This window comes from Lacerta agilis, chromosome 1 (assembly GCF_009819535.1).
Source record: "Lacerta agilis isolate rLacAgi1 chromosome 1, rLacAgi1.pri, whole genome shotgun sequence".
NCBI classification, from domain to species: Eukaryota; Metazoa; Chordata; class Lepidosauria; order Squamata; family Lacertidae; genus Lacerta; species Lacerta agilis.
In genome coordinates this window covers 75220021-75326156 of record NC_046312.1, presented here as the reverse complement: position 1 = coordinate 75326156, position 106136 = coordinate 75220021, and the positions used below count along the sequence as shown (strand labels likewise).

The window sequence follows — 106136 nt, the reverse complement described above, 5'->3', positions numbered from 1 at the left end:
GAAAGCCTTAAGTAGTGTGTTAAAGATTATCATATTTTTAAATTTGTATTTATGGACAGTATATATTTCTATTTTTCTATCACTAAGAATAAACAGACTGTAAGTCATTCACATTTAACTGATACTAATTGAGCTGGTGAGTATGCCTATTGTGGTTCAGTTAAGTTTCTCATAGTGGGAAGTGTAGAAACACTCCTTACACACAGTGTGAAGTATGATGTGAACCAGTTTTGTATTCTCATTTTGTATTTTTCTGTTGTGAACCACCCTGGGTGGTATACAGTTGCTAATAATAATAATAATAATAATAATAATAATAATACAAATGTAAAAATCTTGGAGACGAGGGTAACTCTCGGGGCAGATATGCTGAATCTAAAATAACATATATCATGTTTCAGGTTCACTTCTGAAGCTTTGATTTTATTTATTTAATAAAATTTATATACTGTTTGATGGTTAAAAACAAACAAAAACCCGGGACCTTAGAGCAGTTTACAAAAACCTTCTATTTTTTTTTTAAACAGAATTTATTAGCATTTTCTTAATATAACACAAACCCAACCCCACACCTACAAATACAAAAACAAATACAAGTACACATAATGTCAGGATTCTTCTTCTTATCTATATACCTTACAAAAAAAAAATTTTCTAGTTCTGAATCTTGACTTTTGACTTCCCCCGCCTATACACCTTCGGTTTTAAATCAATATACTATTTCCTTAACAACCTTTCTCTGTAAAAAATTTAACTTTACTTAAAAAAAACCACAATTGTCTTAATCTTTGCATTATAACCTAGATCTTAACCAAGTATTCTTATAGCTAAACTTATTTCTTCTATCCTTTATCATGCTGCTTTTAACTTAAGATTCAATATCTCCTTACTTATTTAAAATAAACTTGTAATTAACAGACTTCACACTCCGATTTCGGATACCATGGCAGACCATTTGGATTATACATTTAATATTTCAACCCACTCCCCCTCTGTCCATTGTCTTTTTCTGTCTTTCACCAGAACCAAATCTCCAATTGTCTTCCTCTAAGTGTCCACAGGTCCAGGCTGCATCCACAACAAACCCCGCATCGAGCCTCAGGGTGTTCCTCCCCTCCATTCTGGGTTTCTCCGTTTCTTTTTCTTCTTCTTCTTCTTCTTGTAGAAATCTTAATTCCTTGTCCCTTGCCCCCGAGCTGCCACCTCGGAGTCTGGATATTGTAAATTTTCCCGTTCCAGGGCTGCCACCCCCAGAAACCGGCCCCCCTTCCTTTCGGAGTTGCCCAGCCATCTCAAACCATCCTTCAAGCGCCTCTCCCAGCTCTTTGCCAAAGTTTGTTTCCATTGTGTAGATCTTTTGAAAAGCCTCTTCTGTGGAAAGTAAGTTCTTTTCATTTATAATTCCACTCAAAATTTGTAGTTTTCGATTAAGCAGTTCCAGTTGAAAGACAGTAAGCATTTCCTCATCCTCCAAACCAGAGCTCGATACCAGTGCAAGCGCAAAGTCCATCATTTTAGGAGGGAGGGTGAGTATCAAGTTTCAGTTCCTGTCTCTTCCTTTCTTTGTTTCAGTTTTTTCCCACGAAAGTCCAAGTCGTCGCCATTTCTCCGATGCCGGAGTACAAAGACCAAAACTTCAAATGGAGATATTTTTTCCCCAGTTAACCCCCGAAGGGAAATCTCAACAGTCTCAGTTTTCAAATTCCAGATACTTTCTATCGATTGTTGTAGCAGCAGTCACTTAAAGAGTTAATTCCTTTCGTCTCCCGAAGGGAGGGAGGCGGGCTGCCTTTCTTCTTTCCCCCAGATCGTTCCAGGAATGCAAAGAGTCAATCAATTACTCACCGCCTCTGGGTTCTTAACAGTTCATTAAGGACAGGTAGAACTTAGACGCTCATCACAGGCTTTGTCGCCGCATTTACATCCCGGTTGAGGCATGTCCCCTATAGCCCGGCATGTCCCCTATAGCCCTTTACAGGGGGAGCGGGGGAAGGGTTCGGAGCCACAACGGGCACAGCCGGGGAGCCCAGGGTGCGGGACGCTCTTCCCGCACCCCAACCGGAGCCCCGCTTTGCGGTAGCAGGGCTCCTAACCCCCGGGATGGACTGGGTGCTTCGCAGCCGAAGCAGCCCACGACCACCTGCAATGGCGTCAGCCGCCGGAAGCCCTACAAAAACCTTCTAGTCCCTGGAGTTCTTTCAGATATGTTTGCTGATTGCTGCATAAGAGAATTGGCACTTTGGCAGGGCTGTCTGTCCAGAAAGTAGTGAGATTTGAGATAACAAACATGTTGATGTCAGGGTTTTGTAAGCATTATTATTGAGCACATCTTGCATACTGCACCACATACAAAGAGTTCTTTTGAATTACCTTTTATATTCCAATGCAGCAGAACAGGATTATCTAGTTTATCAGAATGAATTCTGTTTCTCAGCCAGAAGCCTGTAAATGGTAGCGATGGTTGACTCCTTCCAACTTTCTATGTACTGGGAATGTGTGGGAAGTCAAAGTTGACATGGTGCTCCCCCACCCTTGAGGCACCACTCATAGTTTGTGGTTAATAAACTGATGCATAGTGATGCACATTTTATTTGCATATCCCAATTTATATACTGTTTGATGGTTAAAAACAAACAAAAACCCGGGACCTTAGAGCAGTTTACAAAAACCTTCTATTTTTTTTTTAAACAGAATTTATTAGCATTTTCTTAATATAACACAAACCCAACCCCACACCTACAAATACAAAAACAAATACAAGTACACATAATGTCAGGATTCTTCTTCTTATCTATATACCTTACAAAAAAAAAATTTTCTAGTTCTGAATCTTGACTTTTGACTTCCCCCGCCTATACACCTTCGGTTTTAAATCAATATACTATTTCCTTAACAACCTTTCTCTGTAAAAAATTTAACTTTACTTAAAAAAAACCACAATTGTCTTAATCTTTGCATTATAACCTAGATCTTAACCAAGTATTCTTATAGCTAAACTTATTTCTTCTATCCTTTATCATGCTGCTTTTAACTTAAGATTCAATATCTCCTTACTTATTTAAAATAAACTTGTAATTAACAGACTTCACACTCCGATTTCGGATACCATGGCAGACCATTTGGATTATACATTTAATATTTCAACCCACTCCCCCTCTGTCCATTGTCTTTTTCTGTCTTTCACCAGAACCAAATCTCCAATTGTCTTCCTCTAAGTGTCCACAGGTCCAGGCTGCATCCACAACAAACCCCGCATCGAGCCTCAGGGTGTTCCTCCCCTCCATTCTGGGTTTCTCCGTTTCTTTTTCTTCTTCTTCTTCTTCTTGTAGAAATCTTAATTCCTTGTCCCTTGCCCCCGAGCTGCCACCTCGGAGTCTGGATATTGTAAATTTTCCCGTTCCAGGGCTGCCACCCCCAGAAACCGGCCCCCCTTCCTTTCGGAGTTGCCCAGCCATCTCAAACCATCCTTCAAGCGCCTCTCCCAGCTCTTTGCCAAAGTTTGTTTCCATTGTGTAGATCTTTTGAAAAGCCTCTTCTGTGGAAAGTAAGTTCTTTTCATTTATAATTCCACTCAAAATTTGTAGTTTTCGATTAAGCAGTTCCAGTTGAAAGACAGTAAGCATTTCCTCATCCTCCAAACCAGAGCTCGATACCAGTGCAAGCGCAAAGTCCAGCATTTTAGGAGGGAGGGTGAGTATCAAGTTTCAGTTCCTGTCTCTTCCTTTCTTTGTTTCAGTTTTTTCCCACGAAAGTCCAAGTCGTCGCCATTTCTCCGATGCCGGAGTACAAAGACCAAAACTTCAAATGGAGATATTTTTTCCCCAGTTAACCCCCGAAGGGAAATCTCAACAGTCTCAGTTTTCAAATTCCAGATACTTTCTATCGATTGTTGTAGCAGCAGTCACTTAAAGAGTTAATTCCTTTCGTCTCCCGAAGGGAGGGAGGCGGGCTGCCTTTCTTCTTTCCCCCAGATCGTTCCAGGAATGCAAAGAGTCAATCAATTACTCACCGCCTCTGGGTTCTTAACAGCTCATTAAGGACAGGTAGAACTTAGACGCTCATCACAGGCTTTGTCGCCGCATTTACATCCCGGTTGAGGCATGTCCCCTATAGCCCGGCATGTCCCCTATAGCCCTTTACAGGGGGAGCGGGGGAAGGGTTCGGAGCCACAACGGGCACAGCCGGGGAGCCCAGGGTGCGGGACGCTCTTCCCGCACCCCAACCGGAGCCCCGCTTTGCGGTAGCAGGGCTCCTAACCCCCGGGATGGACTGGGTGCTTCGCAGCCGAAGCAGCCCACGACCACCCGCAATGGCGTCAGCCGCCGGAAGCCCTACAAAAACCTTCTAGTCCCTGGAGTTCTTTCAGATATGTTTGCTGATTGCTGCATAAGAGAATTGGCACTTTGGCAGGGCTGTCTGTCCAGAAAGTAGTGAGATTTGAGATAACAAACATGTTGATGTCAGGGTTTTGTAAGCATTATTATTGAGCACATCTTGCATACTGCACCACATACAAAGAGTTCTTTTGAATTACCTTTTATATTCCAATGCAGCAGAACAGGATTATCTAGTTTATCAGAATGAATTCTGTTTCTCAGCCAGAAGCCTGTAAATGGTAGCGATGGTTGACTCCTTCCAACTTTCTATGTACTGGGAATGTGTGGGAAGTCAAAGTTGACATGGTGCTCCCCCACCCTTGAGGCACCACTCATAGTTTGTGGTTAATAAACTGATGCATAGTGATGCACATTTTATTTGCATATCTTTGGTGATCCCCTTCACACCTACTTTGTAAATGCTATCTCATGCAAAAGGGAGATCTTTAGCATCAGTTATTCACAACCTTATCCTACAGCATAGCATGTTTACTTGAAAATATTTGCTATTAAGTTAAATTAGTTTTTCACATGAATGTCATAGGATTGCAATCTTACAATATCCCATGACCACCCAGGACACAAAATAATGTTTCAGCTTTGCATTTTCCTTCTCAGTGGTGAAATAACATTGGCAATAGCTCACTGGTCACCATATTCTAAATGCAATTTTTTAAAAAAACCGCACAAATTGGGTTGTATCCATTTGTGTCCCTCTGTGGCACTGATAGAAGGCTTTTTGATCCAGTAGAGGCTTCTATGAGTAGAAAAGGTGGGCCATTTTTGTGAATTCCTCCTTACGATTTCTTCCCTCTGAGGAAAGGTTGCAGCATCTGTGAATTTTTAGTTTGGAGAAAAGGAGAGTAAGAGGTGACATGATAGAAGTTTATAAAATTATCAATAGCATGGATAAAGTGGATAGGGAAAAGTTTTTTCCCCTCGTGTAATACTAAGACTTCTGGACATCGAATTAAGCTGAATGTTGGAAAATTCAGGACATATAAAAGTGCCTAGTTAAACCATGAAGCTCTCACGAGATGAAGTGATGGATACCAAATTACCGGTAGCTGACTTTAAAAGAGGATTAGAGAAATTCATGGAGGAGATGGGTATTGATGGCCACTAGCCATGATGGCTGTGCTCAGCAGTAATGTTTATGAAAACCACAGGAGGGGACGGTGCTCTTGTGCTCCGTTCCTGTTTGCAGGCTTCTCACAGGCATCTGGTTGGCCATTGTGAGAACATGATGCTGGACTTGGTGGCTCACTGGCCTGACCCAGCAGGCTCTTCTGTTCATGTTTTCTTGCAGCCTGCCCGCATGGCACCTCCCATGCTGTTCCAAAGAGTCCTCCAGTCCTCTGAAGCAGATCTGAGGGAAGACAGTTGGATACAACCCATTGTTTTGAAGTCAGTGGGTCGATTCTGCACCCATAGTTAGGATTCATGTTTAATGTTAATCATATATTTCAATGGGTATAGACTGCCTTTATATGATCTGTTTCTCCCATGTGCCAACACAGCCACATGTCATGAACACACATGAAGGAAGCCCCTTGATGTGAGATTGCCCATAATCATTTTAACTGAGCTGCAGGGTTAACTAGTTCACTGCCTGAATCTTTTTCTCTGCTATTCCTGACCTGCTAGAGGTATTTGTTAGTGTTCATGAGACCTTTTTTGTGAGCATGAGCATAAATTGTCATGGTAAAGTCACAAACAAGAATTGCTAAACATGCTGGGCTCTTGGGAGTGTATAATTAAAAGGCCAAACCCTTCTGGAAACAGGATGAGCAAGTTTTAATGAAAAATACAATAAAAATGAAATGAGCACGTTTCCCCCCAGAAGTTGAGATCATTATTTGGGTGGTGGTTATGCTTCAAATAAAAAGCACTTGTTCTGTACACAACTTGAGGTGGCTGTCATCAGCTTAATCTAAAATTCTCATAGCACATTTATCTCCTGGGATTTAATGCCCTCAGATATTTTGAAGAGATAAGGCTACTGTGCTGGCCCCAAGGGTTTGTCCATGAAGCGAGGTCCAAGTCCAGTCCTGGGTCTAGGGGTCCAAAGGAGGTCAGTCCGGCGGGGAGCGAGGCAGGGAGCAGGTCAAGGTCCAAGGCAGGTTCAGGCACAAGGTTGCAGGTTGAGCACACGCTTGCAACTATGTTGCTCACGCAACTTGGGCTGGGTCTGGCTGGCTTTTATCTGGCCCTATGCTTAGGGCCGCCCCGATCCTCTGGAGACTCGCCTCTCCTCCGGGCCTGGAGGCGAGCACTCCTCCTGCAGACACTTAACTCCCTTCGCCTCTCTGCCCTGAGCCTCTGTAGCTCAGGAGAGGCTGGTGGGTTACTGGACCCAGGGGATGCCTCAGCTTCCTCTGAAGAGGCTGGGAGTGGAGCACCTGCAGGCAATGGGTCCTCCCTCCCATCAGGAGCCAGAGCAGACTCTGCTGATGCCTGCACCTGGGGATCCAGCACAGGTGGGGATCCTTCAGGCTCAAGCCCTGGCCCCGGCTCAGCTGGTTCTGGAGGCGGGGAATCCTGTGCAGGCTGGGATCCCTCAGGTTCAGCATCAGAGTCTGACTCCCAGGCCATCACACCATCCCCCCTCCCAGGCCTCCCCCTCAACTGAGGGGCCGGACCAGGCTTGCTGGGGTAAGCTGCATGGAAATCACGGAGGCAGGCAGGTGCGTGGACGTTTTCCACTGGTTCCCATGAACGATCCTCAGGCCCATACCCCTTCCAGTCGATGAGGTATTGGAGCTTCCCCCTGCGGTATCGTGAGTCGAGAATGCGCTCCACCTCGTACTCAGGCTCCCCCTCAACCAAAACTGGCTGCGGTCGTGGATTGTCTGGGTGAAACTCGTCGGGCGGGGCGACTGGACTAAGTAGGGACCGGTGGAATACTGGGTGAACCTTGAGTGATGGAGGTAACTGGAGGCGAAACGCCACCGGTGACACCTGCGCAGTGATGGTGAATGGGCCGGCAAACCGTGCATCCAGCTTTCGTGAGGGCCGAGAAGGATGCAGGTGACGGGTAGAGAGCCACACCCGATCGCCAACATGGAGTTCTGGCCCCTCCTGACGATGTCGGTCAGCTTGGGCCTTGTATGCGTCCTTGGCCTGGCGCAGTTGCTCCATCAATAATTGTTGCTGGGACTGAAGCTCCTGAAGCCAGTCTGTCACTGCGGGGACCGCGGAAGCTGGCAGCACGTCCGGGAACAAACGTGGATGGTAGCCATAGGAGGCCTGGAACGGGGTCTGCTGGGTGGAGGCGTTCACTGCATTGTTGTAGGCGAACTCCGCCAATGGCAAGTGATCGACCCAGTCATCCTGCTGGAAGCTGCAGTAACACCGGAGGTACTGCTCCAGCACCGCATTTGCCCGTTCCGTCTGGCCATCGGTCTGCGGGTGGTGGGCCGAAGATAGACAGACCTCCGTCCCAAGGGTCTGGTGCAGGGCTCGCCAGAAGTGGGATGTGAACTGGACGCCGCGGTCAGAAACCACACGCTCGGGAAGGCCATGCAGGCGGAAGATGTGCTGCATGTACAGTTGAGCCGTCTCCTTAGCTGTGGGTATGGACGGGCAGGGGGCACAGTGCACCATCTTAGTGAAATGGTCCGTGAAAACCAGGAGGCAGGTACAGTGACGAGATGGGGGCAAGTCTACCACAAAGTCCAGTGAGACCGTGTGCCAGGGACGTGGTGGGACTGGTAATGGCTGGAGCAGACCGGGGGGGTCGCCCAGTAGGACCCTTGGCCCGCCGGCAGACATCGCAACCAGCAACATAGCGTGCCACATCAGCCTTCAGGCGGGGCCACCAGAACTCCCGGCTTACCAGATGAGTGGTCCGGTACCGCCCAAAGTGCCCTGCTGCTGGGGCATCGTGGGACATCTGGAGAACCTCAGCCCGCAATGGTCCTGGTGGGATGTATAGACGACCCTGGTGCAGCAGTAGGCCCTGGTGCAGGGCCAGCCCTGGATATCGAGGGCATGACCCATCAGACAGTTCCCGGAGCCGTTCCTGAGCCCAAGCGTCGACCCGTTGCTGTTCTCGCACCCGAGCCTGCAGTGGCTTGGCCTCCTGAGTGGCCAGGAATGTGGCTGGTGGTAAGATAGTCGTCGGTACTGCCTGCTGTACAGTGTCTGCGACGTCCTCGGGTTTCCGGGACAGGGCATCCGCTTTCCGGTTTTGGGAGCTAGGGATGTAGCGGATCCGGAACTGGAACCGGGAGAAAAATAGCGCCCACCGGATCTGCCTTTGGTTCAACTTGCGGGTGGTCTGGAGGTACTCCAGATTCCGGTGGTCCGTTCTCACTTCCACCGGGTGTCGTGCCCCCTCAAGATGATGGCGCCAGACCTCAAAGGCCACCTTGATGGCCAGTAGTTCCCGCTCCCACACGGTATAGTTACGCTCCGCCGGAAGGAGCTGCCGGGAGTAGTAGGCGCAGGGTAACAGCGGCGCATCGGGTCCGTGTTGCTGAGACAGGATGGCACCGAGAGCCGTACTGGAGGCATCAGTCTCCACCACGAAGGGACGAGAGGGATCAGGATGCTGTAAAATCGGCGCCCTCTGGAAACAGGCTTTCAACCCCTGAAATGCCACTTCAGCCTCCTCATCCCAGGAGAAGGGTGTCTTGGGGCGCAGCAGTCGGGTTAATGGGGTGGTGCGATGAGCATAATCTGCAATGAAGGTCCGGTAATAGTTGGCGAACCCTAGGAACCGCTGTAAGTCCTTGCGGTTCCGGGGCGCTGCCCACTCTCGAACCGCAGCCACCTTCCCAGGGTCCATCTGCACCCCGTCAGGGGAGAGTCGGTGTCCAAGGAAGTCCACTGACCGCTGGTGGAACTCGCACTTGCTGAGCTTGGCATACAGGCGGTGCTCCCGCAAGCGCTGCAACACGGACCGAACATGACTCTCGTGACGGGCTGGGTCACGGGAATAAATCAGAATATCATCTAGGTACACCACCACGTATTTGTCTAGCAAGTCCTGGAACACGTGGTTGATGTACCGTTGAAACACGGCGGGTGCGTTGCATAATCCGAACGGCATAACCAGGTATTCAAACTGCCCATACCGGGTCCCGAATGCCGTCTTCCACTCGTCCCCGGCACGGATCCGAATCAAGTTGTAGGCCCCTCGGAGGTCCAGTTTGGTGAACATCTGCGCCCCCTGCACCCGCTCCAGCAATTCTGCAATAAGGGGCAAGGGGTACCGGTCTGGGATGGTGATCTTGTTCAGGGCCCGGTAGTCATGGCAGAGGCGAAGCTCCCCACACTTCTTCTTAACGAAGAGTACAGGAGCGGCAGTGGGTGAGGTAGAGGGCCTAATGAACCCGCGTTCCAGGTTCTTGCGAAGGAAGTCCTGCAAGGCTTCACGCTCTGGCTCCGAAAGAGAATATAGGCGGCTTACAGGCAGGGGCGCCCCAGGCTGGAGGTCTATGCCGCAGTCGAAGGACCGATGAGGTGGCAGCTGGTCTGCTCCCTGTTCCTCGAACACGTCTAAATAGTCCTGGTACACGGCAGGGAGCGTTGACACAGCCTGCCCCATGGGGGCAGCTGCTACTAACTCGGACTGAGCATGGGAACCCGGGTCTGGGAAGCGTACAGTCCGATTGACCCAGTCGATCTGAACATTGTGCGACTCCAGCCAGTCCATCCCAAGCACCAGGGGAAACCGGGGCATGGTGGCAATGTCCAGGGTTCGCACCTCCCGGTGCTGCTGGTAGCACAGGACCAAGGGCTGGGTCTCCCGAGTAACCGCGCCCGAGCGTAGGAGCCGTCCGTCAATTGCCTCCACCTGTACTGGTTCCGGCTTGTTCTGAAGCGGCACCTGATGCTGAGTGGCGAAGGCAGAGTCCATATAGGAGCGGGTTGCCCCCGAATCCACCAGAGCGTGGGTGAGAATCCAGGGCCCACCGGGGGGGTATAGACGCACCGGTATCATGAGGTGTTGCAATTCCACTGGTGAGGGCCCATCATGCGATGCTTGGGGCCCCAGGTAGCCTGGGCCATCGGCTACTGGGGTTGGCCGTTTCACCTGCGGCTGGCGTTTCTCAGGGCAGGTTCGGGCGTAGTGTCCACTCCCACCGCAGTAGAGACACAGGTTCCCCTCCCGACGCCGAGTCTTTTCCGAGGGGGAGAGGCGAGGCCGCGCTGCCCCGAGCTGCATCGGCTCCTCCAATGACTCAGCTCTGGCCACGGAACTGCAGGGAAGCACCGGCGCTGGGAGCCCGGAGTGCCGGCGGCCCCGGGCCTGGCGACGGTCCTCCAACCGATCATCTATCTGCAGACTCCGTTGGATGAGGGCATCCAGTGTGGCAGGGCGATCCAACGTGGCCAGCTGATCCAGTACCTCGTCCGAAAGTCCCTCGAGATACTGGTCCCGCAGTGCAGAGTCGTTCCAGGTCAAGTCCTGCGCCAGCAGCCGAAATTCTGTGGCGTAGATGGCCACTGTGGACTTGCCCTGTTTCAACCGCCGAATTGCCCGATTGGCTTGACTCCCCTTCTGAGGGTTGGCAAACGTGGTTTCCAGAAGATTGCAAAACCCCGTATAGTCTGTCAGCAAGGGGGAGTCTTGCCGGAGCAGCGGCAACGCCCACTTGGCCGCCTGGTCCTTCAGCAAGCTGATCAGGAAGTGCACCTTGGTGCGGTCGTCGGGGAAATCCCGAGCTCGCCCCTGAATATACAGCTTGGCCTGGGCGAGAAACATGGGAAAGCTGGCTGGGGACCCATCAAATTTCTCTGGCAGGGCCACGGGGTACTTGCCAGGAGCTGGGGCGGCGGCCCCAGGAGCCGGTAAGGCATCCAAACGCTGCTGAAGCGCCGTAACCACATTGCTTAGCTGCTGCACGGTGTGGGTCAAGGCCTGGTTCTCCTGGGCCAATGCCACCAGCGCAGCCACCTGGTCAGCCATGGCTATTAGTTCCTCCCGAACGCACCCCAGCGAAGGGGGAGTGCGGGTGTGGCGTGAGCAAACTGTGCTGGCCCCAAGGGTTTGTCCATGAAGCGAGGTCCAAGTCCAGTCCTGGGTCTAGGGGTCCAAAGGAGGTCAGTCCGGCGGGGAGCGAGGCAGGGAGCAGGTCAAGGTCCAAGGCAGGTTCAGGCACAAGGTTGCAGGTTGAGCACACGCTTGCAACTATGTTGCTCACGCAACTTGGGCTGGGTCTGGCTGGCTTTTATCTGGCCCTATGCTTAGGGCCGCCCCGATCCTCTGGAGACTCGCCTCTCCTCCGGGCCTGGAGGCGAGCACTCCTCCTGCAGACACTTAACTCCCTTCGCCTCTCTGCCCTGAGCCTCTGTAGCTCAGGAGAGGCTGGTGGGTTACTGGACCCAGGGGATGCCTCAGCTTCCTCTGAAGAGGCTGGGAGTGGAGCACCTGCAGGCAATGGGTCCTCCCTCCCATCAGGAGCCAGAGCAGACTCTGCTGATGCCTGCACCTGGGGATCCAGCACAGGTGGGGATCCTTCAGGCTCAAGCCCTGGCCCCGGCTCAGCTGGTTCTGGAGGCGGGGAATCCTGTGCAGGCTGGGATCCCTCAGGTTCAGCATCAGAGTCTGACTCCCAGGCCATCACAGCTACATTGTTTCAAACTTTCTTGTAAGCCCAACAAAAATAAAGGAAATGAAACACAAATAAAGTGCATTCCTCAAGAAGTCAGCATTTCTTTTGGCTACAACACAAAACACGATTCGTGTCCTTAAGGAACGACTCTGTGTTTGCTTCTTGTTAACAAGCTATGTGTTAGCATTGCAAAGTCTTTATTTGCAGAAAATAAGCACATCACATTTTCCTACTTGGATTTCACTTCTACATTCACAAGCATGTACATCACATGCACAGTGAAACGTGAAAACTATCTCTTTTGCCATGTGTGCCAACCATAGTTGGGATACTACACAGTCTTAGTAGCAGTTTGTTTAAGTGTAAAGAAATGTATATTACCCTATAATTGCTTCTAAGGCAAGCTGGCATGTGCCTACAGCAGAATAATTTATGTGCTTTGTAGATTTCTTGTTCATTGGTAGTTTTGTATTGGCTTTTGCTGGCTATTCCCATATTTTTGTCCAATTCTGTCAAATGATTATGTTCAGTGCTAGCTGTGTGCTTTGAGTCCCACATTTTTATAGTGTCCAAAATGGAAAAAAGTATTTCCTTGTTTCTGTTTTTAGTCCAGCCACTACTGTATACACTTTGAGAGTAGCCCAAATCATGATGTACAAAAGTGCACAGAGGTGCACTAAACGGAAGTAGCTGATAATTAGGCTAAGTGGTCCAGTAGTCCAATTCTGCATAAAGGCAGCATATTTTCTTGGCTCAGAAGTTGGGACAAAAATCTCACCACACAACCATTGTTGTGAGTGTTGCATTGTGCTGGACTCCACCGACAAATTGCTGAGCAGGGAAAATGCTCTTAATCTTATGCACATTGATTGACGTTAATTTCCCAGAACTTGATGAGACTTACTTCCGAGGAAGCGCGCACTAGCTTGAGCCAAAGGAAGTGTTTCCACCCGTTTCAAACTGAAGAACAGAAATGTACTTTATCTACCCCCAGCACCTCCCTTTTTCTGGTTTTCCTCTCCCTCCCTTGCAAGCAAGAGAGACAACCACTATTACCGGTACTTCCACGTTATTGATGCAACAAAACTGCTGAGCTCTATGGTGTGCTCGTTGGCATTTGAGTCAGTTGCTGCAGAGGGGGGAAAATATGTTCTGAGTCCCAAGTCCATCCATCTTGCTAAAGTTGTGTAATCCGTGAAACTCTCTCCCTCTGCATTTTGTTTCTCCGAGTTGGAGAGATGCGTGTGGCCACACCCTCCCAACTCGCGACAGATTTTCCACCCTTGCGCTGCCAGGACAGGCCGAGCCCGGCTTATTCTGGCTGGATAAACATCTCGCCAGACAGAGCGAGCCTGCCAGGCAGCCGCCAGCTCGGTGAGAGGCGGCTTGTGCCTTTCACAAACGTGGGTTTGTTTTCTCCACAGCGTCGCCAGGTTGCTCATTTCCCTTCCCCAAACTGAAAGGGGGCGGGGATATAAGATGATGAAGAAGGAAAACCTGAAGCAAAATCACCTTTCTCGCCGAAGTCTCGGAGAGAAGCAAAAATAAAGCCCCCTCTGCCGTCTGCCTCCACAGGCAGCGGCTCAGTCCTGGTTCTCAGCAGAGATACCCAACTCTGAGGCGCCCCGACTCGCAGCCTCCTGGTTATATAGTAACCTGTTGCTTTTGGCCGGTGGCTCCACCTCTCCCTTCTCCCTCCTCCTCCTCTGCCCGGGCTGAGGGAGCGCTCCCACCTGCTCTCAGTGGAGCTGCGAGGTCTGCACGGGGAGAAAGGAGGGCGAGGAGGAGCGAGAAGAAGAGGGAGCCGTCAGGAACGGAGCGGGTCGTTTCCTCTTCCCCACCTCAGCCCTGCTGGGCACCATTTCCCCTGGTCGGCGGTCACCTCAGGGAAGCCCTTTGCTGAGCACAGCAGAGCAGGAAGCCCCAAGTTCAGAATGGCAGAGAAGCTGGACTAAGAGGAAGGGAGCCGCTCAGTGGGGAAGGAACTACGAGGACCCAGGAAACTGGGAGAGTCCAGTTGGCTTCTGAGGGAAAAGTAAGTGAATTGTTTTTAATTTCTCCCCCTTCCTCCCGCTCCTCTGCGTTTGACGACGAGCCTCCAAAGAATATTTCCCATGCCTAAGGAAGGGAGTGTGTTTGGGAAAGGGAGTGCTGGTAAAAACTCTGGAAGAAGTTAGGGGGGGGGAAGGGGCAGGATTTTCTCCATGTTATTTTGTGGCGTACTACAACATCCCTGCCCAAATGGGAAAGGTCCAGCAGGGAGTGCTGTTTTGGCAAAGGAAGACTCTTGGGTTAGAAAACAAAGTCTAGCTATGCTATCAGTTGCTCAGCTTCTTCGACACTCTGCTAAGTTTATTCCAAAGTTGGTTGGGTTTTTTCCTCTCTGCTTTTATGTCTGCTTGGCTGCACTTTTGTGAAGTGGACCTCAAACTTACGACCATGGGGAAATGTTGGTTGAGTTTTGTTTTTAGTTTAGTGAAATCATATTGACTTGAACATTTGGCAGTGGCCTGGGGTGGGTGTGTTTGCTTAAGTATGGAAAATCCTGGTACAAATTCTTCTCAATAAAGGCAAGTCATCTTAATTTAGAACTTTCTGAAATGCAGCCTGATATTAAACCCTGGGAACTAATCACTGCGTTGTCAGACAAGTGGGGCACTTGGATATAATTATTCCGTGGCTTTAATTAGGGCAATTTTGTATAATGTGCAGCAGCAGGACTGCTCTTCCATGCTGAGTAACTGCCTGGAAGTGTAAACAGAGACATACCAGATCTTTCTTTCCTAACTCACAGATTTCAAGTTACTCTGCCGAGGGTCATTGCTTAATTTTTACATTTTGTACTCTGGATCCAGTTCTTGAAGTACAAAAGAGATGCAAGAGAGTATTGTTTATTAACAGCACACTTGTATTTCATACACAAATGTCACACGTCCTTTCAGTTCATGCTAATTGCTCATACGCATTTTGTAAGAAGTCACAAGTTATGCATTTGGATGTTGTTCAAAAATTACACTGATGACATGTATTTGGGGATTTGTGTACATGTACAATGTGTAAAGATGTACTAAGAAGTTTGATCCATTCTGAATATCTGGATTTTTTTGTGCTCACCACATGACACACTCTAGTCACGTGAATAGAATGCCATATTAACAAGTTATAATTGCTCCAGCTTCCAGTTTACCAAAATGTTATGTACATTTACATAAATCAGATGGGGCTGATGGAAGGTATAAGCCAAAACATCGGGAGGGCATCAAGTTGGCAAAGGCTGTTTCACATTATTAGTGTGGTCTAGTTTTTCCATTGTCTAGGGGAAAGGATGGTCCACATAGAAGTCCCAGTCGATTGCTACTTTAGGTTAAAAGGACCTGTTATAAAACAAGAGGTTTGAATCTGCTGGGATTGTGAAATGCAATAGTGTGTGTGGAGGATATATCAGAGCGACCTGCACACTGACTACAAACAAAGCTCAGGGCCGCCCCCTTTGTAGGCTACTGCAACAGTGTGGGAGCTGCTTCCCCATGGCTTCATCACCCACTGCCTTGCTACTGTCTGGAAGCCACAACTACATGATGTAAGGGTGGTGTGCAGCTCTTACCCCAACCCCTCCAATTATATCCCAACTGGGAGGAAGAGATGGGTTTTTTTGGGAATAGTCCATATGATTACTTTTTGCACTAAGTATTACTGCAGCAGCCTGGGAAGAAGTTACTGGGCAGCACTTATTGTGCCACTGCTTTAATGTGAAGGGTCTCTCTTAGGGTGAATACAGATGACCATGTCACCACTTGGTCACCCCTAATGTGTCATTAAATGTTCCTCACCACATGGCAAGATAAGGCAAACAAGTGGTTTTATCGGTTGGTCAGACATACAATGTGGAAAGGGACTACATGGCATTTGACCGTCTGACTCTTCACCCTGGATCTTGCATCACTCATTCAAGCAATAAAACTTGTTCATAATTCGTGGCAGGAACTTACCAGTATGCGGGAAATGTTTTTATATTGAAGAGTTGAATATAAATTCATTTTAAAACAACAACAACAGAATTTCAGTTAATACTGAACATAATAAGTCATTAGATCAGCCTCAGAGTGAGCCTCCATCCTGGTGCTGCCATTGGGGATGGAACCCCCAAGTCCTGAAAGCTATCCCACTCAAAGGATCCATGCCTGCGGACTTTGGACAGATGAAAAAATGAACATGAAATTATGAAAGCCAGAGTAGTCTAGACTTTGGACAGATAAAAACATGGTAATAAAATTATGAAAGTGAGTGTTGAACCTGTCTTCAAATCCCTGCTCAGCCTTGAAGTTCCCAGGTGGCCTTGACAAATAAATTTCTTAAGCTTATTGCATAGTCTGCAAAAGAAGACTGAATGAGATGATGACCACCAAGCTGGCTACATTTGAGAAATACTTATGGAAATATGAACAATGGCTAATAATTAGATGGGATACACATGGATAACACAGTAATGAATCTTTTCTAGCTTTTAATCAGTGGTGAGCCATAACAGGAAGGTCTCACAGCCAACTTTGACAGGTAGGTGGGACCAGGCATCTGTCTTGTCATCTGACATCATAATTGTTCCAACGTAATGATTACATTTTAAATAATTATTAGGGGTCATGTTTGCCTCCTTGGTTATCAAAGCAAGCTTTTATGCCAGTTTGCTTTACAGCTTTGATATCTAGAACCTTTTAAAAAAGATTATATATTCATTTGAGAAATGTGTCTCAGCATGGGGCTTTAAGAAAACCACAGATGAATCAGTCTGTCTATTAGCAAATCCCAGATAACAGAATTTAAATGAATTTACACAGAATGTACAGATTTCTCATACACCTGCACACTTTTCTCATCCTATCTGCTCATTTCAGTGCACATCAGCCTTGTTCTGAGAGTGGAATGCAAGTCATCATTCAAATAGGGTGGGTATTGTGACGTTTACAGGTTTGAAATAAAGTATCCAATTAACCCCAAATGACAGTCATGTGAAGGTAATGTTCAACATCTTTATAAATGACTTTGATGAAGGAATTGAAGGGATGCTTATCAGATTTGCAGATGACACCAAACTGGGAAGGGTAGCTAATCCTGCAGAAGACAGAATCAGAATCAGAATTCAAAATGGCCTTAACAGGTTGGAGAACTGGCCACAAGCTAACAAATTTCAATAGGGACAAATATAAGGTTCTGCACCTAGGCAGGAAGAACCAGATACACAAATATAGGAGGGGGGACACCTGGTTTACTAGCAGTACATATGAAAAGGATCTAGGTGTCTTGGTGGACCACAAACTTAACATGAGTCAACAGTGTGATGCAACAGCAAAAAAGGCTAATGCTTTTCTAGGCTGCATCAACAGAAGTATAGTGTCCAGATCAAGGGAAGCAATAGTACCACTTTGTTCTGCCTTGGTCAGACCACACCTGGAATACTGTGTCCAAAGTACATTGACAAACTGGAACGTGTGCAGAGAGGGCAACCATGATGATCAAGGGTATGCAAACTAAGCCTTACTAGAACTGCTTGAAGGAGTTGGGTATGTTTAGCCTGGAAAAGAGGAGAGTGAGAGGAGGTATGATAGCCATCTTCAAATATCATAAGGACTGTCATAAGGAAGAGGAAGCATGCTTGTTTTCTCCTGCTCTTGAGGGTATACTCGAGTCAATGGCTCCAAGTTACAATAATTGGGATTCCGAGTAAACATTCGAAAAAACTTTCTGACAGTCAGAGGTGTTTTGGCAGTGGGACAGATTCCAACGAGAGGTGGTGGACTCTCCTTCCTTTGTGGTTTTTAAGCAGAGGTTGGATGGCCATCTGTCATGGATGCTTCAGCTGAGATTTCTGCATTGCAGGGGGTTGGGCTAGATGACCCTTGGATCCCTTTCAACTCTAAGATTCTATAATTCTGTGACTGCCACAATTAGCCACCTCACCACTAGCCCCTTTTCAGTGTATGTAGTTGATGCTAGTGTTTGGAAAATGTGGTTGTGTGTCATCAGCAATGCCTTCCACTGTGTTTGTGTTCTTTATCTGTACAGATACAGAAACAATAAGCAAGTTTGTGCCAAGCTCCGGCGGCATTGCCAGCTCTTGCCATTTTGTCACTTGGCTTGTAGTTTTTGTTTAAAAGGTATGCTGTCAGGATACCCCAGGGGGTTGCTCACAAGTAATGACAGAATCCTCTTACTTTAAAGACTACTTTATTGTGCATACTTATTTACAGTGCAGAGCTAGCTAAAAACATGACTGCTCAGTCACTTGCAGAATCCGGAAGTGCTCCTCTCCGGTTTCCCACCCAGCACCAAAGCCTCGGCACCCTAAATGATGTCTTCTGGGTCTCCTGCCCCCCCCCCCCCGACGCTGCGTCTGTGCCGGAAGCTGTAGCTCTCCCTCCAGTCGCATCTGGCTGGTGGTGCTGGGTCTCTCCCTCGCATCCCTGACTGTCAGCTCCTCCTCCTCTTCCGTGGGAGAGAGCTCTGGAGACGGGCTGTGAGATAAGTCAGATGACAGCAGTGGTTGGGGATCCCTGTACCTGAGCAAGACCTGCTCTCGAGGAAGTTCCCTGCCCCGATCCTCCCCCCTCAGAGGATCTCTTTTCCCTCTCTCCTCGCGAGGAGTACTCCCGCCCTGGCTCTCCTCATGAGTAGGACCTCTGCCCGGGCTCTCCTCGGGAGGAGAAGGCAAATCCCTGACATATACGAATTTCAGAGTTAATCCAAGTTATCACCTTTGAAGGCTTGGATGAAAGCTCTTCTCACAACAAATGACACATAGGTTTTATTAGTTTTGTGAATGACAATAGCAGTCAGGTGGTTAACATTGTCCTATTAATGCAAGCTATAATATGTGTAATATATGCAGTGTGTCCAGCTGTTCCCCTTCAGAAGCACATTTAGTTAAACTAGAAAGAATGCCAGGGCTCAGCAATAGAGGAAGCCCATTTTGCTGGGTCCAAACCATCGAGAAATTCACCAAGCCCTGTTTATGGTTCAAGAAAACTAATTTCAGTAGTGCTTACAGAGGCATCACATCCCACTCATATTAATGACTCAGAAAATCAAGAGAGCCAGGGCAACATGTCGGGGGGGGGGTGAAGCAGGGGCAGAGACCATGGGAGGAAAGCATCATAAACCTATGTCTTTTCAGGTTCAGCTTCTGTGCTTAATGGCAGGTCAAGCAATATGGCCAAACTCTAGGGTTCTGCCTGTCTGGCCCCTCTGTCTTTACCAGAGAGTTGACACAGGCTGCCCTTGTGGCAGTGGTTTTGTACAGGACACATCTCCTTTTCTTGTCCTATTTCCCCCTGCAGTTTGCATAACATTTTTAGATCCAGCCCTTCAGGGGAAATCTAATTGCAGAACATTGATTTTCTGCTGACTTCTCATTATAGAGTGGCCCTATTAGCAGTGGTGGGATTTGCCTTGGTAGCTTCCAAAGTTCAAGCCAATTTTCCACCTTCTCAGTAGTGCAATAAATCAGATAAATTTAACTGCTATTGTGAATATCTGTTTTGTTGTAATTATTATTGCTTTATTACTTACTTCTCTTGTTGTATGACTCCTTGACTGGCTGACATGGAGGAATCATTGAGGGGAATGTCTCATGGGCTAGAGCTATGCAGGAGCTATGGAGCTAAATATGAAGGTGGTCAACTGCAGGGTGGCCAGATTAAAAAAAGAGGACAGGGTCATATAGAAGCAACACCTGCTGGAATTCTCTCTTCAGCAGAGCTGTTGTAGCTTCTGCACAACAATTGAGGAGCAGAGGTTCTGTTGTCCCTTGCATCTGGCTGCCCTAGTCAAATAGGAAGGCTAGCTAGAGGTTTTGGGAAATGAGATGGTGGTGATTCAAAGCCAGTCCAAACAAATCCATAGCTTCTAGCACAGGCACCCCCCAAACTGTGGTCCTCCAGATGTTTTGGCCTACAACTCCCATGATCCTTAGCTAACAGGACCAGTGGTCAGGGATGATGGGAATTGTAGTCCAAAACATCTGAAAGGCCGAAGTTTGGGGATGCCTGTTCTAGCAGGTCTCATGAAGAAGAAAGGGCGAATTCTTCATATATTCATTCGTTTCATTCCATTTCTATCCTGCTCTTCCTCCCATAGGAGCCCAGGTTGCAGCACAATTTAAAACAAAATCAATAAAAACATATACAATGGGCTATGAGTGATTTGGTACAGGCTGGCTGATATGAACAGCTTTCAAGGCTGTTGGGATGGAAAAGTCCCTTGGCTGGGGTGGGTAAGAGTCGTTACTATACAGCAGCCTTCCCCAACCTGGTGCCCTCCCAGTGTTTAGTAGGGGCTAATGGAATTTGTAGTCCCAAACATCTGGAGGGCACTTGGTTGGAGAAGGCTGCTATACATGATCAATTTTGTGTGGTCCAATTTTCCTGTGATAGTATATCGGGAGAGAAATTATGAGACCTGTTAGATAAAGAGGTCTGTAGCTTATGCCTAAGGGGTCAAACATGTAGGCAGCAAGATGTATGGGGCAGTTATTATGGATTTGGTAGCCAACAGTATAATTAGGAGCAGTGGAGCAACAGATACCATACAGGCAGGTGCTGGTTGGAACTGAGCCCTTTTCAGATAAATGCAAGGGTGTATCCATCTAGCCTTAATTTCATCACTTGTTAGTGAAAATAAGCGGCATCCTGGCCAGACTCCTTTGATATGATGAAATGAAGGACAATGTTCTGGTCCCTTTAGTTGTTCTATAGCAGAGGGATTTTAGGAAGTTACAGTTTATGTTGCAGTGGCACAAGTATGAGAAAACAAGCTCAGTTTCCTCTTCTACACAATTCTTAAAAGGTAAGGGAACTGTTCGGTTGTATCCAAAGTTGGTCAAACTCAGAGTAGGCCTATTGAAATTAAGGGTAGGAATTCAGCGTAGCAGGAATTCCGTCCATTCAAGCGTTTCAGCTTGCCAGGCAAAACAATCCCCCTTCTCCCCCTGCACTCTGTTCTGGTGTGTGTGTGTGCTCCTATCGAACCCTGGCCAAAGAGCCTAAGTTAGTCATGTGCATTGATTTCAACGTGTCTTCTTTGAGTTTGACAAAGCTGGAGACAACCCATTTCATTGTGTTGCTAGGCATTGCTGCTTGCTCACTTGGTTTTCACGTCCATCTAAGTCCCCTGCAAGGGGAGAAGCAGGGCTAGAAAAGATAGTGCCGAACAGGGCAAACTGAATGGCATGGCTGGAGAATTCCTGAAATATGGGCTAGACTTAGGGTGGAAGATTCTTACTCTTCATAGCACTTGAATGATCACTATGCAAGCTGTTTGTGTTGAGGGAACAGGAAAAGCTGGTTGCCTGCAATAAGTTTCTGTATTAATAGTGACTCAGTATTGCAGCAGAAATTACCTAGGGAAACTTTTCGCCTTATGGAAATGGTTCACCCAGAAGCTTTTGGTATTAGAACCCTCTGCTTTTGCAAGAAAAATATGCTTCCAATTTTAGTTGAAAGTGTGTTACAAAATCATATTTTGTTTTGCAACTGTAGTAGGTGTATGGTGAAGAAGCGGGTACAGAGGTACCTCTGGTTACATACTTAATTCGTTCCGGAGGCCCGTTCTTAACCTGAAACTGTTCTTAACCTGAAGCACCACTTTAGCTAATGGGGCCTCCCGCTGCCGCTGCACCGCCAGAGCACGATTTCTGTTCTTATCCTGAAGCAAAGTTCTTAACTTGAAGCGTATGTAACCCGAGGTACCACTGTATTTGTTTGGTTTGGTATCTTGAAACTAACAGTACTTCCCACTACCCCTTAATGCAAGCGAAAGGAGGATACCAGCTTTGTGATTCAAATCTGTTACTGTATCTTAAAAGTCCCATTCATTAAATAGATATCTTTTAAACTGATGTAGGGGGGAAGGGTTTGTATGTTGTGTGTGATTTTAGAATATTATTGTGTTTTAAGTTACTTACCATTCAAATTTTTATTGGTTTCTGTTTATGGTCTCCTGAAGACCACTGGACATTTACTGTGAAATACTTTTTAATGGAACATTTGCATGACATCATAAACAAAACATCCTCATCTCACGTTTTCCCTGCTCAGGTTACATTTATCCAGAGCTCAGAAAACCCATCAATTTAACCCATGATATAGAGGGCACAGTTTCTCTGAGTGTAGATTGCCTATTGCACTTGGAATCTATGCTCTTTAGCCTTTCTTTTTCCAAACAGAATTATCTTATATCAGTTTTTCGTGTCTCTTACCCCAACCCCCCAATTGCAACGGTGTCATGATTTAGAGTGCAGTGAGAGGGGGGAGATAGTAATGAGCTGTGTGGCAGGTGGGTAGAAGAAGCATTTTAACCATTTCCATAGACAGTGGTCCTATGAAAATTACCCTCTTACCAACATTTGGGACTGAGGAATAAATAGCGAGGAGGGGTGGAACTGGTTTCTTGGCTACAGAAAGTTACCTGGATGCCAGACGTCTGAAAGCAGCATTGCTATTCCACTTCCTGCTTAAAGTAGAATACTAATGATGATTGAGTGCTGCTAAATTGTCCACATCTGGAAGAACCTCACATCTGTGCTAGGTAGTTTAGAATCTGACATGCTAATGTCAGGGATTGATTTCATCCCTGGAAGGCTGTTGATTTCACAGAATCTGTTGCATCAATTTCAGTGGGTTTTGTTTTTTGGGGGGGGGGTACAAAATTCCACACTTGGCTGCTGTATTCAGAAAATAAAACAGTCCTGGTATATCTACCAACAATCTAATTTCAATACTGTATGTTGTTCCGTCCGATATATTGTTGCTCTTAAAAGTTTTTTCCCCCTTTCTTGCAGCCATCCAACAGTTTTTGTAAAACAGGGATGGCTAACTTCTTTTCAATCAAGGGCCATATTTGCCCAAGATCAGCCCTCTGGGGGCCGCATGCCAAAGTGGAGACGGATAAAATGTAAAAGTGTGGGGCACATTTTTTTAAGGATACATTTTGGGGTTTCAGGAAGTTGCCTTTTGATATCAAAGCAATGGATCCATGGGGCTGGTCAATAGAATTTAAAATTACTAAAGAATCCATGAGTCCTTCAGTGCTGTCCCTATTGCTGTCTCTAGGGACAGACTATTCGGTCAGTTTCCATTTCTCTCTAGTTCCTTATCTTGTCGTAAATTAAGATCTCTGCATTTCTACATTAGTTTGTAGTTTTGCTTTAAATGTCCTCAGGAAAATTCATCAGCATTTTTGTGCAAATTGTGTACTTTGTGCAAATATACACATTTTTGTATGCAATTTTGCCTGATACACAGTTTACAAACAGTTTCTCCTATTTTTAAATTAAATTAATATTTTGTTTTAATTATTAAATTTTATACAGCCACTCATCTGAGGATCACAGGGTGGTTTACAATATAAAAACACAAAAATACATAACATAGTAACAAAACAAAAACACCAATACCCTCCACAGTTTGAAATTCCATAGATAGTTTACTTATTTGTTTTTTATTGGTTTTCATTATCAAAAATACAAATATTGTTGCCTAGAAATACAAATTTGGTCACATAGTATCATATAGTTTACAACAACTGAGTAAAAGAACAATAATAAAAGAAAATGTACGGTAAGATAAAATTGAAAACAAACTTTGAATTTGTAGACAGAGTTGTTGGAGAAAATCAGAGCAGTAACAATTACAACATGATACATAATGACTTACGATGTTAAAACTGGGGAATTCAGGTAAATAATAGTTTAAACCATCAATATTTTGGATTTTCAAACAATTCACTTTTCTTCCCTTTGTTACTACCCTGTTTCTCCTAAAATAAGACATAGCCATAAAATAAGCCATAGCAGGATTTCTATGCATTTGCGAAATATAAGCCGTTCCCCAAAAATAAGCCATACCCCGAAAATAAGCCATAGTGACGTGGTACCTCCCATTAAAACAGCCTGGAGAGGCGTGGCTATGCAGCGTACCGATGCAACGCGGTTAAAATAAGCCATCCCCTGAAAATAAGCCATACTGTGTTTTGTTGAGTGAAAAAAAATATAAGACGGTGTCTTATTTTAGGAGAAACACGGTAGTTGTGTATACCTTAATAAAAACTTTTTTTAAAATGATAAGGAATGGAGGGGGAGAGAAAGATGTGGAGGTTGGGAATAAAATAATTTAGACATGCCAGTATTATACACTGTAGTAGGCACTGCTAACAGTTTTCCCTAAAGCATTTTGTATGTTATTTCCTGCAATATATGCATTTTATGCACTCTTCTTTCTAAAATATATACATTATTTAGTTGGAGATCTGGTCCCAAAATTCAGAGCAACATAGTTCAGTTTTGGTTTGCATATTGTGTTCGAAAGTGCAAATTAAGTAGGTTTGCACTAAAATCTGAACCATCCCTGAACCCCCATCCCTTGCTACCTCTGTCACTTTGGATAGAAAGGCAGGAAATGTACACACCAGTCCATTTTTTCTCATTTTATTGAGCCGCACAGTACCACCAAATATTGTGGGTGGGGAAGCCAGGAAGGGAGGTCAAACTAGCTATACAACTACACCCTTTTCTACATTTTCTGCAGTGATTAAAAGCTTTTGTGGCTGCCCTGGGTGGGTTATTCCAGCCTGACTGCGTGCTTGGTGTAAAAATAATTCTTTCTCAGACTTCACTCTTGGCCTGACTTCCTGGATCATTGTCTACTACTCCCTCAAAACTCCCATCATCATACTTCCTGCTTTTTTTGACAAATGTGTATACTTTTGCCACCCCTTTTCCTCTGGGATGCCCACAAAGGATGCATAGACTACATATCTTCTGGTTTTCTAAGTCCCTCAAATCAGGAGGGAAAGTGGACAAGCAAGCTAACTCTGCACCCACCTCCCGTTGCTACCCGGTCACCATGCCCACCTCTCTCTAGTAGCTATGGGGATGACTTCTGAAAGCAGGGAGGCTTCTCTTTTCATGTAGGCTCTCTCTCTCTCTCTCTCTCTCTTCCACCCCCCCCCCCCAATGCAGAACCCTGGAGAATGGTGAAGGATTTTGAATGTCTGGGTACTAGATTACTGCCTTCTGACAAAGTCAAATTAGCTCATGGATTTATGCAGTAAAGAGTGGTTCAGTTCAAACATCACAGTAAACCATGGTTTATTGTGATGGAAACAAGCATAGTCTCTTGCTCCCCCAGACTCAAGACACTCTTCTCCCCCCCACCCCCGCCCTCCAGCATTGCTACAAGAAGGTGGTGGAGCATTTTCACTTCCTCCCCCCCCCCATTTTCAGCTTGTTATGTCATCTGAACCTGACAAATTGTATTTAAACTTAGCTATGGTTTGTTTGAAACTAGCCAACTTCAAACTGGCTTATGAAGCAGTATTGTCTAAGTAGCCCATAGTTAAAATTAACTGTGTTTTGGGGTTGAGCATAACAGAAATGGCACAAACTGAAATTGGAAGTTGGAAGCAAACACTTATCTCCACATTTACAAGTCGAGTGAAGGCTAGGCTCATTACTAACATGATAAAAATGTGGTATCTGGGCACAGCCAGTGTCTCAAACATCAATTTCAATGTTATAACAATACATTAGAACAAATGTGTCATTTGGTGTGGGTTTTTAACTTACTGTGAGTAGTGTAGCCTTCTTAAACCTGACATCCTCTAGATGTTTTGAACTCCAGTTGCTTTCAGTCTGAGCTGTCATGTACTGGCTGAGACTGATGGGAGTTGTAGTCAAAAACATTTGAAGGATATCAGGTTGGAGAAGGCTGAAATAGCATGACGTAAAGGGTATAACTGCACCAGCATTTTCTGCTGTGATGGACAATGCTCTGAACATATTCCAGAATTTGGAGGGTTCCTGCAGTTTGAGCTCACTGGAGGAAGAATATTCTTGTTTCGCATTTGCATTGCCACACCATGATCAGTGTGACAGTGTGTTGCACACTGTAGCACATGAGTAGACAAACTAAGGCCCAGGGCCCAAATCTGCCTAATTGCCTTCTAAATCTGGCCCGTGGACGGTCCGGGAATCAGCGTGTTTTTACATGAGTAGAATGTGTCCTTTTATTTAAAATGCATCTCTGGATTATTTGTGGGGCATAGGAAATTGTTCACCCCCCCCAAAAAATATAGTCTGGGCCCCCATAAGGTCTGAGGGACAGTGAACCGGCCCCTGCTGAAAAAGTTTGCTGACCCCTGTGCAGATACCCTGGAATAAAAGTCCTCCCATTCAGAAGGCATTTTTTCGTTCCAGTTTTACTGCAGTGAGGTGTTACTTTTAAAAAAGTGGGCCATGCATTTAAGGTAGCCTTTTGATTATGAGCTGAAAGGTTTCAGTTTCAATCTATTTTACAATGAATTCCAACTGTATTGTTTCCTCTAGAAACAGCTATTAACTTTTGAAAAAAAAGAAACAATGTTTGTAAAAACATGGACATTTATAACCCCCCAATGGCTCAGGCCCAACCCTTGAAATCACCATAACACACTTTGTTGCATCCTGGACTCCCGCTTCCTATGCACACTGTGTCCCCAGAACATCCATTGTTTAAACGTGGTTCCCTTAATCCACTTTTTCTTCCTACCTCAAAAGCCAGCCTTCCCCAACATGGCACCCGCCAGATGTTTTGGACTACTACTATCACCAGCCTCATCTGGCACAGCTGTACTGGCTGAGATTTAGAGTTGTAATCCAAATACATTGAAAGGCACCAAGCAGTTGTAAGCCCACTTAGTAGCTCATACAACCAAGAGTTTCTATATAAAAAGGTGAAATTGAATAGTGACATCCAAATCCTCTTCAGCAGAAAACTGAAATAATGTATTCAGCATTTGGAAAAAGAGGTGTTGGTTTGTGTGTTGGGGTGCAGGAAAGTCTGGCAATGGAAGGTTCAAAGGAATAAACAAATTCTCTTGCCTACCCCAGAAAGAGGGGGTAAAATAAGTATGGAGATAGCTTCAAGCCTTTGCTTCTATCTTAAGGTCCACTCTTAGGATACAGGTACTTTAGTGGGCACAGACTGGCATGTTGGAAGTGAACAACTGAGAATAAGTATGGACTTATATTTTGTGCTGTAAAGGTGTTCCATCAATCTCTCCAGGATGCTTGATCCGTAATAAATTCATTTTTGGTTTCTTGAACTGAATATGAAGTGTTGCATGGTTGCTAATGGGTACACCAAGGTAAACTTTAGCTCCTAAGGAGGTGGAATTACCCATCCTCCCCCCCCCCTTCTTATTCCTCCACCGCACCTACTAGGCTTGGGTTTTGTGAACTGCCATGGTTCTCCAGGGAATAAATGCAAAGATAAAAGCCTGAACTTGGTTTGCTTAGAGTTTGAAGCAGCTGCATTTCCTGGTGCTCAGGAGAGAAGTGGGAGCTTGTTCATGCTGCTTTAGGGAATGGTGGAGCCAGTTGTGGCTTGGGGTTATGAGAAGGGTGTGGGTGTAACAAATGCCATGGAAGGTTTCTGCCTCCTGCTTTGCACACAGGACTTGATTCATCAGCAGCACAGGGAATATCAGCCATCATGCAGGAACAGAGTCTCCTGCCCTGGAACTACAGTGGTACCTCGGGTTACAGACGCTTCAGGCTACAGACACTTCAGGTTACAGACTCCGCTAACCCAGAAGTAGTACCTCGGGTTAAGAACTTTGCTTCAGGATGAGAACTGAAATTGTGCAGCGGCAGCGGGAGGCCCCATTAGCTAAAGTGGTACCTCAGGTCAAGAACAGTTTCAGGTTAAGAACGGACCTCCAGAACGAATTAAATTCTTAAACCGAGGTACCACTGTATAGCAATACGTATCTGCTTTCACCCCTCTCTTCCCACAAACTGCAACAAGCAGGGACAATTAAGGCACTGAAATCCCATTGACTTCCATGAAATGTGTGTGGTAGGGTGGGTGGAGGTCAAGGGCTGTGTTCAAGGTCACATGAGCACCATACAATATATTCATTTCAGTGTTTCATTTCCTTCTGATTTCTCTGTCCAAAATTCCCCACTCCCCATGAAATGTGTATATACCTGAAACTCAGGAGAGTGATTCATGTATCTGACAAAGGGGACAGTATTTTGTGAAAGCTTATGCCATAATAAATGTGGCAGTCTTTTAAGGTGCCACAATGTTTTGTTTGTTTTTCTGCAAAAGGCTAACATGGCTGACCCCTCTAGAAAGGCAGTTCTCACCTTTTGGGGCTCAGGCTCTGTTGGGAAGCTTGCCACACCCACAAACCTAATGAAATGTTTTTATCACCATCTAGCAATGCAATACTGTACAAAAAATATTGGCCTATTCTGGTAATACAACAGGCTCCATATCACAGCACCAGAAAGTTAACCATTGAGTACATACTTGGACAGGATATGGTTATATCACTTCCTGTCAGTTTTCCCTAAAAAAAAACTTCCTACAATTCTTTCATCTTCATCACAAGGTCTTGGTCCCAGGCTGCCTGCTCCTTTGGTGCTCTCGGGAGGATTCCTTCAGAAACTTGATGCTACTGGGTGCAAAGCTATGTCTGGAACTCTCAAAGCCGCTACCTGGTCTGCGGTCTAGAACTTCAAACACAGAACGCCTGTGTGCCAGTCCTGCCGCCAGCCTAGCCAAAGCAGCGCCTGTTTGTTTTGTTAAAGTGCCACTCCCCAGTGGACATAGCATGTGCCAAGTTACAACTGAGTATGAATTGTTAGCAAATATCCAAACACACACATATATATACACACACACAGAGGATGTGAGCAAGAGCTAAAAATGAAAGACTGGCAGGATAGGAAAGTAGCCACCCCTATGCTGAGCTGGAAGGCTCAAACCCCATGAACAATGATGTATGGGTGTGTTTCTGCAAAAAGCAATTGCTGCATTCACAATGATAAGAGGGAGGTGAGGAGTTGGCTTGCTACTCACATTGCCATCGGTTTTTGCTACTCCTCACTTGCTCTGTGTGCACAGCAATGGGAAAAAGGGTTTCCTCTATCACTGTAGCTGGAGTCAGACATTGCATTCTGAACCCTCAAGAAGATTGTGGTTGGAGAATCAAGAGCATGCCATAGACACTCACACACTTACCTCACTCTTCTGCAGAGATTCTACAGGTGTGCAGTGGGTTTGTGTGACTGACAGATCAAGCTTGTAATTGGGTGAAATGTTTTAACCAAATCTCTTGTTCCAGTGCTTTGGGGAAGGAATGTTGAAACAAATATACAGCCTTGGTCTCGTGCTTCTTACTCTTATGCAAGTTCTGTTTCTAAGGAGCAGGAAAATTATTTAAAGAGTTCTGATGGAGCAGTTGGAGCATAAATCCATCCAGCCCCTCTCTTTGATGCACTCTTTTCTTTGAGATCATACAGCTCCCCACCCCTCATTTGTTTCCTTTAATCTTGTTTTTTTGGTGTTGTGTTGCTTGTTCTTAGAGTCATTGGAGTTCCACTCCAACCCATCTTTCTTACACTGTTTTTGATCTGAGAATTCAGTGTGGTCTATTTTATTTAGTCCTGGTGTCTGGACTGTCCTAAGAGATGCAAACTTAAATTCAATTACCTTGTAGCCACAGTCTCTATTAGAAGCTTTACATATAATTTCAGGAATCAGATAACAAATTAGGGGTGACAACCAAAAGCTGAGTTCATTCATGTCCACAAGGCATCTCTGCCAATGGCAAACTTTTAGTAGTTGCATCATAGTTAATAATAGGTGGAGTGAAACTTGAAAGCCAAATTGTATGTATGTATGTTTTAATTAATGCATATAGAGTTAATTAACATGGTGAAGTGGCTACCACTAAAAGAGAACACTTACCTCCCTTCCATTCATCGTAGCCATTATTTTTAATCTACAAAAATAACTATAGTATATCAGATACTATAGTGCAGTGAAAGGTGTGACTACTTAAATGTTGTATATTAAATATTACATAAAGCTTGGGAAGCTTAGTATTGCTTGAAAAGCATTAGGCAGAGGAATTTACTGACCTGTGTACATTTGTTAAATAACTAGCAATATGCCCCCGAAATGGAGAGAACATGTTCGGTATAGGAATCTTCTGTACTGCTCACTCTCATTTTATTGTATTTCCACATCTCACAGCAAGCCTCTATTTGCTTCAGATTTTAATTTGCTTAAACCCCCCCCCCCCACAAAAAACTACAGCATCCACACTGAGCCTTCTTTAGGTCTCTTTCTTTCACCCTTATTAACAGGGGTTACATTTTTGCTTGGCGTATATTTTGCCTTATAAATGTTCTGTTTGTCCTTTCCTTTCCTAATGTAAGTATTGCAGCCCAGATAGCTTCCTGACTGCTGCTGAGCAAGACCTGAGCTCCAGCAGACATGTGTAACTTAGACTTGAGGTGCTGTTAATCTGCATACACACTATACAGTTAAAGCATATTCAAAACACATTTTTCCCCTTAAAGAATTCTGGGCACGGTAGTTAGTTAAGAGTTGCTGGGAATTGTAACTCAGTGAGGGGTGAACTACAGGGCCCAGAATTTTTTAAGTGAAAGAATGTGCTTCAGATGTGTTTTAAAGATCCCAAACCTTTTAGTTAGCAATGTACAATACACAACACCCACCTTCCAGGTAACTCAGAAGTTTCTAATGATACAAATAGGTTTGGGAAGAGATATGGGATTGGTCTGCTGCTGTTTATGTTCCCAGGCAAAACACTTCCTGCAAGAAAGGGGTATGTGATCCCCTTTCTTTTAAATGAAAGATCATAATCCCCCTTTACCATTGCCATTACAGTCGTACCTTGGTTGTTGAATGCCATGGAACTCGGACGTTTTGACTCCTGAACAATCAAAACCCAGAAGTGACTGTTCCAGTTTTCAAACGTTCTTTTGGAAGCCAAGTGTCCGACAGGGCTTCTGCGGCCTCCGATTGGCTGCAGGGGCTTCCTGCAGCCAATCAGAAGCCGCGCTTCGGAAGTCGAACAGACTTCTGGAACGGATTCCATTCTACTTCCAAGGTATGACTGTACCACTAACCCTTTCCTCTGTCACAACTTCACTGCTCGTCCCCTTCATTGTGGGATTCTGAAGCGGTTCAAGAGGACAAATGGACAGAAGCTCAAATAAACGGACTTAGGAACATGGAACATTAGAAGGATACTTTATATGTGGGAAACAAGCAAATTATTATTATTTTATTTTATTTTATTTTATTTTATTTTATTTCTTATACCCTTCCTATCTGGCCAGGCCTCCCCAGCCACTCTGGGCAGCTTCCAACAGGATATTAAGAACACAATAAAACATCAAACATTAAAAACTTCTCTAAACAGGGCTACCTTCTGATGTCTTCTAAATCATATTATGATTCAGTTGCTGCAATACTGAATGGCATTAAGAAAACTGAGGTTTCAATCCCTAGTACACTTATTATTGGATTAGCCCAAATGCAGGGGACATTTGGCTCTTCACATGTTGCTGAACTACAGCTGCCATCATTCCTTTTTGCCATGCTTGTTGAGGCTGGAATTAATAGTTCAGCAAAATTGAGAAGGGCAAAGTTTTCCCATGCCTGCATTTAATTGCACTTACGTTGCATTCAGGTAGAATAAATTAACTCTGCATTGTCCCCTAAAGTGCAACTCCACCTCCAGATTTTCTCTCTTCCCCTGCCCTAGGAGAAACACTGCTTCAGAGCTTTGTTAAGATATCTGCTGCAGAGCTGTTAATAAAGCAATTACATTATTAATTCCTTATATAGAGCTTTAATCAATAATCAAGGCTCAGCAGGACTTATTTCTGATGAAATACCGTACTTAGGACTGTGCTGCTACACAGCTGCTGTCGTCATGTTTGACTTACTGGTATTAAGACGCATTTACATGTATTTACTGATCGCCAAAGAATTGATGCTTTTGAATTATGGTGCTGGAGGAGACTTTTGAGAGTCCCATGGCCTGCAAGAAGATCAAACCTATCCATCCTTAAAGAAATCAGCCCTGAGTGCTCACTGGAAGGACAGATCCTGAAGTTGAGGCTCCAGTACTTTGGCCACCTCATGAGAAGAGAAGACTCCCTAGAAAAAACCCTGATGTTGGGAAAGATGGAGGGCACAAGGAGAAGGGGACGACAGAGGATGAGATGGTTGGACAGTGTTCTCAAAGCGACTAGCATGAGTTTGGCCAAACTGCGGGAGGCAGTGAAAGATAGGCGTGCCTGGCGTGCTCTGGTCCATGGGGTCACGAAGAGTCGGACATGACTGAACGACTGAACAACAACAACAACAACATGCAGCAGCACATTTCAGATCTGCAGGATTATCACATAGGATATCTGTGTAGGAATTTCAGTGTGAATGAGACAAATGAGTATGAATGGTGAGTGGGCACATAGATGCAATGGGATAAATGCAGTATATTCTTAAAATTGCTTCTGTAATAGGGGATTTGAGGGGCATGTAGCAATAGTGGTGAAGAGGAAAAAAGCAGGACATATGGCCAGAGAAATTGCACCAAGAAGGCTTGCAGCTTTTCATCCTATTCCTTTCTCCCACCTTCCAACCTTGGAGCTCTGCCTGCATCCAAAATGCATATAATTTCCTAAAGTTCTTTGCTGTGTTCCTTGGGATAGGTTTGTGTATGTCAAAAGAAGCAAGAGATTTCACTAGTCACATTTTCAGAGGAAGGTAACAAAAAGCTCCACAGCCAAACCTTGAACAGCTTTGGGCAAGAGGAAAGCATTATGAAATCTTTTCCAAACTGCTGCTGCGTTATTCCCAGGCAGGCTGAAGAAAGTGAAGTTGTTTCTTTTCTTTTTCAAACCAAAAGTAAATGACTCATGTTGCACACCATTTCAACATGGCATTTCTTCTTCTACAGAGTCTTTTTCATACCAGAAAACGACAGCCAGCTTTTATATGAAGCCCATTTGTTTACTTTTGCTCAGACTTCCAAAAATATCTGCAAGTATGGGCTACCTCCTTCTTTGGTCTGCTGAACTGAAAAAACAGAGTGTGAGAAACCCTAATCCCTCTTCTTTTGGAACAATTTTTATCCAGCAGATTTCTAGATACTGACTATTTATGTCTTTTCTTCTGGTTTATTTATACACTCATTCATGCTGAGTGACTAGCGGGTATTTTTGTTCCATCAATCATTCACATTTTTTTCTCCTTGGGCTACTAGCTATGAATGTTTTTGATGCTGAAAACTATTCAGTTTCCAAAAACCCTGTTTATTTCTGTTGGGTTTTATTGACATAGGTCTAGTTCACATGTCACATCAACCATAGTTTAAAACAATCTATGGTTTTATGTGTATGCTGCTCAAAAGCTTTTGTGGTACTTTTCCTCCACTCCTGATGCAGTGCAGATGAAACCAGGCACAGCCTGGCTTGTCATGTTACCTGGTTCTACCCCAGCTCACGAATTGTTTCCAAACAAACCACAAACAGTAGCTACATTTTGTGCATATTATTTGTTTGGGGAGGTAAATTTACCCAGGCATGCTCGGGTAAATTTTTTATTTGTTTGTTTGTATTAAATTCACATTTTGACCAAAAAATTGTAGCTGTGCTCTTACAATAATGAACTTCCCAATTTCTTTCAGCCACTCTAAAAATTTCATATAAACTGTGGCTGCAGTTACTGACATGTCTAGAGCTTCCCTCACTCTTGTGATTGTCAGTGTTTTAGTTTTGGATTTTGAACTCATTAAGATTGAAATCCTATACCCACTTGGGTCTCACTTTTTAGTAGACATGTACAGGATTGCATTTGCTTCACCAGTAATCAGTCACCTGGGCCATCATTTTGAGACTAAAGTTGCTTAACTCCACAGTGATTCAGATGCCACTGTTATGGTTCCAGTTCCAGCTGAGGTACCTAAATGCGACATCTCATCCAGCTTTGTGGGGTCAGATGCAGTTTACAATGCCTGATAACGGGAACAGGGTGCTTGCAGGATATGTCCCAAATATGTGCCCTCTCAATCCCTGCCCATCATAAGTAGTGAAATCAAGCAGGGGTAGGGGGGATTGGCAGGGGGTCCAGGGAGTGGTGAATGCTTCCTTACAAGAGGGGGTGTTGCCTGCCACTTTAAGGAGGTGGTAGTGTGTCTACTCCTGAGAAAACCAGCCCAGGGCCCAACAGAGTGTAATAGCAATACAGTGGTTTACCTCGGGTTACAGACACTTCAGGTTACAGATGCTTCAGGTTACAGACTCCGCTAACCCAGAAATAGTACCTCGGGTTAAGAACTTTGCTTCAGAATGAGAACAGAAATCGTGCTCTGGCGGTGCGGCAGCAGCAGGAGGCCCCATTAGCTAAAGTGGTACCTCAGGTTAAGAACAGACCGCCAGAACGAATTAAGTTCTTAACCCGAGGTACCACTGTATTTTCAGGACCCACCCTATTTTTTGTGATTGCATGTTTAAACTAATTTTGGAGGCAATTGCAGGTTTTTAAGCTTGCATTTTAAATTGTTGTAACTCACCTGATACCTTAGGGTGAAATGCAAGGAATAAATTAAAACAATGCTACTCCAACTTATAATAACTATTGCTCAGTCGTAAATGCTCCCTTTTTGAGGAAGGTAGTAGAGAGGATCATAGTGGAACAACTACAGACGTTCCTGGATGAGACTGGATCCATCCCAGTTTGGGTTCAGGCCTGGATTTGGTACCCAATCAGCTGGATGACCTTTATAGAGAAAAGGGCTTGTTGCCTTCATGTCCTTGCACTTGACTGACTAGTGTTGCATATAGGATGCTTGTCTAGACAGATCCTTGGTCTGATCCAAAAGTGCAACTAAGAATGTTTTATTTCTGGTTTCCAAGTACTGTACTGTAGTTAGTGGCTCTAGAGCAGGCTTCCTCAACCTCGACCCTCCAGATGTATTTGGCCTACAACTCCCATGATCCCTAGCTAGCAGGGCAAGTGGTCAGGGATGATGGGAATTGTAGTCTCAAAACATCTGAAGGGCTGAGGTCGAGGAAGCCTGCTCTAGAGAGAAAGCTCACCGATAGCATGACAAGGTCCTGAGAGGGCATTCAATCTGAAATAGTTGTTTATCTTATTTTTCTCTTCATATGGATACCTATATAATGCCTTCCTTTTTGCTAAGGCTTTTGTCTATCATTATCAGCCATATTCTGACCTACATATTAGATGCAGTTGAACATGGGGGTGTTGGCTGCAGGTATCCAGTGTCTCTTAACTGATCCGGCTGCATTATTTTTAGCATCATGTTTGTCTTCTGCTGAATGTCTGCAATGTGAAAAATTTATGTTCAAGAACAAGGTGTGCTGGCTTCAAGTTTTGCTGTAGGGTCCACCCTTCTTTTCCTGTCTGACATCCAAGTTCCTGTTTGTTGGCCCAGGATCCATAAATGGTCTTGGCCCGCCGCTGAATTATGAATGCCACTCTTCTTAAAAATTAATGAACTTTCGTGTTCCTATGTTCCTCATGAAGGACCAAAAAAAGTCTGTGGTTTTCAGCTGATGGATTTCATTCCTGGAGTTGCAGCATTACCCTGTCTGTCTTGCAGTGCACCTATTTTTTTAGGCGGGGCAGAAAGCAGGAGTCTAGACTCAGGTGTCAGGATTGGGAAAGCTGGGCTTCCTGGGCTATGCCCTTAATTGCCATTGTAGCTGGAGTGAGGTATTACAGAAGGGTGGGGAACCTGTGGCCCTCCAAACATTGTTGGATTTCAATGCCTATTAGGCCCAACCAGCATGGACAGTATTCAGGGATGTTGGGAGTTGTAGTCCAACAACATTTGGGTGGCCATGGGGTCCCCACCCCTGGAATACAGGTTAGATCCATGTGGTACCAGTTATGCTGGTATATTAATATGCTGCTTCCCACTTGAAATGGCTATCCAAGCACGTCCCTCCTGCTCTGAATTAACTCTGAGAAATGTTAGGAACTGGAAACCAAACAGAGGGAGCTTTGTTATCCTCTTAAATTGAAAAGACAGTGTCATGTGTTATCTAATGTCTAAAGTGTCCAGTGACAGCCTTGTATTATTAGGCTTTTGCTACTCTCACATTCTTATCTGAAGCATCAAACATGTAGGGAAGCCTCAGAGGAGCTGAGAGTTTCTCTGCAAAGCCCTTTCTCCACCCGCAAAGGATGAAACCAGAAGTAACACACCCTGCTTCTGCTGCATCATTGAACCAGTTGTTGATTTCGGAGTAGCGCCTGTATGCATGTTGCTCAAATTCTTCTTTTCTCTTTTCCTAATCAAAGAGAAGCATTGGATTGCCATGTGAGGTAGATTTTGTGTGTTTGTGTAGAAGTTGCCTTCCATGGGGTTGTTTTCTTTTAATGAGTGGTCATGGAAGAAGTTGAATCGGAGGGGGGCTGCTCTGTTCTATGGACTTAAACCATAGTTCCAGTTTTGTTTTGTTTTTGATTTCTTAATACTGTTTTTATTTATTGTCATGGTACAGAAGATAAATTCTGAGAAAACAATTGTTACAACAGTAAACAACAAGTAACTTATACTTGTCCTGATAAAATGGTACAAAATAATGTGCAAGTTTCTGAGTTCTCCAGAACTTTACATCAATTAAGGTGTGTACATTGGAGACGACCACTGCACGTGCATAGATGACAGCTTCTTGAATAGGAGTTTGGGGGGTTGGGAGTGGTTGAAGGCACAGAGAAAGCAAACAAATGATGTGCATAGCATGAAGATGTCTTTTGTCTGTCTTGAATCTCCCCAACGTTCAGCTTCATTGAATGTCCCCGAGCTGAAGCATTTTGAGAGGGAGGAATATTTCACTCTATCCATTTTCTTCACTGCATACATAATTTTGTACAGCTCTATCATGTCTCCTCTTACTCCTTTTCTCTAAAGTATAAAGCGCCAAATGTTGGAAGTATAACTACAGGTAAAGATGGTAAGAGAGGGATCTGAATTATCATATACTCATCAGGTTACTCAGTGTACTTTAGATCTGAAGCATTCACGCTCACCTTCTGAAACATGAAGAAACTGATCACACCCATAAAGCAGACAGTGAGAGATGCCAGGAGACTGAGGTGCCTTGAGCAAAAGGAAAGGAAAAGGAACACAGTGCTGGCACTTTGTGATGCAGCAAACTGGAAGGCTTGAACCACCTAAACAAATTGGCATTCAAATACAATGAGCTTGGTGTGGGAGATGAACTCAGTGCCAGCAACAGTGACAGATCCTGGATTACTCCTTGTCCCACTCCTACACACCCCTCGCCTTGCCTATATGTCATAAATTTGAGCAATTACTGTATAGTGGTAGTAAGCATTAGTTACATAAACACACACACATTTCGGGGTAGTGTTAGCAGTATTAATAATATAATATTAACATGGATAGATGTTGCTTTATGCTAGTTGAAAAAAGCGTAGTCTCCAAATATATCAACATGCCAATCCTGTATTCTGAAAATGCATTAAGTTTGGTCCAACACTGGCCCAGTTCACAAGTGATGCTAAGCTAAATTATGACTTAGCACAAATGAGCCAACATGTGGACTCCTGGAGAGATTGCAGCTGCTTTGCTTCTCCCTGGTCATCATGTTGCTGCGCTGTACTAAGCTATGGTTTGGTTTAACACATCATCTAAAAATAGTCTGTCGTATGGTTTATGGCTCATTGTTTCTCTGGGAGAGCTTATGCGTGAGCCTGGTTCAGGTAACATGGTTTCCATGCAGTGCAGCAGCAGAAAGTCTTCGGAGATAAGCCACGACCTCCTCTTTGAAAGCCCACCTGTTTACTCACTTGTGCTAAGCCATATTTTGCATGCAGATGAGGCCACTGTATGTTTAATAATAATAATAATAATAATTAATAATTCAAAGAGCCAGCATGGCACAGCGATTAGGTAAGCTGAAACCCCGGTGTTGAATCGGAATAAATTCATATTATTTCCTTGTTATGAATTTGGAAATTGCCACTCAAAAATTTATTTGCTTTTGGCTAGCTCTCAGCCTGTTTTCCCCTCACAGAGTTGCTGTGAGGCACAACAAACACCTATTTGGAAGAAATGATTTAACAAAAGATTGGGGGGGTGGGGAGAGTAATGGGGAGAAAATTAAGATCATTTGATCAGTTGATTCAGATCAACTGACACTACCATTTTCTTAGCACTAACCTGGAACAGGGGTGAAATATATATATGTATACTGTATATATATCCACTTGCCTCTTAGGTAGATATGCTTAGCTGTTCTATAGACTGTCATGCTTGCTATCCTAAAACCTTAAAGCTTTCTTGAAATTAGTGAGAGGTACTTCATTTATTATTTCCAAATAATGTCATAGTAATGGTAAGACAAACATTCATTTTTTTTAAAAAAAACTATTGTTCCCATGATGGTTTTGCAGACCATATGATGGGATAAACATTTTCCAAATAGCAAGAAAGGAGGCTGTACCTCTTTAATGGAGCCAATATATGTTCCTTTGTGTAATATATCTGTGGTATTGCTTTGTTTTGTAACCTGGTTACCTTTAGAAAACACGCATCAGCTCAAGTTAGAAATTTTATTTGATCTTTCTAGCTTTAAATATATATTTTCCCTAGTGTGTGTCCCCCAGTCTATTTTCTCCAATCTGAATTCATTAACAAGCTTCTAAGAATAGCATGGCATTGTCTCACAGGTGCCAGGTAGTTTAACATCTGGTTCTAGCATAAATTATAGAGTGGGCCTCTGTGTCCTTTTCTGGTCTATTTAGCCTGGAGAGGCTTGAAGGTGGGTATGACAGCCAGTCAAATCCTTTTCACCCTGCTGCATGCATTAATTTCTTTTGTACCGCTGTCATCTCTGGTCAAACAGATTTTGCAGCAATATGAAATAAGAATAAACCCATAGGCAGAGAAGATTGCAGGAGGACTATGGGCAGCGTTGCATTTATCATAATGGGAGAAATTCGACGTCACACTCTTGTGATTTCAACTTGCCAGACAGAATAATCTCCACTCTCCCAATCCCAATATTGCTGGACATGTGCAGGCAGAGGAGGGAGGAAGACCCCTGACACAAGTAGAATTCATTACACAGAACTGCACTTATGGGACTCATTAGGTGAATCCTACCCACTATGTTTACGACACCTCAGAAATAACGATTGTTTCGTCTGTAATTTAGCCTCCTGCACATTCATTGTTGGTTTCTCTGAAGTCAATTCAAGTCTTGGGATTGATGTGAGGTGCATCCGAATGAATGTATTTCCTTTAAATAAATTTGTTACTATGTATTTATAGATGGCATTGTTAGGTTAAATGTCTACCACTAAAAATATTTGCTTAAAATGTAACTTTAAAAATAGTAGCCTTTAATTTGGTGTTGCTAAGCTCCTTTGTTTTGTTTTTTTCTTCAAAGACACCATTCAGCTTTAGTTTCACTACCACCATTTATACTAATAATAATATTTTTGAGAAAGTCCACTTTAATTCCATAGAGGCAAGTTTCAAAATTATTGTAAACAAAGTAATATCACCTCCAGACTGTCAGTATTTTGTAGTAGTAGTAGTAGTAGTAGTAGTAGTAATTAATAATAATAATAATAATTTGTTATTATTTATACCCCGCACATCTGGCTGGGTTTCCCCAGCCACTCTGGGCGGCTTCCAACAAAGATTAAAAATGCATTAAAATGTCACACATTAAAAACTTCCCTAAACAGGAGGGATTCAAACACATACCAGGAAATATATGTGTGAACTAAGCACCAGCGCAAAAAAAAAAAAAAAATCAATTTCAAAAAGAAACTTTACATTTTTGTGGTTAGGAAGGTGACGTGGAAATGCATTCAGAAGTGTGGAAGGAAGGAATGATTAACAGGAAGATATATAAACACCCAGCAAACAAATCAGGGTGGATGGAAAATAAATAGGCCATAACAAAGAGTTCAAAGATCACATGCTTTTGAATAATAAAACATCATTTTACAAAACAACTGGAACAGCTGTACTAGAAAGAGGAAGGAGATGTGTACCAATATCCTGCCATTCACATGCATGATTGATTTTGGACACTGTTGTAGCAAGCAAAAAGCCTTTGAAAACTTGACTTCCATTGTGCCCAACTTGTTTACACTGAGGGAAAGCTTCATCAAAATTGCACCATTAACTGGGCAGTCATAGCTAATATGCATACACTGTCTATAATTAAAATCCATGTGCCATTTCCATCAACAATTTGTGGTGTGCCAAACTCTGCTGCCTACACTCTGTAAAATTACGATTATGGAATTCTTGCCCTCAGAGCTGAAATACCTGGGCTAGTCATGTCATTGGATCACTGTGATATATGGCCATAAAGCAGGAACAAAGGAAGCTGCTTTATACTGAGTGAGAACGTTGCTCCATCTAGCTCAATACTGCCTTCACTGACTGGCAACAGCTCTCCAGGATTCCAGACAGAGGTCTGCCCTAGTTCTACAACAAGAGGCTGGGAATTGAACCTGAGACCTTTTGCATGTAAAGTGTCTGCTCTATTGCTGAGCTGCAGTCCTGCCTTCTTCCAATAAGGATAAATGAAAAACATAATACATTTGAACATGAACTCTTTTTCTTAACCACCTTATTTACCTCTAACAAAGTTGCTGTCACTTTTTAAGAATATTTCTATAACTGAGGCTGGAATGCGGTGTGGGAGAGGGAGAAATTCCGGAAGTAGAACCTAGTAGAGTGTGGCTTCCGTTTGGAAGGACAGATAACTGGAGACTCATGACACTTTCTAAAATTTGATTTCTGCACACATATACAAGTAGACAATATATTCAGTGCTATTTTTCCTAGAAAAAAGAGGTACCAGAACTCACCATTAACTTCTCCATTGTTCTCTTAGAATGGCAATGGAGACCACCTGAGAGGTACCGGAGCTGAGCTCTGGGGAGCTCCAGCTGGGGGGAAAAAAGCCCTGAATATATTACTTCCCTATAGAAAATCTGCTGCTCCTCATCAGATTCTCAAGACAGAACACACTGATAAAGATACATTTTCCCTTCAGCGCTCCTCTCTCTCTCTCTCTCTCTCTTTCATCAAGCAAATAAGTAAATGAAATGTAAATACTGTAGTTCCTTAGTCTCAACTAAACCATGCCTATCTGTTACAGGTGAGTGCCCTGAAAGCAGTATGAGCCACAGAGGATCAACAAGCAGCCAACCGGGCTCTGCAAAGTAAGAAACCTAAAGAATAAGCAACCTTCATCCCCCATCCAAATTTCCATAAAAGAGAGAGAAAATAAGATGTGACACAGCCTTATAGGCCTGTCCCCCCCACCACATTTGCTTTCTGTTTTACAAAATACAAGGCTCCCATTTCCCAAGAAAAGTGCTCTAAGGCTATATGCAGATGACAACTTTTCAGAGGATGGGTGGTGGTACTATGGAGCTGTCATTTCCTATGACATGCATGTTCATTTATGCATCCGATGAAGTGGACTTACAATAGGAGTATTATTGTAACGTAGGCTCTCCTTTATGCCTTACCCTGAATACTGAACCTACAAGATGAAAGTTGTTTCAATATCCAGAGTTAGGAGAGATCCCACATTCAGATAATCATTGGAACTCTCAGATTAGTGAATTAGTGAGCATGGGGAGGGGGAATAAGTTAAGCATATAAGGTCTGTTCCTGTTCTTATGTAGAAATGGGTTGGGGAATCGGACTGAACATTGTTCAGGATTCTGTTAGTCCATTTACTACACTTGCTCTTAAGCTGCTCTCATCGTAAACTCTGAACTTGGCTAAAGAAAAACCCTGGCTTGTTCTTAACAATTGCTTTCTCCTTTCGCAGTGGTAGCATGGGGAAAGCAGATGGAGCTGCCAAAATGAGTGCAAAGGATTTGTATGGTAAGTTCTTATAATTCAGACTCTTACATTAATAAATTTTGCGACAGTATAGCATGCCGGATCCAGCTTTGTGTGTTGGAAAGTGAAATTAACTTTATGATGTGGGGAAGTAATGTTCTTTGTTGGTTTTTTACAGTGAGTCACGAAACTGCCATTGCGCGAAGTATTTCTGTTTGCCCTGAAAGGTGTTGGAGCAACACTAGAGGGTTATAGGGGTCAGAGGTTTGTGATTGCAGCAGGTTTCTGAGGCCCTGTGTTCTGAAAGTAACCCTGTACATTCCTGAACCAGCTACTTCTGGAACTCAGTGGTATTTGGGAAGTGACATGGCATAAATAACAGTCAGGATATGATCAGTTACAGGTGGGTAGCCGTGTTGGTCTGCCATAGTCAAAACAAAATCGAAAATTCTTTCTAGTAGCACCTTAGAGACCAACTGAGTTTGTTCCTGGTATGAGCTTTCGTGTGCATGCACACTTCTTCAGATACACTGAAACAGAAGTCACCAGATCCTTAAATATAGTGGGGGAGTGGGGAGGGGTATTACTCAGAAGGGTGGTGGGAATGGGTGATAGGCTGATAAGTGTGGAAAACCTGTTGACGACTCTAAACGGCTGCAATTAGTCTTGCAGGGAAAGGCAGGGGGTGAGATGGCTAAAGATGGCTTTGTTATGTATAATGAGATAAGAATCCAATGTCTTTGTTCAAACCAGGTTTCTCCATGGTTTTAAGTTTGGTGATTAGTTGCAATTCAGCCACTTCTCTTTCCAGTCTATTTCTGAAATTTCTTTGTATTAAGACAGCTACTTTGAGATCTTTTATAGAATGTCCTGGGAGATTGAAGTGTTCTCCTACTGGTTTCTCTGTCTTGTGATTCCTGATATCAGATTTATGTCCATTTATCCTTTGGCGTAGGGTTTGGCCTGTTTGTCCAATATAGAGAGCTGAAGGGCACTGTTGGCATTTGATTGCATACACAATGTTGGAAGATGAGCAATTAAATAGTCCTGAGATGGTGTGTTTGATGTTGTTGGGACCAGTAATGGTGTTATCCGGGTTTATGTGGCAGCAAAGTTGGCATCTGGGTTTATTGCAGGCTCTGGTACCAGTGTCCATGTTGAGTCCTGTTTTTGTATTATTGTGGGTGAGGAGCTGTTTGAGATTGGGTGGCTGTATGTTTAGGATATGATCAGTGATTGTGACTATGCTTTACCTCCACTATTGCAAGCAATGCATTTCTGAATACTAGTTGCTGGAAACTTCAGAAGGAGAGAGTGCTGTTGCAGTTGCATCCTGCTTCCCACAGGCTCCTTGTGGGTCACTGTAAGAAGAATGAGCCGCTGGCCTGATTCTGCAGGCTCTTCTTCTGTTCAAGTCAGTGTTTTCCTCCATTCCATGGCATCCGTGGATTTGCCAGGCAGGACCATAACACTTTCCTGTACACCTTCATTGAGAGCATTTAAAAAAATAAAAATCATTTGTTTTACATTAATATTGCCACCATTTTGCCTATGGTATGGCTGGAGTGTTGACGGTTGCCACCACAGTGTTAGCTGAGCGTCAGACTCTCTGGAAGTGCACTTATTATGGAGTTAAAATGAACTCTTTAAACTGTATGAGTTCCCAGACCAGCTTAAGACAGAAATGTTTGCTGTTATTAGCAGTTTAATGGATTATGGTCCTTAATTAGATATTGTGTAACTTCAAAATAACTCACATCCTTTCAAATGTGTAAAAGGGAATTGGCTTGCAAGCGATGGTGTTCTAGATGGCAGCAGGTCCCTTAGACAAACAAGTGGGGTCAAATTCTTTGTTGCCAGCAATAGTTTTATATGCTGGGCTGGTGTTAATGGTTGGCACAGTCAGGCCCTTTCTGGGATACCACCTCTTGCTGTTACTACCTGCCTTAGGTGAAATTCTTCCTAGCTACTGACTTGGCTGCCCATTTTATAGGTGGCCTTACTTGTCATGAGCAAGCCTTTCCAACTACTCCTCCCTCACAAGACTCCCTATTCTTGCTGTAGCAGCATGTCCTGGTTGCTAGGGCAACCAAGCCAATCTTCCCTGCCTACTTCATCTTGTTGCCTCCCCGCTCCTGCATCTCTGTTGGTATCAGCCCTGTCATTAGGTTGGCAAACAGCCTTTCCCCCTGTTTTGTTGTACTTCCTAGCTCTTGTTCCCTTTACCTGGACAGCCAGGTAAGCTCAGCCAGTGTCCTCCCACATGTGTTTCTATCCTGTGATGATGGAGAGGGTCAAGAGAGTGAGAATGGGAGCCATAATCGCCAACTTGCTTGCTTTCTGTTGGTGGGACACTCCTAATATTTTTTCAAAGGGGTTGCTATTCATAGCCCTAAGGCAGCATTGTTTATAATTTATTATTTACTGGACGTGGGGAGGATGCTAGCATTTTACAGTGGCTAGTAGTGATTCCTCTGAAGTAGGGACAGAAAGACAAATAGGCAGTCAAGTCACATGAGTAGCACATTGGTTTCATCACCTTGTGTCTTCTGTGATTCCTGATATAATCTATTTTGTATGAACCACTCAGCTAGCTACCATAGATTGAGCAACTTGCTTTCTGATGTTGCCAGAGTAACCAAAGTCTGCTAAGGACCTTCTTTCTTTGCTTAGTAGAAAGCAGAACAAACAGGGTATTAAGAAAAATGTATCTTGTCTAACCAGATCATCAGAAGAAAAAATCTATTGTCTGGAGGTCAGGTTCTGCAAGTATGAGGAATTTCAGCTGAATTTTAGTTGCACAGTCAGCTGTTGTGTATGCAGTTGGTTGTGTATTGTTATGACCTTGGAATTTATGAGCTCCAGTGTTTTGTTTGTTAGCTAGTTGGAGGCATATTATTTTTAATATATATATTTAATACATAAAATGAAAGTTAAACAGAACAGAATCAATTAATTCCTTAAAACTAGCAAATAGGTTTGTTGTCATACAGTATGCCCTTTTGATAGGCCATCAGAGGAATTTAGGAAGCAGCCATTTACTGAGCTAGACCATTTGTCTTTCTAGCTCAGTACTGTCCAGGTTACAAACAAGGGACATTCCCACTCCCACCCTGATATTCTGGGGTTTGAAACTGGAAGCTTCTGTGTGCAAAGCAGGCATTCTACCCAGTGGAGGAATTTCCGGGCATGCGTAGTGCATCCGGGCCGGCACTGCTGCTCCTGTGGCGAGCGGGTGAGCGAGCGGTGGCTTGTGGGGCTGCTCTGTCCATCCGTAAAGAAGCACGGACAGGGTGCCGGGCAGCGGGGGAGTGGCGGGAGGTGTCAGGGAGTGTCACCCCCTCCCCTGGAACCCAGGGCGGCCCACCCCCTACGCCCCACCTTTCCTACGCCACTGGTTCTACCACTGAGCTATGGTCCTCCCTCCTCTCCCCGGTCCTGTTTTCATTTACTTGGTAGATTATTTTTTTAAATCTTTATTGAATTAAAATACAAATACATTATGCATGGCAAGATTTCTTCATTCTAGGCACAAGGATTATAGGAGCTCTGAAGGTTAAGGAAGGAATGCTTCCTAAAGGCACCTGAGATCTGGAGATGTATGGGCCCTCTTGTTACAATAAACACACAATTCAAATTAAAGAACACTGATTTTAATAAAATCCCTTCAACTCCAAGATCTTCATAAAATACCTCATCAGGAAATGCCAGCAGCAGTCCTGCAAAATTGTATGTAACGTTTTGAGAATGTGGCGGCTATTTATGAGAAGTGTGACTATTAGTTTAAGAAAATTGCAGTTGAATGTTAACATGAGTACAGATATCAGACAGTGGTTCTAAACTCTACTTTGCAGAGCTCTAGAGTTCCATGGGAGCTTAGCAAAGATTCTGTGTGAAGTAATAGACAAGATGCCTGGTAAATTCCCCTTCTTTCCCTTGCAATTATTACTAACAGCAGAATAGTCCCACTTGCAGGGCCGGCCCACCCATGAGGCAAGGTGAGGCGTCCGCCTCAGGCTGCAGGATCCACCAGTACAGCAGATCTCAGTGTATATCTTTCCTTCCACCTTGCTCCTGATGTAGATTTTCCCTCACCCCTTCTTCCCTGGTGGAGAGGGGGATGCTATTTTGGCATCTGCCTCAGGTGCCAAAATGTCTTGGGCCAGCCCTGCCCACTTGCATCATGTGGAGCTGCAGCAGTGGTTTTATGGGGTTATAGACTGCAGAGCCTGCAAATTATTTGCAGGAAATACTTGCCACTGCACAGAAACCTTAATTTGCCAACAGTTTTACCCCTAGATATTTTGTCACTACCAAGTGACCTCTGTCTGCTTTTGTCATTGCATTAAAGGCCTCCTTTGCTGAAGGACTCAGTGCTTAGTTTATTAGATGAAGCATGGAACAAAGTGCTTATTAATAATTCAAAATCAACTGCAGGGGGTTGATACAGAAAATAAATACAGGAGGCACTTGCTGCTTGTATTGTTCTGTGGCTATTCATAGAGTGTCACTAGTGATGATGATGAAACAGGCATGGAGCAGAGCACTGAAAACGGTGTATGCCTCCTCTCCCATGCATCATTCCTTGATGGCTTGCTCAGGTCTTATACTGGATGCCAAAAAGGCATCCCTTACTGGACAGCACCCCCCCCCATGACGGCTTCTATCTGTCTAAAGGGCAGCCTTCAGTGTCCACCTGTGGTATTCAAGTAATTCATCTTGTCAATGAATCACAAAGATTTCTGCTTGTGCAACAGGACTTCTCCCCCCTGTGCATACGAGGAGAAGAGGGGAATAATGTGCAAGCAGAAATCATTGTGTTTATTTTATTTTATTTTGTAAAAAAAAATGTTTATAAACTGCTGTATCATAAAAAAATACATCACAGCGGTTTGCAACAGTATAAAAGCATAAAACCAGACAATAAAACAATAAAAAGTGAAAAACAAATTTAAAGTAATAATAATAAAAACAAGCATCAGTAGACCATTGTGGGGTCTTAACTGCCAGCATAGGCTTGGCGGAATGGAAAAGTTTTGAGCAGGTGTTTAAAAGTTGGCACGGAAGAAGAATTATGCTAGCACAAATGTGGAAGACAGAAGAAATACCAACGAAAGAACAATGGTAAGGGAAACTTATGGAATATGCAGAACTGGCAAAACTAACAGGAAAACTACATGAAAAGGAAAAGACTTTAAAAGAGAATGGGAACCATTTACAACATATATGAAGAGGCAACATAAAGAAATGGACTCATTGGCAGGGTTTGAGTAAACAAGCACAACTGTATACAACAAAAAATAAGACTATGTGTATTGGGAAAATTTTGGGGAAACAATATGCAGGGTGAACAATATGGAAATAAAGCAAAACAGGAGTATGAGGGAAGTCCAGGGGAGGAGGGTGGAAATATGAAAAATTGTTAAAGTTATATTGTTAGAAGAAATATACAGGTACATGGAAAAATCAATAAAAATATTTTTTTTAAAAAAAAAAAGTTGGCATGGAAGGTGCCCACTGAACCTCTATTAGCAGAGAGTTCCACAGGACTGGGGTGGTAACAAAAAAGGCTCCGTTTCTTGTTATTTTCAAATGAGTTCCATCAGCTTGGAGAATGGTTGACCAGAGATGCTCCTACAGATGGTCTCAGTCTCTGAGCTGGGCTGTAAGGGTTCAGGTGATATCTGAGATATCCTGGATCCAAGTGGTTCAGGGCTTCGTAAATCAATACAAGTATATTGACAGAACATTCACATACTGCTACTTGGGATAAGACTCATATCTTTGCTTTACACCTCATTTTTGAAAATACACCTGATCTTTTCTTTTCTAAATCTTGCATAAGTAGAGCCCTGTTGGATCAGGCCAAAGACCCATCTAGTCCAGCAGCCTGTTCTCACAGTGGCCAATCAAATGCCAATGGGAAGCCTGAAAGCAGAGACTGATGTGTGAAAATAGGAGGCAGCTATTGGTGTGCTAAGCAACAGCAAGTTGCCATGACCAGATGGTATCCACACCAAGGATTCTGAAGGGACACAAAATGAATTGTTGAACTATGTTATCTGGACCGAAAGGTAGCTAATGTAATGCCAAAGTTACCAAAAATAGACCCCTTAGGCAATTCCAGAAATGACAATATATTTATTAGCCTGCAACTGGCTAGACAAAACAGTGCTTCCATTTGCTGATGTTGGACTTTCATGCTGAACATTAAGGATGCTTTTCTGTTACATCACTCCTGGTTGATTTAACAACTTCTCTCTGCGCTGTGGATAAACATACCCAAATTATCTGAGGTCTTCAGTAAGTAGATGTTAAAATACTAGCTAAAGATATGGAAATACATTTTTTGCATTCCTAAAAGTCACTTATTTGTGTTTATGCTTGCGTAAATAGAAGGTGTGGTGTTGGAAAGTTTATTCAGCGCCTGCATAATGAGTTAAATGAGGGGGTGCTAGTATTCCATTTCACCACACGGGTGTTGTGAGTCCATATCCACTAGCAGCTGTGAAATATTCAGGCTGTTATGGTGATAATAGGGTTGATACAGAAGTCCTTTTAAAAAAAAAGGGGCACGTGGAGCACTTTGACACACTGGCAGTGCAATCAAGAAGCTGTGCATGGTCATAGTTACTATATACCGGGTATATTTTCTGTCTTCTAGTCACAATAATAGATTACATGTCCTGTCCTACACTCTTTGTTTGGGGGTTATAGATGTGACATCTGATGTAGCATAGTGGCTTAGAGGTATGAGCTGCAGGCCAAAAAGTCCCTGGCTTGAATCACATCTCTGCCATGGATTCGCATGGGGCCTCAACAACGTGTCTGTTTATTTAGCTTCAAGTCTGCTACGTTGCAGAATGGGGTTAACAAAACCTTGCAGGTTTGTTGTAAAGATGACTGTGTGAAGTGCATTGAACACTCCAAAGTACTTGTGCTGTTTCTCATATGTTGGGGACATGGCAGCCCTGTAGAATGAGGAAATATAATATTGTGTCTTCAGTACCTGCTCTGATAGTAGTAACAAGAGCTGGTGAATGACCCTTCCTCCTACTTGCATGAATGAATGAATTGCCCTTCCTCTGCCACATGTGTCCCGTGGGGTCATGAAGGGTACTGGATGCTCACTGCCTTTGGCAACTAAAACATGGGCATCTCATGTGCTTAGCTCCATACTCTAGAACAGGGGTGGCCAACTCCCAAGAGACTGGGATCTACTTTCAGAATTAAAATCTGGCAGTGATCTACCCCCATTTTTGGGGGTTCAGCTCAAAGTTGTTGACCTTTTTGGGATGAGGATTGGAATGCCCCGTTTTTTAGGGGGTTCGGCTCAAAGTTGTTGATTTTTTTTTAGGGAGGAAAGGGGGGGGGTGACCAGATTTGGTAACCTTTTACGGGGGACAACAGAAACTTTTACAGATTTCTTTGGAGAGAGTTACATAAAAGCACTCACAAATCTGTACTCCGCACAAACTCCTTTACCCACTCCTTTAACCTGCCTATCAAGAGTTCTTTAAAAATACATGCCTTCATCCTTTGTTAGTGCGACACCTGCATCACCATTTCAGTAACCAACTGTTCAATATCAGGCGAGTACTGTGTCAGGGCCAGCTTCAGGGAATCCTTAAGGTGCTCATCTGTCATGTTTGAACGTTGCTTACTCTCCGTCATTTTTAAATATGAAAATGCAGTTTCACACAAATAAGTAGAACCAAAACATGAGTGTAAAATTTCACTGCATCTTCTAAATTTGGAAATTTCTGTCTAGGCACAAACTTCCAAAATGATGATTATTCTGCACGGGCCCTCAGAAAAATGTCATTTTTCAGAGTTAATATCTCATTTTCAAGAGATGTTTTGCACAATGAGTAATTTGTACTGATAATGACTACAATTTTTTAAATGTCCAAATCAGATTTTAATGGAAATGACATGTATTCTACAATTAATTCAATTTTTTGGAAGTTGCCAAATCTTTTTTCTAACTCCAGAATACCAGAATCAATTTTGGCCACATACAATATTTTTCGCTCCTTAAGGTGCAACTGACCGTAAGACGCAACAAGTTTTTAGAGGAGGAAAACAAGAAAAAAAATATTCTGAATCAAATGTTGTACTAACTAAACTATTTAATAAACTACCAGTATATCAGAATAATATTTCAACAATGTAAAGTGAACAGCAGTCAGTGGTGGCATTAAGAACCACCATTACTGTCATTAACAAATAAGGAGAGACTTTATCCCCTAGTAAGGGGGGGGCAGGCAATGGAAATATATGAGCTTCCCACATCGAGTCCTTTAGCTCTAAGGACTGTATGGTTTGGACCTACACAGTTGTTTTAATAAAGGCAAAAGAAGTGGGACTTTCTTCTTTTTTGTTCATTGCAGAGAGCTCTGGGGGCTTTCATATGAGGGAGGAATGAGGGAGAAATCTCATTCAATTTCCATTTAAAGTCAAACCCCTACCAGTAATTCACACCTTCCCCAAATGTTCATCTTGCTGCTGCATCCTCCTCCTCCTGAGTAGTAATAAATGCTACCGTACTTTCACAGAGGGAGGACTGGGGTGTGGGATGAGGGAGGGAGATGCTGCCTGCATGGAAGGAAGACTGGGGTGTGGGGTGAGGGAGGGAGGGAGGCTTGGGAAGGAAGCTTCAGGCTTCCATCCTAAGCCTCTGCAGGGATCGCTCTCCTCCCGCGGTGGCTTGGGAGGCAGGGCCGGTGCTAGGGATTTTTGCGCCCTAGGCGAGATCACCTTCTGGCTCCCCTGCCAATGGAAGGAAGGAAGGAAGGAAGGAAGGAAGGAAGGAAGGAAGGAAGGAAAGAAGGGAGGGAGGGTGAGAGAGAGAGAGAAGGAAGGAAGGAAGGAAGGAAGGAAGGAAGGAAGGAAGGAAGAAGGGTGAGAGAGAGAGAAGAAAGGAAGGAAGGAAGGGTGAGAGAGAGAGAAGAAAGGAAGGAAGGAAAGAAGGGAGGGTGAGAGAGAGAGAGAAGGAAGGAAGGAAGGAAGGAAGGGTGAGAGAGAAGGAAGGAAGGAAGGAAGGAAGGGAGAGAGAGAGAGAGAGAGAGAGAGAGAGAGAAGGAAGGAAGGAAGGAAGGGAGAGAAGGAAGGAAGGAAGGAAGGGTGAGAGAGAGAGAGAGAGAGAGAGAGAGAGAGAGAAGGAAGGAAGGAAGGAAGGAAGGAAGGAAGGAAGGAAGGAAGGAAGGGTGAGAGAGAGAGAGAGAGAGAGAGAGAGAGAAGGAAGGAAGGAAGGAAGGAAGGAAGGGTGAGAGAGAGAAGGAAGGAAGGAAGGAAGAAGGGAGAGAGAGAGAGAGAGAGAGAGAGAGAGAGAGAGAAGGAAGGAAGGAAGGAAGGGTGAGAGGGAAGGAAGGGAGAGAGAGAGAGAAGGAAGGAAGGGTGAGAGAGAAGGAAGGAAGGAAGGGTGAGAGAAGGAAGGAAGGAAGGAAGGAAGGAAGGAAGGAAGGAAGAAGGGTGAGAGAGAGAGAGAAGGAAGGAAGGAAGGAAGGAAGGAAGGAAGGGAGAGAGAGAGAAGGAAGGAAGGGAGAGAGAGAGAAGGAAGGGAGGGAGGGAGAGAGAGAGAGAGAGAGAGAGAGAGAGAGAGAGAGAGAGAGAAGGAAGGAATGAAGGGTGAGAGAGAGAGAGAAGGAAGGAAGGGTGAGTGAGAGAGAAGGAAGGAAGGAAGGAAGGGTGAGAGAGAAGGAAGGAAGGAAGGAAGGAAGGAAGGAAGGAAGGAAGGAAGGGTGAGAGAAGGAAGGAAGGAAGGAAGGAAGGAAGGAAGGAAGGAAGAAAGAAAGAAAGAAAGAAGGTTGAGAGAGAGAGAGAAGGAAGGAAGGAAGGAAGGAAGGAAGGAAGGAAGGAAGGAAGGGTGAGAGAGAAGGAAGGAAGGGAGAGAGAGAGAAGGAAGGAAGGAAGGAAGGAAGGAAGGAAGGGTGAGAGAGAGAGAGAGAGAGAGAGAGAGAGAAGGAAGGAAGGAAGGAAGGAAGGAAGGAAGGAAGGGTGAGTGAGTGAGAGAGAAGGAAGGAAGGAAGGAAGGAAGGAAGGAAGGAAGGAAGGAAGGAAGGAAGGAAGGAAGAGGTGAGTGAGAGAGAGAGAAGGAAGGAAGGAAGGAAGGAAGGAAGGAAGGAAGGAAGGAAGGAAGGAAGGAAGGAAGAGGTGAGTGAGAGAGAGAAAGAGAGAGAGAGAGAAGGAAGGAGGGAGGGAGGGAGGGAAGAGAGAAGGAAGGGGTGAGAGGGAAAGAAAGAGGGGGGAAGGGATGAGAGGGAGAAAGAAAGTAAGAGAGACAAGGAAGGAAGGGGTGAAAGAGAGGGAGGGAGGGAGGGAAGAGAGAGGGGGGGGAAGGAAGTCTGCTCTTGCAAGAGGTGGTAGCAGGATGAGCACCCCAAAAGGAGAGAAGCCCTTTTGAAAAAAGAAAAGGCAAGGCAAGCAGGCTGCTTGCCTTGGCTTTTCTTTTTTAAAAGGACTTTTCTCCCCGCTGCAGGGGCAGCCAGCAAGGAGGAGGAGTGTCACAAAGGTGACGCCCCCCCCCCCGCAGGCGGCTCCGCCCGGCAGCGGTGAAAAAAGCTCTTAAAAAAAAGGACTTTTCTCCCCGCTGCAGGGGCGGCCAGCAAGGAGGAGGAGTGTCACAAGGGTGACATCCCCCCATCCTCGCTCTCCCCCCCCGCAGGCGGCTCCGCCCGGCAGCGGGAAGAGAAGCTCTTTTAAAAAAAGAAAAGGCAATGCAAGCAGGCTGCTTGGCTTTGGCTTTTCTTTTTTAAAAGGACTTTTCTCCACGCTGCAGGGGCGGCCAGCGAGGAGGAGGAGTGTCACAAGGGTGACACTCCCCCATCCTCGCTGCCCCCCCCCCCCCGCAGGCGGCTCCAATGGGAGATGCCAGCCAGCCATCTGGCACACACACACACACACACACACACACACAGAGAGAGAGAGAGAGAGAGAGAGAGAGAGAGAGAGAGGCCAGCTGTGGTCCGGCAAGAGGAGGGAGCTCTCCCTGGAGAGCTTTTTTCCCCTTTTAGGCTGCCGATCGCTAAGCAACCCAAGATCTACCTGCGATCGACCAGGAACTTGCTCACGATCGACAGGTAGATCGCGATCGACCTGTTGGCCACTCCTGCTCTAGAAGAGTCGCCAGAAGCACTTGCTGAAAGATCCCTTGGCTTACAGGTACAGCAAGTAGCTCTCAGGTTACTACCTCATTCAATTCACAGCTGCCAGCTGAATAAATGTTAATGTGAACCATGAATAAATAAAGTCACTTCTCTGCTTACTGGCTTCTATTCTGAACCAAGATGAAAGGACATTGGAGGGAAATCCATTATTTTCCTGGCAAGCTCAAGAGAATGTCTGGGGAGGAAGTACTTTGGAATAATTAGTGGTTTACACAACAGGCGTGTTGCTGCATTTTCTGTCACATTAGCAATCTCCTCTGCCCCCTGCTGCAACCTCCCCACCCCCCACACCATCAGCTAATGGTAAACACTTTGCAAAAATAATAAGGAACCTACAGGTGGCTCTAGCCTCTTAATCATTCTGGCTGGTTTGCATATAACATTGAACCAGGGCTGGCCCTAGATATTTTGGTACTTGAGGCAAACTACAAAATACCCACCACCACCACCTCCCAACAGGGAAAAAAGTGCGTGTGAAAATCAGGATCAAGAGAGGAATAAAGATCTGCACTGGTAACAAGGGTGGCAGGAGACCAGCAGTGCCTCCCATTCACCAGTGAGATCTGGCTTCCAATGAGCATGCCACAGCTATTACTTCCACTGCAGCAGTGGCAGCAGCAGCAGCAGGAGGAGGAGGCAGTGCATTCCTTGGAGGCCAGATCTGCTGCCCCTGCGGATCCTGCCACCCTATGTGTTTGCCTCACATTGCATCATAGGTGGGCTGGCCCTGCACTGAACCATGGTTTAGCACTTCATTATCTAGCTTCAGCAAAGTTTTCAACTCACACACTTCCCCACCCCTGCTGCCGCCCATCTCCTCCTCTGGCATGTCCAAGAGGAGGAATTCTGCCAGCTTTAGTTTCACTTTGAAAGAATCTTAGCTTAGTGTTACATTTGAACCACAGAACTTCGAACAGAATTCCTGGTTCAAATGCAACACTAAGCTGAGATTCTTTAAAAATGAAATTAAACTTGGTAGAAGTTCTCTTCCTGGCTGTGCCAGAGGAGGAGAGTGGAGAGTGGAGTACATCCACCTCACATTTCACTCAGGCTTATTTAGTAGCAGACAGTGTGGTGTGGCTACACAATTCACCTTACCTCCCTCCAGCTGAGTTGGGGTGCAGAGTGGGAGGGAGTAGGTGATAGTGAGGTTGGCATGGTGCAAATATGCCAGCAAGCTTGGCTCCATGGGCACATTTGCACTGCACTGACCTCATCACCACCACTTGTCCCTTCCCTCTCTCCATCCTGGAATGCAGCAGTGAATCCACCAGAAGGAGGTTGTGAGCAGTGCAGCCCCCACCCTGCCATCAGCTCCTGGGCTTGTTGATGTTCATCTGTATAGTGCTAAACTATGGCTTAGTGTTATGTGTAAATATGGTTCAGTTCCACAAGCCTGTTTGCTATAAATCTATCCCATTTTCTCTCAGGCGCTCAGGCTAGGGATGTAGCAATTCTACATAGTCGAGTGGAATCTCAACCTTCATAAGATCCATACTGTATTATAAACCCAAGCAGGAAATACCCAGAAGGATGAACAGAGTGCCTGGGGATGATACAAAGGAAGCCTCCAATGCTAATAACATTTCTGTAGTATCAACTGGTGCTGTATTGAACGGAAAAGTGGGATGGTGAGAACCATATTACAGATGGGAAGGAGAGAAGGAAGAGACTGACAATATATGGTGGGAAGCAAGGAAGGTGTGGAGAAGATTTCAATTTGTGTGGTTCTTGGTATACTGTATGTGTCTATCTCTTGATGTAAATATGCTGGTGCCCTGGTGGCTGCATCAAATTTGTGACAGTGTTTCCACTGAAGCGGAAATTTGGTACCCCAAGTCCAGCATGCCTTGATTACTGCAAAAAAATTAAATTGGATATTTTAACCTCTCTCAGACAAAACTTAAGACATGAACTCTGCCTCAAAATGTCAGTCAGCATCCACCTCCCTCGCAGAAGGAGATATTTGCAGCATCTGCCACTGGAAACTAACCTACAAGCCCCCTTGCCTCTCTTACCATTGCAACCTATTTTCTACTTTATCTGTTCAAAATACATTTTTTGTCTGTTTGTTCATTCAAATGAGGGTTTAGCCACAAGTGTCATAACACCTGGTTGACCCCTTCTATAATGTGCTGTTGTTTTTAATGTAGATTTTTCTAATGGCCACAAAGGGACAAATGTGTGTCTCAGTTACTGTGGTTTGAAGGTAAGAGAAATGAGATGCTATAAGGGTTGCTCATAGCTGAATGTGTCCAATCTGAAGTGGATGCCAGCCTTGAAGAGTGTTAAAGCACTTTACCTGCAATAGCCAAGCTAGATGATGGAACACTCACCTGAAAAGCGGCTGCCTGCAAGGCAAGATCACTTGACACAAGAAACTGCATGTAACCCAAGAAAGGTTTTAGTGTTTAGTGTAACAGAACACGGTAGGCCAGCATGAGGGGCACAGTCATTCCCACATGACTGCCCGGGGTCAGAATGGATGCTTTCTGAATGCTTCACACCTTCTGGTGCTTTTCAGTCATGAGCTCATATGTGAGATCGAATAATGAAAAGGACTATTTAGTGACTCCTCGGGCACGTGATAGAGACAGCCGTCTACCACTTACACACACTCAGAGTGACCTATGCAGTCCAGACCTCTGGTGCTGCAGTAGATACCAGATACACTGTAGTGAGCAGCTTGCAGAGTGACAGCTTCAGTACCTTAGCACCTGATTCCTAATACTATTTATTGATTTCTGTGGGATTGTTTTCCAGGTTAATATGTTTAGGATTGGAGATTTTGGCACTGGTCCTAAGCATCCTTATTTGGAATTTGTTCCAACTGTGAATTGTGCAGTTTGCTTCTCAGTAAACATGGGTGGGATGGGGAGTTGCAAGGCTCCTAACAATGCCAGGCTCCCCTCTTCACATCATATGCTGGTGGTGGCAGTGGTTGTTATGTGAATATTGTGGCTCTGCAACTCCTGGTAAGTAAGAATGATAATTGACCACTGAGTGCAATGTACTGTTGGCCAAAGATTAAATTGCAGCCCATGTGACCACAGACAGATACCAAAGATTCTATGCTTTGGTAGCCATGGAGACAAATATATTATTTCAGCATCAAGAAACAATTATTCAGATAGCAAATACTTTGGGGATTAAGTGTCTTCAGTAAGTAACTGATTCCCTGTGACTTGCTGAATATTATACTGTTGCTTGTGTACAGCTGATCAGGGTCACAGTACTCGCTGCAGTTTGGCATTGCTTATATCTTTTTAAGCTGTAAGTACTAGCCACTGGTGTCTGTGTGTGTTGATGGGGGAGGTTGTTGATTCTTCTTTCTTATGCTGTCTTCCCAGTGAGAATTTTCCCCTGGTGCTATTTGGCATGGGAGGGGAGCTGATGACTGTGTGAAGAAAGGCACTCATTGGCCCCTCCATTTCTCTAAGCCAGCTTGTCACACTGTATATCCTTGTTAAGCAAAAAGGGTACTTGAGAGAGACTGCAGAACCTGAGCACCTGGTTCTAGCTTTGCATTGGCCAGTAAGGGTCAAAAGTCATTGCCACCAAAGAAGGGAGAGAGACTTTAAAAAGCTGAACTGCTCTGCGGTGTGTTCCCTCCCATCACCAGGGATCCAGGTGTTCCCACTCACCATCAGGGATCCAGATTAGACTTTTCTTTGAAGCAGAACTTGTAAGTAAATTGGAATCATTATTTTGTCGTGGCTGGGCTAGGAATGATTAGTCCAATTTAAGAATCATCGTGCCCTGGTTTATTTCGTATTTTTTGACCTTCTGCCTGTTTTCTCCTTGCTGAAGTGTGTGTGACTGCCAACCTCAGGGTTTTAGACTCCCCATGTGCCTAGATGCTTGGAATTCATGCTACTACTAAATGTTTAGGATCAGAATTGTAAGACAGCAGCAGACTCTTCTGAGATCTGGGAGGGACTCAGGGAGTGGGGCCTGCCTTTACAACACTTGAGTAACCAACAAGGGAAGTGTCTGAGAAATGCAGGGTGCATTTCCTGGGTTTTAAGGAGCCTAGTGGGGGGTCTGCAGGGAAACGAGCAAACTGCTTTGATCTTGGACTAAGATAAGGCAGCTGGAAGCTAGCCCTGATTTCCCCAGCAATTTGTGTGGGTTGTATAGAGGAGTGCTGGGTGCACGGACTGAGAACATTTTTTAAAAGTCATCACTTTGATGCATCCAGGCTCCCTCCCATCTGGGCTGCAGGAAGAAAGTGAGAGGGTGGTGGCAGAAACTACCAGAGAGAGAGACCCACTGTGGCAGCACTGCAGGGCTGTTGTTTTACAGTTGGACAGTGAAGCGGGTGCAAGGGGCTTCTCTCGAGTGTCCCTCCTTTGTCACAATGTGAACTCAAGTCATCTGAAGCTAATGCCATAATTAGTTAGTCTTTGAGATGCTACACAACTGTGTGTGTGTGTGTGTGTGCGCGTGCGCGCGCGCACTTGCTTATTCCTGCAATCTCCCTGAGAAAGCTATTAACAGAGTAGATCTAGGTTAATGGAATGGTGCCATTGGAATGCCTAGGGACATTAATTCCAGACCCCCCCCCCCCACTCCCCTGCCTTGAATAACTCCATTGTTTGTCTCAACATCTCAGCCGTTACCATTTCAGTTTCTCCTTTCAAACTCTTCCCCCCACCCCGCCATTGATCACAGATTCAGATTATTCTCTGGTACAGTTCTCCACTCACAAGCAACGTTTCTTAATGTTTCCATTCCTACTATCTCCTTTGAGAAAAGAAGCAGAAACCCTCCGTCCGTCCATCCCTTACATGCACTGGTTGAAAATATGGTTGAAAATAAATACAAGGAGGCACAGTGTTGATCTAAACACATAAAAATCAATAGGTCACTTTGTTGCTTTGTATGCCTGGTGTACCACTTAGCTGTGAAGTGGTTACTGAAACACTTGTGATCTGCTACTGGTCACTGTACACAATACTGACCAGTGGTTTTAGGTGAAGGACCACAACTCCATCATGATAGACTATGGGAAGGACAATTTTAGAAAGAAAAGGCTTCTTCCAGATCATTTGCATTATTGCTTTTACACTCTCTCTACCTCTGACTTCCACTGTTGCAAATTGGTGGATATCACCAACACATTTCCCCTTCTTCAAAACCCTATTTCCCCATTTTATAGTATCTGTGGTATGAACACTATGCTGTTAGCATATTTTTTAGTGACTTTTCTGTGGAAGTTGTAAATCGTTTGCGAGTGAGAATCTGCAACCCAGAATGATAAGCACCTTAGCGCTAAAGACTGTAGCTATAAGAGCACATGATGCACCAACATAACTTCCAACAGCATCCTGTTCTTGGCAAGGTTACTCTGCTACCTGCCAGCTGCAATCCTAAAAATTTGCCACCAATGTAGCTGGCTCTGATGAAGCTAAAATGCCTTCAGGATAGGGTTGTACAAAGACATGTCCACACCACGCTCAGGCAAGTCACAAATTCTGGGCTAGATAGCAACTTTGAGCAATACTACTCTGCTCTACTTTGTGTACAACCAATGCACCCCACCTGAATGCAGGTTGTGACTCTGCACTAGCTTTATATTTGCATTATGTATGACGGAAAAGCAAAACATGCTTTTGGTGTCAACCAAATTTGCAACACTTGGCATTTAATCTAGAGGACAACATGAGAAAAAGGCTGAAACTGTGCTGTGAATCAGGAAGTCCCTGTTTGAGCTAGCTGGCAAATAAGTCTCTCTCTCTGCCTTAATTTCCCCATGCACAGTGTGTGTGTGTGTGTGTGTGTGTGCACGCTACAAAGTTGTTGTAATGGTTACAACTTGATGATGCACATGAAGCAACTTGAACGCAATGAAAATGTAAAGGGATATTATTGCATGCCTTGGCGTGTTAGAATTGCTCAGAGCTTTTCACCGCATGGGTACTTTGCACAAGAAGGAAATGTTGGCTGTATTTGTGTTTGCTCTCCTTGCTTGCTTTATATCTTTATCTAATAAACAAAGGAATGCAAGCACTCCTCACTGATGCTGGGGTAAATATTAAGCATGATGGAAAGGAATTTAGCAGTGCAACTCCTCCTAAAGCCTGCCAGCATACTGTCAATAAAGCAGTGCATTGCTATCGGAACAGACATAAAAACAAGCCTGGGTCAAACCTCACTGAAAATCACAGCATGTATTCCAGCAATGTCAATTGAGAGACTGACCTTTTAATCAGGAGCCCACTGTGATGGTATTGCCATGTCCTTCTTCCTAACAGCAGCAGGCTATGCAGAATCCTCTGGGACAGCTCAAAGTGCGTAAGAAGCTTATATTTCCTAAGGGTAATTTAATATAGTACATTTTTTCCTACCTGGGGATAATCCTTATGTAGAAAACAGTAGGTACATTGTCATGTACAGCACAACGTGCTTTTTTACAGTCACAAGTACATGAATGTGGCAGCTGCTAACATGCACAGCAGCACCTGACATTCACAAGAGGGGCTGCTCCAGTTTGGCATATATGGGAAACACAAACAATGCATGTACTGTATTCTTTATTTGCTAATTCAGTAGGTGTCCGCAGCCTAGACTCCTGGGCACTATCTAAGCTGTTTTGATCTTGCAGGGGTTTGTCAACCACAATGAACAACCCAAGAGCAGCTAGAGTTGGCACTAAAGCGGAAATGAATTTGCTCCTCAAAAATTGTCTTTGAATTATTCATTGTGAACTTTCAACATTGAATATTCACTGGATATTCTCAGAATCTAATATCTATAATTGGCATTAGATTATATTGGAGTCCAGCCTCTGGTATCTGGCTGCTGATGGTACTTGGTACTTGGTATGCAATGATATTTGAGGCACCTTATGCAATATCATATTTAATGCCTGCCAAAATGAGAAAAAAACAGTTTAAACAAATAATAATGCATTCAAATTTCAAGATAAACATTTAGTAAAATGTTGCCAGATTTAAAATATTTATTTAAATCAAGCTGCTATATTTTTTTCTGGTATAAAGTCTGCAGTTTTTCCAAGCAGGAAGATGTAGTGATGGCAAAGCTTCACCTACTCCATTTCTGTTTGTGCTGCCAAAAAAAGAAATGCAACAACCCATCACTTGTGCTCATTACTGTCATGTATAATTCAATACTGCTGCCTTCCTAAATAGCTACCTTTTAGTGTAACCCATGGGTGGAGCTTGGCACTTTCATGGGGCATGTGCTGGGTTGGAAACAATCCTGCTCTGAAACTGAGAGTGCTCCAGGCTTTGGTGTATAGTGCAATAATGACTGCAATAATAAAGGAACACTTATGCAATATTTTCCATCTTCGAAACATACTTAACAGTGTGGATCTGCTCACTCTTGTTACATTAAAGTGTCATTGCATATATGCAGGTAGCATTTTAAGAGCTTTGTGATAAAGTAGATACATTAGATTGTGTACCCTGGATTCTAAGAGCTAACAAATGTAGTTGGTCCTCTCTGCAATAAAACTATTATTATTATTATTATTATTATTATTATTATTAGTGTGTGTGGCACTTCTATGGTTCAAAATAAACCCCTTCTCACAATCAATATACAATATAAATATTTAGCTTCAAATACAATAAAATGACAATGTTTTGTGTTATTGTTTATTTTTACACACCTGTGTGTAAAACTTGGTATGCCAGGTGGGAAAGAACAGGTAAGAACTAGAAATAATTCTAAAAGCACATCCAGCCTAGCAAAAAAAACTTAAGTTCCATACATTTTTCACTAGGAACATTTTCTAAATGCAACAACCCAATAAAATCCTGTTTAATACAACAGAACAGAAACAAGTCTTTAGGGCAGCTGGCGTGAACCTGTGGCCGTTCAAGTGCCATTGGACTCTGATTCCCATCAGTTCCAGCCAGCAGAGACTATGGGAACTGTAGTCCAGCAGGTTCCCTATCCTTGCTTTAGGCACAGGCAGCAGGCCTGCAAGTGATGAGGCTTGATGAAACCTTACTGACAAAGCAATCCACAAGCATGGACCCATTGCCAAAAACCAAAAACCACCTTCTTTGTGCCACCCAACCCAGTTGTTCCTACAGGCAGGCATGTGAGTAGAGCTTGAGATGAACGATCTCAAAGTGTGATCAGGCTAATATGGGCCAAATTAATCCTTCAAGTAACTTGGTCTCCAACTGTTTAAGGGTTAATGCCAGCCCTTTAAATGGGGTGCTGGTTATGTTCCAACACACACACACACACACACACACACACACACACACAAAAATTATTATTTAAAAACACCTGAGCCAACATATAAGAGATCTCTCTTTATTCTATTATTAAGCGTTTAGTGGTGTACGTGTGTTTTCTTTCAAAGTCTTGTTTTGCTCCCAGTATCAGTAATGGTGAAAGAGAGAGACACACACCCCAGTATTTCAAATATAATCTGCATTTCTTCCTGTTCTTTGGGTGTGCCCTGGAAGATAGAGAAACGATGCTGCGGAACGAATACAAAGCATTGGCAAAAGGTGGTTTCTTCCCCTTAGTCAATATTTGTTTCTCGCATTTGGTGGGTTTATATTTATTTCTGCTTCGCTGCCAGGTGAAAAAAAAATAAAGCCAAAATAAGCAGAAAGAGATCTCCTAGAACCTGGATTGTATATGGCTGTTGTAAACTGGGCTGATTTACAACAGCCTTTTCATTTTTCTAGGTTGTGTTTTTTTGTGTGGGGGGGGCAGATCTAGTTTATAACTAGAGTTGCCTTCTGTTATGTAGTAGTCTTATCCTCCACGGACCTGCATAATCCCCCTTTAAAGTTGTCCATCACTACATTTTGTGGAAGCAAATTCCCTTGTTTAACTATGTGCTATGTGAAGAATCACTTTCTTTTATCTGTCCTGAATCTTCAGCTCAGCTCATACTTACCTGTATGATTTGATAAGTGTCACTTGTTGATTTTTGCATATTAAGTTGCTGCTAAAACACAGAAGCAAGCCAGTCACTAATCATCACTTTATGCACCTACTGTGGACGTAAAACTAGAGTCCCACTTGCTACAGCAGGTGGGTAAAGAGGATGAGGAAGAATGAGAGGTGCAAATGCAACATCTCTGCTTAAGCCCATGGAGCATTCAAAGGCTGAGGCAGAACCTATGGTAAATGAAAACTTAGCAGCTCTAACTGGATATCACACTATTGCCTTTGAATCAGGAGCTGCAGGATTTGTCCCACAAAGGGTACAATGTAGTAAGGACACAGTTTGAATTGCCTGGCTGGATAAGTAAACAGCATAAATAAATTTGATGATGAAACAAAAGGGCACGATCATTGTGTTCCTGTTGGGTGAAGCTTGTAGCATAATGGAAATAGGGCAGGGGAAAAAACACAGATTAGATAGTAAACCAACAAACCAAAGAATATGAGAGGGAGAGAGTAAGATGTTTGCCAGGTGTGTTTTTAGAAGAGCCCGATTATCATCTGAAGATAGCATCTCACAGCAACAAAGCAACATTGTTCTAGTTCTGTTGTATTTAAAAATAAGTCAATGGCTCTCCACAAAGGAAAATGGAAACGTTTTATTTTCCTCTTGCCCTGTCCATCTTACAACTGTGTTCTTTGGATATATGATACTTATTAACCACAGCTTAAAGCCTTAGAGAGTTTCTTCCAACCTGAATAACATTGATGCAACTAGTATCACATGAATATAAGTGTAATAATACAGTACTGGAGAAAGTCCCCAAGAGGTGAACCAGATCTATCAGCTTCCCTGCTCCTCTTTGGCACAGAAGCAGTGCAAAAGACTCACAAGTAGGGGTTCTGAATTTGTTCTGCTGATGCATCTGCACAGCTCTGTTATGGCGTGTGTGGCTGCTGCACCCACATGCATGTCCAGCACTCACATGCTTTCAGTGCACTATGCTGAGAGCATTGGGATCTTTCTCTGGAGTCAGTACATGTGTCCATTACGAATGCACGTAAACCCTTAACTTTAGGCCCAATAAAGAGGTTGTATGCGCCAAGAAATAGAGAAAGCTTGGTTTATTACATGAAATGAAAGAGACAGTGTATGCTTCAGACACCCAGGTTAAAGATAGGTGGGCAACGAATCATACAGCACAAACACACCTTGATCTAAGGAGTCCCTGTCTACCTAAAAGCCAGGAGGTAGGTGCAACAATGTACCACAGACCCACACTATGGGGGTGGAGAATAGAAAGGTGGATATATGTGATCTTGAAGCCTAATGGAACTCAAAAGGATCAGGGATCTGTGCCTTCTGGAAGACTTAAGCTATTCCCATCCTGTGCCAGACAGATAACAGAAATCTCTTCCATTTTGTTGGTTTGTGCCCATGGAGATGATCCTTGAGATCGCCGAGGAGCGAAGAGGGTGGCCCATTAGAGCATGTGAGCTACCTGATTAATGAAAATCTGGGGTTTAAGTACTATTTGGGGCCATCAATTCCCTATGGAAAGGGGATGGGCTTCTTCAGTGATTGAGTGCAGTAACACCTAAGCTCCTTTGTACCATTGCTTATTTTCTACACATTCCTGTCTGTTATTAGTCCGTTTGCTTCTCTGCATTTGAAGTTGAAAGGACATAACCTTAGTGAGAGATGACTAATTTGTTATTTGTACATTTCCTGAATTAATACTTTACCTTTGGAGGAAGCTTCTGTTGTCAATGTGGAACCCAGTGCTTTTCTTGCAGGCGGTGATCATTAAACTTTGCTGGTAACCTGGGATTAGTGTGCTGATCTTTACATTAAGTATTGGGTCAGGATTCTTACTCACACCTTCCAGATCACGTTTAAGGTAAGAACTAGTGCCAGGGCCAAGTACAGTTCATTATGGACATTTCATATTCAACTAATGCCAGTTGTACTAGTGACGTGATCCACTGAAACAAACCATGTGAAAAGTCCTAATTGGCAAACATCAGCAGCTCTACTGCCAGGAGGCTATTACTGCATCTCCATCTCACTGGGCAAGCTGCTCCACTTTATACATGCACATATGGACAACAATGTTGGTTATGCATATAAAGGTTTTTGCAACTTCTAATATTGGGGTGTCATTTTGTAAAGTTGATTTTCCGTTTTTGCTACCACCCGGCATAAGTATCAATATGTAAGTATCAAACAAGTTAACAAACTGTACTTAATTATATAACACAGTGGTGGTGATCAAATCGTAGCACTTTTACCTGACATTATAGTGCTATGAATATAACTGCTGCATGATTGCAAGAAACAACGAGAATGTACCAGTAGTAGCCCAGCCCATACATTTATCAAACCTTCCTGATACATTTGAGTATCAGGCAATATGTTACATTTCATTGGGGAGGGGGAAGAAATCTTGTTACTTATCACAATTAAAAAATGGTATTTTGTCGATAATGTCAGAAGCCATTTGCAATAGACACCTTCCAGATTTTGTGCAAGCACACCCCAAATGCAACAGTTAGAATAGCAATGAATAGTCTGCCTATGGGGAAGTAATATCACCTTTTCCTAGGTATGAGAGATAGCACAGTTTGTTGCTTGGGAAATGTTATATCCCTGTACCAAAATGCTATTTAGAAGAAAGGTAATGACCACTGTACAAATGGGGAAGTACTTTTTAATAGGCAATAAACTAAAAGTGCAGAAAGCCCTCTCCCGACACTCAATTCATTGATACATTTAAAAAGGTTGTGTGACTAGCAGGGCTAGTCAGGGAATGGGGAAAGAGGGCCATTTGACCCAGTGCCTCAAACTCAAAGGGGGGGCCTCAGCTTACTAAATTTGTTGATTTTCCCCACATTTTCACAACTTATTTTCATGCACATTAGATCAAAATGTGACCCACATTCTCAGAACAGCAATTTTAAGCTAATAAGAGATGTGATTTGATGAAAGATATTTTTGTTGTCATTAACTGTTATGGGTTTAGTCATATTAAAGATTTTAAAATATCAGTTCTGATAGCACAAAATTATAGTGAACATGCCCTCTCAGATTATCTGGTTATGTGAACAAACCACTCACTCTTAGGGGCGGGGGTGCCTTCTTTTATTTTGGCATGCTTTAATTTTTAATTTTAATTTTTATGCCTGAGGGCCTCAAAAGATGAAAGTGGCGTAGGTCTCTCTTGACCTCTGAGAGGTCCTGGGAACTAGACTTTCAGGAACTTTTAACAATGTAAATAGAACATAGCATGAAGTTAGAGTATTGCAGTGACCTAGGAACCAACAGACTCTGGTCTTCAAGATAACCTTTATTGAGTATAAGGTTATGAAATCTAATTCACAGGCATAACTTGTACATTTTTTGCTGGCTAATCTAGGACAAGGGCCAAGGGGTCAGAGAGGGAATGTTTATATTCTCATGGGTGTAATGTTCATTCACAGGTGATAGTTGTTCTTCTCCATTGTTATTTGTTTGAGTTATTTCATTCCAAATTTCAGAGGCTCTTTCAGTTGCATGATGAAATGCAGGCAGAAAACCTACTGCTTTGGATCTATTTCCACACACACACCCTTTTCTTTTTAAAATAAATCCACATTTACTAGTTGGATGCATAAGAATGGTGGGAGGAACCAACTGGGGAACCACCAAGAGAAGAAGGCTCAGGGCTCAGGGAGTGGTGGTGGGACAACCATGAGTGGTCAGAGGGAAAAGAGAGAGAAAATAGGGAGAAGAGGAAGGTGGAGGTGGCAGACGCTGAAGAGGTAACAGGGTTTAGTGAGCTGGGAGAGTCTGTGGCAGAGAGCAGTCAAAAATCAGAGGCAGAAGCTGAAGCAGGAGAGTGGGCAGATGAAGGGTAAGAGGCAGATATGAACCAGACTGTTGAAGAGTCATGGGTATCTCCCCCTCCTGCTGCAAACAAGCTCCCCTCCCCCTTTGTCTCCCATAAAGCAATTCCCCCTAATATAATGTATTTTTGTATGTTATTTTTATGCATACTTTAGTATATGCATTCTTAATATGTGCATTATATTATCCCTACTCCTTCTCAATTGATAGCAAATGTGCAAGTCTTCACAGATGTGCTTCCTGGTGCTGATGTGAAATCTGGAAATACAGGTATAAATTATGAATGGTTTTATTCCATGCACGCTTACTTGGGAGTAACTCCAACTTATTTCAGTGGGACTTGTATCTGGAGTATGATACTGCATAGGACTGAGCTGTTAATTTAAAATTAAAATCAGTCTTCATCAGTTCACTTCAAAGCCTGTGGGCAGAATCTTTCATCTTATTCTATTTTGGTGGCCTCCTATCCTCTTCCTGTGTTCACAGTGTTCCAGCTTCAAGAGCAAAGCATGAACACATTCTAAACTTGTACTCCCTGTGATAGGCAAAGACATTGCCTTGTTTATCTCACCAGGTTCCAGTCCTTTTACAAAATGAGATTTTATGAGTTTATTATTAAAACTTAATCTTTCTCCTCACCTAATTCCATCATCTTCACTAGTGCATAATTAAAGTAAAGCTAAGAAACCTGGGGTACATATTTGCCCTCATTCAGATTATACCCCCTGAATGTAAGATAAGAGACATGTTTACCATACTGCAGTCTAAATCCTTTATTATTCTAATCCCTTGCTTGGGCTGCTAGCAATATAGAAATTGGTTTTCTGTGACTCTTAAATCTGCAGTAATGTGTTGGTGTGGTTTTGTTCTTGTGTTATTTTTTTTAATATGATGCAAACTGATTTGAACTGATCAAAAAGCCCTGTAGAAATATTTTAATAAAAAAATAACAATAAAGGGCAGGATTCACTAAGGAGCTCCATCAGCTGAAGCCGTGCATAAGAGCTTTCACTTGCACAACAGGGCTTTCCTCCTCTCCTCTCCTCTCCCCCCTGAAATTGGCTTTGGTGGGGTCCAGAGAACCTTCAGAACATCTCCCTGGAGGAGGACAAAGGGGATCATTCCATCTGGAAAGCTGCAGTGCTTGTATAGATGGAACATTTGTAAAAGCCCAAAGTGGAATCCTACCCATAGTAACTAAAGCTGCAATCCTCTACTAACTTGTCTGACAGTAAGCCCCCTTGAATTCACTGGACAACATACAAGATTACACTGTAAGCTTTGGCAACTGTTCTTAAAATATCTGAGCTACCTAGCAGCTTGGGGGTCACTTACATAGGAGCTTAGCAGACTTGCAAAATGCTTTGCTTTGATCTGGCAAGCCCAGCTCTTGGCAATTCTTACCTTCATGGCCACATGGATGAGGATCTGCTTTCCAAGCTGGAGTGAGAGGGAGAACAGCCTTAACAATTAAGTGCCTTGCATTCAAAGTGGGAGTGTTACTATTAGCAGGTCTTCCTATAATTGTGATACAGATTTTGAGGAACTAGGCATGGTTAACCATCTACCAGCCTCTTAGTGACAGGCACTGACTCTAAAGCCAGGTAATCTTCACTAGCTTTTACTCTGTAAAAGTTGTGCATGAATGAAATAAAGAAGGCAGGAAAATAGAAAACTCCACAGGAGCAGAAAACTATGGACAGTTGTCATGGGGGACTGACTGATCAAGTCTCATACCCTGATTAATGGAATGCCTAGCCAAAAATTGTTTTGGAGGGTGGAACTTTAGAACCATATACAACAGTTCTTTACTTGCCTGGTAGTGAGTACCACTGTACATGATGGGGTTTACTTCTGAATAGATATGTATAAGGTTGCACTGTTAGGAGAGTCTCCTGCAGCCTCAGTTACCTTCATACTCTCAGTATTGTCCAGCAGAGATTCATATACACACAGAAATTTTGATGTGTGCAGTTAAAGTGGGTTTTTTTAAATGGACTTTTGCAGTTACAAAAGTGATGGGAAAATGCACTCCATAGCGTGGAAAAAACAAATGAATAACTGGAAGATATATAGCTATTGTGCAAGCAAATTCGGATGAATATTCATTGTCCCCACAAACAAATCAGAACAAATGCTGAATAAAGACCAGACATCATCTAACCTCTACATAAGCTTTGTGTAAGCAAATCAGGACAAATGCTCAATAAACAAGTCATCTGGAGGAGCCCCTTGTGAGCCAGAAATGGGATCTTTTAGAGTACAAGCAATGGTTCTCAGGTTTTTCTTTTTAAAATACTGCCACCCTACACTCTGTGGTATTCTGCATTAGAGCGCATACGTATATCCCTACCCTACTTTGCATGTGGTTATTTTTAGCCTTATAGTACAACCCAGATAAACAGAAGAACTCAATCTTCATCAGAGGGGTCTTCTGATATTTCCCCTCTAGCCAACTGGCATTATTGTGTAAAAAAAGATTTGTCATGCCACAGGGAGGGCTGTTCAAGAAACGCAAGCCCAAAGTCCCCTTGGCAAATGGTGGGTGTGTGGACTTGTGTAGTTCTTTGGATTTTATCTAAGTACTTGAATTTTACCAGGTTGATCAGGATTTAACTGGTTGAATGCAGCCACTCCTGCTTAACCGTTTTGCTTAGCAAAGCATTCCTGTAACATCAATTCCTCCCAGTAGGAATTGCTGAGCAAAAACGTTCTTGCGTGTTCCTTCTCCCATTCTGTTGTCCTAATGTCCTGCTCTTTCCCTCCCTCAACCTTCCTGCTGTCAAGTTATGATTCAAATACCTCTCCTACTTATATTGGTGCTGAGCACTGGGTTGTTGTTTTTTTTAATAATTTACTAGCTGACCCGGCCACACGTTGCTGTGGCTGATTTGGTGAAACGTAAAAGGAAGATACAGTATAAAAGAGAAAGCGTATGCTTCCCCACATCTTTTCTCAGTGAAGTTCAGCCTGCCTGCTCTCCTTCCCCCCGCCCCCTGTTTTCGGCTTCCTCCACACAACTTATTATTACTGGTATTCGAGTTTCTGAGGTGTTTTTGCCCGCTTGTCTCCATGGCCCGGCTTTACGGTCTCATGACCCTCCCCGATCTCAGCACTACTACGCCTGACCTTCTGCGTCCCACATGCTCTCTTTGGCTGGGGAATCCTCCTTCCCTCCAGGGCTCCATATGCATCTTGGTGAGGCTAGGGACCCTCCCAACCACCACCACCCCCCTGTTACGAACCCGGTTTCGCTCCCCTCCCACCGCACCCCACCGTGGTTGCCGTCTACCCCTCCCCCCACTTCTCCATCTGCTCACCGATGTCTGCAGGTCGGCGACTGTCGACTACGGTGGTTTGTAGGAAGAGGTGGTGTAGGGGGAGGGTGGTGGTGACGTAGGAGGAGCAGGAGGTGGGGCCAGAGGTGGGTGGGGTGTGGCGGTGAAATGAGATGACTGCTGTGGTCTTTGATGTCCACTGGAGGGCGCTAGATTTGTTTGCACAAAATCACATTTTTTTTCCTGGGAAAGGTGTGGTATTTGTACAATGTAAGTACATATGATCCCTCCCATATGGCCATGAAACGTTGTGTACAAATTTGAACAGAATTGGCTAAGCGGTTACGGAGAAAGGCGAAAACAAACAAACATGCAGCTTGAAGGATTTTATATACACTATAATATTTTTATGGTTATGTGCAGCACAGGGCTATGTAAAACAAACATACAAACATAACACAAACAACAGTACAAATTTAACACTAAAAATAAATATTAACAACTCAGTAAAGCACTTACTCAAATATTGCTGTTGAAGGTTAAGCATCCCATTATCAGCCTACAGAATCATAGATAAATAAAAATGGTTTTAATTGATGGTTGAAGACCAACAATGAGGGTTACAGACATGCCTCTGGGAGAGATCATTCCAGGGTGAGTGCCCCACCATGCAGACCTCCCTCTCCTGGACCGATCTTAAGCATCAACTGTTTCATGGCTTTTGTTTGGGGTAATGTGACTGGCACTGTGTGTATTTGAGGTTCTACTTAGACTATAGTTTTTCTGAGAAGTGCAAGTGACATGCTAAAAGTTATTTATTTCCCACTGTACACACACTACAGTGGTACCTCAGGTTACATACGCTTCAGGTAACATACTCCGCTAATCCAGAAATAACGCTTCAGGTTAAGAACTTTGCTTCAGGATAAGAACAGAAATTGTGCTCTCATGGCGCAGCGACAGTGGGAGGTCCCATTAGCTAAAGTGGTGCTTCAGGTTAAGAACAGTTTCAGGTTAAGAACAGACCTCCAGAACAAATTAACTTCTTAACTCGAGGTACCACTGTATTTTTTCATTCCCATTATATTATTTATATTTTTCTCAGTTTCCTATTCTTTAAGCCACTTATAGTCAAGGAACCAGTAGAAATCGTCTTACTGGTGGCCTTCAAAATCATGGCAAGGTGCTTGACTGCCTGTGCAATAAAAATGACAATGCTGGTAATAATGCATTTCTAGCAGTGTTTGTTTGATTAATGCAATAAATGTAAAGGGGAAGGGAAGAAACCAATGAGCCTATCTGTGTAAGTTATAGCTGGGTATAAGGATCAAGCAAACATTAAAATGGGGGGAAACGTGGGATTCCTAACTTTGTTTATCCCTTATAACGTTATTGTGAGAACAATGTGTTTAAGTGGGGGGAGGTATACAGAGTGGGAAAACGGCAAGGTTGAGATAATACTCAGGTTGATGGACTGACATAATAAAAGCCGCTTTCACCTATTTATATGGTTATCACACTTGCTGTAGTAACAGGGCCTTGAAGAGGTAGTTTATACCTTGAAACCAGAAGTGAGCCCAGTGTTAGAGGTGGTATTTGCCTTAAATGTCCCAAATTCCTGCCCACCGTACCTCCTCTGTTAGAGCTCTCCTGTCCACAGTCTCCATAATCTCAGCAGCCTCCTTTGTACAGTCACTGGTCCTCTTAGCCTGGGTTGAAGCTCTGCTAGCAGTGAGTCTCTAAGGTCTTACGCAGGTATCTTTCCCAGCCCTGTTACCTCAGATCCTTTGACATGAAAAATGCCTGTAGTGAAAGGGGTGCCTTACAAGTGAGCCATTATGCCCCTCTCTTTGTAGGGTTGGGGATCACACATATCCCAAGATGATGTCTAGCTCGGCCCTTGCTCCATCAATCAATTGCTGTAAAAACTAAGCCTCGTTTCCTTTCCTTTCCTTTCTGCAGAGCAGAGGAAGAAGTATTCCAACTCCAACGTCATTATGCATGAGACGTCACAGTACCATGTACAGGTGAGTTAGGGCAACTCATATGAATGAGCAATAAATTGCATACAATTAGAAATGATACTGATATTGCACCATTTATAGGAGGACATTGATCCTTCTAGTTACATTTTTATATTCATGCTTCCTGGGTCATATTCTAGAAGACTTATTACAAACAAGCAGTAGAAGCCCAGCACATCATGTGCTGGAGTTACTGGAAGTTGGTAGTGACTCTTGATCTTTGCCCTGCTTTCCCTTCACTCAGGTGATGGGGGAAAGGTTCACTGATTTCCTGTTCCCAGTGGCCTTGCAGAGATTACCTAGACCAGTGTTTCTCATGCACTTGGGTAATTTTAGGTTCTGTACTTAATAGCCTTACAGGGAGGCCCTTCTTTAAATGGTGATGTGCATGACTTCGCTTACTTAAAAATGTGATGGGGGCCACACAAGCAACACATACACGGGCAGGGGTGCCAACTTGGGGGGTGGGGTGGCAAGTAATTGATCACATGATCGGGCACATCATTTGAATGGCAATGACCATCAACTTGGGGTAGACCTTACCCCCTCAAATATTTTATTGGGGGGTGAAGGGACCTGGGCCCCTAGAAGGTGGTTCCTCTATACATGGACATGTGCTTTACCAGTCTTTGCTATTACATCTGCTTCAGCCCAAACTGCACAAATCCTGGGGAAATGGCTTCCATGTGGCTAAGGAAAGGTGCAAAGGCCTCTTCAGCTTAGGATCTTTCCTGATTATTGATTTTAGTGCAATCCATTATGCAACTGTTCCTGTTTGATTTAAGGATTCATTTGTCTTTCCTCCAGAACACTTTTTTTAGCAAAGGATACTGCACCCTCCAGAAAGCTAACACCTTGGACAAGGATATTAATCTCATTTGTATCCAGCTTCTCTCAGGGGAACTTTACCAAGGGTCCATCTCATGACATGTTATCCTCATAACCGTCTGGGGCGGGTTAGGCTGAGAGAGGGTGACTGACCCAAGTCACTGAGCAAACTCAATGGGTGAATTGAATTGAGCCACTGGGGTCTCCCCGGGCCAGTTCCACCCCACCCCACTGACTCTGTTGTGACCTACATTGACAAATCATCATCAGTGTCAAAGTCAAGGAGTGCTGCATGACAATGAGTTCTTATATATGTAATTTTCTTCCACTTGTGGCTTACTCACAATGTAGTTCATTTAGTACCTGGAGATGTGAATATCTGGGGTGTGTTGCTTTTGGGGGAGGCAGAGGGAAAACAGGTTTCCCTCCCCCTCCAGTCAAGGCCTGACATGCAAAAACTTGAAATTCTCTTGGAGGAAGGGAATTGGAAAGAAAACTGATAAAAGACAGTCTTTTTCAAAATGAGTGAAATGATGTTTAAGCAGTTTTTAAAAATAATATTGCTACACATGTATATACACTGCCACAAACCTTCTGGAGTCAAGACACTGTGGTAGTAATGTTAGTGGTAATAGTTATGCTGCTGTATTTGTCTGGATTAGAATTTAAGCAGGATTTGGGAAAGCTCTGTAAAATATCCTGTGAATGTAAGAAGCTGAGCTGTATTGAATAAAAGAATGGTTTTATCAAAGCCTGTTTTAGCTACTCTGATTGGCAGCAGTAGCTCCCCCAAAGTTCCTTTCCAGGGCTGTCCTTTGAGGGCCAATCTAGATACATCCTTTTGTGCATCTTTACATGTAATTTGCAGGTGTTTTAAAATGCAAATTGCATTAGTTGTATGTATTTATAGATCAAAACTAGGATTGCCATACATCCAGAACTTCCTGAACATATCCGGAATACTGCAGTCGGAAGCAGTGTCTGGGTGGAAATCGTTAAAATATTCAGGAAAATCTGGATGTATGGCAACCCATGTCGGCAGTGTCATTTTTGGTGATTTTCCTTTAAACAGCTCAAAAACTCAACAACAACAGCAACAACAACTTTCCCCAAAAAAATCACAACAACTTTTCTGTCCTTTCCTCTTCTGCTGCTATTCTAAAAAATATTCCTCTACTGAAGCTCATATTTGCTTTGCAGGAAATTCCCCACTGGGGCCATTGGTGGATAACAATTAGACCCAGGCAGCCAGTTGATGCTATTTTAAACATGCATTTAATATCACTAGTTTGACCCTGAGATCTTGTAACTGAAAATGCTGTGGATTAATTAACAAATATGGCATAAACTTGCCTTCCCCAAACATATTCCTTCCATATGTTTTGGACTACAAGCCCCATCAGTCCTGACCACCATCAGGGCACCAGGTTGGGGAAGGCATGTGTAGACTGTGTTCACAGGTTTGTGTGAACATGTGAATGAGAGGCGATGGGACTGCCAGCTGCTATCCCTTTCCTCTTTACACATTCATTCTGCATGGATGAAAGCACAAACGCTCCACTTGTTTAGATTGCATGTTTAAATACTACTCTGTCCAAAACCGGCAAATAATAATCTGTTCCCACACATTTAAGAAAAGGGAGCAGATGGTGTAGCACCCAGGAAGACTGGAGCTGTATTTCCTTCCATTTAAAGAAATCAAACACTGGACATATTTTTTTTTGCAAATAAGCAATAAAATCATTGCAGTCACTTCCACTGGAAAGTAGACTTTACTCTCTCCTGCAACTAGAATGCATTTTGATCTCTGTTAATTATGGTTGCTCAGCTATAAGCTGTTCTTTCCCCTTGAACTTTAGTCAAAGCAAGTGTGATAGCTGTCAAATTGGCAGTTTGTTCACACACATAGATACGCATATGTATCTACCTATAGAGACCAATATTTTCCAAACAGCATGTTTTTTAAATCTTCCTTTCTGTGCAAGTTTGTTGTTAGATTTTTGACTTTGTCTGTAAGCATAAAGGGTTACATCCTTGCAAGACCAGGAGGAAGCCTGCACAACATATGTTTTCCTCCCCCTGTAGCCTTATGCACCCTGCAGAAAACCTCTCTAGGGAGTCAGGAGGACATGCCAAACATTATGGGTTGTGTCTTATGGGGCATCACCAAAAGCTAGATGGAGGAATCTTGTTGCAGTGGAACACAAAATCTCTCCGCTCAGTTCAGGATGATTCCATGCCACCACCCTATATGACGCAGCCCACAATTCTTGGTACATTCCTCTTACCTTTTGGACAGGCTTTGGGGGAAAGATCTGTTGTGCAAGCTTGCTTTCTGTGCATGTTGAATACAACTCTAAAATAACAGTGATCATTATCTTGCTCTGTTGGCCCTCGTGAAGCTGCTGGTAGATGGAAATGACAGCTCCATATGAGCATAGCAGTTGTGCACAGACCACCGCCAACCACAGCAGCCCTAAGAGTGCCAATCTTTCTCTAACAGTTCAAAGGTCAACTATATGTTACATCATTTTAATGCACCAACGTGCAGTAAGACATCCTGATGCACCCTATCCTATTGCAATGCCTCCTTGGGAAAGGGACCCAGTCTTTTGGGTTTTAAAAATGGTGTATGTTTCAGGACTGAGGGAAGAAAGCAGTTCAGGATGTCAGCTTCTGTTGTCAGAATGGGGTGGAGGGGAGGAATGTGTGAAACTGAGTTCTTGGAGAAGAGTTTGCCAAAATTTGAACACTGCTAATCTGGCAAGCTGTTTCCTTTACAGTGGATACTGATGTATAGTATAATGTGAGAAAGGTGAACGTGCTCTCTTGAACTTGCTTCATGCTTCCCTCTGCTGGCTGATAAAACCACAGAGGGAAGTATTATGTGATTTTTACTGAGACCAGGAGGAACAGCTGTTCTAACTGGCAACAATGGCAAGCAAAGAGAGATTAGGAAAACAGTCTTTTATCCTTGCACTGCCCAGTGGCATTGCAGTGTTGCTTGCTCATGGCATTGTTATCAATATTAGAGCAGCCTGTGCATGCAGATCCTGAGGTCTAGAGATCATGTCATGTTATAAAAGCTGAATGCTTTCTTAACCAGGACAACAGGTTTAGAGCTGAGCTGGAAATGACTGCAAGTACAATCATGCCTGGCTGGCTTTCTACTGCCTGGAGAAAGCTACATTCCTAGCACTGGCACAAACACACAGCTATGCAGTGTGGAGAGATGGAACTAAGAATGGGTCAACGCACAACATTACATTGTTTAGGTGTGTGCCTAATGCTGTTTTAAGTGTACACCTAAAAATGGGACATGCCAATGCAATCAACACATGTTTACAAGTATGTGCTTACAAGCAGGTACATGAGGAGGGAGCCAGCATTGGTCTGCAGGCCAAGTGTACTCTGTGGCAAGTCCAGTTTTGATGGCTTGTAATGTGATTTTTCCTGCCAACCTAGCAGTTCGAAAGCACGAAGTGCAAGTAGATAAATAGGTACCGCTCCGGCGGGAAACTAAACGGCATTTCCGTGTGCTGCTCTGGTTTGCCAGAAGCGGCTTAGTCATGCTGGCCACATGACCTGGAAGCTGTACACCAGCTCCCTCAGCCAATAAAGCAAGATGAGCGCCTCAACCCCAGAGTCGTCTGCAACTGGACCTAATGGTCAGGGGTCCCTTTACCTTTACCTTAATGTGATTTTTATATATGTACTGGAATTATCACCACTACCACCACCATCATCATTAGAAATTGTTTTGTTCACTGCTGTCAATCAAAGAAATCAAAGGAAGGTAGACCTGTAGGAAACATTTCTGTTTGTAACCACACCACAGAATTGGGAGTTGACCAGGCACTACTGTGCAGTTGTATGTGGAAAGAGTAAAAATCCATGTTGCTATTAGCTGCATTTGTTATGCAAGCAGGTGAGACTCCAACATAGCGACTGCATGAATTTTCTAAATTTTCACTTCACATGGATTAAAAAGGATTGTGACCTCCTGCTTAATCAGGATACTTTCCTTTCACCCCACCCACCATTGTGTTTCCCCTTTACAGCATTTAGCCACCTTCATCATGGATAAGAGTGAGGCCATTGTAACAGTGGACGATGCCATCAGGAAACTCAAACAACTGACTTCCAAAGAGAAGATCTGGGCCCAAGAGATGCTGTTGCAAGTGAATGACAAATCCATCCGACTGCTGGACTGCGAAACTCAGGTAAGCAGTAATTCACCATTCACATAACAAAAGCTCCCATAGAGATATCAACATTTTGAAAAGTAAATTGGGGGATCTCCCACAAGACTCTCTGGCTGCATATACACCATACATTTAAAGCACCCCCCCACAAAAAAATCTAGGGAACCGTAGTTTGCCCTTTACACAGCTGCAATTCGCAGCACCCTTCACAAACTGCAGTTCCTAGGATTCTTTGGGGGAAGTTGTGTACTTTAAATGCATCACATGTACACCTTCTGCTAATTTTGCTGCCACAAATGAACATGGCTACACCTGTGGGAACAGCTTCTGTAGTGTTCCAGATCCTATTTCTGGCTGGGATTTGATAGAGTATGTTACTCATGCACACAAATTGTATTTGCAAACATAGAAGTGACAAGCCTTTAAGACATTGCATTTTTACATGATGCTCAAGAATGATAGCAAAGGGAGGAGGCAATACAATGAAGTTTTGTTGGCCTCCTTACAAAAACTTTGCCTCTCTTTCCTACCAGCTAAGAAACGCCCAGAAACTTCACATGTGCCAGCAACAATTTTGTCCAACTGCCTTCATGCAGCTGTAGCTACTAATGGATTTAAAGTACACTGAGTGAATCAGATGCCATCGTCTTCATTGCCTTTTTTCCAGGAATGGTTATTACAATGAATAAATGCAGCTTGTAACTAAATGTGTCTGTCTGTCTCTCTCTGATTTGCCTTTCAGGAAGAGCTAGAGGACTTCCTTCTGCCAACAGTCCAGCTCTGCCAAACTGTGCTGAATCAGATGCGGTACTCATCCATACTCCTGCTAGTGTGTCAAGACTCAGAGCAGCACAAGCCTGACATTCATTTCTTTAACTGCGATGAGGTGGAGGTAAACAAGGGTGGGGAGGGGAGGGGAGGAAAAAACAACATGGTATATTTTAGCAGCTTGGTGCTAGATGAGAAAATGTTGGTGTGCAAGCATGACTCCACTGTGACCGTGTTCCAGCTCTGCAGCAACACACAAGGAAGGATCTCCTGTTGTCAATATTAGCAGAGAAAAGCATTTCTTCCATCCGCAGTGCTTAATATGCAAGGGAAGGGATGTGCATATAGAAAACTCTTGATGGCAGCCAAGGACTGCTGTGCAAAGCTTTTGTGGGAGTGAATCCCACAAAATCTTTGCAATCACATATGGAACTGTGATTTCCAGTATATTTGTAGCTGCAAAGCTAACACACACACACACACACACACACACACAGACACAGCAGAAGAAGAAGAGTTTGGATTTGATATCCCGCTTTTCACTACCCGAAGGAGTCTCAAAGCGGCTCACATTCTCCTTTCCCTTCCTCCCCCACAACAAACACTCTGTGAGGTGAGTGGGGCTGAGAGACTTCAAAGAAGTGTGACTAGCCCAAGGTCACCCAGCAGCTGCATGTGGAGGAGCCGAGACGCGAACCCGGTTCCCCAGATAACGAGTCTACCGCTCCTAACCACTACACCACACTGGCTCTCGCATAGTACAATGAAACCTTTTTTTACGCAGCATTTGTTTATAAGACCTTGCTCCATTTGCATTCTTACATGCATTCTTAAATTTCTGCCATGGGCCATTTCTTCTCTTGAGACCAACCTGATCTTGTGTTTTAGGCAGAGATGGTACATGAGGACATAGAAAGTGCACTTGCTGACCATAAGTTTGGAAAGAAGATACGGCCACAAACTCTCAAGTAAGTGGGTGCTGTGGACAGGCAGGCTCCAGCAAGTAAATTGGGAAGAAGCTTCGCTTGCCCTACTCTGCAGAAGTCACAAAGCTCATGATCCACCCTTAGTTTAATTTCCTGTTATTGAAGTACTAGGTGTGTCCCTTGGAGATTATCACATTAGGATTAAAGGACAGTAAAATTAGGCACAGCCTTGTGAAATTTTGAGCAACAAGGGCAGAGAAACAAGTAATAATAATAATAATAATAATAATTAATAATATTTATACCTCACCCATCTGGCTGGGTTTCCCCAGCAACTCTGGGTGGCTTACAGCATATGTCTGGTGCACTGCAAACTTCCTCTGGCAGCACAAACTCTTGTTTGTCCAAGGGATTATTTTTGATACTCTACAATATCCTGACAATACTAGGTTGTGCCCACATTCAGTCCTATCATATACTAAAGCAATTCCTCTGTTGTCTTTGAACTAGACTTCATTGTTTGTTTATATCTTTCTTTTACTACATGGAAATGGGAATTGTTGGGACTTTAGTGAATGAATGAATTGCATAAATCTCATCTTGGCATGGTTAAGTTCACTCTGCTTTACTCATGTTTAAGCAGGGAGATGATGTGGGTAGCACAGGTATCATGCTTAATCCCCATGCCAGCACTACATCTTGCTGTGAGCCAATGGCAGTTGCCCAGGGAAGTACATAATGTACCCATCCCTCCTGTGTGGTCTCCCTGTTTAAACATTACCCAAGCAGTGTGGGATGCAACCCCCACAGAAGTGGCAATCCACACCATTAAACCAATATAAAAACTAGACCATGTACTGTACAATATTGTCATGGCTGCTGGCCTTCCATTCCCTTTTCAGGTGTATTAGGAAACAATACCAGTTTGGTTTCTAAGATGTTACTTTAAGGAAGTTGACAGAAGGAAAGTTTCCCACCCACCCTTCCCACTGCAGCCATCTGCATCCCTTCCCCCGAAATGCCTTACTGAATGTCAGGGGTGGAGTGGGGGCTTCCTTAGCGATGTGGGAATTGGGAAGCTTCTGCAGGAAGGGGAGAGTCACCCAAAATCAGCCTTGGATTTTAAGTTAGGAAGTTCACAGAGGAAAATGTCCCCATCTTCTCCTCCACCCAGAATCCCTTTCTGCCCCATCTCACATTGTTCAGGACGGGTCCCCTGTCTCTTCGGTGCAGCCAGAGTTGATATTCAGGGATCTGCCTAGTTAGTTTGCCTCCACTTATGCTCTGCTGGTGTAGTTGTAAATAAAGCAAAGACCCTGTGTTTCGTTTACCTAAAGAGATTAAACCTGGTAGATCCTCCCTTGCAACTTTTCACAGGTTAGGAGGGAGTGCATAAAAATATTACTGGTTGTTGCCAACTGTTTACCTCGCACCAGTATCTAGTGTGTTTGGACAGCAGGGATATCATAAATGACTACCCAAAACCTTGTAACTATTAGTCATAGACAGGGTGTCCTGGTAAAAGGAGTGATCCATTGCTTCCTTTGCAGGGTAAACCAAGAGAAGATTAAACAGAGACAATCCATCCTCCCACCACCTCAAGGGCCAGCTCCAATTCCTTTCCAGTATGAAGCAAGAGGCTCACCAAAGAATAACCAGAATCGAGTGGCTCCTCCTTCACAGCATCATGAGCCAGGTATAGAAGGCAGTTGGTGACTAGTTCAGATTGATGACTAATGCAAGCATCTGCTTTGGGTTGTGACTCACCCAGAAAGTCTTATGTTGTCCTAACATGATTAGGCATGTGCTGTTTCCCAGTAGAACAGGAAAATCTCTATTCATTGATTTCTCCATTTTAACCACTCAGGTAAAATAGCCCAATGGCAAGCATTTATTTCGCTGTAGTAATTAAAGCAAAGGATCCTTAAACTGAAAAAGCATTTTTAATAGCTTGAATAATGCTTATTCATTGTACTAGGTGCTGTATGCATCCAAAGTATATTATAAATGAGACTGAATCCACCCCACCAAGTTTGCATGCATTTCCAACAAAAGTTAATTGTACTGATTTTTCAATGCCAGCCTTTTTCTGTTGGCCCCCAGATGTTTTGTACTACAACTTCCATCCCCAGCTAGTGCTGGGGCTGATGGGAGTTGTAGTCCAAAACATCTGAAGGCTACCAGGGTGGGGAAGGTGACAATATATGATAGCATTGTCAAGTCAGAACCTAGAGAATCATCATTTATGCCTATCACGCCACAGCAATGATAAAGGATGCAGCAATGACTTCTCTCATCTTAGTCCCACTGCCCAGCCTCCTCTCCCCCCTCCCATATTTCAACATGAAAGTCCTGCTTGCTCCAATGGGTAGGAAGGGAGAGCAGATGACTGGGCAACTTACAGCACATTAAAAATGGTAAAACATTAGACATTAAAAATTTCCTGATACAGGTTTGCCTTCAGGTGTTTTCTAAAAGTCAGATAGTTTTTTATTTCCTTGACATCTGATGGGACGGTGTTCCACAGGGCGGGTGTCACTACTGCCTGCTTCCCTGTAACCTCACTTCTCACAGTGAGGGAACCGCCAGAAGTCCCTCGCAGCTGGACCTCAGTGTCCAGGCTGAATGATGGGGGTGGAGACGCTCCTTCAGGTACGCTCCATCAAGGACACTGCAAGAGAAAACAATATGTTTTTACCAGCCTGCTGTTTTCACACAGGCTTAAGCACTATTTGATGGCATACAGCTTTTCTCAACATAAGACTATTAGGAAAGTCTGGAGAATTTCTACTCCAGAGTAGCAGAAGGACCAGAGCAGAGGTGGCGCCATTCTTTTGTGAACAAAGACACTATGTGTTTTAATAGCTGCATGACAGGCAGCAAAACAAAACACACTTTAACCCATCATGAAGAGCTATAGCCAGAGGGAAAGCATTACCTGTAGACATGCAGCTAGTCAGACTGAAGTTAAAAGCATTAAGCCATTCACTGAAGTGAAGACATACTGTATGTGCTGTACTTATTGTGTACTGCATTAATTCACCTTTGAAAACTTGTTCAAACTGAAAGTCTCAAGCTGCCTTTAACATACTGTATATTGGACCAAAAACATCTTTCCCATAGGAAAATATTAAATGGTTAAATCTGCTGGTCTCTGATCCTGAACAATATTGTGCTATTTTAAAATCTAGTTTTGCATAATGGAAATAATGTAGAACTGTAATGGGAGATGGGTGTTTTGATGATGCTCATATAAGTAACAAATGTCTTTGCTGTGCCATCAATCAGATAGGTACAAATTAGGTTTGAAACCTATCAGCCTGTGGAATCAGCTAGTTTCCCAGGTGATGTGTACTTGTGTGTTCCAGAATGACTTGAGCTATTAGTTGGTCTCTAAGGTGCTACTGGACTGATTTTTTATTTTTTATTTCGACTGTGTCAGACCAACACGGCTACCTATGTGAATCTTGAGCTATGAGTGTAGCTGATTGGCTGTCCACTCAGAAGCGAAAAAGAGAGCAGCTGAAGTTGCAGAGAGTTTTTTTTTTTTAAAAAAAGCTGCTCATACTGGCACCCCCAAATTGAGAAATGATGGTCATTGTCTTTTTGAGAAAACTAAAAATACATTGTAAGATTGCTGGTGTTTCCTAGTTAGTCCGCCCCCCCCCCCAATATCAGTTTTCACAGCACATTTTGTCAATGTTTTCATATCATACTTACTGACACTAAAACAATTTTTGCTTTCTGCACTCTGAAAAGATGGAGTTGGACATGTACAGTAATCCTCTGAATGAAAAGTGAGGGCTTGATGCGGCAGCTTCCTCACTAAGGCATACTTAATACCTGCCTGAACGAGTCACTTACCGGTAATTCCCTGACTTGGAGATGACATGACATGTAGGCAGATGGGTAGTGGCTCAATGTCAGTCACTCCCATTTTCTGTATTCTGACTCGTTTGCCCGAATCCTTGCTTCTTGCAAATGAAAAATTATCTAAACCCTTAAAGAATTTGTTTGCTTCTCAATCTTACAAATGCAAAGTGGGGGTGCGGGGGTGCGGTAGTGTCTACCAGAAACATTGCATGCACTGCCTCTTGAATTTATGCAGGTTACTTTTACATCTGTCGCTTTGTTTATAGCGTGGGGTGCTTATGCACATTCCACCACCAACTTTGAAAAACAAATTGGATTCTGTAGAGGATTGTACAAGTTCCTACAGAGTTCCTCTTGAGCTCTATTTACGTCTGTATAAGACAGCAGTCAGGTAGAAATCCTAGCAGCCTGGGGCTGTTAAGACAGTTCTGTATTTATTTTTGTCCTAATTTGTCTTAAACCTGCCCATCCCTCATCTGTGCTACTAGAAGGATGTGAGTGATGGGTGGTACGTGTAGCCTCCCATGTGCCCATGGCTATTCTTCCCTATTGCATTTAAAGCACTAGGAGACCACTTTAACAGCCATGGCTTCCTCCAAAGAATCTCAGCTACTGTAGTTTATTAAGGGTGCCACAACCGCAGGTTGTTAGGAAACCTGGATAGAACTAGTTACAGGTAGGTAGCCGTGTTGGTCTGCCATAGTCAAAACAAAATAAAAAATAAATAAATCATTTCAGTAGCACCTTAGAGACCAACTAAGTTTGTTCTTGGTATGAGCTTTCGTGAGCATGCACACTTCTTCAGATAGGTATCTGAAGCACATGAAAGCTCATACCAAGAACAAACTTAGTTGGTCTCTAAGGTGCTACTGGAAGGATTTTTTTATTTTTTATTTTGTTCTGGATAGAACTATAATTCTTAGAGTGGTTTAACAATCAATCCCTTTTCCCAAAGAACTCTGGGAATTGTAGCTCAGGGCAGGGAATTTGGGTCTCCTAGCAACTCTCAGTCCCACTAACAAAGTACAGTTCCCAGGACTCTTTGAGGGGAAGCTATGACTTGTTAAAGCGGTATAATATTGATTTAAATACATAGTGCAGAAGGGGCTTAAATGCTTTGCAGTTAAGTCTAGGAAGTCATGGGAGGTCAGCGGGACTTGGAAAGGGTTGGGACTTGTTGCTTTTTAAAACCTGGCCCTGCTTTTGTGCCCATAAGAGCAGCTTGGCATGCTCTCTTTCTTCTCTTTGGCGATCACTTGTAGCCAAGTAAAATTGTCTTCCATAAACACGGTTTTAACAATGTCCGTAACTGACTGTGGAGGCCAATTCTGGATCTACATGTCCTTCCGCAGTGGGGATATTGGTTTCTGGGCGGGAGTTGATCACGGTGTGGATTTGCCAAGCATGCCTTCCTCTTAGCATATTTCTCCCTTGCGTCCTGAGTTCAAGTGTCTTCAAAGCCCATGACACCTTTGGTAAAGGCTGTTCTCCAATTGGAGCGCTCGCAGGCAAGTGTTTCCCAATTGTTGGTGTTTATACTACATTTTTTAAAATTTGCCTTGAGACAGCCTTTAAACCTCTTTTGTTGACCTCCAGCATTACGCTTTCCATTTTTAAGTTCAGATTTGGCAGCTGATGGGTTGTTTCTTTTTTAAATTTTGCTTAATATCTGTACATTAGACTCCCACTTAATTCACAAGAGCAGGTACCATAACAAAAGTTGGCAGTCTTGGCCTCAGATATACTGGTGATGCAATTGAACCATTGCTTACAAACCCATGCTGCTCATGGCCTCTGCTTTTTATTTCTTTCCTGCCAGAGCTCCTTACTTATGGCAGAATGTGAATTTCGCATGCTGACACAAATTCCCTTCAGCATAAGAAGAGCATTTCCTCCCAAGTTAATCCCTAACCTTGCCTATGAGAAATAGCTGAGTTTCCACCCCATTTTTTAAAGTTATTAATTTGAAGGACATATGGGGTGCACAGGATGAACTCTGCGAGTGTGAGCACCAGGATTCTGGACTGAATCAGATGCAGGAGGCATTGCACTGTATGCACCATCTGTTCCTGGCACACTGACTCTTCTTGTTCAAGAATGCTGTTTTCAAAGCAACCAGATTCCACTTTGTGGCAAAGATGTCAGCAAGCATGTGAATAGGAGTGTTCTGATAGACATTGTTTAGTTGGGCTTTCAGAAAGGCTCCTTCTAAGTGACTTCGCATTTATGGGATAAGAGGAGAGATCCTCTTATGGACTTGTAACTGGTTAAAGAATTGAGAGTAGGAACAAATACATAGTTCTCAGAATGGAGGGATGTCTCTAAGAATCTGTACCAAGATCTGTGCGTCTTAACTTGTTCATAAATTACCTGCAGTTAGAGGTGTGAATTGAAGTGTTCAGGTTTGCTGTTGGCACCAAGTTATTTACTGTAGGATGGTTAAAACAAAAAAGGAAGGGATAGCAAAAAGCTCTGAAAGGGTCTTTCCAAACTATGCGAATGGGCATTAAAATGGAAAATGTGTTTCAATGTGGTAAGGAAGCATAAAGTGATTCACATTGGGGCAAATATACATTCTTGGGATCTGAGTTCACTGGGACTGCCCAGAGAAGGGATACTGAGTTTGGGGTGGGTATTCCAATGAAAAAGCCAGCCCAGTGTGTGGCTGCTGTGAAAAGATGAGAGCCAGTGTGGTGTAGTGGTTAAGAGCGGTGGACTCGTAATCTGGTGAACTGGGTTCGCGTCTCTGCTCCTCCGCATGCAGCTGCTGGGTGACCTTGGGCTAGTCACACTTCTCTGAGATCTCTCAGCCCCACTCACCTCACAGAGTGTTTGTTGTGGGGGAGGAAGGGAAAGGAGAATGTTAGCCGCTTTGAGACTCCTTCGGGTAGTGATAAAGTGGGATATCAAATCCAAACTCTTCTTCTTCTTCTTCTTCTTCTTCTTCTTCTTCTTCTTCTTCTTCTTCTTCTTCTTCTTCTATTACTCCCTTTTTGGGATCAATAGGGGAGAAAAGAACTGCCAATATCATAATGTCTTTTTATCAAACCCTACTTAGAATGGTGTGTGCATCATTCCCCAGAATTCTGGTGTATAAGCAAGATATTGTAGACCAGACCTAGAAAAGTTTCAGAAAAGGGGTAACCAAACCAATTACGAGATTGCAGCAATCCCCCTAAGGATAAAGGTTTAATGGAGAATACGGCTATCAAAGGTTGTTAGCCATAGTGTCTCTGTATGGCTTCCAGTGTTGGAGATGGCATGCCTCTGGGAATCATGGGTTGGGAGAGTCCTGTTGCACTCAGTTCACACTTATAAGCTTCCCATGGGCATCTGGTTGGCCACAGTGGCAACAGAATATTAGACTAGATGGGTCTTTGGTCTGATCCAAGAGGGCTCTTATTTTTATGTTCTCATGTGGTTGAAAAAAAGATATACATGAGCTGCTTGTGGGAACTGTGCACAAGAACAACCTCACTTCAGCTTTTATCAGACAGGTTCTTGGCAGGGAGGCCTTTGCACCTCCATTTGCAAAACTGAGTCCTGTATCAATAGAATAGATGGAGCTCTGCCAGATCCCACTAAATGAATTGTTTGACTCTTAACGTATGGCTGCTCTTTTGTGTCCAAGTCAACAAAATAAATCAGCAAGGTTTACAGTACTGGCATACGGTGCCTTATCCTCCTGAGATATTTAATTAGCAATTTTCTCTCCACAATAATTCCCCCTGCTTCCCTTTATAAACAGTCATAACCCACCATATGTTACCAGTAATATTAATAATTATCCATATCAAATGATGCTTTGCCGATTATCTCGGTAGAAGCCAATATTAGAAACCAGGTGTTTTGAATTTCTCTACACTTTTGACCTCTCCTTTTTATAACTAATTTTTGTGTGTGTTTGTTTGACAGAATATGATCGACGAAGCTCCAGTTCTCAGGACTATGAAGAGTCCCGGGCCATTTTAGCACAGAAGATTGAAAAAGAAACGGTTAGCTGTCACTTTAAAAAAAACAACACAAAAAACTTATGTGGGAGGATGAGAAAAGGGGATGAACAGGGTGGAGATGCATTTTCTAAGGACGAAACCAAATACAATGTTAATTCTGTGAACACAAGTCATGTCCAGTTTTCTAATGTAAATAGCAGCTGTGGAGGTAAGCCAGAGCAGCCTAAGTACCATGAGGGTGGGGAGGTAAAGCTTGATGTTCTCTCTTGTTGTCAGAGTACCAACAAAAATTGCTTATTTGAACCTGATATTTTCATTTCAAGGGAATCTCCCAGTGGTGCCAATGGCAGGAAATGAGAGAATTAAACTCCCCCAACTACATTAGTCCTGAGGCTGCTCAGGCCACCCCCACAGCTGCTATTTACACACCCACCCACCCACCCACCCACCCACACTGCACATTATCTGCATTCACAGAAATAGCATCTTGTCTGGTTTGGTCTTCAGTGGCGAGGGACAGAAGGGGCAAGGAGAAATGCATGCACATCCTCTGGCTCTCTTTGCATTTTTATTGTTTTCCATTTGTCTCTTTGCAGCAAATCCTAAACTGCACTCTGGATGATATTGAGCTGTTTGTTGCCAAGCTTCAAAAAGCTGCAGAAGCATTCAAACAGCTGAACCAAAGGAAGAAGGGAAAGAAGAACAAGAAGAAAGGTCCAGCAGGTATAAAGGGCCAGACTGCCAGTATACACTTCCAGAGTTAATGCTAAATGCATTACTTTTGGTAAATGAGCCACCATAGCCACATAGTGGACTGTGAAAATTTGTGTCCCGGGCTTTTTTAGACTAATCCACCCATGTACTGTCTGAAATTAAGGGTGCATTGGTTGTCAGATGTGAAATATATTGGCATTATTTTCAGCTCTCCTACCCCACTATTAAGAGTGCTGAGAGTTTCTGGGAGACTCCCATTCCCTTCACAGAACTACAATTCCCAGAATTTCCTGAGAAGAGGGGTTAACTGTTAAATTGCTCTGGGAACTGTAGTTCTGTGAAAGGCATAGGAGTCTCCCAGAAACTCCTAGCTAATGTTATCTCTTCTAAAAACCACGTGGTTTTAACTTCCTCTCCTTTGTTTCCTTATATTCACTGTTGTTGTTTTGCTTTAAAGAGGGAGTTCTGACTCTGAGGGCAAAGCCCCCAAATGAGGCTGAATTCGTTGACTGCTTCCAGAAAACAAAGTTGGCACTAAATCTCCTGGTAAGAACAAAAAGGCACAATATAATTTGTCTCTGCACTAGACAGGCAATGGTATGCTCCTATACTTCATGCCATCTTCTTATACCAAGGAAGGATTATGCTTTTACATTCCTAGGAAAACAGTTTCTCCATATCAGGACAATATCAAGGCTGTGTACTTAGCTCTGCTTGAGAAAAAGAAAGATGAGAAAGCAGAAGGCAGTACAACTTTCCTCCTGCACCAAAGCCACTCTTCCTCCCTGCCTTCTGACTAGTCCAGTCAATCAAAAAATGTACTGTTTAGCCAAAGGCCATAACAAATCTGAACAACACGTGGCCCACTATTAACTTCTGCAAGTATCACACTATGGAGGAGAATGCTGTTGGGGCACGCATTGCTTGATTGTCTGTGCAAGCCCTTAACAAGCCATAATCTGTGTGTCATATAATAAATATATTCTGCTAATCCCCATGTAGCTGAGTGGGAGAAGCACCAGTGCCATGAATAGGCTTGCCATCTGTCAGGAAAATTCCTGACATGCTCTGGTTTTCGGGTGTAAAAATGGCGTCGGGGGGGGGGAGCTCAACAATTTTGGAGTCTTTCTTTAAAAAAAGCTCAATTTTACTTTTTTGAAATCTGGCAACCCTAACCATGAACAGTTTCTGAACCGGCACTCGCCCATATATTTTCACACACTCAGTTGCCCCTATATCATTCACAATAGAAATAGTTAATGAGCAAGATATCAGTAAAGCAGAATACTGTCATGTATTGAGGAACCACTGTTTCTACTTCAACAAAGAGAGGCGTTGTTTGCCACTACAGCAAATTCCCAGCAATGTAAATAAAAGGGGCATTCATCTGAACTGCTGCTGGCTGCATTTGACATCCTCCTAAATCCCTTTCATTGTTTCCCTTTCTAACACGGCCCATTTTAAATACAAATATTTGAGGTTTTGGGTGCACTAGTGACCTGCAATTTGTGTGGTAACATTAAGACCACACTCTGTCACTAAAGCAAGCTCTGTACAAGTTAAACTTTGAAATCCAAACTAATATTTAGATTGGAAGACTCTCGGTTCAAGGACCTGGATTTTTTGCTGGTGTTACTCTATACAGTACCATGTGTGTTGGTTGCTAGTGTAATATGAATAATATCAGGAATGCCTTAGGCCAGGGTTGTGGTGACAGGGGCAAACCGGTGACCTTCCAGGTGTTAATGGACTACAACTTCCACCAGCCCCATTCAGCATGGCCAGTGGTCAGGGGTAATGAGCATTGTGGTCCAGCAGCATTTGGAGAGCCAAGGTTTCCCATTTCTGCTTTTAGACCTCAATGTAGCATTGTCAGTTCAAATATGCCGGATAACTTACTGGGCAATTGCTTGGAATGCTCAGAAAGTGTTCCCATTTTTCCAGTTACGATGATAGAACATAAGAACATGTCCTGCCAGATTGGATCAGGGATCATTATTCCAATGTTGTTTCCAACAGCAACCATACAGATGGCTCTGGAAGCTCACAGATAGGGGCCATGAGGTGATGGCCACCCCTGTTGATCATTTGCAGCATCTGTCACTCAAAGATACCTTTCCTCTCAAGATGAAGGTTCCGTTTAACTATCATGGCCAGGCATAGGCAAACTCGGCCCTCCGGATGTTTTGGGACTACAACTCCCATCATCCCTAGCTAACAGGACCAGTGGTCAGAGATGATGGGAGTTGTAGTCCCAAAATATCTGGAGGGCCAAGTTTGCCTATGCCTGATCATGGCTAAGAGCTGTTGATAAGTCTATCCTCCTCCTAATAATATTAATTATTTTTATGTTATTTCTGTGAATTTACCCTGAGAGTGTTTTTCTGCCATAAAATATAGCTTAACACCTAAATAAATAGCAGAGGGCTAACACATAAACTCTCCAGTTATGACAAAGCTTGACTCGTATGCCAGCTAAACCTTACTTCAAGGTTTGGAATTACAGCTAAACATTTCTGCTTTTCTGATTTCATTTCTGACTATGAACATTTAAGAAAACAGTGATATCTCTGTACATTAGGGCCTTTCAGACAACTTGTTTATTAAGCATACATCCTGATTTGTTTGCAGGCAGATTTGATAACCTTGGCTATTTAATGAGCATTCATTTTCATTTGTGGAGAGGTTTGATGACATTGCACCAAATGATGTGTTATCTCACACTTTCCAGTGCATTTTCCTGTCACTTTCCTTATTGCAGAAAGTCTGATATTTTGGAGCAGTGAGCTTGTTGCACAAGACCTCCCAATCAACTATAACTGCACAAACTGAATTTTCCAATGTGTGGTTGAATCCTACTTGAAAATAGCAATAGTGTGGAAGCACCCTTAGAATCAGCAAATCAAATTTAGTTCAAATCTGATTTCATTTTTTCCCTTTTTTAGGCCAAACTGAGAAAACATATCCAGAATCCAAGTGCTTCAGAATTAGTGCATTTCCTGTTTGGACCATTGGAATTGGTATAATTGTCTTTACAATATAATCTCAACATTTTTCCTTATGCATTGCTAACATAATAATCGCCTGGCATAGAGAGTAATAACCCATTTAAGGGTACATCTTATTACTGAGGTTCCATTCCGAAATTGCCTATAAATTAACAACTGTTAAACATGTTTTTAGGTATATGTAACATTTTTATAACTATAAACTTTCACTGGACAATGACCTCTGATTTGTTCCAAAGGATTACTCTGGAGGATTGAAGTGAGTCAAAAGATGGCCAGAAACTCATGACAAAAGACTGAGGCTCTTAGTTCAGTTTCTCCCATTGCTACAGTACTGGGATGGGAAAAATCTTCACTTGGTGAAATCCTTTGCTGAGCAGGAACCCTTCTAATAATCTTTACAGGCTCTGAATGTCACAATCCTATGCCATTATGTTCTGGGTAGCTAAATTGGTGGGTGATGGAGGTCTATTTTCTGCTGCAAATGCTACTAAAAGGGTAATCATATTGTGAGAACTCAACAAACAGAATTGGCATTAAAGAATGTAGACAGTACATTACCTCCTATTCATCACTCAACAGCTGCATAAAACCTATTAGAATGGCTCTGTGATGTGTCTGCCATAATCCATGTTGTGCTATAAGTGCTAATGTGCAACACCTTGTTTATATAATGAAGATTAAAGTGAAACCTGCTCCATGTTAACTTTGCCAAGTGTGCTTGCAGCTAAAATGTGGGAGTACAGTGAAGATTCAATTCAGGGGCTACCCCGAGAATACACAATAATAATATTTTAGAAATAGCCCACTGAACTGCTTGAATTTGACTATCCATTTTGCTTTTTAGGATTTCCATTAGCTACCCCGTATACTACTTTCAGTAGAGAGTTGGAGTCTGGTTTTCTTTCAAACACCTTGAAACACATTTGAAAATCCTCTTATGTGATTTCTCATATGTAATCCAGATAGTCAATAGCTGTGGAGGTCCTGAAGTTGCAAGGTCTGTCGTCAGCCCACTTCTTTCTAGAGACGCCACAGATTTCCTGAAAGGGCATCTGACACCAAAGGAGATGACGCTGTGGGAGTCCTTGGGGGAGACATGGACAAGGTCAAGGTTAGTTTGAAGAGAGCCAAGGAGAGAACCAGAATATAAAGCTGGCTGAAGTTGGTGAAGGAGAGAGCCCCTTGAGAGATCACATGAACAGAAGCATTAACTGGGTCAATAATGTGCATTTCTTTAGAAAATGGGGCAGAATATCTCAACTTGCAGTATCGGCTGAAAACTTTATGAAGGGGTTCTGAAACTAGATTTTTGTCTGACACAAACAACACACATACACACCTATTTAGAAACCTATCAACGTATCTAAAGGTATTGGAAGCAAAACATAAACAAAAAAACATTTTAGATTGGAGTCCAACAGTAGCTGTTAAGAGACTGAAAACTGGTTTTGTGAGTAGCAATGCTTGGTTTGCTTCTCTTGTGTGTACACTACACAATTCTCTTCCCACCCCCAAGAGTTTTTAACCATTGAAAAGCCTGTAAAACCTGTTTACCAAAACCCAAAGTGGGATGGGTGTCTACACCATGGGCAGCAATTTGCCTTTCAATCTATATTCAACTCTACAGGGGGGAAACACTCATGTCTCCAGCCTTATTTGGTCACTTAGGTCAATTAGTGACCTAAAAGCATCAGTCTGCTGACTTCTAAAATACGTGTTGGACTTTTAGAATGACAACTGTAGCCTAGAATAGCACAGTGTGCCATAAGGTTCTTGCAGCATATAAACTTCTTCTCAATGTGTTTCCAAGAGCTGAGTGGCCAAGAGAAGCCAACATCCCAAGCTATATTCCAAAGTTCCGCAATGGATGGGAGCCACCTCTAGAAATACTCCGTGGAGCCCCTTGGGAAATAGATATTGGCCACCTGCAAGAAGAGGTGAGACTCAGGCTTAACTCCATCTCCTCCTTATTTCTCTTCTTTCATCTTACTCATTTAGTGGGCTGAATACTCTGCAAGCATACAAGTAGGCAGATGTATGGCTAATAAAGGAAAAATTATTCCAATGAAGTGCCTACTTCTTTTTGGTATTCCTATTGTTTCTCGCATGAATAGATGATCAAAGACACACTGAGAGCTGTTTATACTGGAGTAACACAACACAATCTAGCTGGCAACACACATATGCAGAAGCAGTCTTCCATATGCATATCTCTACCTGCAAAAGGGAAATGCACAAATGGATGTTCTGTGTGATGCTGAAAAAAATCCTCCAGATCAGTGAGATTATTAGCTGTAATGGGAAGGAGGGAGGGATGGAATAGAGTTGGATTAATAGCACCTCCAGTTCTCTTCCTGTAACCTCATGAAAGGCGCTGTCACTAATCATCTGGCTAGCACTGCATGTCTGCAGCCCTGATTGCCTGGTGGCATTTTGCAGCAGCCCACTATCACATGCATATTGCTCAACTGAGGCCATTGTTTCAGTTTTGTTTCCTCATTTTCATTGATAGAATGTATTGTAGCAATATCGGTCAAATTGCACCTGTATAAAAATCAAATATTTGAGCACAGAATCAGACCTATGGAGGCTACAAATTAATATGCCAGGAACTGAAGAACCCCCCAGATTATCACGTCTTGCAATTAATTCGAAGTCCACCAGCTGTGTACAGTATTTTAGCTTAGGAAATTTATTGGGTGGGAAATGGTGATGATCATGATGCCATTGCTTAGTGGTAGTTTTGCATGCTGAAATTATCCCATGTTCAATCCCTGGTATCTCATGGTATCAGGAAACAGGTAACTGGAAAGATTTCTTTCTCAGAACCTGGATAGTTGCTGCAAGTCAGAGTAGACAATACTGAGCCTCAGGAGACCAAATAAGCTGATCTAGTATGAGAAAGATTCCTAAATTGTTTTTAAACTTACTGTGTGAGCATTCACATTTGAGTTCATCAGCTTCAGCGAAGTGGCACCTAATGTGAGGGGTGCTTTTAGGAAATTTAACTGCATGCTCCTATCACCTGCCGCTTTCCACAATTTTGCATTTAAACCCATTTTTTAAAAAACCAAACTTTGCTTATAGGACAGCTGGGGACTCTACAAAGTGCAATGCTGGCAAGATGCCAGCTATCCTCTGCTTTAATTTCTCTGAGTCACTATACATATAAATTTGCATATCCAAAATGTTATACAGATTTGTGTTCTGGATTGTATCACTAGCAACACTTTGCCCAGTGGTGTTTATGAAATACTGCACTAGATTCATGTGAGAAGCAAACACAGTGGGTTTAAAAAGAAGAAGTAATATTACACAGCTAACTGGAAGGACACAGAAACACAGGTTTCAAAGGTCAAATAGATGTTCATTGGAAGAACAGGAGGCATTCATTGCTGATACCAAATCCTGCCCCAGAAGTGAAACACTTGTTATCCTTTGTACTGTTGCATTGAGTCCCAAGTAAAGTCTCTCTCAAACACATGTGGCTGCTGCCAACCACCACACCCACCTTGCTGTCATTCTATCTTCTAATGCAAGAAATAGAGTGAGCATTGCCTGGCAGGTAAATTATTAGTGTTGTCTTATTTGCACTTTGAGAGGCTCAAACAGCTGCTTTCTAGCCAGTGGAAAACTACCCAGATCTGGCTCCTTCTTCAAGAAAGAGGCATATGTTATACCACTACATTTCAGTTTCATGACTTTAAATGCTGAGAATGTTGACATGCTGTATCCCAGTTTGGCAATAATATTTCTTCGATTTTATCTAAGCTGTCATCACCTAATGGATATTCCAGCCGGAACATAAAGCCTGTCCAGACATCTGATCAAAGTCCAGCAGTGGATGCTTTTGCTCAACATGTTACTCAACATGTGAACAGGTAATTTGTAGCATATAGAATAGAATAGACCAGGTGTTCCCAAAGTATGTCCACCAACCACCAGTGGTCAATGAACTTCATTTAGGTGGTGTTTACTCTTTACTGACAGCTGCATCTAGAGAATGAGTAAATGCTAACACAATGATGCCAGCTCACACTTTTCTTCAGGTATATGTTAGTGTGGAAATACAAGTCAGTGACACCCATGTATCTCCCTGTAGTGTAGGCCTAACTACCTGGTTGTGGAGGGCAGAAATTATCCTTAAGGTTTCCATTCTACTGGTCCCAACTATTCCTTCCAATGACTCACTATGTTACTGGCATGCTTCACACAATGTAAACATAGCTCACATTCTCCTGCTTATTCCTAGCTTCTTTTCTGAGAACTGCTGGAAAAGATTACTATCTCTCTTCCTGTCTAGTATGTTAGGGCTCCCTGTGTCTTGATTCCGAGTTCTGGTGCACAAAGATGACTTCATCCTTTAACCAGTTATGAGGTTTTGTGAGGGTTTATTGGTGGGAATGCCAAATGTTGTCCCAAATCAGCAAGACTGAACAAAGAACACAAGAAGAATTCTCATAGCAAGCACAGATATTAATGCAAAGTGTATACAGTCATACCTTGGAAGTCAAATTAAATCTGTTCTGGAAGTCTGTTCGACTTCCAAAATGTTCGAAAACAAAAAAGTGGCTTCTGATTGGCTTCAGGAAGCTCCTACAGCCAATCGGAAGCTGCGGAAGTCCCGCTGGACGTTTGGCTTCCAAAAATAGTTCACAAACCAGAACAGTCACTTCCAGGTTCATGGCATTCAGGAGCCAAAACTTTCAAGAACTAATCTGTTTAAAAACCAAGGTATGACTGTTTATCACATTACCAATGAACCACCTGATAAAGGCTTTGAGGAGGGTTTTTAAAGGTGAATGTATTAGACGGATCTTTAGTGGCTATGCAGGAAAATCCTTACATTCAAACCAGTAATACTAATAAAAAGTAGTAGAGTAATGAGATATGTTTCCCATGAAAGATGTTGATATAAGCCTAAGAAAGCTTTTGATTAATAGAAGGGAATAATGGGTGCTTGAGAAAAGTAATATTATTAAGTGTTCTGAAACTATGCAAGTGGCAAGTGATAAAAATACTTGTGTGTTATTTTAGCCTGTAAACCTGTCCTCAAATAATACTGTATTGTGTTGTTGTTTTTTAAAATATCAGCCAGGTAAGAACTTTCTAGTCTCAGTGACTCTGATCTAGCTCCAATATATGGCATAAAAATGCTAGAGTCACCATATTAGTCTCTGCCAGGAAGCACACACACAAAAGTGGCATCTGAAAGACTTGCATTTAAAGCTTATGGCACAATGAATCTTTAAGGTGCTAAAAGAAGGTATATGCTAGAGGAACAGATGGTCCTGTCTGAGAAAGTACATCCACATCCATCACAAAAGATGCAGTCCCTTCTGCCATTGTACACTTTCTCTTTTAGCTAGTACAACGTGGTCTCTAAAAAGCATAACACACTTTCCAGTGCCAATATCCTTCCAAATTCCTGGGTTAGCATGAAATAAATTAAGAAAGCTACTGTGATTTGAATTAGAATTTTATTCCAGTGGGTTATATTTGTATTCAACTTTGTTTACTGTTTGTTTTAGTATTATGGTTTGCTATAGAACCATGTCTTGTTGTTATTATTTGGTAAAGTGGTCTGTATACTAGACTAAAATGGAAAAGTTCACTGATATTATCTTTTGATTTCAATACGTTGTTTTAGATTAGATGCTTTTTATTTCAACAGGTAGAGGAGGCCAATCATAATCCCATTATGTCTTTATTGCAGGAATTTTGAGGCACAGGGTATGGCCCCATCAAAGAGATATGCCAAAATCCGCTATGATTTCACTGCTCGAAATGCCAATGAACTTTCAGTGCTGAAGGAGGAAATTCTGGAGGTAAAAGAATGGAACAAGTGCAGAAACACACCATAGATTTAAAGAACACCCGACACAAGTTTAAAGCACATGACTTCCCCCAAAGAATCCTGGGAACCATAGCATTCCCCTCAAAGTGCTACAATTTCCAGCACCCTTAAACAACAGTTCCCACAATTCTTTGAGGGAAGTCATGTGCTTTAAATGTGCATTAAATATACTTTAAATCTATGGTGTGGATCTGCCCCAAGACTTTTCGGTCTAATCTTTCAAAACATTATTATTGGAAAGGGTCAGTTGATCACCCTTGCCATGCACCAATCCTTCTGCCCTCCATGACAATAATGCTATATAGAGTGTATTGTTACAAGAAAGAAGATTCCAACTAAACATCAGCAGGAACTTTCTGGCAGTAAGAGCTGTTTAACACTGCAGCAGACGCCAACAAGAGGAGGTGGACTCTCCTTCCTTGGAGGTTTCTAAGCAGAGGTTGGGTGGCCATTTGTCATGTATGATCTAGTTGAGATTCCTGCATCGGAAGGGGTTGGACTAGATGACCCTTCAGGGTCCCTTCCAACTCTACAGTTCTATGATTCTGTGATTCCAGAGCTATCTGCTGTCTGAAGCCAGAAGAGAGCATACACTGTGTGTGCAGAATTCACAACAATACACTATTTTAAACTTTAGTGTTAGAGGGACTGCACATACGGCTCACATTCTCTATTTTTAAAGAACTAATAGGGATGAATCAGCAGGGAACTGAAGGCAATGGGGTTTGGGAGATGGGGACCAAAAAGCAGAGGGAAGACGTGGATGTAAATTTACCTGTTCCTTATTAGCAAGACCTTCCTATAGGCTACTCAGGTATTTTGGAGCAAATAGGTTGTTTAGGATAGGAACAGGAAGAGTAAGCATAACATAAGCTTGATGCTTTCCAGTATGTTGGTGGAAGGAAAGAAATAAAAATGGCAAAGGAGTAACATAAAGGTCATCATAGAAACAGAATTGTGGAGTTGGAAAGGGACCACATGGGTCATCTAGTAGTCCAACCCCCTGCAGTGCAGGAATCTTTTGCCCAATGTGGTTCTTGAACCATGAATTACTTTTCCCCAGCTGATGAATATTTTTTTTAACATTTGCAGGTGTTGGAAGATAATAAACAGTGGTGGAAGCTGCGAAATAGAAGTGGGCAGGCTGGTTACGTCCCATTTAACATCTTGGATCTGGTGAAACTGGAGGATTATGGGCTAATTGAACAGGTGAGATTTAGCTATCGATTCACTGCAATCAGACTTTGAAGCAGTTACTTTAAATAATCACCAACTCACTCTGATAGTGTCTACAAAATACAGGCTTGTCCTAGCTACAAATTCATCTTAAATATAAACGAATGTGAATAAATAAATTCGTGCATATCTTCAGACTTGAATGACACATGAACCTGCAATGTAGCCATACATTTGATAATTTTTCTATAGGGAGATCAGAGGGGCATACATAGTTCTCTTCCCCCAATTTTATCTTCATAGCAATCCTGTGTACAACCTTCTTATGGTTCTTTAGAGTTGAGGCTAGCAGCCTTTCAAATAGACCACCATCCTCTCACAGGACTGTCCTCTGTAAAGAATGTTATGTGGCTTAATGCCTTCACATAAAATAGCCAAATGCCCATCTCCACTCTCAGCAGTACCAAGTGCCCAACAGCAGTCTAGTATGTTGGAGTTGCCAGTATGCTCATCAGCTGGCAAACAGGAATATCTGGGGTCAACACAGAATGAAAGTGGAGACTCAAGAAGAAGAAGAAGAAGAAGAAGAAGAAGAAGAAGAAGAAGAAGAAGAAGAAGAAGAAGAAGAAGAAGTGCTGTGATAGTTCAGCTCTTTTAGATCTTCATCCCAGCAATTGGGAATGGAAGACAGTAGGAATGTGTTTTTATTTATTTATTGAAGTGATAAAAGGAAAGCATTGAACTTAATGAGACACCTTTTTTAATTTGTAGAAATACAAAGGAGACTTGAGTCCAAGGGGAACTGGACCATCCAGCCCCTCACATAAGTTACCCGCCAGCTATGCTGGGGAAATGCTCGCCCGAAATTCTCCTGATGCCAAAGAACGTAAGTATACAATTGTCGGAATGCCTAGCGCTCTGAACAAGCTGCATTTTATGTTTTCTGACATGGTATGCAACTGATATTATAAAGGCCAAAAACCCTGATCTTTAGTCTGAACACTTCAGCTGAAAACCACTTCATGTGCGGAAATTTGTACTTTGGTTTCAACTTCCAAAATACAAGGGGCAGGGGAGTACCACGTATAGCATCACACATATGTATAAAGGGCAACTTGAAAATTTACATTATACAAATGCAGCCTTGATCCTTTCCCAATTGCTGGAATGAAACACATGTGATTTGTACATCATGATCTTTTTAACTAATCTGAGAACACATGTTGTGCACATATAAGTGTCAAAACCTTATATCAAAATGTTACATAAGAAATGGCCACTGGATATTTGATGTTCTCTTCCTCTCAGTTAAAATGCTCAATGTGTGCCACCACTTTAAACATAAACTCTGGTGGGAGTCATTAAAATCAGTCATCATAACTGTAGAATAACTGCAAATGATGTGCAAATTCTCACAGAATAAACTTAGCTCTATTCATTTTTTAAAGAGAAGAACTTTCAGGGGAAGGAATTTGGAGTGGAAAAGGTGTGGAAGGGGGGGTGCATATTGCTCTCCCTATTCATACCATGACTCCTAGCTACTTTTCTCCACATGGGGCTTAACATGTGCGTTTAGCCATACAAACACCTGGAGGTAAACTTGGAGCAGAAAAAATGTGGGTGGGGAAAAGATTAAGCACTTGTTTTTCATGTGTACTTGACTCCACAGGATAGCTGCAGAAGTATTTACCTAAACTGGTTAAATTGATATAAAAGGGTAACTCTTCAATTTGAACAAATTGGTTTTCATTTGTGCTTTGTGGGGCTGCAAATTTCAGACCAGCCAACTAAAGCTTTAGCTGAAGTAATGGCTGGGGGGTGATTTTAATTAGTGAGGTAAAAAAAGAAATTAAGCAATGCAGATGAGAGAGAACTTGTTATTTTTGGAAGCAATATTGGTTCTGGTGTGTTTGTTGAAATAGGTGGTAAGGAAACTATTAAAGTTGGCCTTTCTCTCTAATAACAAATGGTTGCTTTTGTTTGTTAAATTCCAAGTTCTTGTTCATTCTTCAGTATGTAGAAGCCTATGAAGATTTGGTAATTTGCAAATACATTTAAATTTTAACCAATTAATTTAGCCAGGAGATAGATGATTAAATAATTGTTCATTGAAGAAATGCTCATTAATCAGTTTGACAACCCTTTTACTCTCCCTCCCCTTCTCTCCAAATTTATATGCTGTCTTTAGAACTGATTCATCATATGGATGAGGTCAACGATGAACTGCTGAAAAAGATCACCAATATCAAAGTACAACCACCCCAGAGAAATTTTAAAGTAGAGAAGACTCAACAGGTTCATGTGCCCCTGACCTTTGAATCCAATGCTGAGGAGGTCAAGGCATGGCTGGAAGCAAATTCTTTCAGCAAAGGGTGTGTTCCTTTTTCTACTCTTCTTTCCTTCTCCTCTTGTATTATGCGAGGTGAACTTGGGACAGCAGAATAAAAAGTTTTCTTAATAACTAAGTTACTTGCACAGCAGGGGTGCCAGGAGAGAAGAAATTCAGAACGGAGTCCTGCACTCCAAGCCACATGTTTTCTCAGGTCTCTGTTGTTTTGAGAGCTTCTTCCTTCTATATTCTTTCTTCTGGAATAGTCCAGCTGGTTGGAGGAGGGGCATTTCAGAGGAACACAATGTAAAACTTGTTTGCAGATCACTGGGGTATGTGTGCTCAGTTTTACTCTAGTAGCAAGGGAATGGGTTCTGTTACCTCCACAGTTAATCTTGCAATAGCCAGAAGTTAATATGCCATGAAAATGATGAATGGGCCCTTAGACAGTCTGTTCATTGTATGGGGGTGTCAATATAGTGTCAGGTTGAACCGTACAGATGGGATAATTATATTTACCTAGAATAGCATACAGAGGTCGCAGCACCCACACTGCTAAAGGGGCTGAAGAAAGGGGTCACCATCATGTGCTCTGAAGGTTCCATAGCCATGGAGCTAAGCCTCTTCTCAAGTTTTTTACACCTCGAGCACCGAGAAGCTGGCTAAGGGACCTTCTCAAATGAGCACTGAGGTCCTGTTTAATGAAACTTAAGAATGGAGGCCAAAGTTATGAAGCATAACCAAATTACCTGAACATTCAGAACCCCACTTGGCAGCTATTGGACTTTGAGGGACAAGATGTGATTGATGGTCTCCTGTCTTTTTATTTAACCTCTCAGACCTAATAAGAATTTAAATAAAGCTACTTGCTTATATTTTCCCAGGACTGTGGACCATCTTGGCATACTAACAGGGGCACAACTTTTCTCTCTGAACAAAGAAGAGTTGAAAAAAGTATGTGGAGAAGAGGGTGCCAGGGTGTATAGTAAAATCACAGTGCAAAAGTCTCTCCTAGAGGTAAGATGGCACATTATTTATTAGGACAAAAATATTAGATGGTTTCAAGATGGTAAACATTCAAGCCAATTTGCTATTGTAAATAAGCTTAGGGCAGAAGCAGGCATTCATTAATTTTCTACATTCAAAGCAGTATGTGAATTTTCAGAGTTGGATACATTTTTCAAGGAGCTGATAAAGTTTGTTCACCAACGTTTTTAAACTTCATTGACAATACTAGGTTACTTGACACGGCCTGCACTTTACTGTGATGTTTCATTGGAATGTGCAGGGTTGCTAAGTTTCAAACAACCCAAAAACATTTCAGGAAAAGGAGTGACTGAAATGCAATGGTAGTTTCAAAAAACAGTAACAAAAACTAGTTGCCAGATTTGAAACTTTAGACACCCCTTAAATATACATGTTTGACTGTTTAACAGATAAGTGAATATCATGAGTAAACATGCTCTCATGCCCGTGGTACATTTTAGGGCCTAAAATTGCCCCATTGTGTCAGGGGTGGAGAACCTGTGGTCCTTTGGATATTATTGGACACCACCTCCCATCACTCTCAGCCACCATGGCCAGTGATCTGGGATAATGGGAGTTGGAGTCCCATAACATCTGGAGGCCCACACTTGCATTAGTCTTCTTTAGTTGTTGTGATCTTCATTAGTTCCATAAGCTATCCTGATTCATGATATATTGCAGTCTCTATGTATTGATGTATATCCCATCTCTGAAAAGAATTATGTGTTGAGCTAACATGATATAGTATAAAAGTTATTGATGCTACCGTCAATGAGTGATGAATATACTTGTGTGCAGTATTCCTGAGATTTTATTCAAAATGTACCAGTGAATTTATCTGTGCAGTTATTCCTTTGACAATCAGCAAGCAAAGCTGGAGGAATGGCAACCATAATATGGACCCTAAAATAGTGATGAAACAAGTGGGGACCAGTGGAGAATTGGCTGGTTGTGCAGGAGCTGTACCGTTAAGCAAACTGTAGAAGACTTAGTTTTAGTGCAAAATGTTGCAGTGACATCACATCTATCAAGTGTTTTTTATTGAGAAACAGATACAAAACCCGCAACTTCAATGTTTAAGGCAAAATAGTTTCTGTAGGTCACAGGTGTGAGCTTTCACCTCTGTTCCTTCCTTTTATCTTTCACTAAAGTCACTCAAATTAGAGCCTGTAATACAGCATTAAATACAAAAGGTAATCCCAAGGTTATTTGTAAGTCTCACTCAAAGAAATGTATAGTAACTCAAAGGTCACTGAAAAGTTTGCATTGTTTATCATTTGCTTTCATTCCAGAAAAGCAGAGGGGAGTCGGAGCTTCAAGAAATCATGAAACGACGCCAAGAAAGGATTGATTCTGCTATTTAAGTTTTATCTTCTTATTCCCTCCCCCCCTGCCCCAACACTGTTCACACACACTTGCAAAAAAAAGGGAAAGAGAGCAAAACAAAGAAAAATGGAAAACAAGACTGCTGGAATCAGCACATAAGCAATGTAAATTGCCATCCAGATTGACTGTTCCTTCAAGCACTGTTAGTGAGGCCATGCTCCCTCACTAACGTGGCATGCATTGGGAGAGAGGTTCTAGTATTGTATGAAGTATTATTTTTATATCTCTATATTTTATACATAAATGTTATGTGCGTGAAGTTCAGAGCATGGTAAGGATAGGAACTGACGTTCTGAGCAAAGGCTGGATTGAAGCAAAATGGTCTCAAAATGATCTGTGGCAGTCAGCTTCCTGTGTGGCCCTTCACTACTTTCAAAAAGCCTCGTAGAATGGGCTGGGGGCAGAAATGATAAAAGCCTATAAGGATTTTTCTGAGGCCCTGTATTTTGAAAACTACAGGCCGCCTGACCATTCAGTTGTGTTTTTGTACACAACACAAGAAAGCCTGGATTAGCCTAACGTGGGGAGGGGAGAGGAGAGATTACTTCTGGGGCCACTGTTGTGACATGTAAACAAAACAAAACAAAACAAAACAAAAAACCAACACAAGACAAGATGATGGTCAACCATCAGGCAAGTGATTTAAAATTTGTTTTGGATTTTTCTGGAATGAAGTTGGCAACCAACTAGTCTTTTCTCCCTCCCTAGCTCTAAACTGCATTCAGTGCTTTTATATGCCATCAAAAGGGTACTAGGAAGCCATCATGTACCAAACATAGCCACGGTTTATCTGAGGGCAGTTTTAATGTCATAACCATTAACTGCTGTATCTCCAGGGAAAGTTGTAATATGAGCTAAATGCATATTCTGAAGTCCTTTGAAAAACCTTTGGCCTAGCAGTTGCGTTGGTGTCCCTGCCTCCCCACCCACCACCCCTCTAGTCATCTTACCTTCAAGTCCCCATCATAATATTTGGGACTAACTCTGAATGCCTCCATTCTTGCAAAGTCAAGACACCACACAGTGCTATTGTGACCCTTAAGGGTTGGAGTACCCATAATGTTTAGGTAATTAAATATTCAAACTATCATGAAAAAAGGAATGTCAGCAGTGTGGATCACATTGGAATTGGTCTTTAGCATTGTATATATATTCATCAGATGCCTTTTCTCACTGATTGATATTAGAAGAAACCTAGAGTCTTTACATTTTGTCCCTCCAATTATTTCACCCATTACTAACCAGTGCCTAGAACAGGCTTTACAATGAAGAATGACCTTTTGCAACTTGTAGATGAATTGTAATAGCTAGTTACTAATTACAAGAGTTGGGACAACTTTCTCCCCCCCCCCCCCGTACTATACAAGACTATTGTTTTCAAGAAAGAAGTGGAGCTGAAAAGAATGGCAAATGGATGCATATTCAAATTTCCTTTGTGGCAACCTATTAACTGTGTAATAGTTAATAAGGTTAATAGTCTTTGCACTCATCCTTATGAGCTACAGCATTACCCAGTTGATCATAACCAATCAAAAGACGATTGAAAATATGAGATTTAATTTCAACCTGATGTGCATTCACCATCCTCAAAGCATCCAGCTATCCAGTTTGCAGATTATGTGGCCTATTAGACAAACTGGGTTGTATTCAATGTAGCACTTAGTAGCGCTTTCCATGAGCAGAACAACTTCCACTTGCACAGTGGTACTTTCCCTCCTCTCCCTCCCCATGCACCCCCTAAATCTGCTCTGGGTTTTCCCCAACCTTCCAGAGCAGATTGAGGGATTGCACAAAGGGTTAGGGCTGCAAGGGAGCTGGGAAGTTCCGCCATGCAACTAATGATCATTCCACTTGTGCATTTAGCTGAATACCACCCATTCATGTCTAGGGAATATTGTAATGAATTGAAACTTCCATTAAATAAAAAGTTTTCAGTCCATATGATGAAGAAGAAAAAAGGTGAGAAAGTTCATGCAGTACATGCTGTACCTGCCTGGAACCCCTAAGACAATATAAAGGCACCCCAAATTATATTTTTATAATTCTTAGTCAGTTTCATGCTGCAGTTTGATAGTAACAGAGTTTGCAGTCAGTTCATCATGCTAAGATGCAGATGCCACACTGCTCCCTTTTATAGCCAATTATCTCCTTTGGACCATTAGATATAAGCCAAACCCCACAGCAGCAGTGGCTCTCAGATGCTTTGTCCTTGTTCTGTGCATATTATACGGGGTGACCGACTATACCTTTCTCCCACACTTGCTGGGAAACTACTTACCCCAGTATTGTAAAGTGTGCAGTTGACATGGGACCGCAATCTGTAACAACAGCTGGTGATCGTGGCGGTCAATAAAACTTTATTTAAGCTTTAATGTCTAGTAGCACATCTGGAAATAGAAGCCTGACAAACGTGTATGAACAAAAATGACTGCTACATACTCTTTTAATTAGACTTTTGAAGTCTGAAAATGCAAATGTATTTAACCTATAGCTGATTCCTACAAAGACTTGCACCATGTAGCCTGTACATGGTATGAACAGCCCCATTATACTGTCATTAAAGAAGCTCGATTCCTTTGCATGCCTGGAGAATTTTGCAGGACCAAGCCTTTAGGAAATACACACATAACTGCTTTATGTTCCTTCATCTATTACTATTATTTGTACATTAGCCACAGTGGATTTAGATTATATGTATATAAAATGTAGTCAAGGTTCTTAAGAACAAAAACTCATGAAGGTATAACTAGATGAAAATTATGTTCACATTATATATTTTAATGTTAGCTGTGCATAGATAATTTAACATGTTAAAAATCAGAGCTAGTATAAAGTTTATATTATATATGGAAGCTGGCAAGTATATCCTTAGCAGAATATGCACTTATTTTAACAGACTTACAGAGCTGATCAAGCAAGCAAACTGCTTGTTATAGAGAGTGGCAGTAATGAAAACCTAGCAAAGGTAAAACAAAACCATGTCTGAGCTCCCTGAAGGGTGAGATACAAATATAAGAAATTAATAAATTGCTCTGTTCTAATATTTTAACATGTGTTAACAATGGCTAACATTAAAAGAAGTGGACATTGTAATTCTGTTAAATCTGTGGTGAACATATTATTGGGTATACTGCTGGTAGACCCATTTGGTAACACTACTGTGGCCACAGATACAGCAATAGAATAGTCCTATCTCAAACAAGTCAGTGGACCAACCATCGACTTGGTGACTGCATTCGATAAACCATGTTGATTTAACTGGGAGCATTTGCTGCATATCTAATGGAAAATACCTTTATCTTTGCGGGATTAGACGTATTTGTTCAACAAAACATGACTTGATTAATGATGCTGAACTGTATGTATGTACTGTAAACGGGGGTGGCAAGATGGCTGAAAAATTAAACGACAATTTACCCATAGTTTGTGTTTATTCTAAATGTGTGTCAAATTTGTAGTTTAAAATTGCATCTTTTATTCCAGTTGCTAGATCAATGCTGCACAATATTTGAACCTACAAAAATGTTTACAGTAGTTGTAAAGGTAAAGGTAAAGGTACTCCTGACCATTATCGTGGATGTCTCTGAGGTTGTGGCACTCATCTCGCTCTATAGGCCGAGGGAGCCGGCGTTTGTCAGCAGACAGCTTCCAGGTCATGTCGCCAGCATGACTAAGCCGCTTCTGGCAAACCAGAGCAGCGCACGGAAATGCCGTTTACCTTCCTGCCGCAGCGGTACCTTTTTATCTACTTGCACTTTGACGTGCTTTTGAACTGGTAGGTTGGCAGGAGCAGGGACCGAACAACGGGAGCTCACCCCGTTGCGGGGATTTGAACCACTGACCTTCTGATCAGCAAGCCAAGCTAATCAGGTCAGTTTGCCACATCCACGTGCATGTTTCCCACTAGGATGGAATTAGCCATTGGTCTTAGTGTGTTGTCTAGGAGGCACCTGCATTACTGAAAGTTTCTGAGAGTGCTGCTTATAAATGGGGGCAACAGCTTACTAAGAAGGTGCTTCTGGACTGGGACTAAATACTGTAAACGTGTCATTGAGATATTGCCAATGGGACATTGGCAATGGTTTTTGTTTTTTTGTTTAATTTACTGGATTTTCCTGAAAGGGAAAATCTGACTAAATGGCCATTTGCTATTCATGTATTGCACAAACCAGAAGCACAAGATTGGGTAATCCAGAACACTGTACAAAATGCATCTTTGAGCTTTCCCTGCACATTTGTGCCAGGTGAATGTAAACATGGAAAAGAAAGTTGAAATGGAATGTACACTGTAGCTGGTGTAGATTTTACACATGTAGTTACAGGACAGTTCAAGAAAGCTGATTTCTTATTCCATGGGCTTTTGTAAGCCACCACTTATTTCATCAGATCATCTGTACACAACAGCTGACTATATCAGGTGATCATCTGGTGATGTACACTATTGCCTATAAGAACTTACTGCAGTTAACCAGTTTCAATGCTACTGTAGTTTGCTTGCTTCTGATCTAGTGGCTTCTTGGGGGTAGAGAAGTTCCAATGCAAGCAGGCAAGACCTCAAGCAATATTATGTACAGTGAATTGCAGAATTGAAGGGGCTGGATGCTTGTGCAGTAAAACTAAGATATGCAGTCTCACAGGTCAATAGTGTGTTCAGGTGAACACTCAAAAAGTGTAGATGGGTGGGGAGCACAAGCAAGCCCTATCTCCAGCACCCTCATTCTACCCCTTCACAGTTCTCAGCCTTCACCTTGTGTTGCACAAGGAAGTCTGCAGGGAGGTGGTAGATTGTGCAGAGAAGTATATTTGCATTCAATGGAATGTGAGTAGACAGTGTGTGTGTGTGTGTGTGTGTGTGTGTGTGTTGTACACAAGGATGTTAGTGGCAAAGCTTGCTACTTATTTTTCACACTTTCAGTGCCTGCATGTTCAGGCAAATGCCAGAATGAGCCTACAGAGATTTGTAATTCTTTACACATGTCCTTTCAAGAACTACCAGTTCCTTGTACTTGGGCAGGAGGGGTGAAGTCAGTGGGAGGGAGAAAGCACCATAATAATCAGGGACATTGATTCCAGTGATGAAAGGCAGATCCAAGCCATTCATTTAAAGCACATGACTTCTCCCTTGCAGACCCTTGAGTACAGAGTAAACGTCTGTG

General features: G+C 43.0%; 1 protein-coding gene across 1 annotated transcript; it reads left to right on the top strand.

The window, feature by feature from the left end:
* Nucleotides 1-13636: 13636 nt before the first annotated feature.
* On the top strand, nucleotides 13637-104402 carry EPS8L2 (EPS8 like 2). The gene is made up of 21 exons (XM_033155675.1): nucleotides 13637-13976; nucleotides 40989-41052; nucleotides 41673-41728; nucleotides 70867-70931; nucleotides 75818-75979; nucleotides 76704-76853; nucleotides 77618-77697; nucleotides 79206-79351; nucleotides 85444-85523; nucleotides 86078-86204; nucleotides 86653-86741; nucleotides 89141-89215; nucleotides 90169-90317; nucleotides 91017-91143; nucleotides 92978-93087; nucleotides 94923-95034; nucleotides 96156-96272; nucleotides 97011-97125; nucleotides 98428-98611; nucleotides 99453-99585; nucleotides 100887-104402. Exons 2-21 carry the CDS (start codon nucleotides 41009-41011, stop codon nucleotides 100956-100958), a joined length of 2193 nt encoding a protein of 730 aa, XP_033011566.1. The 5' UTR covers nucleotides 13637-13976; nucleotides 40989-41008; the 3' UTR covers nucleotides 100959-104402.
* The last annotated feature ends 1734 nt before the right edge of the window (nucleotides 104403-106136 follow it).

Bases quoted from the DNA above. Each gene is read 5' to 3' on its own strand.
- EPS8L2 (XM_033155675.1), top strand. From the start codon at position 41,009: ATGAGCCACAGAGGATCAACAAGCAGCCAACCGGGCTCTGCAAA. The intron at 76,854-77,617 runs GTAAACAAGGGT...CTTGTGTTTTAG, and splicing joins TTAACTGCGATGAGGTGGAG to GCAGAGATGGTACATGAGGA. The intron at 99,586-100,886 runs GTAAGATGGCAC...CTTTCATTCCAG, and splicing joins TGCAAAAGTCTCTCCTAGAG to AAAAGCAGAGGGGAGTCGGA.